Raw genomic sequence first — 144,179 nt, 5'->3', positions numbered from 1 at the left:
GTGGAGTTTGCATGTTCACCCTGTGTGTGCGTGGCTTTTCCGTGCACTCTCCGGTTTCCAGAAACATGCAATTTAAATGAAGTGCCTAAATTGACCATATGCGTGACCTTGCAATGGTTGGTTGGTTCCTGCCTCGTGCCAAATGCAATGTATTATATTATATTATATTATATTATATTATGGCTAAAGTATTATTTAATAAATCATCAGATTAATCGGTAGATTACTTGATTATTCATATAATAATATACAATAAATGTGATTGAATACTTGACTTACTTGACTTACATGCATCTGTCTGTCTCCTTACTGGTTATCCAATACAGGGTCACTGGGAGGGCCTGGAACAAATATTCGCACAAACACATAAACACACATACGGGATGGACTTGGAGTGATACGTCCTCCTCCTTTCAATGTGGAGAGTCTCCTGGCAGATTAGGTCATCTTGGGGTCCTTAGTGGCCATCCAAATGATTCATCTGCCCATATAGTGTAGATGGGTACTTTGTCTGCTTGCCAAGAAAACAGTTCAGGCTACCAGTTTTTTAGAGAATGGACTGTGCCAATGCTGATTTCCAATACATCAACCTCTGCTATAAAGAGCATAGAAGGATTGGGATACTTAAGAATTATAATGGACCTGAACTACCTTTTCAGCTCCTTGAACACCTTCTAAGCTGGTAGGGGCTATTTTATGTCTCCCTGCAAAGAGTTTGTGAATTAAACATCTGTAAAAATGTACAAGGGCCCAAAAATGCTGTACTCTCTGTATTGAGGTGGAACTAAACCAATCTTGGCACTGTCTGGCATGGAGCTCGGAGGGAGCAAAAATATGGACTGTCTGTAGGACCCTGAGGACCGGGCTGGGAAACACTGTTTTAGGGGATATAGAATGTCTTGTGATGCCTGCCTGCAGTTTCGTCATGATGTGCATCTGGAGGGTTGACAAGGCATCAATGTGGATTTTTTAGCAGCTGGCAGTAAGTCGATGGCACGATCATAAGGGCAATAAAGGGGTAGCCAAGTTGCCTGGAATTTGCTAAAAAGTCTCAGCTAAATTTCTGTGTAGCTCTGGAATCTCAGAAGTTAGTGTCTTGGGGCCATGTCCACTCTCTTGGCAGCAAAATGGACAGAACAGCATTCAAGCAAACAATGTTGCTCCAATCGATGAGATCCTGACATCCAATCAATATAGGGGTTGTGTTGCACGAGCCAAAGCACACCTGAGTTATACAGGGTAGGAGTTACTGAATCTCCTCCCTGTGCAGCTCCTCGAGGTACAGCTGTATGGTAATGATGACCAAAGTTGCTGCTTCTGACCCAATGATGCTACCATCAATCCCACAAAGCGAGACAGGAGTCTAGGTAGACTGAGTGGGTATTCACTAAACTAAACTAAATCAAATTCCCACCTGACCTAGACTCTATAAATGCCCGAGTATGATAAGTCAGTGTTGGAAGGACTTGGAGTGCTCAGAGACAGGCTTTCCCCAGCTCAAGGTTAACTAGGCAGTAGCCAGGACCAAGGCGAAAAACATGACATAGGGATGTATTAACCAAAGGAAGCGTCAGAGCAACTAACGAGCCAAACTAATCAAAATCAAGGGAGTAACTTTGGTTTGAACTTCGGGGGGACGATTGAGGTCTCCATTCATTTAAGGGGGAACATGATTATTGGGGGGGAGGGGGGTTGTATTACCCAGTTTTGATTTTTTCGGAGGGGCGGCTACAACCCCCCCCCCCCCCCCCCATCCCCCCTGGAATTTAGGCTCATGGTCAAAACAACCAAAGTATCGAAACAAGCCAAACAAGAAACTGCTGTATAAGCACAGGGCTAATGGCGCTTTTCCACTGCAACCAAGAACCAAGCTATACCCAAGCTGCACCATGAAATACAGTGGGGGTCGCCTGCTGGGGGTCGACTGCACAAGATTCAACTCAGTAAAGGCGTTGGTGGGTTTGGAGAATGACAGTGATGTAAAACTGAAAAGAGGCTTATTTACTGTTAACATGGTGTACATTATGATGTACTATGTGCTAAAATCCACTAGCGCGTCTGTGAGAATCGCTATGTTATGTTAGCATAAAATACTAGTTGAATTAGCATTAGCTTACATAACTTTAAATTACGAATCCATTCCAATCACTTTTTTAAGTAAGAGGTTGGATATTTTCATGTTCTGAGTTATAAGGAATGCATCAAAAAATCTCAATTTGCGATACTACTAACAATGAATAATATATAAAATATACGCTTTAGCCTTCAGATAATCCATGCGCAGAACACCAGTATCTCAATGCATTTTGACCGATCAGATGGTGGTAACACAACTATCTCGGTCTGCTAGTAAGCAGGGCCATGTCAGAGCAGGTACGACTCGGGAACAGCTGGCATACTTTGCAATGGGAAATCATTTCCGTGCGGTATGGCTCAGGTACAGCTTGGTTCTTGGCGGCAGTGGAAAAGCGCAATAAGACTTAATCCTTATTGGAGACTCAATGGAGACTGAGAATTGAGCTGAGAATTGCCTGTTTGTATATTCAGTACAGGTCATTAACTGCTAGTACAAATCAGATTCCCACTCCTTGACAACACCATCACCCCCCAGACAAAGAAGGCACAGCAGGGCCTCCCTCCACTGACTGAGAAGAGCACCACACTGCTTTATACTGAGGAAACATTGAGATCTTGCTAAGTAACTGCATCACCATCTGGTACGGTAACTGCAAAGTCCCTCCAGTGAATAGTCAGGACAGAAGAGATCATAGGGACCTCTCAATCCACCACACATATAACAAACGGTGCAGCAGCAGAGGCCAATCCATCACAAGTGGCCCCTCGTGTCTGTGAAGCAGCCTGTTCATCCCCCTTTCATCCAGAAAAGGGTTCCAAAGCATTCCATTCACCTCCACCAGTGTCTGCAGCAGTTTTTCTCTCCCAGGGTATCAGGCCTATTAACTCCCATCTACCCCATAAATGCTGATAAATGCTAATTTGCACCGTATTCTTCCAGTTATTTGCATAGTCTGTTTACATGGACTGATTTCTTGTATTATTTGTACGGCCATTGTTGTTGTTGTTTTGTATTACTGTGTATTGTTTTTTTTTCATTTAAATTCTTTTTACTTTTTATTTATCTTCCCCAAGTATTTATTGTTTCTCAGTTTGACTTGACTGGATATTATTTAATGATTAAAAAGATTATTTAAAACCGCTCATTTATAAAGTGGTAAATAATGATTATTGTTAAAAATAGTTTGACAGTTACAAGTAAAAAGGCAAAAAGGAGCGAGTTAAACCTGCATATGACTGTCATGGTGACAGTGAAATGAAATGAAAATATTTTTAAATGAATATTACATAGTAAAAAAATGGGGTGGCTGGCTAAATTATCCAAGGACACCTGATAACGAGAGAATCCTTCAAACTTATGAGTGAAAATGATAATTATACAACTTGACTTAAAGTGTTTCTTTGACAGATTTCAAACTGCAATGTAATTAAGACTTACGGTGCTCAATCTGACTTCACAATGCCCTGTACTGGAGGTGGCAATTTTCTCTCTTCTTTTTGAAGGATTAAGGCACACTCTAGGTGAATCCCTGTCCCTTCTTCTTATAACGTGTGATAGATGAAACAAAGGCGGAGCTCGAAATGCCTTAAAGACTGTGTATGATGAATGAACTCTTGGTTAGTTCCATGACGTTGTCACATTGTAGGAATCTCTCCTGTCCACTGTCATTTTCTTCTCCTTGGCTTAGAAAATGAGCAGTCTTCCTCCTTACTAAATGCCCCTTTATTCTCCCTGTAAAATTTTACCAATTTCCTTCCGGAAAAGGCAGATTGGAAAATTCTGAGATGGAATCATTTAATTTCCCTGGCCAGTAAACATCTAGCCAGGCTTCTGTGCTGTCAGTTTGGATGTGTAATTAGGTATCACTGAAAGCAGTTGTCTACAACATGTGAAGATGAATAGGAGGGTACATGGCAGTACATCTGATTGTTAGGAAGGACATGTTATTTCTATAGAAGGAAGAGTTATGTCTGTAGTTACAAATACAGTGGTACCTCAGTTCTCGAACTCATTAGAACTCGAATTTCTTAAAAGTCGAAAAAACCAGTTCGAAAAAAAATTACCTAGAGCTCGATCTGAATCTCAGAAGTCAAACCGTGAACGCCGACCTAAGATAATTTGTATGCGCGGGGAAATGAGTCACGCGGCACGTCTCTCAGCGGATACAAAGGGTAAAGCTTCAGTCTCAGCCTCGCATTCGCTGTGATAGCATCGCGCATGTTTACACTAGCTGAATACATGTATTTAGACAGTAAAAATACATTTAGACAATGATAGACAGTAACAGTAATTATTATATAATAAAATACATTTAAAAATAAAGATTTCTTATTAATTATATTAATATTAATAATAAACCATTAATACATTTAATTATAATAATATTGTCATGCCAAACAAGGACTGAACGGAGACAAAGGCGCAGACGTCAGAGTATCGGGGAATACGGGCTTTAATTACAAGTAAGGTAGGCAAAACACAGACGGACAATACAATGACCGGACTGGGGAAACAAACTGAAACGCAGACGAAATACAGAGGACTAATGACAACAAGCAGAAAGAGCTGATCACATGGGGATTCCACATGGAGTTAAGGAGGGGGCGTGGCACACGGAAGGAGCGGACAATCGGCGCAGGACACATTGTTTTTTTTAACTTTACACACTGTTTGGATACATTTATTTTCTTACTTTACAAACTACTGTTTTGATAAATGTGCTTAGATGTGTTTAGTACAGTATATGCTCTTCTTGTTTTATCCGGTTCGTTTTGTGTTTAAATGCTAAAAAAAAAAAACATATTTAGGTGTAATTTTTTGTGGCCGGGAACCAATTAATTGGTTTTCCATTATTTCTTATGGGAAAAATTCGATCAGAACTCGAACTTTTTAGGATTCGATCTGGAGTTCTGAATGGATTAAGTTCGAGTTCTGAGGTACCACTGTATATTACTTTAAGCCATGCTTACAGAGAACCAAGTTCCTGAAACGGTGCTGATATTTTTTAATCCATCAGATCGCTATCTTAATTTTGAAGGCTGTAAGTATTTTTCTTCAGTCAGTGACATATAAATATACTATTTACACCCTGAATCCCCTCACAGATAATGAATGTAACCTATAATTTGGTCCTTATTTGTCACATAATATATTTGAACAGTAGACTTGTCAAAGTTTCTTTGGTTGTCTTCTTACAAAGCAGTGAAAAATTGCCCCTGTGTCCAACAGCATTTCTGTCTGTGGGAAAATAAAATTCTACCCACGGGACCAGTTCTTATAGTACAGTACCTCTTCAATATGCAGTAATTGGATAATTTAACAAACACTCAGGAAAAAGGTTCATATTGTTACGGTCGTGGTGCAGGCGAGCCGGAAAGCAGGCAAGCTGAGCCGGACTGACAGGCAAACGGGGTTTATTGATTACAGACGGGCAGACAGGGACAGGACCAGGCACTACGTCGGACAACGTCAATGACAGAACTAGGGAATACAGGTACAGACGCCGACTAAATACACCAGACGGGTAGGAAAGCACAAGGAACAGCTGATGACAATTGGGTAGCCACACGAGGTAATGAGGGGGGCGCGGCACACACGAGGATCGGACGAGCTGGGCGTAACAGAACCCCCCCCCCCCAAAGGTGTGCCCTCCGGGCGTTCCCCAGGGGAGGCGACGGACGAGACGAGGGAGCAGGACCTGGAAGACAAAAGGAAACCCGTCAACGGGGCAACGGAAACAAAACCGACATGAAGAACAGGCACAGGGACAGGAAGTAGGACAAGACCCGACAAAGAACGGGAAACGTCGACAGACAGACCAGAAAAGGAGACACAGGGGGAAGCGAGAAAGGAGGAACAAAAGGACCAGGAGTGAACGAAGGACCCACAGAGGGACGAGGAGCAGAGACAGGAGGGACAAAGGGACGAGGAGCAGACACGGGAGGCCAGACAGGAACGGACGGGGAACACGCAGGGGGTAAGGAGACAGGACGAGGGACAGACGAAGGAGACAAGGAGGGAGTCGGAGGGGGCACCAGCAAAGGAAAGGAGGAGGGGGAAGCCGCAGCAAGCGAAGGTGCCGCTACAGCTGGCAAAGGCGCCGTCCGCCAACGCGCCGGAGTAGGGGGACCCGCAGGCGACCGACGAGGAGTCAGAGGCGGGACTGAGGCCGGGCGACGAGGTGTCGGAGGTAGACCGGCAGGCGACCGCCGACCCGGAGCCGCAGGAAGCGCAGGCGCCCCCCGAGCCCCAGCCAAAGCAAGCGAAGGCGAACCAGGGGGCAGGGCGGGTGGGACCCCGGCCCTGCACCTGTGTCCCCTCCCCTTTTCGGGATACAGACAGGCGGGGAATACAGGTACAGACGCAGACTAAATACACCAGACGGGTAGGAAAGCACAAGGAACAGCTGATGACAATCGGGTAGCCACACGAGGTAATGAGGGGGGCGTGGCCCACACGAGGATCGGACGAGCTGGGCGTAACACATATTGTATCCATACAAAACAATAGTACAGAGCCCCGCTCATGACATGACAATAAAAATCATACATATCATGTATTGTGAGAACAAATTATTAAAATATGGCCATGATTTAACTAAAACGAGGGAATGAGTTAGTAAAACATAGCCACAATATATGTAATTTTTATATTTATGTCATGAGAGGAGGCCTGCACAGTAGCATCTACCTGTAACTACAAACATTTGCTTTATAATTGCATTTACATTCACATGTCATACACAACTTTCAGATATTTATAAATGAAACATTGTCCTTTTCATCCCAGTTTTGATAGAGGACAAGCGTCTGCGGAAAAAGCTTTTAAAAAGGACATATTTTACTTTCATTGTTTAGGCCTACACAAATGATTGGGTGTAGTGGAAAGGAAATTTTGATTATTATCAGAAAGCTCCCTAAAACCTTCACTGGTCATACAGGAAATCTGTTCTACATACCACAATGTGCTACCAGCCAGATATATAAACCGAGGGCCTATGGCAGCGCGTTTTATGTCTATATTAGTTATAGTGAAATTCTCCCTTAGTGAAAAGCAATACTATTTTCCCGCATGTCAGATGGAGAATATAACTTCCTTGTAGCATCCTGTCACCAGGTAGCCTGGTCTTTAGCAGGTGAGCAGGAGAAACTCCCCAGCAGGAGAAACCCCCTCAGCCTGCATCCAGGAATTGGGAGCTGGTGTCCAGAAGGTAGCAGAATCGACTTTCAGTAGGCCGTAAAAAATAGACTCTGGAATTTTTAAAACCTTCCTCCATGTTGTCAAAGCTGGTCATGTCTCGAAGTAGCTTGCAAGGTGGACGTTGTTTTGTGCCGCACTGTTCTATATTATAAACCAATAAAGCTACTGGCCATATCACGAAGGGCGATATTTAAAGACACTACAAAGAGATATGTGGGTAAGGTATTTCTACACCATCGATCAACCCAGACATCCAGATCCTGTTTTGTGATGCACGACATACATCTGCAGGCTGTGGTCCACAGGATGTTATAACAGCTGGTGAGAACATTTGGACTGGAGAAGAACCAGGTCCAAGGGAGAATAAATCAAGAATTTGCTTTGAATTACAGAAATATATTACATATGCTCTACACACAGGAAGAAAAAATGGAAAGAAAGACCAACGCATCACTGTCACCATTCAGCAACTGTCTAGGGCAAATGTGTCTTTCCACCCAATTAATTCATCACACACCAACGAAACAAATGGAAACAGGGCCTTATGTAAGGAAGATGGTCATTTTGCCAGGAAGATACCAACTCACTTTATACAGAAGGGGGAAAGTCTTTGGGTGAAACTGACAGGTGTATGCAGCAAAGATCGAAAATACAAATTAAAATTATAAAAGTTAAAATGACAAATAAAATGGCAAGAGCTCACAGAATACATTACCCTTAACAAACCTTAAATCTAAAAGCAAGTCAAACTTAAAAAAATAAACCTAAATTAAAAGCAAACCAAAAAGCGTAAACAGCGATGTCGTTTTACTGAAATCCTGTTTAAATTTGATCTAACCACAATAATTCTAAAATGCAAGTGTGATGTACTAGAGACATTTTGTCAAGAAAAGCTGTTTATATATTGATAACTTTGATTGAAAAAATCCATCTTCTTTTTATCCTGAGTAAGGTCACCCTAGACAGAACATGATTAAAATATAGTAATTAAAATAAAACAGCACATAGAAGTTGTGACAATATAGAGCGTGTTTTTAAAATAAAATTAAAAAGTTGAGTGTGGTCTTAAAATACCTTGACACTCATTATCGATATCAGCTCCCCTTGTAGGGTCATCATGAATCTTTCATAAAGCAGTAGAATGTTTGCTTGCAGACTCAGAACAAATTGCTTTAACATTTGACTTTTAATCATTTACCTGCAATGATATTTGAGGACATTCCTGAATATTGCAAGCCTCGTATCCTCTTCTATTTCCATGCTGGACATCATCAAAGATCTTTCACCTGGATGTTTTGACCAAAGCTCACCTGTCCATATGGAAGCCTCATCCAAGTGCTGTGAATGAAGAATGGTCACCTGCAGTGAGTGGGCTCAGATGTTACCCTGCCCCCTTCTCACTGTGACTGTGAAGCCTTCATGAATCATGAACGATTGGTGATGCTGAACTCCCCTAGTGGAGGATCCTGGAGCTCGCCTTTGCTAATCAAACAGCTGTCAGCCAAAAGCCAGTGGAGAATTCCCCATCCGTGGATGTTCCCATCCATGCCAAACTAAAAACAGCCCCCGTTACTGGCGACAGGGTCGCTTGCTAACATGCCCTGCATCTGAATAAACTCCCGTGCTCACCGTCGATCAGGAACACATTTTGAAGAATTCATCTAATGGGTTGTTTTTAGTTTCTCTTCATACCCCCAGAACCCACCCATCCATCCATCCAGCCAGGAGTTTATCCTAGGTAGCACGGAGCAGCAGGTTCCCATAATGGAACGGCTTAACTCTATTGTTAGCATTACATTACATAATCAAGGTTGAAGGAGCCCTTTGCTGCACTGCAAAGAAAACACACTCAGTAAGGAAGGCTGTGTGTCTCGCACATGCATGTCGCCAGTGAAGGATCGGAACAGGGAAAGAAGCCTCCTCTGTGGGTGTCTTGGGGCTTCTGGGCCAGCCAATCATCCTAGGGAAGCTACAGAAAGAGGTTTAGCTGTGCCTGTGGGCTCATGAAGGCCGTTTGGATAGGAACCCACATTTTCCCTGGCATGAGCATGGTTTAAGCAAGACATTTCTGACAGCTTGCAGCAAGCAGGAGGAGGTTAGGAGTGACGATATCCTGCATGATTCGGAGCTCTGGCCCATTGAGGGGGGCCTGTTTTTGATGTCCTATGCATCACAGATACTCCTAAACATTCGGGGATGTGCTCAATAATGTTGCTGTTTGGTCTAATGGAAGAGCCCCTCCTGTCCCGGTGTGGGACAAAGTGAATTTTCATCAACCTGATTTGGATGCCTGGCAGCACATCACTGCTTTGTAATGATGGCTCTGCCGAGCTCACAATTACTACCTGTTTTCTTCATGTCGTCTACCAAGTTCTCTTTAATATCGAGAGGGAACACCCTTATTTTTAATTTAGTTTAATTTAAGCCAATTCTTTGTCCAACTAGCTGTACACTGCAGTGTTTACAACCTAGGTGGGTAATCGAAAGTGATTTTGCTGTAGCTGACTTTTAAATGAGATAAGCAAATGTTATAAAGAAAGTACACCTATGCATCCTACCTCCCCAACTCCATGGTTAACTAATAAAGCCCAGCTGGCCCTGATGGGTCTGACTGGTAATTAGCATTTAAAAAGGTCAGCTGTAGGGCTTTCCCAGCATAGTATAGGACAGGGGTGCCCAACTCCAGTCCTGGGGGGCCAGAGCCCTGCACATTTTTGGGTTTCCCCTCATTTAACACACCTGATTCAACTCCTTGTGCTAATTACCACACAGCTCTTGTGCTGAATCATTTATGGTGGAACAGGGAAAGAACTAAGCTACACAGGGCTCTGGCCCCCCCAGGACTGGATTTGGGCACCCCTGGTGTAAGAGATGAGAGGGGAGCTAATCTGTCAGCAGCCTTCTACATGTTTCAGTTTTTCCTCAGTTTTGCTATTTTGCTATAATAAAGGGGACAATGATCACATATTGTGGATTTTTTCCACAGAATAACATCATTTTGTTTGATTAAACCACTCGGCACGTCTCTCCTGCCCCTGTTACAAACCTTTGCCCTAAACAGGTCCAATATAATTTGAGCAGTTGTTGTGCTTTTTCTAGTGAGATACTGTCTCACCAATGAGATTGGTTCTCAGTATTTTTTGACCAGGGTGGGGTTCCTTAAGGAAGAATGTTCCAGCAATGGGGACCAGCTGACAGTCGGGCCTTCTGTGAATTGACCCACAGATAAATGCTTGTCTGGACCCTGTTGCCAGAGGCCAAGTGATTCCACTCTGTGAAAATGTGTCATAATAGGGCCCCAGTGAACAGAACTGCTTCAGTTGCTATGGAGGGGTGTGACAGGGATTTTCAAAATGACATGCTGTTATAGAAAAGCTATTTATTAGGCTTTGATGTTGCTCAAATAGAAGAAAATTTTCTGAAAACATGGAAAAGTGAGCAATCGAACAAGAGCAAATGCAAAAATGACAGGAAATTCACTGCGGAGTTAATAAAGGCCAATTTAGTACAATCTAAGCAAAGGGTTCCGTTAACCAGGCCAGACCGAATACAATTTATTTTTGTTTGCTTTTCTTCTTATTTATAATTTGCTTTCATTCTTAGGAATCATATTGTCCAGCTTCTACAACTTCCTCGACCACTACAACGTCCACACGACAACAGACCGCGAACATTATATAATGCTACTGACTATGGTGCGGTGACATCACAGCGCGTTCGGTTCACTGCTGTGAAGAGGACAAGCCGAAGCCCAGATTTTTAGGATACGGCTCTCCTTGAGGTGCAGTTGAGTAATATTTGTAAGGCTCGACCAAGTGTCTTCAGCTTTAACAGATTAGATTTCACAGCTAATGGTATGAAAAGAAACAGGTACTGGAATTATCACCCCAGCAGCAGGTTTTATTGCTGTATTTAAGTTAGCAGAACTTCCTTGAGAGTCATGGTTTATCTTGGAACTCTTTCCAAGTCCCTGATCCTGCTATTGGTTCCTTAATTTAACTCTCTTCTTACATCCTACCAAACTCCATTTGCAGTCAGTGGGAGGAAGGAGTTCAAAGTAGCTGAGATAAATAAAAAAAGCATGCAGTATGAAGCTACCGAAAAAAGACTGATCTTTAAGATGAGTTGTGGCATTCTCCAAAGGAGAAGTACAATCTGAGAAAGATCTTCGGCATCTCATTAGGATGCTGGTAGGAGAAGCTGCACTCTTCATCTGATAAAACAAACAATAAATCATCCACGCTTGGAGAAGGCAGCTTAGTGAATTTCAGCCCATACAGTAGCTTTTCCACTCCTGATATGGGGAGAAACAGCTAATTTTATGGACCTGCTGAGGTCTGGTAAGTGTACTTTCATGAATCATTGATGTCTGAGAGGGTATTTTGTAGCCAATAGTATTTTATAAGAAAAGCAATTGCCACGTGGGTTGGCACTCAGCGAATAAGGTGACTTTCATGCAGTGTTTGCTGAAGAGTAGATATTTTTGATATTGTGTGATGTATTACTTTATCAATATATGGCATAAATACATGTAAAATATAAATGTAATGTATCTCACGATTCCTACAATTATCTCCCTGTAAAGCACAAAAATGTGAATTTATGCTGCTTGTGCAGGAAAACTGCGAAACTGGTTGTTGATCTCCCGTCTACTGATGAAGGCGGAAGGTGAAAGGTGACATTTTTGTTTTAAATATCTAAAGATGTAATTACTTAACTTGCATATCATTAAGCCTCAGGGACATGATGTACTCAATCTCTCACTAGAGGGAGTCATGAGTGAATTAAAAATATTCATTATTCAATCAGGTTTCAGCCAAACTACTAATACATGAGTGTTTGATGTATGACATCTGTATATCTAAGCTGAGTTACATGCACCACAACATTATGTAATATTTAAATTAGCCAATCCTAACAGCTTGGCTAAGATACTGCAGCCTGTTGATTAAACTCTTATGAGTTTCATCAGGGCTGCCCTTGTGAAATTTCTGCAATACAATATAGTTTCATATAAGGAAGGCAGAAATTGGTGGTTATGTATTCATGCTCCTGTTTTATATTTGGTTTAATTTGCCTTCTGATAAGATATATTGACTCTTCTTGTCACGCTTTTGGTGACTCAGCTAGCTGGTCCCTTTGGCTGTAGCTCTCTGTGAGCTTTTCATTTTATTCAGCATAAATGCATTTGCAAATGCTCACAGGAACCAGGGTGAATCAGTACTCAAACCTATGCATGTCGGTATGCGGAGTTGCTGCCTAATCAGTGAATTAATAATAGCCATTTCATAATACCCCGTAAAAAGTGCATGCAGTGTGGGTTGGTAGATAAATGAAATTCCACCAGCTAGTTCAAAGGGATCTTTCCTTTAAAAACCCTTTGTATAAACGCTTTAATTAATTAAATAAAATGCATTAACAAGCATAATTGCTTTGGAATAAATGTAACAAAAACTCTTGTGTTGGGCTTGATAAACACATCCCATAGATACAGATTCATTATAAAAATAATTTTTCATAAAATCTTTTTTCAGCAACAAATCTTACATTACATGTGATTCAAGGATGTTTCTAATAAATCATTTTATTAGGCGACTGCAAGCAAAGGGCAGTACTACCAAACGATTACCCTCCCAGCTCCGCATATTACGGCAAAAAATTATTTTCCCTTCAAGGTCACAGTCTGTGGTTCTGTAATCAGTGTGTGAACACTGCCAGGTATCAGCCCAGTCGCTAATCAAATCAAGATCCCGTTGTAGCCTCTGTTGCACCAGTTCAGTATCTGCTACAGCACCTACCTTGGTGTCCTTTGCAAATGTAACCAGTTTACTGTATATATTGCTGTCAATGTGGTCCTAAAATCTGAAACAACCAGATGCATGTTTTTGCTGAAAAAAAATATTCTAATGTAAAAAAACAAGCAACCATTCTCCATTGTCCAGGTGAAACACAGGAGATATTTATGTTATCACAGACTGTACTGATGCCTCAACAATTCAAAGTGGATATTGAAAATGTGTGTATGTGAGGGTTAAGTATATATTACATTGTGGGGACCAAAAAAATTATAAAAACCTCTTATTTTTATGTTGTGGGGAACATTTTCCCCCACAAGGGGAAACAAAACTTTATTAAAATCTGTGACTTGGATTTTATTTGGTTACTAATGATTGAGGTTAGGGTTGGTGTCACGCCCAACTCCGTCCGATCCTCGTGTGTGCCATGCCCACCTCGTTACCTCGTGTTAATTCCCAATTGTCATCACATGTTTCCTATTTCTCTTGGCTTGTTTGGTATATATTAGTCCGCATCTCCCACTGTCTCGCAGATCAGTCATTGTGTAGTGTCATGTTGTCATGTTCGACGTCTGCCCGGATCCCTCAATAAACCCCGGTTACCTGTCTGTCCGGCTCAACGCTCCTGCTTTCTGCTCACACGCTCCACAAAATGTGACAGTTGGGTAGGGGGTAAGTTTTTTATGTGTGTGTGTGTGTGGGTGGGTGGATCAATAACACTGTTTACTATGCTCTAAATGAAGTGTAAAAACCATTCTTTTGTATATGGTAAAACCTCTCTATTCATAAAAGCCTGTTTTCCAAGAAACAGGAATGTGGGTACTGGTTTTAAGTCATGATAGGTGGGGATTGTGTGCAGCCATATCATTTATAGTATTAGTCACAGCTGCTGCGGGAGACCTTGGCCATGATACTAAATGACCCTTCATTCCATGATTTCCTTTGTCTTTATCTGACCTCTTGTGTCATTATAACATTCTAGGCACCTCATAGGCTCAAGGCCTTCAGAAAGGGATCATGGCTCATTATATCTGCCAAAGAATAGCTAACTGTGTGTTACTTCCTCGGGGGCCTCCTGAAATGTGGTGAGAGGGGTGATGATAGCTGGGAACTGGTCACACAGCCTGGTCAGAGTGCTGCATAACCACTGGGCATCTCATATACACACTGTGCAGCTATATTTGGTGAAATACAAAATACAGACAGGATATGCGGGCAGCAGGTCATGCTGTGGTTAAGAAAATGGGCAGGTTGTGGCATGAAAGTGCTTTTATTTTGAAATACAGATCAAGAGAGGATGATGTACTGTACAGTACATGGTTTTGGAAGTTTGGGCAGTTGCGGTGGTGTGACTTCTGCTGTAAGGCTGTCAAATAAAGTTAGTGTCAGGTCGGAACCTTTCAGAAAACAGAAGACCTGAATGCTGGAGATGGGATTTACTGGGAATCACAAGCAACCGAGAGTGAAATCGGCAGGTATAATCGTAGTCAGGGTCATTGGTCTGGAGAAGTTGGGGGGGTCAGTTCTTACAACAGCACAGAGGACAAGGGATGAGAACACGGGGCAGGTCAGAGGGATAGGAGGCGGCTGGCACGCAAGTCCAAGCAGGACGGGAGCCGGAAGGGCAGGAAAATGCAGGGCAGGTAAGGAACAGGAGAGACAAGTGATAGGATTAGAATGCTCAGTAAGTCAAGAAAGCGACAATACTTAGCACTGAATACAAGGGTGAACAGGATTTTAAGGGATGGCACAGGTGGAGCTTTGTACAGCTCCTGGTTGGTCCTCTCTGCCATACCATTTGACTGGGGATGACAGCTGGAGGAAAGACTTAACAAGATTTTCAATTTAGAGCAGAAGGACCAGAACACCTGATTCAATGTGTCCCCGATCTGAGACGTCCTCTGATATGTCGTAGTAGTGGAAAACTGACATCACTAACAGATTGGTTAAGTCGTTTGTCATAGGGAGTTTAGGAAGAGAAACCAAATGACAGATTTTCAAAAACCGATCCATGATGGTGAGGATCAATGTGTTCCCCAGAGTGGATGGAAGATCTGTAATGAAGTCTAGCCTGGAAGGCATAGGTAATGGTTGGAGCTGACTGGAGGGGCACATTTGGAGCTGGGCACATTCAGGGCAAGAAGCTACATATTAGGGATGGCACGGTTCATGAAAAAAAAACCGAACCGTTCGGTTCGCTTGTCTCGGTTCGGAGCATGCATGCGTCGCACGGTTCGACGGTTCATGACATGCGCAATGTAGCCTCGTGCCCCGTATGTGACGTCAGTGTGTTTCCCTTTCGCGCGAAAGAATAGACTATATGCACAGAGCGGTGTGACGTAGCTCCGGTTAAAGTTCAGCCAGCTAAGTAATTTCCGGTAGCCTTTCGTTTGCTGCGTTTAGCTCGTGTTTTCGGCGTTACCACCCTGTCTCCGAAGAAAACGTTTAAATTTCAGCCAACGGATAGCACAACATCTGAACACTGTTGTGCGCCTTTGTTGTGTGACTTTATTTAATGTGCGGTTAGGCACTTTGTTAAAGAAAATTAAGTTATCTGTGACAAAGCACTCCAGTGAGTGTCATGCCTCGATCGTCCGCTCTTTCCGTGTGCCACGCCCCCTCGTTAACCCTGTGTGGATTCCCCGTGTTTACCAGCTGTTCCTGATTGTTGTCAAATTTGTCATTACTCCATTGTATTTAGTCCGCGTTTCCGTTTCTTTCTCCAGTCCGGTCATTATATTGTAATTCTGCTTTACCGCTCGTCTGTGTTCCTTTTGCTCATTAAACCCCACATTCCCCCGATCCTAGGTCTCCTCGCCTCTGCTTCCCCGGTCCGCGTTGTAACAGTGAGCCAGCTTCCATGCTGCAATGTGAACATTTGCCATGTTCCTAAAAATTCTGTTTATTGCACAGTGTCTGACCAGTTCGATAAATGCAAGATATTCTGTAATATTGCAATCTTTGTGTGCTAAAAAGGCACATACATTCATGTAGATGGCAATACACGTTCTCCTTTTTTTGCCAAATAAATGAAAAGCATGTTGAAATCATCAATGTCTTTCCTCTTGCTGTATCAAAATCTCACCTAGCTTTCCTCAGAGATGGTCCCAATAATGTGCTCTAAGTCAAGTCAAATTCAGTTTATGCATGATTACATGATATAACTTTTTTAATACTGTATCCTAAATTGTGGATAATTAAGCTATATATCATACGCTGAAGTACATTTCTGGAGTGTTAAAGATTAAAAGAAAAAACAACAAGAACCGTACAGAACCGAAAACCGTGACCCTAAAACCGTGATACAAACCGAACCGTGGGTTTTGTGAACCGTGCCACCCCTACTACATATTCCTCCACATCTTTCCACCACCCCCGCCATCAGTAGCAATGGGAAACCAGTCGTATAGTGGTCGAGGATCCTGGATGACCAGAACTGTGCAAGGTATGATCTGAATGGTAGCAGACCTGATCCCTGGAGGCACATAAGTTTCACCTTGGGGGGGCACTCCTGTGGTGGTGCTTCCTGTTGGTTTGCCTCAAGAAATATATTACTTGAGGTTTCAAATTATGGGACCAACAAAGACGGAGATAAAATAGGGGCTGGCTACTCCTGAGATTCTAGGGGATCACACTGCCAGAACAGGGCATCAGCTTTGACATTTTTAGATCCAGGGAGATATGATGTTTTAACATAAAATACAGTAAAGACACCAGCAAGCTTGTCGGGCATTGAGCCTCTGGCATTCTGAATATATTCCATATTACGGTGATTGGTAAAGACACCAGAAGGATACTTAGCCCTCTCTAACTAATTACACCATTCTTCCAGAGCGAGTTTGATCAGTAGCAACTCTCAGTTGCCTACATCATAGTTACACTGCAGACGAGACAGTGTCCTATTTCTAGTGTCCTAGAAATACGCATAAAGGTTACAATGTCCGGACTCACCATGCCTTTGTAAACCTCCAACCTCCAATGCGTCTACCTCAAATTCAAAGGGGAACTTTAGTTTTGGGCTGCCACTGGACCATGGTGATCTAATAGGTAAGTGCTTTCTTTATTTAACAGTGAGTGATTGGTTGTCAATACAAAGCCATGGTCCTCCATCCATTTTCTTCACTAATAAGAATCTGGATGTGACTGAGGAAGTAGAAGGTCATATTATACCTTGTTCGCTCACATCCTTCACGTTTGCAGTTATGGCTTCTTCCTCTGGCCCTGGACAATGAGAACAGGTATCCATTTGGAAGGGGAATGCCATCAATGGCGCAATCGCAGAAGCGATGTGGGGTTGTTTGAATGCTTGTGACTTGATAAAGACATCAAGGAATTCATGATCCTCATTTGGAATTGACACCAAATTTTCTGGAATGGGGCTTTCAATAGAGGACACTGTATACAGCATTGTCATGCACTGGGAAATGCAGATTGGAGACCAGGAAGCCAACTCACCAGCCTGCCAATCGTTCCGGGGTTTGTTCTGTTTCAGCCAGGGGGGTCCTAAAATGAGCAGATTGCAGGAGCTAGGTCTCGGTGCAGCAACCCCACTTGTAGTATCAGAGGAATGGTATGGTGCACAGCAAGTGGGGTAGAGAGTGGCTCTAGAGGAATACTCAGCTGCTGAGTGAATGAGATGTGAATAAAGTTGCCCATGACCTTGGAGTCTAAAAGAACAACAGTGGCTACTTTCCTCCCCTCCAAGACAAAACAAAGGGTATCACCACCTGTCATTGAGTGATACCCAGGAAGATAGAGAATCCTACCTTAACAGAATTCTCCAGACAAGGAGGGTAGACTGGACAGATTTGAAGGAAATGTCTAGTTCCTCCACAATAGAGGCTGGGTGAGCCTTTATTGTCTCTCGGTGGGAGTCAGAGAAGCTCAGCTCAGCTGCATTGGTTCAAAACTGTCTCCTGATGGAGCAGAACTTGGCACTGCAGATTTGGCTCTGTGGTAATAGCGAGGGCGATCTCTGATGGTATTATCCAGAGTAAATGACAGTTGAACATAATCCTCAGACAAGTGAGCCTCTCCGCGACATGTGAGTTCATCTTGTAGCTCCGGACTGAGTGCATACTGATAGAGGACTTTCAGGCAGGAATCTGGCTGTCATGGTCCCGAGCTCAAGGGAAAGTTACCCTACTGCAGATCACAAAGGTGGTCTCCATGACTTCTTCCTACAGCAGGATGTAATTGACAAAGCAGACTCGAGCGGAGTTGTCACAGGACTGATTGGGGTGTTCATCCACATAAAGCCCGCATTGCATAAGGAAGGAGCGGCAGTAATTAGGGTTCCCATGATACTAATCTGGAAGAGCTATCATGACTGAAGCAGCTGCATGTGGACGTGAGGATGGGAGAGAAACTTGGGCGGCTTTTCCTTCCAGGAGCTGCTGTTGTTTGATTTGAGACTGGGCATCCTGCAGCTGCTACTGTGTCTCCACGGGGTCCATTTTCTTCAGATGAATTGTTTTGTCAGGTTGGAGGATTATAGAAAACTGAGTCCTGAATGCCAGAGACGGGGGGGGGGGGGGGGGGTTATTGGGAATCATAGGCAACCAAAACTGAAAGTCCGGAGAAGTCGAAAGCCAGGGGGTTCAGTCCTATGAAAGCACAGAGGATGATGGAGAAGAACATAAGGCAGGGCAGAGGGGTTGGCAGGCAGAAACAGGGAGTACAGGAGCAGCAAGGGCAGGAGAAGGCAGGGCAGTTAAGGAACGAGAAAGACGAGAGACGGGATTAGAATGCTCAGTACAGCTCACACAGGGTAGCAGTACTTCACACTGAGTGCGAGGGCACAACGGGTTTTAAGGGATGAAACAGGTGGAATCGCTGATTGAAGCTTAATTGGTGTGCTCTGCCCTGCAGGCTGTGACAGCTTTAAATGACCTCATAAACCTGTTTGTTTAGAGTTTATGGACTCACACCCAAAGAGAAGAGGACTGCCAATGTGATCTCCTCAAATAAAGCCTTGAAAGGGTGAAAGGGAACCTTGAAAATAATACTTAACAAAAAATTGAGCTGCATAAATGGGTAAGTTTTAATTGGTAAAATGATTTGCATTAAATAACCAATGAAACATTAATGCTATTTCTAATAATAATGCAATGCTTTAAATTCCATTCGTTCATCTTCCAACTACTCATCGTGTTCAGGGTTTTGCTTTGGTGAATACGTATGAACACTAAAAAGAATACATTCTGTGGCTCTTACAAGGCAGGACAAGCTGACCTTGTTATATGTTCTAGCTTTATGCTGTTCAACAAAAGGATAACTGGCAAACATTCATGCACTTTCTTTAAAAATAAACCATGGCTTCATCTGCTTTTGTATTGAATACGCAGAGAGGATCCAAGGATTCAGGGCAGAAGGTGGTTAAATTAGAAGGCAGGAGTCATCATCATGCTAGGCATATCGCTTTATATGCCAAATACGTACTTCTGTACCAGCTATGTGCATCCCTTCCAATAACACGATCCAAGGAGCAAAATGAAGGGACAGGCTGAAGGTCAGTAAGAAAGACGCAATCCAAACAGAGAGACAGAAAGGCAAGAATTGAAAATCCAGAACATCAAGACAATGGGTCATACATAGGAACACAAACTTGATCACCCAAAAAGCTTGGTTTAGTGTGGGATCACACACCGCTGTTCAAAATTCCAGGGAAGACAATGGCATGGGTATGACAGCAAACCACTCCCTCCTCCCCCTTGTGGAATGATGGTGAGGTGGGTGACCACGAGGACGAGGAACCAGGTGGTCCGGGCACATCCAATGGAAATCTTCAACCTGGGAGGAATCCAGAATACCGCGCACCGGTACCCATGACTGCTCTTCTGGACCATAGTCCTCCCAGTTCAACACGTATTTCAGGAGTCCTTTGTGGGGTGGCAGGTCCATTATGAAATGCATAGTGATGTGAGACTATGGTCTCTGTGGTACTGGCCAGGGCTCCAAGGTCCCAGCTGGCCTCAACCTGGGGGTCTTTGTATGGGCCTCGAAGTCTGCAGAACAGATTGAAGTGTGTCCCCATGTCAGACCAACCACAAATACGCCAGTCTTCCCATGAACAACTCCACCTACAGCAATTGTCTTCTCCGCAGTTTTGAAAAGCTGTGAGTGATTCTGCCTTATAAATGCATTTATTTTTGCTTGCTGCTCCAGGTTCGTACATACATTTCCCGAAAGGGGTATTTGAAGGGCCATGATAGGTATGGAGAGCAGCCTGTAAAGAATCCTTGAGCACCCAATGTACAGGTGCCAGCACTATGGAGAGTGGGAGGATGGTTTCTGATGGTGTGGTCAGATGTGGAAGGTCATACAATCAGGACAAAGCCATAAGCTTTGGTATTCTTGGAACTGGTTCAGAAATTGAATAAAGCCCACTGAGTTTGACAGGTTAAAAGGTTTCGCTTTACGGATATATTCAAGGTTGCAATGATCCATTAATACTGGGAAAGGCTGAGCAGCTCTATCTAAACGATGTCTCTATTCTTTCAAGGTTCATTTAATAACCAGTAATTCTTTATTTTTCTCATCATAATTTAGTTCAGCACGGGACATCTTACAGGAAAAGAATGCAGGGTGAAACATAAAGCTGCATGTGAATGGCTCCATTCCTTACCTCAGAAGCATCCACATCTACCTTGAAGGGTAAAGTGAGATGCAGTTGCTTAAGGATTGGGGCTAATGTAAACAGCTTCTTCATCTCTTGAAATGTGATCTGTTCTTCTTCTGACACACAAAACCAAAGGACTATGAGTAGTCAAAACCAAGTAGGTAAATGTATAACTAAGACAAGGAGCAACACAAATAAGGGACAGATCATATCTTTTGAAGGAGTCACCCTGTGTAGCAAGTCAATGGCACAGTTCCATGCCTGGTTGGGTAGAAGACCGGAGTTTTGGGTCGGACTGAACACGTCACAGTAAGGAGTATACCTGGCCGGAATCAGCGGAGCATTCAAGACTGAAGGACTCTCAATCTGTCGCCCTACAGGGAACAGACAGGCACTCCTTCCAACACTTTTTACTCCAAGTTGCTAACTCACCCATGGCTCATGAAATGACAAGATTATGTTTCAACAGCCAGGGAACTCCTAATATCACAGGACAATGAAGAGAAGGCAACACCAAGAACTGGATGTTTTCACAATGGAGGAAGTATACATGTTCCTGGTGAGGAAACAGTCCTTAAAGGTTTTGCCGTCAAGCATCCCAACTGATAGAGGTGGATTAATCGGGGCTAAGGTGACCTTTAGTTTGCTTGCTGGTGAATCCTGAGTCAATTAATGCTGGAACAGAAAAAACAAACATTTCCGTAGGATAATTCGAACATGAAATTCACTATTTATTGAGGATATTATCTCTCAGGTAGATTGCTGGTGCTAGACAAGCTGCCTAGAGATAGTTGGTGCCTCCACAATATAGGCAAAATGGCTGCTGTATCCGCCAATGTCATTCCTTTGGACTCGGGAGTCTCCTGCCAAGCTGCTGGGTTCAAGTCTTTCCTCTTGAGGGTTTGGCATCTGGTCCACAGCTAGGGCAGGGGCTCGAGTAGGTTTCCACTGTTCCCGTAGCAGCCTATCCTATACAATTTACATGTGGATATACCTTTCTAAATCTTGTTCATCCCCCCTGCAGGCAAGCTCAGTTTGAAGATGAGAACATAGTCCCATACAGTAAGCGGTGAACAAGACTGTGTCAATAAGCACGGGGCACAGAGTGGGGAAACATGAGCAGGAGTCGGGGAGTTGGGTGAACACGGGATTTAAGGGTAACACACTCAGGAACATAAAACTATGTGACAACGTCAATGACCGGACTGGGGAAACATATTATAATGTGGACTTAAATATACAGGACTAATTAGATACAACATGAAGCAGCTGATAACACGGGGATTCCACATGACGTAGATGAGGGGCCATCACACACAAGTGGATCAGGGACCAAGGGGACCAAACAGGGGACTCGATGGAACACAGGGCAGGATGGGACAGAACCCGGGGAAAAAAAAGAAACAACATCAACGGGGCACCGGGAACAGGACCAACAAGCAGAACAGACACAACTGACAAACCACAGGGAAACCAGACGCACACAGGGGCACCAGAGATGGAAACAATGGAGGAACGACAGCAGAGGGCATACCAACAAAAGGAGGACAGGGGCCAGACGCAAACATAGAGGGGTTAAGCAAATGGGGAAAGGAGAACCATAAGGGGCGAAACCAAGGGGCAAAGAGGCAAAGGGTGGGGGAAACCAGGGAGCCAGGGGAAACCTGGGTGGCCGAAGGTAGGAGCAGTACGGGTCAGAGGCAACCGCGAGGCCGGAGCGGGAGGGACCCTCAGCAACCGCGAGGCAGGAGGCGACTCCGAAAGGGGCGAGGAGGAAGGTGGAGGGACTGCTGGAGAAGACCAGGAGGAAGGTGAAGGGGACACCGGAGGAGGCAAGGAGGGAGTAAAAGCCGTAGCAGGCGACAGCAAAGCCACAGCCGGTGAAGGCATAGGTGACCGACAAGGTGGAGCTGGAGGAACCGCAGGCGACCAACGAGGCATCAGAGGTGGGACCACAGGCACCCGACGAGTTACCACAGGGGTAACCACAGGTGACAGCCGAGCAGGAGCCAGGGGAACCACAGGCGACCACCGGGTCGAAGCAAGGGGGACCAAAGGTGAGCCGGGGGGCAGGACCTGGCCGGGTTCTACTGTGATGGAGTGGCAGTCAGGGTGACCCACCGGAGGGGTCCATTGGGGCAGGAGTCAGGGAAATCCCCAAGGGGTCCCACTCGAGCACCTCCTCCATCTCCACTGAGGGGGGAGGAGCAGTGGTCTGACAATCAGGGACCTCCTTTGGAACGGGAGCTGGGGGCATGGGAACTGGAACCGGGGAATCGGGAACCATGGGGACCGGAGCCACGGACACAGGCACGGCAGCGTGGGCTTTGGGTGCGGGTTCTTCCTAATTCTCCACTGGGGAGAAGGTGGAGACCACAACAGACCCCTCTTTTATAGAGAAATTGGGGATCCGAGGAATGGCATCCTCTAGAGACCTGGCACCTTTGAAGGCCAAGCGTGTGCTATGGAAGGCATGGGCTTCGGGCACAGGCAAAGCAGTGGCGTGGAGATAGGCTTCGGGCGAAGGTGAAGCAAACACTGCCAGATTGAGTATCGGGAGGGACCGCGAAGCAAGAGGCAAGGGCTTTAGCTGCGGAGTCATCCCGGACTTCCGGCTGGTTGAGCCAGTATATTACCTCGTCCGCCAGACCGTGCCTTTTTTGGGAATCCGGTCATTCTGTCATGAAGCACGGGGTATGGAGCAGGGAAACATGAGCAGGAGTCGGGGAGTCGGGTGAACACGGGATTTAATAAGGATAACACACTCAGGAACATGAAACTACGTCACAACGTCAATGACCGGACAGGGGAAACATACTCTAACGCGAACTTATTAGATACACAGGACTAATTAGCATTGCATCACACAGCCCTTAGAGCAATCAAAGTGTCCATCAGATTTACTGATAAAATGACATGATGTACTGGAGTGATAGAAGATATGGCAACTTGGCTTTATGCGAGAAGGCAGTGTATCCCCTTAATCAAGAAGCGAAACAACTCACTGAGCATTGTTATGTCACCTCTACTGGATCCATGGAGAGGGCAAAGTATTCAGTAATGAATGCATAGAGAGCATCCAAGTGCAGAGTGGAAGTCGGTTTAATGAGATGGCAGGCGCCATTGTCAAGCACAGGCTGGGTCAACACCAGAAAGGCAGGTAAGCAAACAAGTCCAATAACAAGATCCAAGGGTACAAAATAATGGGACAGGATGAAGGTCAGTAACACAGAGGCAATCCAAAAATACCACATATATAAGACCTTCTCAAAATAAAATGCTTAAAACACCCAAACAACTTGCACAACATGCACAAATATAGTCTGGTTAAAATCTTGACAGTCACAAGATGCTAACCAAACAAAAATCTATCTCTGAAAGTTTCACCTACATAGATAAACAAACTCAGATCATAAACAAACTCATGAAGATGTGTGCCTCTGGTCAAAAACATTATTTTGACAACTCTGCCCCTTGGCAACTGTCGATATAAGTCTTGTCTCAATTAGTTCAGTGACTGATCCATGTGGTCAGTTTTTCCCTCGCCACCTCCACTTTACCTAGTCTTGAAAAGCACAAATAAAGGTATAAAACAGTGCCTTATCCATGTTAAATTGTTTTCTGCTTAATTCAATTTCTGGCTTTGTATCTTGTGTTTTAAAATTTCATTCCTTTTGCGTCTTCCCACTGAGATGGTTAGCTGGAAAACCTCGTCATTCGGTGAAACTTGAACGGACTGGCCCATATGAGGACTCATTTTGTTCAGTACCCTGAGAGCTACATATTGAATGCTGTGAAACATTTGTATATACTGTACAGTGTACCCTTTTAAATCCATGGGAGAATATGAATAATGTCATGGACGCTGTCAGAGTCTGCACTCGTCTGTCCCAGCCTTTCGTGTCTCCTCCCCGTTTAGCCAACAGATGTTGCTGGCCATCCTGTCCTCCCTGTTGTCCAAGTCAACTTGTAAACCCCTCAGTTGTGTATTTGTGTTTAGTAGATTTTGTTCCCTAGTGTTTAATTTGTATCAGTTTCTCTAGTTCCCATATTTTGCGGTTTGCATTGTGTTTTGGTTTTTTGCTTTGTGCCCTTGGTTGTGTTTTACCTGTCTTTGTCATTTCCTTAGTGTTTGGATTCTGTTCCCAGGTTTCTGAGTTTCTTGATTTAATCATTAGTTTAACCTGTTGCCCGTTTTGCCAGTCCTTGTTGATTGTTCTGTTCAGTTGCTAGTTGTCCCATGTTGATTAGATAATTGATTATGTCTAACACCTGTTCCTTGTATGCCCCAGTTTACTTTGTATTTAAGTACTTGATCCTGCTCTGTTCCATGTGGAGTCATTGACTGTGTTGCTTGATGTTAATGATGGTGTTTGTATTAGGTTTTTGTACTTATGGTGCCTCTGCTTGGTTTCCCTAGTTGTGTTTAATTATGATTTATTTCGTTAGTTAATCTGTGTGTTTTTTTTTTTTTTCTCCTGGTTTTTGTTTTGACCCCTTGTGGTCCTATTATATTGAGTTCTACCCCAATGTTCTTTGTTAAATTTAATAAACCCTTGTTGGTCTCTGAGCCGCAAGAGGATCGCCACCTTTTTCCCTGCCTGCACCATGCCTCGCCATCCTGACAGGATGCTATGTAAACAGGGGTAGTTTTTGCTGTGTTTGGCCATTTTGGCTTGTTTTTAGACTAAAGGACTATGGCTGATATTAATCTTTGTACCCTTATGGAGATATAAATGCCAAGATCAGCATGTTTTGTGTGCTGAGTGACCAGTCTGACTGGAAGCTATGTTGAAATGCTAACAAATGTTATTAATTTTTAAATTTAAGTGGTTTTATGACTGGGTAATGTTTTTTTTAATGGCTGGAAACTTTTTTCTTACTATAATTAGGTCATTTTTGGCCAGAATAATTTACATCATTTTTTAAATTATTTTTTTAGTCTGGAAGTTAGCAGCCATACTGTAGATGGACCGACCGGGAGGGAGTGCAGACTGATGTGATAAATAGATCCAGTAATTAGGCAGTGTCACTCGCAGCTGTTCAAAACTCTGGGGAAAACTATTGCTGCAGGCAGGGTGATTCAGTAGAAACTGGGCGTGGTTGTGGTTGATCTGGCGTGGGCGTGACAGCTTTTCAAGTTCATCCTCATACAAATGCACATGTTCTGAAGACTGATCACTGAAATAATGCGGAATAGAAACAATCCATCTTAAATAAATCAAGGCTTATCATGGATGCAGATTTGATTATTAATAGCCTGCAAAGAGGCATATTAATAGCCGCCATTATAAGCACTCAGCTGGATGTATTAATATCCTTAGCTAAGGAACAAAAACACAGAAATCAAAACCAGTTATTACTAATAACAAGATGGTCTGATTCCATGGAGCCCCCCCTTTGCCTTCTGTGATGTAATTATTCCTTACTGAAAACATGCACATGTGTTAAGATTTCCAAAATAGAAGCTAGCAGTGGTGATAAAATTAATTTGAAATATTTGGTCTATATCTGACTGGAGAATTAATTGTTTGCACAGTGCAGAACTAAAGTATGAACTTCTTGTCTTCTGTCATGCTAGTATTAATACAGGTCTTTCAACTGGTTTTTCAAGGCAGGGCCACAAGAAGGGGGTGAGAGGCTACCTACACAGCACAGGGCAGAGATAGACGCCCAATCGGCATGCCAGTCCATCACGGGGCACACACACACGAACTGTGGCCAATAAAGAGAGCCCAGTCTAGCTGACTGCTTATCTTTGGTCTGCTGTAGGAAAGTCTCCAACACAGGCCGAGCTCCACACACTCAGGGTGGAGGCAACAGAGCTAAAACAAGGAGACACACTTCCCCCTCCTTTAAATACGGGCTCCATTGCTTCAAAGTAAACACCGAGGGGCAGAGGTACTAACATGTTGGGGGAGTCTTCAGGTGAACATTTTTGTTACCACACTGTTTATTGTTTATTTATTGTCTGAGTTTATCTGGGGTAGGATTACACATCAATACTTGCATGAATTACTGCCATTTTTTCTGATCATGACTTTTGATAAATAATGGAAGATACCACATAGCAAAATTAAATATATATCTGTTCCTCGGGTTACATACATCGTCTCGACATACGACGTTTAGAGTTTACGGCGTTCACTCCCATAAAAACCTTAAAAAATTGAGACGTGAGTGTTTCGGCTTATGCCGTTAGTGTCGTACTTATGGACTACGTGGGCAAACTAGTTTGGTTGCACATGCCGGACAGTACACACAGTATGCTTACCTACGCCATTTTGGACTGTTAAAAGCGCAAGTGTTCAGTTTGTAAAAAGGAAAGCCATCATGATGGAAGTGAAATTAGACGCTGTAAAGTTATCAGAAAAGCGGTGTGTTTTGACTTGCACCAAAATTTGGGTTACGTCACTCTTGTAGGACTGGAACTGTGTCGTAACCCGAGGGCCCCCTGAATAACCATAACTCTACTGTATACATATCTTCTGAGAACTGTAATTAGCAGAATTACAGCATTATTAAGATTTATATGATGTAAATAAGTTCATGCTCATTTTTTTGTATTGTTCATGCAGTGGTTTCACCACTGTAATGGTGTGACCAAGGGACCTCCCCATATTGCAATATCTTTGGTTTATTCCACTGTTTTCTTTTCAGAGAAGAAGAATAGTCTGTGAAGAAGGCTACATGGTTTTTTTTAAATCATGATTTGTCTTTTTATTTAACTGTTTCTTTGACATTTAAATAAAAATAAACTTCTAAGAAGTCCAAGAAATTCTTTCCACTCTAAGAGCAAAGTGAACCTTTGAAACCCGATCAGCATGAAGCCCGAGAGTGGTGGAGCCTGAGAGAGGCGGGGCCTGAGAGAGGCGGGGCCTGAGAGTGGTAGGGTGTGTGAGAGGCGGGGCCTGAGAGTGGTAGGGTGTGTGAGAGGTGGGGCCTGAGAGAGGCGGGGCCTGAGAGTGGTAGGGCGTGTGAGAGGTGGGGCCTGAGAGAGACAAGGTGTGAGAGAGGCGGGGCCTGAAAGTGGCAGGGCGTGAGAGTGGGTGAGTTTGACTTGGGCTTAGGTCTGTCTGCAGCTGACATGACGTGGAGCGAGATCTGCCAGCGTCTGCAGGGGTGGAGTATAAACTGACTGCAGCGAAGTCGGACAACTTCTACTCCTTGTAGTGTGCAAGACCTGACTGCAATAGCTGCACTGCCAGAAGGGTGTAAAGCTATACAAATATCACCTGCATGCACATTACTTATTTTACAATAACTAACTCCTGATCCAAACTGTTAGCAGTGAAAAAAATAAACTATTGTGTATAGTGGCCCTGTGTAAAACTGATAGCTGTCAGGAAAAAGATCAAATAAATTTTTTCCAAGGATTCAAAGTTTTTATTGTGATGTGCAGAGTATAATGAGATTAAAGTCAGAATTCTGAGATTAAAGTCAGAATTCTGAGATTAAAGTCAGAATTCTGAGAAAAAAGTCAGAATTCTGAGATTAAAGTCAGAATTCTGAGATTAAAGTCAGAATTCAAATAATATTTTCATGGTGGCCCTAATCCTCTTCCGTACGTAAGAGCAAGCAGGAAGTAATACTGACAATTATAATCTAGTTAAAGCAGTTGAAAATTGTTTTTGTTGAAAATTGTTTTTAATTCTTTTAATTAGCAGTAATCAACCGTTTAAAGGTGTTTTTGTTCAATAATATCCCGCAAAGTTCATTCGTTTTATACATTTGTTAAGAACTGCTTGTCCCACAATTAGGATTATGGGTAGGATGGTGATGAGCTGCCGTCACCCCTCCCACTAATTGTTTTGTCGTGTATCCCATAATTCATTTTTCCGCGCAATTTTAACGTTCAGGAGTGGAGCAGCGCGAGAGTAATAAATCTAAGCGGTCCGAAGAACAAGCCTGAGGTAAGTTATGTTATTTCTTAAATGCTTGAATAGTAAACCTGACAAAAGGTGTCAATTAATAAAGTTTGGCATCATAACTTTTAAGAATTTGTCATGTCCTATGATGATATTCTTATTGTAAATTAGCACGCATGCTAACATAACTAGAAACGAGTTAAACATGGCATTTTTGTTGCTGAAACGTTCGAATTTTTTAATTTGTGGCTACGAATTAAAGTACCACTTGGTATTTTAATGTACTTTAGCTATACATAGCTAAAATAATGTTGTATATATTTGAATGTGTACTCCTCTATTTACGATTATTAAATAATCGCTTGGATGTTATCCATACTGTGTTCATTTACAAATGACATTTGCCCTAGATTGATTGGTGTGTTATTTTCCCACCTAAAGTTTGAGCTCACATATGAAAACTAGGTGGTGGTATGTGGTGGGGTTAAAATATACATTTGTGAAAATTAGTTGTCTTATTAAGTTATGTGGAATATAATATTGCCTTCTATACCATATACAGAGACAGGGGTTTCTGTACATGTTTGCATACCTACTATTTGGAAAATTGACATTTTTTTCTATGGTTTAATTTGTTTCTGATGGAAAACTACTTATTTGAATGCAGTCATTTTAACTTGTATTTATTAAAACACATAATGTATACACGTTTTTTCCCCCATGGAATAGACTTATTCCATGATACGATAAAGAATGCACTATATAATTACAGTCTAAATCAGGGGTCTCCAACTCCGGTCCTGGAGAGATACTATCCAGTATGTTTTCTGTCCCACTTGGCTTCTGATGAGCCACACCTGGCCCTGGTATTTACCTGAGAACAGGTGTGGCTCATCAGAGGCCAGGTAGGATAGAAAACCTAACTGGACGGTAGCTCTCTAGGACTGGAGCTGGAGACCTCTGGTCTAAATGTTAAGCGCCTGTTTTAAATTTTACTTTATTTTACAAAGTTTTGTCTCAAAAAACTGGTATCTGTGCATCACTAAATATATGTCAGTGATATTGTAATTTATAAAAGTACTCTGTTGCTATCTTTTGGGGGGAAAAAATGTAGTATAGCATACCATAGTCGATACAGCACAATAATACTTGTTGGATGGGTTCATAGATATTCTGGAGATCTGTCAATTAATGTTTGAGCTGTTAATTTAATTGATAATTTTTTACTACTCAACTTAATTGATATAATCCTGTCTTACTGTAATGCTAGAGCAGACATTTTAAATGAAATTCTCACATGGTTCGGGCTGCATAGCATAATAAAACAGAAACTGATGACACTTGGTGATAATTTGGTTGTGCTTGCATACTCACAAATGGAATTAAAAAAAGTATGAAAGCTTTTTTGTCAAACACAAAAGCTAGATTTATTAGTTTTTGTTTTGCATAAATGACTATAATATGAATTTTAATGCATTTTGTTTTTCTCCTCTGTAGGCATGATGCTGCAGCCGGGCCTCAGCCATAGTTTCAACTTTTCACTTATTGCTTTTTTTTTGTTTCAAAAATGTATTTTTGCATTCAGAAATGACAATGTTCTGTTGAAAATTTGGTGTCAGTTAATAAACTTCATTACTTAAACTACATTCTGAATTTTTTTCATTTTTAAATGTCTAGACAAAGTTGAAAATAACATTTGTGAAATCTTAATGCCATTATTTGCCTCATTTACGTGTTATTAACGTAAGCCATGTACTTGCATTTTAAAATTAAATAAGAATTGTAGAAGTACTAAATGGTGTAAATTTGTGTAAAAATAGCAAATGGTGTAAGTTTGTGTAAAATAGTACATGGTGTACATTTAGATTTTAGCCTAACCAAATTTATATATAGCTTTAATATTTGAAAAATAACCTTTGTGGGACCCAGGTATATAGCCCAGTTGCCCAAAAGGTTTAGCCTGTTAAAACCCCATCATTTACCCAAATGAGCATTCAGTAGTGGGGCCATACATGAGCCCAGTGAGTTTGCCTAAATGAGCCCCAAGTTTAGCCCATATTAGCCCCAGGTGGGCTGCCACAGGTGGGGCCACCATGGAACCTGAGGACAAATCTTTATGGGGCCCAGTAGGGCTGCCCAAATGGGGCCCATGATTCAGCCCATCCATAAACCCACATGGGCCCCACATGGACATGTTGGCTGGGGCATTATCCTTGTTAGCCTGTTGTATTTAAGTTCCTGATCCCTTTCTGTTCCTTCTGCAGTCATTAATGTTGTTGAATGTATGATGTTTTGATGTATTTGTTACGAGCTCCAGTCTAGGGTTGGAGCCCGACAGAAGGGAAAGGTTAAGGGGAGGACAAGACAAACAGGGAACGGAAAAAGGGAACACGAGTAACAAAGGGGTATTTTTTTGTATTTTTTTAATATTTTATTCATACCACACAGACACTTCACAAAACACCTGGTGCAAGAAGACTTTAGGAGTGACTGAGGCCAAAACAATAAACAAAAAACACCTCCCAAAGCTAACCTAATCCTACAAAACAAAGTGGAAACAAAACAACAATCCTAAACCCTGACTCCTTAACCAGACGAACAATAAACCAACACGCTTCGCAAGAACAAAAATGGCAGCCACTCTGTACACACCGATTCACACACACACGCAACAAACACACAATCCAAAAATACAGTGTCCGAAGGGGCGAGCAAAAGGTTCCCCACAACCTGACAGGCATGACAGGACTTGCAATATCTCTTTACATCTGTATTTATCCCAGGTCAAAAGAAATGGTTTAAAAGTCGGGACAACGTCTTCCTAATCCCGAGGTGACCTGAACATGGGTGCTCGTGGGCTAAGGTCAACACATATTCTCGAGACAGGTTTGAGACTACCACTTGAAATATAGCAGCCCAATCAAAGGGCGAGTTCGGAGGGGGCCATTTCCGAATCAATACCTGATCAAGGAAAAAGTACGCGGTGGGGTGGTTTTTCAGGTCAGCTTCCCCTACAGCGGAGTTACGACATGCCTCCAAAGAGGCATCCACTCCCTGAGCAGTAATCAAAGCTTCTTTAGTAGAGGGAACATCGGGGGACACAACAGGGCTTTCGGGAAATGGGGCAATAGAGTCACACAGCGCAGGGGCAGCCAAATCAGGCTCGGACATAAACGTCTCAGACAAATCGATGTCCGCAAGCTTGCGCCACTGGGCGCGAGTAAGAACACAGGCGGAAAACATCTCAGGAAGCACATTAGCAATGTTACTGATGTTTGAATGTTCTGTTATTTGTACCCTGCCCGCCTGCCTGACTGACCCTTTTGTAAATTAATCTTTGTTTATCCCCGTTTACTTTTGACCCTTCGTGGTCTGTTTTTGTTTTATCAGCGTTTCTAATGTTTTTTATGTGTGTTAATAAATCCCCGCCAGTGGGTTGTCCACTTTCTGGATGCCACGCCCTCGTGCCGAACCCACCCAGACCTCGACAGTTTTGCGCAGGCACTGAGCTCACCTCTTTGTTCTTTCCTGCTGGAATTGGAGGCTTATATTCTAATCAGTATTTAAGTGTGTGATCAGCTTGTATGTATGTGGTGTTGCTTTCCTTTGCTTTGCTCCGTGATTCTGTACAAGGCTAAGTCTGCACCAGCACACCACTACTGCTTGCTGTGGAGGACCTGCACTGTGTGGCACTGGCCGTAGTGGTGTATATTTTATACAACCCCATCAATGTATAATATGCCAATAACAATAGGATTTTTTTTTTCATGGGAATGGATTAATCATGTTCCCATTTTCTTATGGGAAAAATTTGTTTGGTATACATCCTGTTTGGTAAAGGATCTGGAACGGATTAAGGACGTATACCGAGGTACCACTGTATAAGTAATACAAGTTTGACCTAATGTGAAATTATGTCTGTTAAAATAAAGCCATAAATCTTTAAAGGTGTACACACATAATATGTAACATTAATGTATACTGGGGCTCAGTAAATTTAAAATTGCAACACCTTGTAGAGAAGCCTCCCTGTGGTTTGTTATTGTGCAGTTGGCCATTTGCGGATGACTGGCAACTCCATACCAGACAACAATGAATGCAATGAATGCAATGAATGTATGTTGGCCAGTGTCAAAATGTGTGATGAATTAAACCATTAGTCCAAATCACACCGAATGGCTTATCAAGAATGGCTGGATAAGCTTAAAAGTTGAGACCTTTTGCTCACTTTTTGCCGGAAAGTGGGAGTTTTGACACCTTCCAGTCCTACGGATACTTACAGTAGATGATGGGGTTTTTAAATGGTGTGGTTAAGATTCCCAGCCTTGTCACATGACACCCAATGGACCATGATAATTCATTTTATTGAGGAGAATTTTACATATATGAAATGTTTTTCTTTTCATGATATATAATATACCGCAAATAGAAACCCAATCCTTATTCGATGGTGTGCATGTATAATACTCGCTTCTGCAGTTATCTACTTTTATTGCCAGATTTTCTATTATGCACCAGGTACTTTCCAATTTCCCTGAAAGCAGAAACACAGATAAATGCATAATTCACCGTCACTGATTGCCTGCCTTCTCCTGATGGCAATCATTACTGTGGTTTTGCCCGAAAAAAGAAGGTGATTGGATGTTGATCATTTTCCATCAGCAAAGGTGTGTATGATGTATTTTCTCCCAGTTGCCCTGAACGCAGCTCAAGGTCTGGTTTGTTTAAGAGATGCTGTGTGTGCCCCAGTGCTTTGTGCTGTTCAATCAAGTCCCTGAGGCTGACGGCACACATTTTATTTAATTTTAATCAAGGGTGGTATACTGTGGCTGTTTTGCTGGATTACTCCTGACTAGTTTTATTAACTAACAATGAAATCTTGCTAGGTGGGTATTGTCATGGCACAAGCACGCACAGGAGTAGGAGAAGCTGGGTGAACATGAGGTTTATTCGGAATCGACACACTTAGAAGTACAAACGGACATTAATGACTGGACTGGGGAAACATACACTGACACGCACTTAAATACACTGGTATAATTAAACACAACTAGAAACAGCTGATAACATGGGTATCCACATGAGGTAGATGAGGGGCGTGGCACACAAGAGGATCGACACGGTCGGGGCATGACAGGTACAGTATCTCTGTACAATAACTGGCATGTAGATGATATTATAACTGAATAGCATATGAATCTTATATGTGTCTTTAATCAAAATATAAACAAAATTGACAACTTCCTGACTCATCTTCCTGAAACGGTGTATGTTTCTCTAGTCTAAATACATTTCTTGATGTCCACCTCTGGAGGTTGCATGTTCTCCCCTTCCAGGTTCCCCGGCTTCCTCCCACAGTCTGAAAACGTGCAGTTGGGTGAACCACTGTCTCCAAATGGTCCATCATGTGTGACTGTGTGTGTGATGGACTGGCATCTCATCCAGGATGTACCCTGCATTTGGATGAATGGATAGACACACACACAGACACACACAACATCTGCACATGGAATGCAAGCATTAATCCTTATAAGAGGTGTTCATGGCGAGGCATTCTGGAGTGAATCAGATTTCAGTAATATCAAGTTACTACCAATACAGCTTTCAGTAAAGACATCTTGGTGCTGTACAGATATGATCTGAGATCAGTTTCCAACTGCAATTCCAAGGAACTTCCACACTGGTATGCAGCAATAAGCCCAAAGACCAGTGAGAAAACATAGGTCTTTTCACAGAAGTATCTGTATTTTTAAACCTACATTTTTCTCTTCACAAGCCAGCAAGCCACATGGTCCATTAAACTCTCTGCATAGTGATGTACATCCCAAAATGATCCCTTTTAAAAGTCTACAAAATCAAACTAGTAAATGCAAGATTCTGGATACAGAACTAAAGTAATATATTGGCAGTCAGATTTAACAAATGGGTTTGCTTTTCTCAGTGTTTAAACACCGTGCTGGAGAACTGTGCAGGCAGGTCAGTGAATAATGCAGAGTAAGACCATAAACACTTTTGTTTTATCAGTTTATTGCCCAGCGTACAGGTAAAAGTATACGGTCATCATCTTCTGGAACGTTATTTTCAGTGCTTACGCTGACTTTGGTGTTTCAGAGCCAAAGACTTCAATTTTTGCCCTGGCTCATTCCTTTAATTAAGACAAGAAATCACTGATCATTTCCTTTTTTAATATTATTTGAAAATCCTTCTCAATGCATCGGTCTTGTAAATGTTGCCGACAAACTGTAAACACTTGACTCCTTCCGCCAAGCCTCTTCCACAAACAGTCCCGCCCCCTCATCCATTAGCCCCACCCATTTAAATAACAGCCGCGCCCATTTCTCAAGCTGGCCCAATTCTTTGCTCTAGTGGTCCTGCCTCTTCATGTTCTGCCTGCTATTTCACTCATACAAGGCTCCTCTTCAAAACATCATACAAGACCTTGACCTTTCTCTCAAGTTGGTTCAGATGCTATAAAATGTTAAAAGCCTCATTATCGTTAAATACTGCAGTGCTTGAACATCTCCCCATTCAGAGTACAATGCACCAGTGTAAAAGAATCAATAAGTCGAGATGCATTCAACATTTTCTCCATCATCAAGACGGCGATGAGATGTATGACCTATGGATCTGTGATTTTCAGTGAAATACTGGAATCAAATTATTCCTCTAGCAAGACCCTCAGATTACCTTTCGGTTCCCTCTGAAACATGCATACCTTCAACTTATCTTCATCAGGAGCAATATGTAATTTATTTATATTCCCCAAGCCAGCCACCTGCTCACTTGATCAAATTCCAGCAAATCTTCTGAAAGATCTCATCATAATGCTGGAACAGTCAATTCTAAGCATTTGTCCCAGATCGCTTAAGAACAGTATAATTAACGGCATTTGGATCCAAGTTTTACAAATTATTTTAAAAACAAATAATACCTTCCCACTAAAATGCTACAGCTTCTGGTATTCAGGCTTTTTTCTGATATTTCAGGAGTCGGGAGACATTATAACTGACGCACCACTTGCTTCTTTAAAAGGTCACATGTCCATTTCTGGTACGTGCACCTAATCACTCTTAACAAAAGTTACCATCATAAGCCCCCATCATTTCTTGTGATTGTGATGAAGTGCATCTTCCCTGTTGGGTCGTTAAATCCCCTCTATTTTAAGCTTCTAGCTTTATACTTGGAAACACATGAACTCTCAACGTATAAGAAGGTGGTATTACCGTACTGTTACAAAATCATTTATACATAAAACCTTGGGACAGACAGCATGAGGAAATCAGGTATACATCCATCCATCCATTTTCCAAACTGCTTATCCTTCTGGGTCACAGGGGGTCCGGAGCCTATCCCGGAAGCTATGGGCACGAGGCAGGGAACAACCCAGGATGGGGGGCCAGTCCATCGCAGATCAGGTATACATTGTTTTTATTTTTAGTCTGGTAATTATATGAGCTTTGTGTATGATTATATCTGATAATGTCATCCCATGGCCAATTGTACGTAACGGAGAGCCACCACATGTATTCTGGGTAATTGTAATAAATCGACATATCTACTGTGCTACCAATATGAAAAGAATATATTTTAAGAAAAGATTAATGTATACAAATCGGCTGAGTGAGTTTTAAACGAGGCAGGTGGACGCACAAACTCCTGAGATGGTTCATTAGGGCCCACAGGAAAATGAAAACGCAGAAAATGAAAGACTGCTGTGACCTCCATGCAGAAATTGGAAAGCAGGCAAAATCAATACATTAGCATTTTCAATATATACAAAGAAGCGTATTTCTGCCTAACATAGATTCTAGACCTGAATGGTTTCTGTTATCCTTGGATGAGAACAATTTCTGGACATATTTTCAAGCCAGAGATTAAAGCTGTCAAGGTTAAGGATGTTTAATGTCCCACTCGTCCCGTAGTTTGATTTATTTTCTTTTTTCTCTCTTAATATCTCCAGGGCAATCGCGTTTGTTTACCACTGACGATTTTTATGGCTAGTCGGCAAACTAATACCATTAGCAGTCAGTCTTACTTTGACATTTATTTTGCACGCAGCGATTCAGTGAGTGGGGAAAGCAAACGGGCACTTGCGCAAAGATACAAATGGTCTCCATTGCCCCTTTAATATATTATTGCGTTTGGAGCATTGATTCCCTTTCCAATTACATTTAGGTCTCATTTGCGGGCGTGTGAAATTCAGACCTATGAAATAGTTACATTCAAGCTGATCATGGGGATTGTTTTGTGCGGCTAGTCGTTTATCTAAGTGTACATTAATGTTAATATTAAATGTATCTGTCACGCTTCGCGGGGAGGGCGAGCAGGAAGCAGGCGAGCGAAGCCAGGCAGTCAGGGTAACGGGGTTTATTCGGAGGCAGACGTACAGGTACGGACACTACACATGACAATACAATGACCAGTCTGGGGTACATCGACTAAGACACGGACTAAATACACAAGACTAGGCAAACGAAACAGGAAACAGGTGAGAACCATCAGGGCTGAACACGAGGTAATGAGGGGGGCGTGGCACACATCGGGATCGTACGGAGCGGGATATGACAGAACCCCCCCCCCAAAGGCGCGCACACCGGGCGCGCCAGAGGAGAGGCGACGGACGAGACGAACCGGGAAAACAGGACCTGGAAAACAAAACAGAACGTCAACCAAAACCAGGGAACAGAACGGAGACACAGAACAAGAACAGGGACGAGACGAAAGACAAGAGACGACACAGAACAGGGAAGGCGGACAGACAAACCAGGAAGGGAGACACAGAAGGAGGGGAGAAAGGCGGAACAAAAGGGCCAGGAGTGAACGGAGGAGACAGAGAGGGACGAGGAACAAAGGCAGGAGGGACAGACGGGAACGGAGGAGGAACAAGGGGAGCACGAGGGAGCCCAGGCGGGCGACAGGCAGCGGCCGGAGGGGCCGCAGGGAGCAGGAGGGGACCACCCAGGGGCCAAGGGAACGGGACGAGGGAGTGACAGAGGGGACACGGAGGGAGCAGGAGGGAACCCCAGTGAAGGCAAGCAGGAGGGGGAAGCCGCGGCAGGTGGAGGCGCAGCCGGAGCCCCAGCCAAGGCGAGCGAGGGCGAGCCAGGGGGCAGGGCGGGCGGGAACCGGGCCCCACGCCTATGGCCCCGGCCCTTTCGGGACACGGACAGGCGGGGTCCTAAGGGGCGTGGGCCCCTGCAGGGAGAGGGATCTGGGGTCCACAGGACGGTCCCCAAGGGATCCCACTCAAGGTCCCCCTCGGGGACAGGAGTCTGAGTCTCGGGTGGGGCCACGGGTGTGGCCAGGGCAGCAGGCGGAGCCGCCGACGAGCAGGGCTGGACCGGCTGGACAGGCAAGCAGGGCTGGACAGGCGAGCTGCCAACCGGGGACGCCGCGGGCAGAGCAGCGGCAGCAGCCGGCGATGCAGCCGCGGGCATGGCCGCAGGCAGTGCAGCCAGAGGCCAGACGGGCGAGACGGGCAAGTCAGGTACGTGGCCAGCAGGGGGTGCTGCAGGCAGAGCAGGGACCACTGCAGGCGCCTCGGGCATACGGTCAGCAGGGGGCGCCTCAGCGGGCGCCACCAGCACGCGACCAGCAGGAAGTGCCTCAGCGGGCGTAAGGTCAGCAGGGGGCGCCTCAGCGGGCGCCGCCAGCATGCGACCAGCAGGGGGCGCTGCAGGCAGAGCAGGGGCCACTGCAGGCGCCTCGGCGGGCGCCACCAGCACGCGGCCAGCAGGGGGGCGCCTCGGCGGGCGCCGCCATCACGTGGCCAGCAGGGGGCGCAACCGCGGCCACCTCAGGCAGTTTAGGCGCCGGCAGGACAGGCGAGCAGGAGCAGGGCTGGCCGGGCAGGACAGGCAAGACAGGCAGTTCAGGTGCCGGCAGGACAGGCAAGACGGGCAGTTCAGGTGCCGGCAGGACAGGCAAGACGGGCAGTTCAGGTGCCGGCAGGACAGGCAAGACGGGCAGTTCAGGTGCCGGCAGGACAGGCAAGACGGGCAGTTCAGGTGAATGGACAGCAGGAGCCGCCGCTGTCTGGGCAGGCGGGTCAGGCAGGACAGGCGGGTCAGGCAGGACAGGCGGGTCAGGCAGGACAGGCGGTGCCGCGGGCAGAGCGGCAGCAGCTGCAGCAGGCGGTGCCGCGGGCAGATCGGCGGCGACAGCAGCAGGCGGCGCAACCGCGGGCAGATCGGCGGCGACAGCTGCAGGCAGCGCAGCCGCGGGCAGATCGGCGGCGACAGCAGCAGGCGGCGCAGCCGCGGGCAGATCGGCGGCGACAGCAGCAGGCGGCGTAGTCGCGGGCAGATCGGCGGCGGCGGCAGCAGCAGGCTGCGCAGTCGCGGGCAGATCAGCGGCGACAGCAGCAGGCAGCGCAGCCGCGGGCAGATCCTGAGCCAGCAGGTCCGGCATAGATACGCCCGGGACTATCCCTTTAAGGGCGGCATCCGTGGCGTCTTCCCAGGCGGGGAGAAGGGAGCACGCTCCCAGGAAGAGCGTCGGGTTGGCTCTCTTTTTCCCCCTGCGCCTCTTCCTTCTAGGAAGAGCGGGGCTCTCTAGGACCCAGGGTAGGTCCTTCTCCTGAGGTCTTCCCCCAGGCAGCTCCCCAGTGCTGGGGAACTGAGCGGCCGTAGCCGCGTTGCGCTCAGTTGTGCGCCGCTGAAGAGGCGTCTTTCGCGGAGTGGTCGAGGCTGGAGCCCTTTCCGGCTTGCTAGCAACCGGGATGGAGGCAGGTGGTGAGTCGGGGGGCGGCTCCCAGGAGGTGTACCCCAAGGGGGACAGCCAGACTGCCGCTCTCTCCCTCAGCCGCTTAAGGTGTTCTCCCACCTTGTCACGCAGCTGCTCCTCACCAATCTTATGCCTTCGTCTCAGGAGCACCCAACATCTCTCCACTAGCGGGCGGGCCACTGGATCCCCCTGAAGCTCCAGCATGTTGGTCCACCAAACGACCTCTTCGTCTACGGGGAGGTTTTCCCCGGTAGCGCTGAGCGTGTGTAAGAGACTGGTCATTCTGTCACGCTTCGCGGGGAGGGCGAGCAGGAAGCAGGCGAGCGAAGCCAGGCAGTCAGGGTAACGGGGTTTATTCGGAGGCAGACGTACAGGTACGGACACTACACATGACAATACAATGACCAGTCTGGGGTATATCGACTAAGACACGGACTAAATACACAAGACTAGGCAAACGAAACAGGAAACAGGTGAGAACCATCAGGGCTGAACACGAGGTAATGAGGGGGGCGTGGCACACATCGGGATCGTACGGAGCGGGATATGACAGTATCGTTTTCATTTTATTGGTCATATATCTGGCAACAGCTGGTTATGTGAGGGGGTGTGAAGCTTGCTCTAGTTAATGCGGAAACCTCTTGACGTGCCCTTCAATTCACTTTAGCGTAATTTCCGTCAGAGGCTGGTGAAATGTCCCCTGGGTCTATGTCAGATCAGATTTGAATGTCTCACAAGCATAAAGCTCCTTTTTTTGATTTACCCTGTGTCACAGTGGGTTCCATTGAGATGGATTATCATCCAGAGTCCAGACCATAATGCAATGTGCTGCATAACCCAGTGAAATCCATGTACAATTATCAAGGATGGTTAGTATATGCAGCTGTTAAAATTCACTGCCTGCCTTAGCTCAAGCAAGGACTCCGCGTATTCGTAGAAATGGTTCTTACCAATTTTTCAGGGGCAGATTAAAATGTCTCTGGTATGCAGTTATGATTATAGGATGTTTAATGAGAAAAAAGTAATAAAATTCATAGAAATTCCAGCAGGAAGGCTTAATTGATTCAGTCAATCACAAGTTCACTAAAATATTAATAAAACACTTCTCTCATTTTAGCCAGAACAGCCCCTACAATGTGGGGACCCAAATAAAATTTATCTCATTATATTTATCAGCTGTCATTATGACTATCATGACGATCATGATAGTGAATGATCTTCAGCCCTGGGCTGACAGGTGACCTGCTCATTAAACCCATCTGAATGTAGCCCGCGTGTCCATTAATGGGCTACTAGGTTGGATTTGGGGAGAGAAGCCACAGAGGAGATACTAGGGTATGGGTTGTTCTTAAAGGAGTCATGAGTACATTTTCTGTTGTGCATTTGCTAGCTAAAAACTATATGGTTCTTTGTAACCTGCTGAATGAACTGCATCATTATCTTGTCACTGTCCTCCATCCTGATCTTTCCACAATATTAAGACTCTATTAAACCAAATGAACTCAAAGCATTGGGTTCTCCCTTAATTGGCTGTTTGGCGTTTGCCATTATATTCAGTTTCAAATCCAAATCTCCCAGTTCTTTGTCAGAGTTGACAATCAATCCTCTCACTCGCTGTGGCTTTTAAAAAACACCAGTTAAGATGGGTGTCATTCAGAGAAAGGAATTTGTAAGCCCAGTAAATAGTTTGCCTGTGAAATCAGTGGGGGACCTGCTAATCAAAGATGTATTTGTTAATCTGTAATACAATATTAACATGCATAACAAATTATGTTAATGCACAAAGAAGGAAATACTAATTTTTAAAATGTAGAAATAATATCACAATGATTATAAAAAACACATTATTATTTAGCATGAATGATGCCATCTATGGCAAACTATCACATTGAGGTATAAAACAAGGTGAATCCACTCATTACACCAGTCAGCTAGACAATCCTGGGTTTCATATTGCATGCATCCTAATAAATCCTATTATGGTGGCTGCCATGATCTTATGGAACTTGCGATGATTTTATATTTCCACATATTCACAGATGAGTTGCTTGAATTCTTTTTGTAACTACGTGAGGATAGCGTATATTCAGTTAAAACCTGGTGTGCGTGAATATGCAAAACAATCACTCGTTATCCTCTACATACAATTATACCCATTTACAACATTTAGAGCTTGCTTTGTACAGAGGAATCAGATATCTGTTAACCCCACAAATTCTATGCTCTTTAGGGTGCAATATTATCTGTCTGTTTCAAAATGGGCCCTGTGGTGGACTGGCAAGCTGCCCAGGGTGTACCCTCTCGCCCGAAGATGCTGGGATTGGCTCCAGTTTCCCCGCGACCCAGATGGTTTAAGCGGTATAGATAATGGATGGATGGATGGATGTTTCAAAATGCTCATTTGCAGTTGGCTTTCTGTTTTTGAGCAACCAAAATGATTGTCTGTCAGTAGCTATTAAGAATTTTGTTCTTTATTATATTAATTATTCTTTATTGATGGTGTGACCTGGGCCAAGGTTGGGCTGCACATCCAGCCCAGCCCACATCCAGGCAGAAAATTTAATAGTAATAATAATAATACCAACTGAAGTATGTGAAAATGATTGACAGGCTTGTGATGTACGGTAGCCCTCATTGGATGTCCAACCCTGCCTTCCCACAGATTCACGTTAATAACGCTAAAAATATCAATGGTATATTAAATAATGGGGCGTCACTTTACAATAAGGCTCCCTTTTGCCACTTATAAATGGTAGTAACTCATTAATAAAAAGAAAACTGTTATAACGTGTTTAAAATTGTCTATTAATAATTTACAGTGTTACAACCTAATTAATAACCAGATTATAAACCATTCATAAACCCTTTATATGGGTAGTCTTATTGTAAAGTGGCACCAATTATATCAAAATGTGGAGTACTATACTGCAACATTTCCAGCTAAAAAATTTTTTTTTTACATTACGAACATCAGTTTTGTGTGAACACACTTAATAAACTTGCTGACCTTGGTAATCAGTAACCAGATGAGGCCGTTTGGGGTTCCCATGTCCATTTATAACAACAAATTCACAGGCATAATTATAAAGCTGGCTAATGGGGGTGTGTCCATGTCACGATCGCGGGACATGCGAGCCGGAAAGCAGGCGATCGGAGCCAGGAAGCAGGGTAAGACGGGGATTTATTAAGGGAAGCAGGACCGGGGAAACACGACAGCAAACATCAATGACAAGTCTGGGGAAGACTGACTCAGACGAGGACTAAATACAACAGACAAGCTACGGGTAACGAGCCACAGGTGAGAACAATCAGGGAGAAACAGGAGGTAATGAGGTGGGCGTGGCACACATTAGGAGCGGACGGAGTGGGGCGTGACAGTCCAAGAGCTTCAGAGCACTGCACTGCCATGAAAACCATCAGTACCTAGCCAGTCCCATTTCTTTGGCACTGTGGCATTTGATGGCATGTCCTCCTCTTGTTCATTATTAGGTTTAACTTTATCTTTATCTATCTTTATAACGTAACGCTTTATATTAACTGCACCCTTAACCCCCAGCTCCATGGGCGCCTCTACACGCTTGCTGTCACCTTCATATGTGTCTGTGTGTCATGGAAAGCATGTTTGTTCCCTCTGGAATGGAGACTTGGAGAGCAAGTTCACCAGTCAGTTATCCATTTTACACAGTCTCAGTCGCTATAAAAACACCTATGTTTCACTGATAAAAATTTTATTTCTCCTTAGGAACAAAAGTAGTTAGCCTGGTTTATCGTTAATCAAGTCTTCCTTCACACATGACGAACCACAAGATGGTGGTGGGAAAGCACCTATTGTGCTTATCTAATATTTTCATTATCATATAGCTACCTGGATTAAACTGAGTAGTGTGGTATGGATTAGCCAGCCATGGTATGGAGAAACGTGTCTCATTCAGCCCAGGGGCTAATATACTGTATATCACATCCAGTAACGTATGAAGCATGATCTCAAAAGACAATTATATCTGTCATTTCATTGACTTACTGGATATTGCAACATTCCCAAATACACACACTCACAAAAAACTCTTAAGGCCTGTTTAATATAGATGAGTGTACTTCCATTACACTGACTTTGCTTCCAATCTTGGATGTTTTATTAAATTAGTCAGTTGAGTACTTAGTCACCAACACCATGTAAATCAATTTCTAATATTTTTTTCCACAAAGGCTGTCTAATATCATTTCCTATACTCCTCTCCTTGCAATTTAGTAACTCCTGTTAAATATTCCTAAATCAGAGTTTTGTGTCTAACTTGTAATTTAGCAGTTGAAATTTCATTAGACAATCCACTGCATGTCGGCCTTCCTGCACACAGCAACAAGCTGCCCAAAAGACTTTAGAGACAATTACTATGCAAGTAATTGCATTTAGAATTAAATAGAAAACATAATTTTAATCTACTTTAACATGGAAAATGAAAACTTTACAGCACAATAAAACTAAATAAAATTAATATAATAAAATAAAATACACCTAGTATTTGTTTTATTATTCAAATACTGGCTTTTTAATAAATAAATCAATTTCAGCTATATTCCACCGCAGCATATTATTTTGCCTGTTAGTAACATGATTAACTGCATAAATTTTGGGGAAAAAATGTAATGAATGTACCGCTTAAGTTTAGTCAAGCTTCAATCTATTTTAGAAACACTTTTGTTTGATAACATGATGCTGGTTGGGAGGCCTTGAAATATGCATCACTGTTGTTAATTCCCTGTGAATCGAGGTTATTCCCTCAGGCAATTCCACTCTTTTCGAGCAGCTGACAGGCAGACAGCATTAATACAGTTCAAACCTGCATGAATGTCACCGTCTGATTGGATTAATCTGCCATCCATCGAGCTGCCACTGCCCACTTATTTTTTGAAGCATGTTATTGGCCGCAGGAAGGGTGGGGCTGCCCTCTGGGGCTATCTGTGGAGCTGCCTTCCAGATTTATTGTGTCACAATCAAATTAAACTTTTTTTCCCTTTTATTCAATTCAAACCAAATGTCCAGTAAAAAGGATCAATGTTTTCTCGCTAATTAAACCATCTCAGTGTTACGTCCTGCCCATCATGTCCCCCATCATGACCCCCCTGTCTCCTCCCTCACGTGGCCCCAATGAGCCGCCCCTGTTGCTTGTTGCCCCTTGCTAGTCTTGGTTTTTATGTACCTGTTTGTCTAACCAGCCCCAGTCTGGTCAGTGGCATCGTGCCTTTTGTCTGCCCATGTCCTTCCCCTTGCTAACTTCCTCATTCTGACCTCACGCAGTCCTTGATGTTTCTCCGCCCCCGTTTTGTTTAAATAAAACCCCTCTTTCTTCTCCCAGCTCGTGCCCTTGAGTCCTTCATACTTGTGCTGGCTATTTTGTTATTTTATTATACCCATGAAAGTGTCATTTAATATATAATTCTACAGAAAAGAGATTTTTTGAATTCCATTTATATTACATGCCATCATTTATGTTCTGGTTTGCCACCAGGGAAGTGAATTCACTTTTGATACAATGAATCAGATTCCTTTTATTATTATTATTATTATTATTATTATTATTATTATTATTAGCATTGGCATTAGCATTTGAATTAGGATTCGTAAGAGATGGCTGAGGGGTTAGCACTGTGAAGCCAACACCACCAGGGTTGTTGGTTCCATTCCCAGTCCCTGTGTGACCCTTCCTCTTGCAGTCTGAAGACATGTAGATTTCTAACGTTAAAGTGAACTCAGTCTGTGTTGAAGGCAGCAACACTAACTGGCTGACCAATTGGAAAAGGCCTCGAGGTAAGGCTGTAAGATTGGGATAAATAACACAAAACATAACAGAATATCATTAAAGGGAAAATAATACTTCTTATAACAGTTGAACGGTAGATGTAAACACACCAGGCTTTTACTGCTGTACATTTCCTTTAATCTTTACACTCTGGGCTCGGTCAGGTGCTTCTTTAGTCCAAGTCGTAACAGTAGCAACAAGGAGAGCCATTTTTATTGCAGAAGGAAAGTCATCTGTAGATCAGTAAGCACTAATCGGTGATTAGTCAATGCATATGATCAGGCCAGTGGTTTGGCTGGGCCGCTGAGCGCTGCAGTAGATGAGGTAAAGAGGGGCTGTGATGACAGATTACCCAGAATGCTCTGTTCAGTACACCTGCCAGCGGATCCCACAGCAGTCTGTCTCTGACTAATACAGTCATTACAAAGTCATGGTCCAGTCCAGTACCTCAGCTCGCACTGCTCTGGAGCTTAATAAAGGGTCTATTGCAACTGGACCAGGGAGATGCTTTCTGTCACAGGCCAAATCTATATTGTTCTCCAGCACTGGTATGTGATAAAGGTCCAGATCCAGCACCGTATTAGGCAGGACAGGTCACTTCAGTCTGTCTGCTTAGCTCAAGGTCAGCGTAATTATTCTGTAAGTACACCTGCCTGATTTGGGGAGAGTAGGAGTGGTTGTGTCAGGGAAGGGTGTCACCATAGTAATATGATAACTCACAGTGTTTGAATCTGTAGCGGCTGTATGCTAATACATAATTTACATATTTGCTAAAGCCCAGTTTAAATGACAGCTCCAAGGTACTGGTTATTCAAAGAGGGGATAAGTAACGTTTGCTCATACAGCTCTGGAAAAAATTAAGAGAAAACAAAAAAAAAAATTCTGTGCCACTCATTTCTCAATTTATGGGTATGCGCCTGTGTAAAATATCATCTTTTTATGCAAACTGCAGTCTGGCTCTTCCCTGCTTCTCATTGATGAAGAGCTGTATGTTCTTGTGTCTGCATTTTAGATTTCATTACCCTGACATTTTAGCATACAATTAGCCAGTTCTAAATTTGCAATTAATTGGAAAAGAACATTCAAACTAAATGAAATCAAACATGCTGGCTGAGATTTAATTTGGCAAGAGTTAATCAGTCAATAGGTCATTTGTTATGTCTATCGACACAATGTGTGTAACCTGCCACACTATGAAACTGTTTTTGGTCTATATATTAGTGCAAAAGGGAAAAATACATCAATTGCTGTCCCCAACCTTGAGCCCTGCATTGCCTGGTGGGTCTAGACCCCCCCCCCCCCCCATGAACAAGTGACCAGGATAGGCAGTTAGAAGATAGACTGATGCTCCCTGATAGAAAATACTGTTTCATCAGGATATAAAACAAACAGTATTAATATTTTATTGGTTTTACACGAATTAATGTTCCCTTGACCTGCCTCACTTCATACCTCAGGATTTTAAAAAGCCATTAAACCCAAAGTGTGAGCCCGAGTTTTCATTTAAGCAAAATCTCAGCATTAAAATTCAAATTAGGAGTGCAATTCTGAAGATCCGCCAGCTCAGCTCGTGGGGCTCGTCGTGAGTTCAGAGCCAATCCACCCCGAGAAAAGAGAGAGAGGGGGAAGCGGGGGGAAGGCAGTTAAATCAGCTCCAGCTGTTAACATAGTCAGACATACATGTTAATCTCAGCAGCCGCCACAGGCCGCTAAGGACACGACGGGAAAGGCTTTATGAGGCTCCTGAGATTTCATCACGAGGATACGCCATCCCCCACTAGTATTCCTTAGGACTGCTTCATTCTCGCCTTCATCCAGTGGCTTTGGTACCAGGGGGGCTATTTTAAGCCTGATCCACTGCTCCTCGCTGCAGTCTTACCTCCATCTACCTCCCAGCTCAGGGAGACTTTTCATGTTGCCTGAAGTCATGAGAGATGATTAAGAAGAACAGCCGCTCCAGGCCTTTGGGCACAGCTGCAAGCTCCTTTCTGGGACAGGTGATGGCTTCCTGAGAGGGGCTCAGCCACCACAGTGATCACTGCAAATTTCTCATATTGCTGCAATTTTTGTATTAAATTTGTCCCTGAAATGACTGTGACACAGAGTCAGAAATGCTAAAAAAATCATTTAGTTAGTCTTACCTTTGGGAATCAAAGGTGGAATCACAAATGTTTGGCATCAGCATCAGGGAGACAGAGAAATGGCATACAGTGTACAGTGCTGTCCAGTGGTGGCAGGTGGTCTTTTAAACAGCGGGAACTGGCTAGTCCCACCCCCCAACCCCCCGCCCCCCCGCCCTAGATTGAAATAAATGAAAGGACTTTACTAATGAAACAAGGAGCAATCTGAAAAATTGTACATTTATGTTTTTATTTACAGTAGCATGTTTAAAAATGAAAACTGAAAAAATGAAAAGACTTTTGCCGAAAATTCACATGGGACTGAACTTGAAACGCTCTGATACCAAAGAATATTTTCAAAATACTGTCAATCAAAAAGAGGTGCAGCCACTTTGGCAGTTCCTCCAATCATCATGCTTTGAAGCATTTGTCCAATAAACATCTAGCTTTGCAGCACTGAAATCAAAGCATTCTCTGAAGCCCCATTTCATCCCAGAGGCGCTGAGCTTCCTTGGAAATGATGCTTTGAAGCATTTGTCCAATAAACGTCCAGCTTTGCTGCACTGAAAACCGAAGTGCCATTGAAGTCCAGTGAAGCTGCACTTCAGTGGGTTTTATTGGATCGAGCTGCCATGGGAATGTAATGTATGAGAAAAACAATCAGGTTAGACAACCTGCGAGAAATTATTGCTGATTCGGAACAAACTAGCCATGAAGGTGAACACGTTCCAACACGGTCTTTGTAATAACAATGTAAATACAACAGTACTTATGTTTCATGACATTCTAGACAAGGCGGAGCTTCTCCTGCAGTGTTACAGCAGTCGCCACTGGTGCTGTCATATCTGAGAGCCTGAAACAGGGGGTGAAAAGAATGCCCTCTGGCAACTCCATGTGACAAGGGACTTTGAAGTCAAATCACAATTACAAACATAGCTAGAAAGCTGAGTCTTGTCAGGTTGAATGACAATTATCAGGATGTTTCCACTGTTCTATCCAAACCTTGTAAGTGATTCAAAATGTCATTTAAAATAGAGATCAAATTCCATTCTTTCCCAGGCTTCACACCTGTCTGTCTTTAGGTACTCAGCTGTGTTTTTGTCTACACTTTGTGTGTATTTGTTTTTCTGTCTTTGGTATAGAGGAAAAATACCAAATAACCTCCATCTGACAAACAGGTCATGTGACTCTCTTTTGTTCCCTATTGGATTTGGAAATCTACAGCCATCCATCTTCCAAACGCTTATCCAGCTCAGGGTTAAGGATGATCTTGATTCACATGCATCACTGGGCCTAAGACACCCTGGACTGGACCTTTGTATGTCACAGGGAACACACCCTATAGGCACTTTAGAAAGTTAGTCTAAATGTATGTTGTTAGAGGACATGGAGGAAATCCATGCAACACAGGGACATTATGCTAACTATGCAGGCAGCTGGCCCAGTTCAGCCCAAGGGACTTCAAGGGCTGTGTAATCGAGCTGTCTGGCGTCCTGCAGTGCATATTTAACCTGAGTCCGAATCTTCAGAAGGTCCATGCGCTCTGGAAAACCAACTTCCTGGTCCCCATACACAAGAAAACACGCCCCACTGCAATCAGTGACAATAATCCAGTGGCATTGACATCTCATGTCATGAAGTCACTGAAGAGACAGGTGTTGTGAACTGCAAAATTATACAGCATCTTATCTAATCTTGTCTTGTCTCATCTCGTTTCATTATGTCTCATCTCATCTTATATCTTATGTCTCTAAGCTCGATGTTACATTTCTTCAGTGTTACTTTTGGTTGGTTCTTGCAATGCATCTATTAACCTCCTGGTCCCCTGTTGGGAGCCAGAAGCTGCTCATAGAGCCGCTGTCTATGGATGAAATGGCCTACCCAGCAGACCCAGTGATTGCCTAGAGGTTCCAGACTATGGTGCACAACTCACTGAACCCACAGCAGTTTGCATACCAGCCACATATGGGTGTTGAAGATGATATCATCTTCCTGCTTTACCGGGCATACGCATATCTGGTTGATTCAGACAGCAATGTGAGAGTCATGCTGTTTGACTTTTCCAGTGGTTTTAAGACCATCAAACCAGCCTTACTGGGAGATTAGCTCAAGAAGATGCAAGTTGATGTGCTATTGGTGTCTTGGATAGTGAACGACCTAACTATTAGGCTACTGCATGCGAGATTGCAGAACTGCACATCAGACACCACTGTGTGTGACTTAGAGGCACCTCAGGGGACTCTGTTATTATCTTTAATGATCACGCTCTACATCTCTGACTTCAGCTACCATTTGCAGATGACTCTACGATTGTGGTATCTCTACAGGAGTGTCATGAGCAGCATCGTTGAGTGAAGAGACTTTGGTCATTTAATATCTATTACAAGATGCTGCGGATGTTCTCCCCCCAGCATCTTCTATGCTGTAGTGTGTTAGGGCAGCAAGCAGAAGGCAACAGACATACACTTATTAAGCTCCTTCAGCAAGAGACTCGTATCACCAGGGAGCTCCACCGGGCCCCACAGGAGACCCTTCCTCCATTTGGCTTTTAGACTGTACAGCTCCTCCCTTCTGTCAGTAGGGGACCTCCACACCAGCCCAAGTCAAGCACTGGGGGCACTAGACTTGCTTCCTGACAATTCTTACAATAGTATTTAATGATCTATTTCATTCTTTTGCACATGTATAACATTTTGAAAATGACAGCGAATTATCTCCTCTTCTCTTGTTTCATAAGAACATAAGAACATAAGAACTATACAAACGAGAGGAGGCCATTCGGCCCATCGAGCTCACTTGGGGAGAACTTAACTAATAGCTCAGAGTTGTTAAGATCTTATCTAGCTCTAATTTAAAGGAACCAAAGGATTCAGCTTGCACTACATTATCAGGAAGACTATTCCATACTCTGACTACAAAGAAGTGCTTCCTTAAATCCAGTTTGAAATGTTCTCCCGCTAACTTCCACCTATGGCCACGAGTTCTTGTATTTGAACATCTCATCTCATTATGTATCTTACTTTCTTAAGCTCGATGTTGCATTTCTTCAGTGTCACTTTCAGTTGGTTCTTGTAATGCATCGTTTAAGCTCCTGGCCTCCTGAGCTGCTGTCCCTGGATGACATGGCCTGCCCAGCAGATCCAGTGACTGCCTACACAGTAAAGAGAGGTTCTATTCCCTTAGATGATAGTCAAGCTCCTCTGGTAGTAGAAAAAACGAAGTATCCGAAATATACTTCCTGTCTTCTAGGCGATGGAAATGCCTATGGCTAGGGCTTGAGTTGAGCTGTTCATCTTCCATGCCCTAATCCTATTGACTCTGTGCCTGCTCTCACCTGAAATGCAGCCAGGTTACGTGTCGTCGTTGGTGTGGTTCCCCCAGCCTTCTCTGCACACTCCCAGCTAATGGCAATAGCACACCTGACATTGGCTGGAGCTATAATATCTGACAAAAAATGAGAAATGACAAGTGGGTTTTTCCCCAACTGCTAGCTAGCTTACAAGAGGAACAAGAGGAGCATGTCTCCTTCAGTGACATGTCCCACTAGTAAGTTGGATGCAGCATTTTGAAGATGCTCCTTAGGCTTTTCACCAGGAACCAGGTGCGTACTTTGGTTTTAAACCCGAATGTACAGCAGATGTTTGGAGGTACCACAGTAGACAGCACTCTCTGGCAGTGGCAGAGGCGGAAAGCAGCGGTTCAAATTGTTACCAGGAAGCAAAGATACATAACAGAGGGTCCTTTTGGTCGAAGACCAAAAATCCACGCAGTATTAATGACACATGAAAAAGCACTGAAAGAGCTAATATGTAAAAAAAAATGATATGAGATCAGTCATTTTGTTAACACACAAGGTGCAGATTGTCCCTTTCGTCACTTTGAGACTATTATGTGACTTTGAGCCATCTTTTATGTAATTATGTGTCCCTTAAGAAGATAGCAGATGTTGCTTCACTGTTTCTATTAAAAATGAATATATACATATAAAACATTCCATTTCTTTTATTTTATTTGTGCACTATGTACATTGCTGCTGTATGCACAAGAATTTCCCTAAGGGACCAATAAACTCCATCTCATCTTATGGATGGTGCATCCATTCTCATGGAACAACTGCACTAATTGCAAGGTTCCCCAGTTGGGTCCCTGCTTGGCCAATGAGCTTCAGCTGGCAGCTCAGCTCTGAAAAATTCTTCCATTTTAGTCACTTGATGGTGATAAACAACTATGATACTGCTGAAGAGGTCCAGAAGGAATATCTTGTCACTTGGGGAAGCAAAGGTGGATCTTTCACTCAACATCTGTAGCTAAGGATCCATGCTGAGAGAAACTTGCAGTTTACAGATTGCACAGTAAAAGTCAAAGTGACTCAGTCCTGTGGTGGGAACTGAAAAAAAGAGCAGTACTGGTTGAGTGACAAAAGAAACGGCTAACAATAGCATGGTGGGGGGCAGGGCAGAGAGAGGGCAAAGACCGGGCGATGTCACAGAGAATGCTCAGTGAAGTGCTGGCCAATCTGGAGGCACCCGTGGTTGGCCGGTCTGAGAATACCTCCCCCAAGATCCATGGACCTGAAAATAAAATTCTCAGGTTGCTGAAAGCTCACAAAATTATTTCTTACCCGTGAAAAGCATGCAGCCTGCACAGGGATTTCCATCCTTCAAATAATACTGTAAATTGCATCCACATCTGTTAAAAGCCAAACCTGTTAAAATACCAGCAGAAATGTTTCCTGAACAAATAAATATTAAATGGATGGATGGATGATGGATGGATGGATGGATAGATTAATATTTAGTCACAGTGGAACATTATCAGTAGATGACATGAAAACACAAATTAAGTGATAAACACTTCACTGAAAGATGCAGTTAATGTTCTTTTTCTTTATGAATTACATCCGCGCTCCCTTATTTTTACTCTTGATCTTTTTTCAGTGGGCACCGGTTTAATCATGTGGAGGTGAGGGTTATACCGATGCATTTCCATGGAAATTGATTACCAGACCCTGGCTTGTAAGTGCCTGAGTTAATGAAATCCAGCTGGCCCTGAGTGAACTAATTAGCTTGTTAAAGCCTTTGTTTGTGAAGTGAAATTAGTCTCTCCTGTTAGCTTGTACACAACGCTGAGTTGACTTTTCTTAAAGGTCCTTTATTCTTTCTTTAAATGCAGCCCTGGATTATTTGCTGTGGTCTTGTGCCTCTTGGTAGGCACTCAACACACCACAAACTGCTGTAGAATGTTTACGTTTGACAAATGATGCTTTTGGCTGCCATTCCTTGTGCTGGGAGCAGAGACCCCTTTCTTCATATTTCTAATATTCTCCAAGTATTTTCCCCGGGAATATTTTCCACAGACGCCGCAAATTCAGTTTCCTGCGCGGCTGTACACAACGCTCCCCGGAACCATCCGGAAAGGCAGCGGAGAGTCGGTCACATGACACGGGATGTGCAGGAAGGTAGCAGTACCAGCTGGAGGACAGGCGCATGGCTCGCGCTGGGATTTCGTGAGCCCGTCGAGTCCTGTGGCGGCACTGATTGGAACAGCCTCCCCCGGGCCCCTCGGGCTGAGGTCAGCACGTCTCCCCTCCCCGCGGACGCCAGGTGGACCGGCGCCTCTGTTACACCCATCAGTCAGCTCGGGCCTCCTGTTGGCGGCTGCTGAGAGGGCCTGTCCACCCCTACAAAGACATGTCACATTTAAGCAGTGCTGCTGGTCTTATTTCCCTCCCTTGGCGGTGACAGCATGTCAGTGGTACCTAATGTCACACTGGGTCTGCTTCCCTGCTGATCTCCCAGTCCAGTGACTCCCACTGGGGGGGGCTTCCTCCTGCTTCTCTGGCCTCTCCATCGGGTGCTGCCCCCTTTTGGTCCTCCTGTGATCCTGCGTCCCTCCGCCAGCCCATACCCCGTGGTCCCTTCTGTACCACAATATGCCGGTTCTCCCACTGATGGCTTCCTCCCAGAATGATCCCTGATTTGGTATCTGTTCCTGTCTATCCCATGACACACACTCTCCGGACTCAGAAGTCCGCAACCAAAGCCACACTTTTCCTTTATTCTATCGCCATTACACAAGTGGACTCTTAACTGCTTAACAGTTCGCTCTAAAAGTCGTTTCCATTTTATTTAGTCGTTTAACAAATAAAATTAATGTTAATGTATGTAAATTCATTTAAAGATCTCTTTAAAGATTTACGGATCAATGGTAAATATATTATAAATGCAAAATGTAAAACAGTTAATATCTGGGAGGCTATGCTAATGAGAGACTACAATAGAACTGTAAACCACTTGCTGCTCCAATGCACTTCTCATAATGAGTCAAAATGTACACATATAACCATGGCAACAGGCAACATACCAGCAGAGGATGATGAATTGATTTCATGCTTGATTCCAATGCACTACTTTAACCCTCCAAGGTCCTCTGGTGACCCAGCATGGAGATATTGTGTGGGTTGCCAGTTTTGGAGTGTAGCATTGCCCCCCGCCCCATCCCACCCCACCCCAGAAGGAGCCAGCTGGTATATGGCTGTAATGATGACACGACCCTGTGCTCTCTCACCCCTCTCTGGGGGTCTTCCGCAGAGCCCAGAATCTCCTACATCAGCATCCAGGGGTGGGGGGGAGACCCTGTAGGAGATCAGCAAGCAGAGTGCACTGCATGAACAGAGGCTTGGGTGCTTCAAGTCAAACGCAAATCAGAGGGATTAGCAGGAAATCTGCGCAGTTAGGATGCGTGTCAGCAGTAGCTGCTAAACATCTACAGCTTCACCATGGCTGACAGCAGTACACTTGGATCACAGAAATAGCTAACGGTGGTACATCGCGACATTTTGTAGTAGCTAGCTAGTCCTCAACTTTCCATTTATTTACAAAGTAAAATTACTAAAACTTAAAAACTAAAATATGTAAAAACTAAATATTTATACATCTTTAATACAAAAACTAATGGACCACACCAAAAACTTTGGTTAAATTTCAAATAAAATTTTTTTTAAGAATAATAAACTTAAAAAATTGAAACTATAACAACATGTCTGTGGCAGGCTCTGGCACCCGTACGGCGGCATGTCCGCAGTAAGTGTGACCCAGCCTTAAGTGGCACCATGCCTGGGGCTTTAGAGGAGCACACATGCAGTCCTGGCTGGCTGGCTGGCTGGCGTGGTGTGAGTTGCCTTCCAGGGCCTACAGAGACTCCCCTTCAGGTGCTGGCCCCGTCTCCCCTACACCTGATGAGGGTGGTGTGGTCCCTTGATTCCCCAGCAACGCCGTGGCGGATGTAGGACCTGGAGGTACTTCTGAATAATATCCCCACTTGACAGAAGCTCTGGAGTCCATTTCTCATTTTTCCTGCCTAGAGATAAAGCCAGCCAGAAGTGGCTCAGCGTCTAACAGCTAACACATAGGTTAGACCAACCCAGGATTTTATGCTAATTTTAATTAAGCTTAAAATTTCTCTCACATGTAATTTGTCATCCAGTTGGGTATGTTTTAAAAAATAATAAAAATCTTTGTGAAAATGGTAACGCACCGCTCGGAATTTGCGCTTGAACCTGGAAAAACAGGTGCATTATGGGCCCCACATTGAAGCACTGAGGTAGACGATGGAAAATTGTCCTGGCATTCATCATGCAATTTGGTTCAATTGCCAAATGATTTGATACTGCTCAGCACCTCAGACAACCCGATAGCCCTACAGGAGCCAGTTCTGAGGAAACACGGGCCTCCTTCGTCAAGGCTGAATTATCGATCGGCTGCAGTTTTTCTTTCTCTGCTCATGGTCTTGTTTTGTTGTCAGACACAGGGTGCTTCCTGTTTCATCACAGGCATCAAACCAAACAGATGGGCCAGAGCACTGTGATTAGTTATCGGGATGTTATTTCACAGCATTCAGCTCCATATTGTTACGCGGAACGTGCTGCTGATACACCCAACGACATTTGCTCCTATTTTCGTAATATTACAGTCTGTTTGCTGAAGTGCTCATGCGACCTATCTAATTTAATGACTTTAAGACCTTTGCAGATTTGCAGTGGCTCCCTCCGGAGGACTGGCGGTTTGCGGCATGATTCAGGCTGATGGCACAACTGTGACACCATGGCGAGTCAGCATGATGGAACGCTGTGAAGAGTCGACTAAACTGACGGCATCATTTACTTCTTCAATGTAAAGCATGCATGCACTTCAGCCGTGGGTATAGCCATTAATCAAGGTAACCTGAATGAACATCCCTTCCTGGTGACATGACCTGAAAAGCAACAGAAGGGATGGGACATTGGGACAGCCCGGGAACAGAGAGGGACAGCCCTCGTTTTTCACAGAAGGTTGATTTGCTCGCTATGTCCTTTATGTGCTAACTGTAAATATGCTGTATATACCCCACTGTGAATGACCTATGTGGCTAACTTGTACCCAAATGCGGCTAACTTACATCTCATTTAAAGAGTCACTGCCCATCTTTTTAAATGTCCTTGACTGCTTGCAAACAGTCAGTTAGCCGTCTTCAGTTTGCCATTTAAAATATGGATTAAATGAAAACAATATATGCCAGTAATGGGTTATACATTAATAAAGATGAATGGGATAAAGAGTCCAATTTCCATGGCTCATAATTAGATTTAAGTGGATGGGACTATGTCATGTGGCATAACCTAACTGTGACCTTGAGAAAAAGTTAATTTAGAAACCAAACAGCACCTACACTTAATGAGCTGCTCCCTCAAAGTGACTCACCTACATTTGTTCTTGTTATATGTTCGCTCAAGGAGGCCCTGTGAGCCATTAAATACAATCTAGTACTAATTCAAGCTCTCTAGTAATCGCTCAGTGTTAATTCACTCCAAAAGCAGAGTCTATAAACTCTCCTTATGGACGCAGGCTCGAAGAGGCAAGGCTGAATGGTCGAGAATGTAAGCAAACCAATTTCTTACACATACCGGTAGGACTGAGTGATGTTTTGTGAAACGTGTACTTACTTTCTGAGAAACTGTACCTCTGACTGCATTAACTTTAAGTCCATTAACTGAAAATAACTCCAAAATTATCTCCCACTGTGGTGCCAGACATACCTGCCACAGACATATTTTGTTTTCTGAGCTTGAAAACATCTCAAATAGCCCAGAAGACAAACAGCCATTCCTTGGCTTCCTGGTAGTATGTTGTTTGTTTTTCATAAAGGTAGTGGAGTTATTTTTTGTTATTATAAGAGCATCAAAAGAACATTTGTAAGCTCCTAAAATGACTGATCTTTCATTCCCATTATTTCTGACTTGACTATCCTGTTCGTACGACAATACCACCTCGCAGCACTAGTAATAAAACCCAGAAAATTTGGTTGTGCAGTTTTGTATTGTAACTTTCACATCACAGGGGCTGATCTGTAGGCTTTATTTACCACAAAAATGCAGTTCTATTCTTCATGACAATGGGGTAGATGTAATCATCATCATCATAAAATATGTTACATCATAACATTCTGTACATGTTTTCTACAGTTTATTGCAGCAGCCTTTTCAAATGGCATGTTTAATTTTTTCAGACCCATATATTGCTGAAATACTACATATTTAACACTTTGTTTAAAAAGTAGTCAGCTTATTTCTGGTTTGTTATTTATGGGGTAGAGAGGAGAACAGGTTTTAGGCAGTAGTTGGATGTACAGTATTCAGTCATAATCCCTGGCCTGTTGTCCGCCCATCCATCCATCTATCTATCCATCCATCCACCTTAAAAAGCAATTTATCCAGGGGCCAGTTGTACCCTGAGGCTGTAATGCAGACCTCAGAATTGTTTAGGTAGCCGTTTGTTCTATTCTTGCTGCTTCCTGAATATTCCGGCCTCGTCACGTGTTTGAATCCCCATGGTCGGAGATAACAGCTTTTAATTAAAAATGAAAATGGAAAAGCTTCTTTCCCACCTGAATCTGATATTTACATTCTCAGGTAAAGGCTTCTAGCTTAAATAGGCAGAGCTCTACAATCAGAGCACATGTGTGTCTCTTCTGAGTATCTGCTAGCACTTCTAGCTATACTGTATATTATTGTATTTCTAAATACAATATATGTACATATCACATGTATTTCATCCAATCAACCAATCCATTAATCTTCCAGCAGCTTATTCTGGTAAGGAGGCACAGGGTACAAGGCTGAGGTGCAGATTGCACGGCAAGCCAGCCAATCACAGGGCACATACATGCACACACTCACATGAAGGGTGATGCTCTCTGTGTGACTTTGAATTGCTGGGGAAAACCAGACAACGGAGACATGGGCAGAACATGCAAGCCCCACAAACAGGGCAGATGTGGAACCAAGACCCCAACCCTGTCACTGTGAGCATATCGTTATTATCATGACCGAAGAGATACGCAGCAGCAATTTCAGTCATACATATTTATTTTATGTAAAATGAGCTCACTGCAATTCAAGTTTTACTCTGTAAGAGTTCCATTTGCTTTATGTCGTATCAGGTCATCTTGAAATATCGAGTTTACAGCGAGACTACAAATGCTTCTTTCAAACACTTTCCATTTTCCTTCTATCACTGAACTGAAATCATAATTGTTATGTCACTCATAGATGCCTCTATCTATAATCTCTCATTTTATGAGAAATAATTCAGCCAGCAAGCACACTTTACTGAGGGCAAAGCCAGATATTCAATATTTAGTGACGTAAATGCTGAAAGAACAGCTCTGAGTGATAACATTTCATGGATTATGAAGAAACGCAGTTAAGCAGCTAAACATTTGCAATTTTTTATTTCCGAAGTGTATTTCACAGTGCTGTAATTACATTAATGTTCGCTGGCTTAATTGATTTCTTGTTTACAGCAGGTCTTCATGAATTGTTTGGGCTCTATATTTGACTTGATAAATTTGTTTTGAATCGGTGAATAATTGAGGGGGCACTTCGGGGGCCAATCAGCTTTCAGCTGGCCTTGAGGACCCGCCCCTCCATACGCCCCAGTAGCACATGCAAGCCCTAGGTCACGGTCAGATGGGGGCCTGAGTGCTCAGAGCCGAGCACACCAGTCAGCATCATTTCAGTCCAACCAGGGGCACCATGGGGGGGGGGAGTTAGGATGGTTCCAAGGGCTCCTGAGGGTGTAGTCACACTCACAGTCCATGCATAACTGTACCTCCTCCCAACTCCCCCGCTGTTCTGTCCTTACATTGCACTTAACATTCCAGGCCTGAGCACGCTTTCATCATCACCGTGCGACTTTTTGTGTTGAAGAAAACAGGAAGAAAATCACTATAGCACAACATAATGGACTTCATGATTGATGTCCTTATTTTGTGCCTTATTTGGTGATGTGATGACATATGTCCCTCTTATAGATTTGTCAAGTATGCAACGTAGCGATTTTCATTTACTTGTGCCACATATAAAAGATCCCATATTTTGCCAAATATCTCAGAGTTTTTGTCTCTTGTACCCAGTTGTTCCTAGATACTTTCGTCAGCCTAAATTTCCAGCAAACAGGATGTGCTTTCATGGAGCACAGAGTCTCTATTGGGGCCCCTGAGCTCAACAGCATGTTCTCTGCTCTCAGCAGCACATCTTTCCAAATGGAAAAGGGGCTCATAATTGGAGACTTGATATGTAGAAACATAAGAGTTTCCAATAATCGCAAAGCAGCTGTTTTTGTAAAGTGTCTTGGGGCCAGAGTTTCAGACATTGCGTTGAACTTGGACTCACTCTAGTAATAAGGTCTCCATTTTGGTTGTTCAGGCTGGAACTAATGATACAGAGTCCCAACAATCTGAGGTATTAAAGAGGAACTTTATTTCTATGTTTGCAAAAGCAAAATTTTGGAACCTAATTCTCTCTAGTTCCTTACTGTCAAGTTATGTTGCCCAAACTTAAAAAACTGCCTGCTCATGACCACCATTGCTTCTTTTAATACAATAATACAATGCAAATTGAGCCAATAGTCGATGCCCATCAGACTGTTACACTTTTGCTCATAATATAACAGCTTCAAACTAAACATGAACAAGTAAATGAGCGACAGTTGATCAGACAGGCTGAGCAAACAAGCTACTGGTCATGATTTAAATACTGGTGAGATGACTTAATTTACGCATTGCAAATTTAATTTATACATTTTAAATGCCCAGTTGCGTCTCCAGGGTCTTGACCGTCAGCTGAGTATTCTTTTGTTTTACTTGCATGCCGAGAAATCCCAGTGAAGCCTTTCTTTCCAAACTTTTCTCCCAGCAAGTGCACAGGTACATGGGTCCCTCCGGAAACACTGGCTGATCTTTAGGTTTCCTAACAAACACAGGTTGTTCTTTCTGCCCTCTACAGGGAGCAGTTCCCATGAGAGCTCATGTTTGTGTGATGTTTCTAGGTGCACTGAGTTTTGATGCAAGACTTACCGTCTTTTACAGGCGGGAGGCCACTCTCCCTTAACTGCTGATTAGAGGCATAGTGTGCATCTCAAAGTATAGCCTTTTTTATTAACTGGGGAGGGTCTACCTTTGATTAACGTAAGGGATCATTTATGCTATCCCAAAACCTAGCAAACAGTTTGCCTGTCTGACTAGTAAGAGGCCCAAACTGAAGGGAGCATATCTTCCTACCTTGAGTTTATTTCTGGCACTGACTCAGATACTCTACAACACAGCAGCCACTAAATCAAAGAAATGTTCATGTATCTGTCTGTCTGCTGGATAAGTCCCCATCTGACCACTCTCTAACCACCTTTCTGATTCAACATCGCTCTGAAACTGTGTCAGAGATTATTATGACATGACACCTAAATGGGAGATATTTATTATGATTTATATGTGTAATATGTAATGCAAACCTCATCTCTAGTACAAATGCCAATGAAGTCACGCGCACTTTAATACGGTGGTGAGTCGGGTTTCGCATGAAGCAGCTCCTTTGAAAATAAAGTAGTCAGATTCACCAGAACTAACCATTCCCCCTGGTTTAATGATTGCACATGTTCTCTCAAAAGTAGAGTGCAAATAGAAGAATGTATGGTGTTAGAGGTGTTTAAGCTGGCTGGTCTGCCAACCTGCAAAAATACAAGCAAAACCTGTATAGGGCTTGTTCAGCCTATTACTCTAACTAGAGGTGAGAAATTTATGTCCAGAAAGTAAAAAATCCAGACCAAGATTTTGAGTATAAAAAGTTGAATATAAAATGTCACAGCTGTGAGTGTTCAGCTGGCTGGGTGAAACAAAATCTTGGTCTGAATCTTTACAACCAGCTAATATTGATAGGGAACATGACTTCAAACACAATCTCCCAGAGATAAGTCTAATAGAAACACAACATACACACATTCGTAATGTTTTTGAATGAGTCGATGAACTAATAAAACACTAATAACAAACAAAACTGACCACTTGGCCACTGCACCAAATCCCCACTCAGCTTCTGAAACAATCCCTGGGAATTCTGGCAAGACATACATCTGGCATAATGAATGCATCCCTGTCTTCAGGCATTGTGCCCAACCAATTTAAAGTAGCAGTCATCAGACCACTGCTGAAGAAACCAAGTTTCAATCGACAACAACTCTGCAATTACAGACTTGTCACTAAAATAGTCGCAGCTCAACTTCAGTCGTACTTGGACACACACAACATACTTGATGAATTTCAGTCTGGTTTCCGTCAAGGAGACTGCACTGAAATTGCTTTAACCAGAGTTGTAAATGGCAAGTGTTGCTGGCAATGTAACTGTGCTCCTGCTCCTTGACCTTGGTGTGGCTTTCAACATGGTTGACTATTCTATTCTGTTTCACTGACTTGAATTTGATGTCGGCTTGTGTGGAATAGTGTTGAAGTGGGTTAGGTCTTATTTCACCAACTGATAATACTACATTCAAGCATCCAGCATCAGCAACCCTTTGTCAATGTCACAAGTCAATTCTGGAGTACTGCAGGGGTCAGTGTTTAGACCTATTTTGTTCTCTCTGCATTTCTGGATGGTGTCTGAGCTGGAGTGCTGGTTCAGTCCCATGGAGCATAGTATATATGACTAACGATCCGCCTTACAGACCACAGAGCTGCTTGGAGAGCTGGCTCCTGGATGGACACTGACTATGAGCACAGTTTAGGGCTTTGCTTTTATTGGTGCAGGCTCATTTTCCACTGTATTCAATAATTTAAAGCGTGACCCGGCGCGGTGAGCAGCCAGTCAACCTTGGACCCCCAGAGGGGTTTTTTTTTCCTCCTTACTGGGAGTTTTTGGTCCATCTCACCTTGATGGTGTTTATCTGTTTTCTTTCTTTCCCTTTAACGATGCTGCATGCACCATTTTGCATAAATGGTGTAGTGATGGATTGCCACATAATTCTCGTCAAGTGCACTGGGGCAACTGTGTTGTGAAAGGCACTATGTAAAAATAAAAATTATTGAAGTGAATATATTCTGTTATCTTTCTCTGATTGATCTGGGAAAAGGAAGATTCCAGAATACAGGAATGCCCCGTTCTCCCTTGAACCAGCATGTGGGTCACGGGTTGATGTGGCAGCACCCCCATGCTCTGGTCAGGCTGACGTTTGGAGGGGGGGTGTCCCAGGTCCCTGCACTGTTTTAGAAGTAATACAAAGTGATGTAGTAGCAGATGGTGTCAATATATAAGCAGGGCTTGTGAAACTACTACAGATACCTGAAATGGGATATGAATGATTATGTGGTTAACTGGTTGACTGAACCTCTGACATTGTTTGCTCAAAATGAGCATGGACAGTGCTGGGGGGTTAGGGACATCCACAGCGCGTCGGCCTGTGTTGATGATGACCGCCCCCCCCTGCGGTGAGCTTCCCCCTCCTCTGGCAGGTCGTTAACTGAGAAGGCACACTTAATGAAGCAGAGTGATTAATTTTCCCAGGGTCCAGGAAATGCCACCAGTCGCATGGGCACCCTGGGAAGGCGACTGGTTTTTGCTTGAAAAATCCAAGAAGATTTACTTGTGTATGAAGTTAAGGCAGTCCGGATGTATGGGGTAGCAGCATGAGAGTGGATGTAGAACTGAAATATTTGTTATATATAACCAGCTTTTAAATAATATTTTAGGAATAGCTCAGTATCCTGTAGCATGTCTCTCACGTGACAAACATTCATTGATATTGAGTGCTGAAAGGCAGCTTCTTTCATGACTACACTTTGTACCCTGGACGTGCAAAGACACACGCACAAATGGAAATCCCCAGGGCTCATGTCTGCCCCCTGCTGAGTAAATATCTTACAACATCCTTGTGTTTGTAAACTGGGCATGTTCTCTTTGCTTGTTAAGCTGGTTGGAATAATGATCTCCTGCACACAGCGTGGGTTGGGGAACGACTACAAACGCTCGGCGCAGGACTAAACGCGTGCCCTCAAAACGGTTCATTCTATCATGGGGTCCACATGGGACCATTTGCCTAACCTTGGAGGCGTGAGGCTGGAGCATGATCAGCTCTGTGGAATTTGGAAATGAAATCCTTTTTTTCCTTTATGGCATATGCTAGTGGAATAAAATATCTCCCCCACACTTCAGCAGTAATAACATACTCACTGATGTTTATTTCTATAGTGTAAGTCATATTCATTGTCATTCAAATGCTGTGACATTTCCAGAGGAAATGTAAACTTTGCCAGGAGCACATATTTCGGTGGCTGTATGAAATTATTTTGTATGTATTGATGCACTTGCATCCCTGACCAGGTTAGGATGGATGGATGGATGGATGGATGGAGGGACAAACACATGCATGCATTTTCTTCCTGGACTGGATCAGGAATGCTGTGGTCAGTTTGTCTACAGTCAAGTTTTGAGAATGACACAAGTATTGATTTTCACAAAGTTTGCTGCTTCACTGTTTGTAGAACTTTTGTTAGATATGTTTCTGTGGTATACTGAAGTATAATTACAAGCATTTCATAAGTGTCAAAGGCTTCAATTGACAATTACATTAAATTCATGCAAAGAGTCAATATTTGCAGTATTGGCCCTTATTTTTCAAGACCTCTGCAATTCGCCCTGGCATGCTGTCAATCAACTTCTAGGCCAAATCCTGACTGACAGCAGCCCATTCTTGCATAATCAATGCTTGGAATTTGTCAGAATTTGTGGGTTTTTGTTTGTCCACTGACCTCTTGAGGATTGACCACAAGTTCTCAATGGGATTAAGGTCTGGGGAGTTTCCTGGCCATGGACCCAAAATGTCGATGTTTTGTTCCCCGAACCACTAATTTATCACTTTTGCCTTATGGCACGGTGCTCCATCATGCTGGAAAAGGCATTGTTCATCACCAAACTGTTCTTTAACAGTCGGGAGAAGTTGCTCTCGGATAAAGTTTTGGTACCGTTCTTTATTCATGGCTGTGTTCTTAGGCAAAAATTTGAGTGAGCCCACTCCCTTGGCTGAGAAGCAACCCCACACATGAATGGTCTCAGGATGCTTTACTATTGGCGTGACACAGGACTGATGGTAGCTCTCCCCTTTTCTTCTCCAGACAATATTTTTTCCGGATGCCCCAAACAATCCGATGAATGATTGATTTAGGTGCAATCTTACTAGCAGCGATATCCTTGCCTGTGAAGCCCTTTTTGTGCAAAGCAATGATGACTGCACATGTTTCCTTGCAGGTAACCATTGTTAACAGATGAAGAACAATGATTTCAATGACCACCCTCATTTTAAAGCATCCAGTCTGCTATTCTATCTCAATCAGCATGGCAGAGTGATCTCCAGCCTTGTCCTCATCAACACTCTCACCTGTGTTAACGAGAGAATCACTGAAATGATGTCAGCAGGTCCTTTTGTGGAAGGGCTGAAATGCAGTGGAAATGGGTTTTGGGATTAAGTTCTTTTTAATGGCAAAAAGGGACTTTGCAATTAATTGCAATTCATATGATCACTCTTCATAACATTCTGGAGTATAAGCAAATTACCATCATATAATCTGAGGCAGCAGACTTTGTGAAAATTAATATTTGTGTCATTCTCAAAACTCTTGGCCACGGATGTATGTGTATCAGAAGATGGGCTGTGGATTGTTAACCAGCCTTAAATTGGCTTTTTAGCTCTATAATGCTTATAAGCAGATAGCTGTAATGTTGTTTGTGTAATGTGTGTAATGTTGCGGCGTAATTGGTGTGGCTGTTTATTGTATTGTACTGGAATCAGTAAGTCCTCCTAATGGGTCAGAATTAGGTTGTGGCAATATAGATTGTTACCTTTATCTTGATATTTACATATTTTATTGTCCTTTTTAATTTTTGCTTTTTTTTGGCAGAAAGAAAATCCGCCATAAAATCCAGAAATCCAGTATTCACATTGTTCCCATTGCTGCTGCTGCTGCTGTTTTTTTAACTTAATGTCATGTGACAGATCTGCTTTTCCCACAGGACTTACAGTAAAGGGTGTTGGATCCCACTTGAAAAGGACCATGTGAGGCATCTCGGATTTCTGCTTGACTTCCCTGAAAAACACATGGAACCTACATGTGTTGATGAAATGTTGACATAGGAAAGGGCTACAATTACTATAGAAACATTACCTCGGGTGATGTTTGTTTATGTGTCTTTCTCCAACTCATTCTCAGTGTGATTTAAGGACTGCAATGTTGACATCTCTTGTACCCTTATGCATGACATCCACACAACAACATATGTGACTAAAGATTAAGGAAAGGATTTCAAGGAACTACTGCTTTCTACACAGTTTGGAAGAGATTGGAAGATAATCCCTTATGATGGTATGAAAAGTGTACCATAAATGACACATCTCCATATGCAGTGTGCTTCAAGCTCTGATTTGGATTTCTTCTCTGCTAGTAAGGTAGGACTGTCTTTGTTTACTTTCTGTCTTGGACTCAGTTGAAACTGTTGTGTTTTCCTTTTATAAAAAAAAAAAAAAGCACTTTCCCAACAGAGTATTAGATCGATGGAATTCATAGACTTGGTTTTATTGAACTAGTATCGGGAAAAATTCATTGTAGAGTCTTAAAGCACTTATGTAAGTCGCTCTGGCTAAGGACGTCTGCCAAATGCTGTAAATGTAAATGTATGTAGACCAGTAAATGGAAGAAGCCTCTGAACTCTGACGTTCCAGTAAGACCAGTTATTGATGGTGTTTTCTCTCCTGATGCATCCTGCATGAAACCTGCATTTTCACAATTGCGATATTCCACCCTCCCTTTATTACTGTAACACGTCGGAAATTCTCCTGCAGCAAATAAGCTTAAATGTCTCTGATCTTATAAATGTATCCATAAATCCACTTTTCAGCATATTAATTCCTCCTCAAAATGCTCTTGTCTGTTGTATTGTTCTCCAATCTGTATGTTCAGGCATTATTATACGTGTAAATTTGCATCTTTTGCATAAGTATGTAACAAAACATCACATGACTCTTTTGCTGCTAATCTTTTAGAAAATTGAAGTAAATCCATTTTTCATTTTTACACTGTGTGCCAGCGAAGGCATCTACACCATTCACACATCCAGCTGCCATAACAACATCCATCTTCATCAACTTCCTGATCACACTCCTGTCTGGGGCAGTGGCATCACGATCTGGAGAAACATCCAGGGCTGGGGTGGCTGTCATGAGTCTTGGGGTGCCGAATCAGCTGAGCTCTAGTTAGTTTGGTTTACCAGGCCCTCTGTGCTCATCTGGGTAACTGAACTGTGGGTAACTTCTGATTTCCAATGAATGAAAAGTCTGGAGATTTCGGTCCTGCCGGGTGAAATTTTTTCAGCTTCCAGCACTCAGACAGGCAGTTAAATATATTCAATAAAACTTTAATGAGGTAGCACACGACCGCGCTTGGGAAAAAGCCTCTGGATTGCCGTGTTTTGACTGTCACACTCCCAGATGATGCATGTGTGCTTAGAAGACACTTATTTTTGCTGCCTTTGCTCCCACGCAACAATCGTCAGCATCGGACGTATTCCAGGAAGTCCATATGCTGGCCTACTCGGTACTCGCCCCCCTTGCCACCGCCATGTTCGCTGTGGGCTCTGTTCCTGGTTCCCACCCATCCTCCATCCTTGCCCTCACGGCATGAAGTGCGCCCCTTACCGTGGGCCACTTTGATGTCCTAATCCGCCACCCCATCCCTGTGTTGCCAAGCTTTTCGCTAAATCACAGGAAGGTTCCGGGCCTCAGAAGGCTTTCCGCTTTTCCCTCTTTCATGTGTGACAAGGAACTGTCCATTATCAGTGCGCAGCTCCACCCAACCAGCGAGACGGGAATCAATAGCTCGTGTCTGGCGTAGTACTGAAGACCAGAAGCTTAACGCTAACTGACTGTCCCAGTGAGCGGAGAAGAAGAGGTGTATTGTACCGTAACATCCACATATGTGAATGGACCATGTGTATAAATGAATGATTATCAGCTTCTTCCCAGATTTCTGAGAGGCATTGCTATGACAATAGCAGGTTTGAATCCTTGGACCTCTGCTATTTTGTATTAATTGTGAGCTTAATTGTGAGGTTTGCAAAATGACTTATTAATTGCTAACACATTCTCTTCAATAATTCAGCAATGCCACGAGAAGTTTGATAAGAGGCAGGAGACATTAGGTCAACAAATGGGCATTATTGTGGGAGAAATGCCCTTTTTTGTGAGGCCATCTGAAGGGACGTCCATGTCAGCAACAAACGGAGGACCTGCTGAAACCCAGGAGGAACCTCAGTACCTCAACAACTGATTGCCACCCTGCCATGGAGCGGGAGGACATTTTGATTGTTTTTTTTTCCACAGTGGACAGCAGTGTAAACAGTGCAGAAATAAGAAAACACAGGCCACAGTGCCCTAATGATGTTTACACAAAGCTGATCGGCAAAGATTACAAGCAGGAGGAAGAACAGAGAAGCGTACATACTCACACTTTTATGTCACTGCTTCTAGAAACTTCCATTAGCAAAACTGCTCCTGTTATCTTGTTTATCAGCAGAGACACACACCCACACACACTATCGCCCCCCTGCGTGCTCAGTGGAGGTACACGTACCCTGGACCTAATTGTGTCTTGGAGTTCTCTGTATCTCTGGAGATCTCATTAGAGGTTTCAGAAACCTGCTCACCGCACCACTTCCCTTCACGTGTTTTCATCGGAACGTGGCTCTGCTGAGGGGCAGCGACACTGACCCAGAGTCCCGCACATGCATAAGAAAAGAAGCCATTCATACAAGTAATAAAAACCATATTTAAATGGCCATTAAATTGTTAATTTGCAGTTTCACAACCTGCCATTGAAATTTTCTCCTCCTAAACGGTCACATTTTCTCCCAGTGTGTGTCTGCTTTCTTGACAGTAGGGAGCAGAGTTTTCATTGCTGTCAAGCCGGAAACTAAGAGGATATTTTTTTACATATGAAAACTTAAAACTTTGAATTAAATGCAAACTTTTAAATCTTTGTATAAAGTGAGTGAAAAGAGCACATAAATTCACACCAATAAATAGACAAATCACCCATTCCAGTCCTTCCCCGGAAGACCATGAAAAAGTTTGCCAACTTTTTGCTGCTAGAGATGCGGGGGACAAAAAAATAGACAGAAGGCATGGATTTAAGAAGAATGAGGCAACAGGGTGAGCGAATTACTTTGTAGTTTTTTTTGGATGAAAGACAAAATGGCAAAATTCACACATCGGCAGCATCAATCTTCCACACGCCTGTCTTATGGTTCAAATACATTATTACGGTTTAACGTGTCAATTAAATGATAAAAATAAGCTTGTCAGCTCATAATTTCCAAAGGCATCTAGTAATGATTTATATTTTCCTCTGATGTCTTTAGGACACACGTCCTGCAGGCTAGGAGGCATTAAACGTGTCAGACGGGGTAGCAGACAGACACCCTGGGGTTGGGGCCCGGGGGCCACCACAGAGGGCCACTTTAGGAATGCCATTAGGTCATGCTCCGTCCACTGGCCCGGATGTGGGGCTGAGAACTCCCCCCATTTGCCCCCTACCCCTCCTGAAACAGTATGCTTTGCAGTTGCCAAAATACATGCACAGCTATACTCACTTCCATTAGTCTCAGTTAATAGTTTCTGGATAAAGACCATACAAATGAGCTGACTGTGGTGATAGCACAGCCTGTGCCTGCCTCCCTGTCTCAGTCCCCGACTGGAGGAACCAGAGTGTTCTTTGAATAACAGCAGCGTCTCACTGCCTACCTGGGCCATCACAGTTGGCTAGGAGTAGGGGTCAGTGTAACAAATATGGGAAACATAGGCACAGATGACTCCATGTTAGCTAAGTTCATCCCTCCATGAAGAGCCTCTCAACCTATTTGTCGCTCTGCAACGTGCTGATAATTGACCGCAGGCTATTGCTCGGCAAAGGTCAAGCGCAGAAGATTAATGGCCATGCTGAAGTGGAGTTAATTCCCGCGACGATAAGAGAATCTCAGCGCGGTCATGGTGTTTGGAAACCATCTTCTCCTTAGTTGCCCAGCATCTTGCGTTCCTCCCACTTTGAGCAGAATTGCTCTTTAAGTGGAGTGTGAAGATTATTTCATGGTGACTGCGTTGTTTACTTTTTTCTGTAAAAACTCTAGCAGTAGAACATTATTGTGTCTTTATGATAAATCTGCGGCAGAGCAAAAAAAAAAAAAAATCAGATTTATGAAATTGCCCCCATGTCCTCCCTTTGATATTCCACTCAACTTAACTGTGATATTTTGGTATGGGAGGGAGGGAATGCAGGAAGCAGGAGAGTGTTTTCGTGAGGAAATTAGAGACGAGTCACTGTGCCGTGACAGAGAACTCGCAGTCCTGCGTGCCAAATCGACTGGAAGCAAAATTAGAGTGTGCTTAGGGGTGAATGTGAACAGTGCATGTCGACATCATCACAACGTGATCAAAGAGCCCGTAGGTGACACCACATATCAGCACGTGGATGTTACTGGAACACGCTCAGGTGCAAATGGTCCGGAGAAACACAGACGTCTTGTGACTGAAAAAGCGGAGCTGTTTCTTTTTCATCCGAAGGATATTCTGTTTGGTTCTTTTTGTTCAAAATGCCATCTTTCTAGGTATCATTAATAGTGCATTACTGCTGAACGATCTGGGGAATGTTTCACAAAACTGATGAAAAACATAACGGACTGCCGGTGAGAGAAAAAGTAGTAAGTAAAGAAATGCTTAGTTCTCCCTTTACGGCACAACAGCAAAAAAATAAAGGTACAAAAATAGAATTGCTGTCTACCTTTGAAAATCGCCTTCACCATCTTCCAAAGGCTGTGTTATATGATTCAGTTGTAAGGATCGGGACGTGTATATTCTTTATGTGGGCTGATTTTAGCTGTGCAGGCCATTTAACAATTGAGGCTACCATGACAAAAGTTCCCTTTAAAAAGGCACTAGAGACCTAATGTCAATCTAAAGGGACACAAAACATGTATTTGTACTCTACTCCATTTAAGATAATAACCAAGAATAAGACCTGACTTTCCTACAAATAATAAAGCACAGCATTCTATAGTTCCTCTGAGTAACTCTGTGAAGTAATTCCTTACTTGGCTTAAGGTGCCCTATTGGGACAAAGCCTTTTCTCCATAAGGCATGGAAGGAGTGGGACATGTGTTTGAAGGGTGGGGGCTCAGCCAATCAGTTAACTCTGGCAGTACCTCGAAAGTAAGAGTACTAATGGTTAAATGACATTTAGATAAATGGGAATTTAAAGTAGGAGTAACATTGAAACTTGCTATTTAGCAGCATACAGGTCAGCAACTTGAAAAGCGCCACTGAAAGCAGGTCCTCCGTATCCGCCATGTTGGAATTCTGTTTTCTTCCGTGTAGGGTGACCAGGTGACCAATCAGACAATGAGAGGGCGCAACTAGTGGTATCAAATCAGGGATGAACCACGTGATGAGTAGGGACCAATTAGGGCGCTTTTAGAGTCTGGGTGTTCAAAAGCCTCCGCTTCCACTCATCCACACTGGAACTCTGCAGTAGAGTTTTCAGAAGGATACAGCTGTAAGAGCATTTACATAAGTCTCCATTTTTGGGGGCTGAAATCTCTGGGGTAGCATGGATGAAAGGGGAAAATGGAGGTTAATGTCAGTGTTTTTAAACGAAAACATAGCAGTGTGGACATATACAGTACTAGGAGCGGGACTAGTGGTGGAGCTAAAATCACTCCCTCCCACTCTGACAGCGAATGCAGACAGACCAGGGGAGGAGGGACCTTGTAGAGGATTCCTGACAGTTATCGCCCCTCACCGCTGTGTTAGCTCCATTACTGAATGGGACCTAACGTCACTCTGCCTAAGCTAGCCAAAGTGCTACCGTACCAGCAGATAGCAAGACAGATAGCCAAGCCGCACATAAACCGGTTTGTGTGTTTGCTGATATCACTGGTCTACAAATTTTTGGAAGTTGTTTCTTCGAGAATAAAATCTGCCAATTCTGATGCATTTTGGTGTGCTGATTTCAAATATGACAATAAAAGAGGCTGTTTTGGCTACCGTTCAAAAGATATTTAATCTTTTCTGTTATGCGATCATACACATTGTCAAATTCACTATACGTCTATGGTATAGTGGCTCATATTCATTTTAACACAGATCCTTTAACATTGTTTTACAATTGGCTTATCATTAGCATCTGTTATGATTCAGAAAGCAAACGCCATCATGTATTACTTATGTGTGGAGCCCAGCTATTGTCTTGGTCTCCAACTTTGCACCTGAAGTAAAGACGACATGCTTTCTTTACCTCAGCAGTTATACTGCGTTTCTGTGATTTGAAGGTAACTTCCCCGCAAATATAGCAAAACTGATCGGCATTGTTCACGCATAAACGAGGCATGTTTGGTCACTCCGAAACATCGGCCTGTATATATAACGAGACTTACTGATCCAGTACCGTATCTTAAAAATTATAGCCAATCAAGATTATTACGTACAATCTGAGTAAATTTATTTAAGAAGCATTTTGACTGTAGACTAGTGTATTTGCTGATCTTTCATGAAACGTTGCATTTGAAATTTCCTACCGCTTCAGAACTTTTTTTCTGTTCACTCCTCTTCTATAGCTACTGTAGTTAGTATCATGACCTCAAGTTAATATACAGGCATGAACCAACTGAAGAGAAGGGATGAGGACACATGTTGAGTGTAGGGCAGGGCCATGGGGTGCCAGTACTTTCTGATTTGTTGAGTCAGTATCTCAACAGCATGACATTATTCTGTATGAAACTGCCAATCAAATTTATTGAACTATTAATTGAAGGTGCCAGAATGCCATACTGGATCATTCTGGCCCACTTTAACGCCTGGTGAGAACCAAGAAAGTTCTAGAACATCCTAGAAAAAGTTAAAATGAAAATTTTGAGGATTAACTCTAGTTTTACAGAACTTCTGTATGACTAATGGTGGTACAAAAGATATCAACAGTCCTCTTTCTGGTCTGGGATAATTAGAGGCAGGCTTGTACCAGCCGACTGACTGGAGCATGGGCAGTTGGGGGGGGGGGGGGGGGGGGGGGGGGTATGAGTTCTCCAGTATTAGACTAAGGATGAAAAATTAAATAACAATGAAGAAGAGGACACAGTCTGGCTGCTCCTTTCATCTTTGCTTTCTGTTTTTTTTATACCTGCTGCTCAACAAATGTTATTTGTCCATCCAGTAAATATTCATGAAGAATTTATTCACTTTGAATGTTCTCTCATAGTAAATAGAAAAGGCCCTTTCTTTAAAGTAAGGGAGAGAGCATGCACCCCTGCCTTCTGTAGCTCCCCACTGCTTTTAGTGTTATTGGTAGTAAAAGCCCAGATGCCAGCAGAGATATTGGGAAATTTTAATTTATAAAGACTGCCTTAATTAACAAAGAGTTTTCTGGCAAATGCCAGGAGATGACACAGTTCCAGCAAAAATACAGCTGCTAAAGGGGAATTTCTGTGTCTGTCAGGGCTGCCAGCTGCATGTTTATGGCGAGTTTCAATGACCTGAGACAAAACAAATATCTATTAACTATTAATAGTTGTTTTGTTTTGGCTAAGAAACAGGAGACCTGTCTCTCACTCATCACTGAAAAGAAATGATGATCACTGTTATTCCTAATTTACATTAACGATATTGACACTAAGGGGCGGCGCAGTGGCGCAGTGGTGCAGTGGCGCAGTGGTTAGCACTGCTGCCTCACAGCGAGAAGGTCCTGAGCTTGGTCTTGGGTCCTTTCTGTGTGGAGTTCGTGTGGGTTTTCGCCAGAGGCTCCTCCCACAGTCCAGGCTGATTGGCGTATCTAAATTGGCACTATGAGTGTTGGTGCCCACTCAGGGTTGGTTCCCACCTGTGCCTGATGCTTCTGGGATGGGCTTTGTGACCCCAGGGGAGATTAAGTGGTTATGATAATGGATGGATGGATGGATGGATGGATATTGACACCAATATATATAGTAAACTGGCTAAATTTGCAGACGACACCAAGGCGGGTGTCGTAGCGAATACTAAACTAGCAGCACAAAGGCTACAATGGGATGTTGATTTAATTAAATAATGGCAGATGAAATATAATGTAGACAAATGTAAGGTAATGCATGCAAGGAGCAGAAATATAAAGTGCAGATATTGTTTGGGTTCCACTGAAATAAAGCTGATTATGAGAAAGACCTCGGTGTGTATGTTGATGCTTCCTGTGAGGAAGCAATTAAAAAGGCTGATAGGATGTTGGGTTACATCTCTAGGTGTGTGGAGTTTAAGTCAAGGGAGGTGATGTTAAGATTATACAATTCTTTGGTAAGACCCCATGTAGAATATCGTATGCAGGTTTGGTCACCCTACTTAAAAAAGGACATTGCTGCCTTAAAAAGGGTTCAACGTGGGGCTACAAGAATTCCTGGTCTGAGAGGAATGTCTTATGAGGAGAGGTTAGCTGAGCTGAATCTGTTTAGCCGCGAGCAAAGAAGACTAAGGGGGGACATGATCCAGGTATATAAGATTCTAACAGGTCTGCATGCTGTTCAACCAAATAGTTACTTCAATATTAGTTCAAATACAAGAATTCATGGCCATAGGTGGAAATTAGCGGGAGAACATTTTAAACTGGATTTGAGGAAGCACTTCTTTACACAGTGTGTAGTTAGAGTATGGAATAGTCTTCCTGCTAGTGTAGTGCAAGCAAAAACCTGGGGTTCCTTTAAATCAAAGCTAGATAAGATTTTAACAGCTCTGAGTTATTAGTTGAGTTCTCCCCAAACGAGCTTTATGGGCCGAAAGGCCTCTCGTTTGTAAATTTCTTAAGTTCTTATGTTCTTACCAAAGGGACAGGTAGCTTCTCCAATCATAATCCCTCCAGATATTTGGTGAACCTTTATTCTAAGGGCATCATGGCATTATCTGGTAATTTATGTATTTGTCAGCTAATAAGGACTTTACATGTTCTCCCACAGTCACATGGGGTTTTCTCCTGTAATCCAAAGACACAGGGTGTTTATCAAAGCCAAAAACGCAAGGAGCCTACTTACTAACATGTCTTCCAAGAACAAACCTGGGACACAATGAATCACAGGATTGTTGTCTCTGGTGAGCAGGGGCGGATTAAGGTGCACAGAGGCCCCTAGGCTACAGTAGTCTGTGGGCCCCCCAACCCCGCCCCCCTCCGCGCCAATGGGGGCCCCCTTGCAGGCTGGCACACATGGGGCCCCTAGGCTTAAGCCATATCTAGCCTGTGCGTTAATCCGCCCCTGCTGGTGAGGATGCAGCTGATGCACCTTTGATATTTTTGGCAAGAACGACATCCAAGGGTTTTTACCGTCCTCTGTACTTTGGTGATGGAAGATGACATCAAACGGATACATAAGAACACAAGAATGGTCAAGTATGCATATTGATAAACATCTACAGCTAGGTTAACTGAAGTCTCTAAATTTCCTGTTGGGTATGAACTGGCATCCTGTCCTGGGTGTACCCTAACCCTTACCCTAACTGTACCCTACCCTACCTCCCCAAGAACTTGACCAGGATAAGTGAGTGGAAGATTGTCAGAACAATCATTTACTTAACAGTAAGTACCTTTCTCATATAAACATTTAATAATGATCGTTTGTTTAAAGGCTGCAGCCTCATTCAATTTTACGATACATTATATAACATTTTTACATTAGTTTATCTTTTAATGTATTTAATTAGCTTTTTCCATAAAATCATTTGTACATGCTTGAGGAATAGCTATTCCCAGGTCAGACAAAGCATAATAATGGAAAAGGCACATAATAAATCCTAAGTTGTGCATCAGTTATTAAATTAAAAATAAAAAACAAAAAGAAACCAAATGAATAGACAGCAGTTGCCTTATGAGAACAGACGGTTCCAGTCAGGATTGTGTCATGATCCAGAAGTCCCAACCCTGCTATGTAAAATTACCATAATAAGGACTCAAATTGTGTTTTGTTCATCAGCTAATGTGTCAGCATCCTGCCTTCCTGATCCTTGTTTTGCTTGCATTCTTTCAAACTTTCCTTGTATTATGGTATGCCTAGAGGATTTCCGAAATTGCAGCTCGCTTGCTCTGAGCATAGAGCCAGCGGCCCACAGAAATATGGTGTTAGTCATTTATCCTGTTGTTCAGAATTGTCAAACGTCGTCGTGCCCGAGGGACAGGGGCAGTAAACACGATGGCTGCTAAAGATGGCAACCCGTCGTCTTTCATGGCTGCCCGTCTGCGGGGTTCCTGGCCTGCTCTGCCTCAGCGTGGTCGCTCCATCTCCATCTGCCGTGTCTCGGGACAAAGCCAGGAGTAACCTTCATGGCTGCTTTAATGTCTGGGGTGCTTTATCCAGTTACGTATCATCCATTTCTGTCCAGAACACCTCTGCACCACCAGCCGCAAGCCGAAGTTGGCGTCTTTGGACATCTCCACTTCCAGGCACCTTCCAGTGTCCCTGCTGATGATTGGTCCATTCTTCATGCATAAAAAACAAATATTATATCAGTACATGTGTGACATGGTTCAAATGTGGTAGGGAGGTTCTGGTAACCTTGAAAATGTCCATAGCTATTCTACAGAGAGGAATAGATTAATTTTCCATCTGTACTCATTAGCATGAAGTCCTGGGCACACTTAAATCCAAAACATTACTTATCAAAATTGATTATAGGACTGCTTAAACGCTCCTTGATGCAGTGTCCTTAATTAAACAGCTTTCAATCTGAACTTTAGTAAATGAATAAAAACTAATACATAAGTGTTATGTATTAGTGGATGTTCAAGGTCAGGCATAATGAACAGGGTTTGTATTTCTGATACTTTATTATGAATAGAAATCTTTGCAATGCCTTAATCTAAAACTCCATATCAAGAAGTCCAATAAAATTCCATTACTTAATGTGCATCCGAATATAATGCAATTTTTTATATTAAAATGTCATGAACAAAACAGACAGATGTCCCACCTGTGTGAAATCCCAAAGCCTCTGAGATACTCGAGAAACAGCGTCACACTTCTTCAAGCTCGGTGTGCGGCCTCTGCCATCGTCTATGAGACATTTGGTGTCGGGCAGAAATGTGGTCGAGCCAAGGGGCCCTAATTGCAGGAGACCTTCTGTGGAGTATCGGGCAAGCTGTAAGATAACAGACAAATGCTTCGTAACCATGGCTGCTTGGGTAAATTCTGCAAATGTCTGATTTTTCTCTTATTTTTTCTTCACATTTCCGGTCTTTAAAAATTATTGTTATTTTTTTTTCATATATTTTGCAAGTAAATATACTTCCTTCTAAGCGTCACTTCTATACATGTTATTACATACTGGTGTGTGTATATTGTTAAATTGTTGTGGGAAATTAGAGTATTTCTTCAAAGGGACATTTTTTTTCTAAACCACTTCTATGAATAATCATGATTAGGGTTAGAAGTTCTATTTAAAGCATATTTCTATATGTATAAATGACCTGCTTCAGTAACACCTATCCTTTTACCTTACACCAAGGTTTATAAACAAACCTTTGTTGCCTGATATTTACTTACGGTGTTAACATGGCCTGTCACTCTACACTGCATTATTCATGAAGGCAAGGCATTTAGAAGAGTCGCACTCCAATCAATCTCAATGGAAAGACTCCGTTGAGAGTATGAAGAAGCCAGCGACGGGGCAGGAAGGTGCTCCCTTCTGACGCAGTGACTGACTGCTCTTTTGTGTCCCCTTAGCCCCATGTAATCCCGCTTGACTGTTATCGGGCGTCTTTGGGGTGAAGGCACGTGGGGTACATGTTAAAGTAACAGGCCGCGAACAACCATCCACCAGGCAGGCAGGGGGGAGCGGGAAAGGAGGAGTGCAGTCAGGACACAATATCCAGAGAAGATGAGCCAAATTAAACCCAATGCGGGAGAGCAAACTGTGGCTACGGCTGCGTTTCTCAGAGAAAGGTACGAAGAATATGTCAACATGGGCTTCATTTCGCAGGCGGGCTATGAGCACTGCTGTCACGATTATTCTGTTATCCCACAAGTACCAGCACTTTTCATTCCTGTTTTAATGCTTTTCCCTGTCTATTCTTATAATTCCTAAGGCAATTTCTCAGTAGTGAAACGAGAGAGCCGGGAAGAAAGAAATCCGGATAATCCCGAGTTAAGCTACCAGAAGCAATTTTTTTCTACTTATTTTATTCTCTTGCAGTTCAAAACAAATGTGTGTATTTGTATGTATATATATATATATATATATATATAAATAAACAAACAATAAGCTGAAGTAAATGTTCCCAGGAATCCAATTAAGCTTGTTTTCAAGCGAGTGAATGTGATACTCCACTGCTAACCCCACTGTGCTTTTTTAAGGAAGCCTTCCTTCTATGCGGGTTGGAGAGCATGTTTAGCACTGACCTCCCGCAGCCCCAGCCGTACTGAGCATGCCTGTCAGGAAGGAATTCCAATAAATAAATGAACATGGTGTGCACACTGGCAAATTTAAATGCAAAAATGTAACTCGGTGAAGGACTAAATGTAGTTATACACAAAGACAGTCAGTCAGTTTCCCATAAATATCCTGTGCTGGTGATTTAACAGGGACTGACTGCAAAATGTTCATCCTGCGCTACAGAGTCAGTCAGATCGTTCCAGCTGAGCCGCTTATTGATCAGTAATCGGCTGATACCAGGTTGCCGCATATTATCGACATTAGTGGGAATATGATGAGTAGCGCATTGTCCGGGTAGTAGTATGTCACTGATGAAGAAGGCATTAGCGCATTATGATCGGCTGGGAGTGCCCCGCTAAATCAGCCGCAGCTTCAGGGAACCGTTACCCTAAAACTGTACTACGCTTCATGACAGAAAACATTTCAGCATGAAAATGTGCAAATCCCCTATAAAATGAGCTGCTCGCCCAGTGATTTTCGCACGAGGAGGGGTGGTGAATGTAGATGCCAGGTGCGCACAGAGCAGTAAATTAGCTTGTCCATCAGCGAGACCTGGTGCCATCAGGATTCAGCGTGTGTGGCTCCCCCCCCGCGCCCCCCCATCTCTACATCCCCTCCTTCGCCAGCACTCACTGTAACACGCCATTCACAGATAATGGCACCTGCTGTCTTACCGCAGGCCACACACATGTCATCATAAATGGTGGGTGTTCGGGATGGGGGGGAGGGGGGGTGGGGGGGTTGCAGGTCTGCTCCTGTTCCCGGAACAGTGCTGGCCAGACATAATAGCAATCCCAGTATAACCAGATCCAGCGCAGCCGCGGAGTTCCTGACATTTCTCTGATTCTTTATGGAATGAGCCTTACTGGAAGGCACCAGCCATGATGTGAAGATAGATTTTTATGAAAATGTCAAAGGTCAGCCTTTGTCTGGGTCATGTGCCTGTTTTGGGGTGGCAGGGTCAGACAAAAGCCTATGGCTCTGATATGTTATCGCATCTCTCATTTGGGAAGAAAAGGAGCACATTCTGAATTAGACAGCTGAAAAGGACAGCCTCCGATGCGGCAGGTTAACATTTCCCAGAGTGCCAAGCAACTCATTTAATGTCAAAAAGGCACAAACTCAATTAGTTTTTATTTGCTTATTTTCCCGAGGAAGGGTTTTGCCACAGCTCAGTACGACCTCATAATGTGAGAAATTCCTTATGCTGGATTTGAGGTTCCCTATTGATTATTTCATTATCTCTGTCTTCATGTGCTGTTAACTCAATCAATGTTTCGGCTCAAAGCTCATGAAAAGACGGAAACATCTAGTTCTGTTTTAAATGTCCACCTTGCAAAAAAGAAATTCTAAATACAACCAAAACAAACAATATTTGCAAGTAAAAACGTATCGAAATGTATAAATACATTTTTCTCACCTTACCAATGCAGCACTTTGTTATTCATGATTCTGAGGATTACAGCATTATAACAATAAAAGAGGAGCATATCCAATCGGCCTATCACTTTGACTTGTACTGTATCTGATTACCTATTACATAATACTGGGTCCTATTTTTTCTGACCCCCAAACCCTAAGGCCCATTTGTAGCCCTTCCTAATGCCTGTTTCATTTTCCCAGAATCAGAAATGGCTGCCCTTTGTTTTATTTTTAATCCCAGTTTTGTTAAACCTGCCTCCACAAATAAAGTCTCCATTCCTGTCCTCCAATGAAATGCGGCTGCTCGCCGCCCTACTAAAATGAGCCCTGCATACTGTATTTCTTTGCACTTATGAGGACATTTCTGTGCTGCAGCATTAACAGTGAGGCGTGGAATGAGGTGGACTCTGGCCCAGCACAGGGGGTCCCAGTCCCGCCGGACAGGCTGTACCTGAGAGGACATGCCGTGACACGGGTACAGGATGGCTTTGTCATCGTCCTCAGAGCCTTGGTCCAAACAGTATCCACTTGCTTTGCTGTTTCTCACCTGCAAAGGTGCACGCACACACACAGAATGTGAGTGTATGGGTGTGCGTGTGTGAAAAATGAGTTGACAGACTCAGACAAGTCTCTTACAAACCTCTGGTCCAGTTTTCTCCCTCTCTGTGTCTGACTCCCAAATCTACCCTGTATTTAAGTGAGAACTTCTCCAAGGAAATGCTTGTGCAGTGGGAATGGAAAACACACAGGAGACCCACAAAAGGCTGTTTTTAAAGTTATAATTAAGTTATAAGTTACAGTTAAAGTAGTTTTAGTGATTTTTTCTGGTTGTAAAATTGATGAGAGGATGCTAATCTTTACCACGACACCATGTGAGGCTGCACTACCAGAAGTGTTTAATTTCTAGGACGTCCTCTGTGCTGCTGTGCCGACATCTAAAGCTAATAAGTGTTTAATTAAAACTCATTATGGGGGAAATCGTCCCGTTTAGCCTTATTTTGGAACTCCGTTGCTATGGAGACAAGGTGGCTTTCCTCACAAAGGAGTGTGACTCATTCATTCGCTTGCTTTTACTTTGAAGTAAATTACTGGGAGAAAAGGAGCAATTGACTGGAGAGAGAGAGAGAGAGAGAGAGAGAGAGAGAGAGAAAGCAGGCTTTGGGGAAATTAACATGCCCTACATCTGTCACTGTGCTAAGGTACAACACCGGGTCACTGTTACCAGCCTGAATAATAATAACAATAAATAATAATAATAATAACGATGATGATGATGACGATGAAGTGTAATAATTGTCAGATATGATATTTGTTCTCCCTATTGTTCTTAAATCTTGAATTTGGAGAATGTGACACTTCTATTATATGAAATAGTTAACTATTTTAATGTTAAAACAATTGTTCTGTAAGGAATTAAAAGAAAAAAGGAAGCATTTTAACTACATTACCTGAGCAATTACCTACTTGACTGATTATTATTGAAATAACTCACTTAAGCTCATGTTGTTGTGTAACTAGTGAACTTCAGAAAAAGCCGTGCGTTGAAAAAGTTAAACTCTCATGGGGATTCACATTACAGCTTATGCAGATCTCAGATATCAACACAGCAACACCACACTGATAACACCACATTCATTTCCCAAGAGGCTTCCTAAGTTTCATGCTGTCAGTGTCAATATCACTGTCAATATTGTGAGAAAATGCATACATGTACAGTATTTACTGTAGTTTAATTTGATAAACAAGCAGACAGACAGCTGGTGGGGAACGAACAGTGACGTCAGCAGGAGATGATCCCTACCTCCCCGTAGGTGATGGTGTTGTTGTAGACCCGCATCTCTGGGTAGACGTGCTCCAGGTACCACTGGAAACTGTGGCAGCGCAGCTTCTTGCGGAGGGCGATCCTCTCGGACACGTCTCCAAAGTCCACGCCGGGGTTCTGCCGTGGTCACAGTCACACACATGTTGGCCATGGGGCAAGTTGATCATGGGGATTTACACCATTTCCAGATAAATGTGTCTAATACCACACTTTTTACACTCTATTCCAGTGTTTCCCAACCTGGTCCTCGGGGACCTGCAAATGCTCCATGTTTTTGCTCCTACCGGGAGCAGGGAGAGAGCAAAAATGTGTACTGTCTGTGGGAAACACTGTTCTTTTCCAATTAATACTAAAGTCACGAGCCACTTCAGTATCACCTCATGTCAAACAGCAACTAAATGGTAAAATTAATAACTGCAAAATAAAATGCACAAAAACCTTCACTTTCACATTCCAGAATTACTTCATTAAATAATTTGTCATCTTTTTCTCTCATGCAGCTTAAAACTGACCTCAGACTTTATTTTAGCAATAACATTTAATACTCAAAATTGGATCCCAGTTCATGTCAACACTGTACAGCAATGGACTTTTAAAAATGTAAAAATGACAGAAAGCAAAAACGTCTATGTCAGTCCTACTATGCAGTGCATTTACCTGCCCAAACTAATCTCTTAATATAACATTTTAATTACGGATTGGAAAACTTGAAGGAGCATGTTGAAAACGTTGTAATGAAAACCTTCAGTTTTCTGTTTCAGAATCAGGGCACCAGGGACACAGAGAAACATCCACCCAGATACGGTGAAACAGAGTGAAAGTCACCTTAAAGTCCCTTTAATTGTGATTTCATGACAAGAGTTAAGTAACTCGTTTTAAAAATGAAATTATATTAATATGAAGAATTGCGCCGTAACCTCTGTAGTTTAAGTTTTCTTTCTTTTTTTTTTCCTCCTAAGTATTTTGAAAATAATTTCCCTGTCATAAATCAGCATTGCCACTGTTAGGCTCTGCTGTGAGACACCCCTGAATGGCCGCTGAATTGCTGCACTGAAGTAGCCAGTCCCGTAAGTGGCTAAAAATTGCCGACAGAAGCCGCAGCAAGAAAATAATAATAATATAAGGTCCCTGCACTTAACTTGATGTGCCGGAAAGTGGCTTGCTGCTGATTGAAATCGTCCCTTTCTTACACCTGTGCAACAGCGTCAATGAAATGTGCGGCTGAGTGCAAGAGAGGGCACATCTAAACGTTCACCAGGAAGGAGCAGATGGAGCGGCTGGGAGACAGAAGGGGGCAGCAGCGAGCTCTGGGTCACACTCACGTTCATGGGGATGTTCCAGGCCATGTAGACGTGAGACTTGTACTCATCCATCCAGACCTCCGCTGCCCGCAGGGCGTTCCGCTTGGCATAGTAGTCAATATCGTTGTTGTAGGGCTTCTTGGTGCGCTCGATGTGTGCCACCCGGGCGCAGGGGAGGACTTCCATGCTTCCCCCGCACTGCCACACCTGAGGGGGACCAAAGCCAAGTTCTGTTCATACACACACCATTGTGGCTTTCTTGCTGTGCCAGACTTCAGCGCCGATCAGAGAAAGACTTGGGGCTTTGGAATCTCAGAGACACAGCAGGCAGGTGGGGGGGGGGGGAGGTGTCTGACTAATGCCTATCCAACAGAGAGACCATAGAGCTCCTGCACAGCAAAAAGGAGCAACAATTCTCATATAGGGTAGCAACTCTCATATAGAATTAAACACTTTCCCAGAATGCTTTGCTGTACCTCATCTGCAGCCTCTTCCTAGCAGCTGACATATACATAAAATATATATCTGTCAGAAGGTCCAACAGCAAATGACACCCAATGACTCTGTGTCCAAATGCTGTGTCTAGGTCTCAGGTTCTCATTATAGCAGTTAATTGAAGGTGCCATCTCTGATAATACTGAATGTGATCAGTCTGAGTACCCATGGAAGAAGATAATTGAGAACAAATCAAAGTCTTGTCTAAAAGGGAACCCAGGTTGCAGTGCACTAAGCATGCATTTGAAGATAAATATTTCAGTTCTCTCCACATATCTATTGCATCATTTAATACTGTGTTATGAACACTGTGTCTGTGCTTAAATCTCACCAAAACAGCAGGTGGCTAAATTCTTAATTGCTGTTGACTGCCTTATAAATTTCACAGCTTTTGCAGGAATTTAAAATAATTCCCACTTGCTTCTCATAGAAATGATATTTCTCCCAGCCCTTTACCTTTAAAAAACCTGTTACATATAATTTAAACAGACAATATTTTTCCAAACTAAATAATGGAAAAGAATGTTTTGAATGTGAGCTCTCACTAACATATGAAAAAAAAAAACCATTGAATTTTTTTTTCTTGAATTTCAAAACAGAGTCCTGGAATCTATTAGAACGAAAAATGGCTGAGTCCTGTAACAGGCTTAAGAGTTAAATATGAGTGGTGCAGAACATGAAAGGAATCTGTACTGAGTGAAACTAAATTTGTTTAGTGAGAATTTAATTCGTTTATCATTACATCAGTCATTTCCACTAGTCATCTGCAGCCAATAAATTTGCACTGACAGTATTCTTTTTTGTCAGGCAAAGGCCAGACATTTCACAGACTCATAACACACTCACAATCCACCACATGACCTTCAATGGTGCCCACCTGTCTTTTCATTTTAATGCCTTTAGAATTCACTAAAATTCACCTTTTACAGAAGAAGTGGTTGAGGTTAGGGCTTATATCCTATTCAAAACATTTTCTTAATTTTTTACTGTTTTCCTTTCAGGTGAAAGTTTTTACACTAATGGTTTACTTTAACTGCACCTTCATAATGCATTCATAGAACATTCATAAGCAGGTATGACATTAAGGCATACTTACACACTGCTTATGAATGTTCTATGAATGCATAATGAAGGTGCACTGCATGTTCTATGAATGCATTATAAAGGCATTATGAAGGTGCAGTTAATGTAAAGCTGTTTCTTCACTAATACCTGGTCAACAGACGGAATTGCCAAATTAGAGAGAATTAGTACATGCTCATCTACAGTAATGTTGTGTGAACAGGAGGTCACACATGCTGGTTTTGTTTGGTACCATCTGATCTTGTCCTCAATGGACTCTTGTGATTGATGTTTATGCGATCAGGAAACAATATACCATTCAGACAGCACTGGGAAAAACACACTCTACAAATAGTAGCAATTTTAAATCCTGACAACTATACAAAAGGCAATAAAAATATTCTGTGCCTCTACCACAGTTGGTAAATAGTATAATCTATTAATATCTAACAGTAACAAATGAGACAATATTGCCACACCTAAGTTTTGCCTGTTAAACTTACAAAAAAAAGCTATTGGGGAAAACATATTTAAAACTTTCACTATCAACTAAAATGCTAACTGGTGTGTGTTACCATGGAAACGGTCCCAAGTCGCTGTGCTTTACAGTAACAGTTGGCTGTGGGTCACACATCCTGTGTTGAGGCTCATGACAGCTTCCAAAGGGATGTGACCCGTCCTGCTAAAACCCAAATAGAGTATCAATAAAATGTGAGTTTTTGTGTGTGTAAGAGACGAATCCTTCAATGAACATGAACTGACCATAGTTTTCTACCTGCCTTTTGTCTAGACCTCCTTCCAAAATCACAAGGTTGGAGGCAGACTTTGTGCAAGCCCAAGTTTAAAGCAAAGGTACCTCTGAACCCACACATCTGAGGATTCTTCTCAGAAAAGCTCTATATTAAATATTGTTACACTTTGTTTACAACACATTTCTACAAAAAGCCTCTCTTCTTCACGCTACCAATTGTACACCGCCACTCTGTGTCAGTTTTGACATCTGACTCATCATTGCCTGCTCCAAACATCTTTCCATCAAAATAAGTGTAAAAGGAATCTGAAATCTGGAAACTGAACTGGGAAACAATGACTGCATTGAATAATTTATTCAATTGATTTATTTTTCATGAGTCTCTGGGCACATTTAAAATCTCGCACAAAGAATAGGTACGAAACGCTACGTGATTAAATAAAATCACCTTTGAAAGCTGGGTTTGGGCAGGACACATGACAACAGCTGAGGGAAATGCATGCATAAATGACATTACTAACAAAATTCGGAAAAAGCTCATTAACACGAGGTAGCACATGCTAGCACTAACAGACTAATCTGTATAGCTAATGGGAGCAGAGGTGATGGCTCAATAAGCCTCACCCAAGCAGTTGTGCCTGATGGTTAAATCTGACAACACATCTGCAACAAATTTGTGCATGAAAAAGGAAAACTTGCATGTGAAGGGGAGCTCTTTGCACAGACACAGCTGATGCTGGTTTTAATTGAATATTTATGCTGCTCATTGAATTTGTTGTCTTGCAGCTTGTTGTCTAAGACCTCATCATTTATTCAGCTACCATGTTTCCTGTTTAGGATTCCATCGTTTTTTAATTGCGTGCATTATCTTGTTTTTGTTAAACAAACTCGTGAAAATGAGTCATGGACGTGTTTTGTTGGTTAATCCTTGCTGGATCTGGATTTTAATTTAAAACACTTTTGATAAATTTCTCTCTTCTTAGTGGGTGAAATCCCCCTTTACCCTACACATCCTCTTTGACTGTGTCACATCCTGCCCACCTGACCCTCCTGTCTCCTCCCTATCAGCCTTGTCAAGCCACACCTATCCCTCTCGTCTTGTCTCTCATTCCTAGCCCTCTGGCTGAATATCACTCCCAGCTGCCTCTTGTCAGTTCCCTTGTTAGTCCCCTATGCATGTGCTTCCCAGTCCGATCATTGACGTCGAACCCTCTCGTTGCCTGTGCCCTTCCTTGCTCCACTCCTCCCGTTTTTGATCTCTCGCGATCTTGTTTCTTTCCAGTCACAGTTCTTTGAGTTCACTATACCCCCTTTTTGTTTTGCCACAATCGCTGCCCTTCAGTTATTCGTTCCTCGAGTGGTGACAGACTGGTCTATCCTGCAACGTCATCAACTTTTTTTAAAGAAGATTCTGGATATTTCTGCATTAATGAACATTCAATGAATATGGATCACTCATAAAGAGAATCTCTCTACGAAGCCTTGTTTTGACTTAAAACTGACTAATTAGCTTTTCATTCGATTCCTGACATAAATGCATACTGTATGATGGATAATGTGGGTCTAATTGAATGTAGCTTTCATGATTACCATTATTTGCAATAATTGTTTCTGCCTTCCAACTCCACTAATATATGTATAAGAAAGTGATTATGCAGTCCAGGCCTGTTCCAAGATGTGGTTTGTGAAAAGCTATAAGGTTTATAAAAACATTTCTAACAGCTCATTATGTCCTCCATAGGCATTCAGCCTTCAAAGGCAAAATATTTATTTATTGTTTGTTCTGTTTAAATCATGTTTTAGGCATTCAGGTATCCAGCAGCCCATGCAGTGTGTGTTGGCTTCATCAGAATTGTGGCAATACCTGAAAAACTGGCTGTTCGATATTCCAATGATTAAAAAAAAAACTGAATAAAATATCTTGTGTTTACATCTTAAAGTGCCAAATTTGCTGATTTACTTGGATGTCAGCAAGATGTAAAAGTGCAGAAACAGAAACAGAATTTTCACGCTTAATAAGAATGATTTCATACATACTGACGGCACACTTGGAAATGAGAAGGACCTTGAAGAGGTTAATGGGCCTTTGTAGACATTAGTTGGCTTAATTTCAAATGGCCGTAATTGACTGTGTGATCACTGACTCTGTGCAACATGTAAATCAAACATGTCTTCTACTAAGTGTTTCAAGTGTTTCCAGGCCATGATGGACTAATCTTTCTTTAGTTCAGAGAATCTCTGTAAAAGACAGCCTTTCCTGTCTGATGTTGGGTCTCTGTCACTGGGTTGTGTGGCCTTCCTAACAGACGATCCATTTGGGCAGACCTCTAACCACATTCTTCAACTTAGCTAACAGATGTCTAAATCAATGTCACTGCCAGCATGAGTAACGTATCCGAACCTGAGTCCCGGCCTATTTCTATCACATTGGTGGGTCACAGCTTGGAGAAGTTGGAAGCATTGCAGTTTGTAAAAAACGAATTTCCTTCGGCCTCTTTTGGAACTCGGTGTGTTTGCAGCATATAACTATTCTGTAATTTTGGATTGAGTAGTTGAACAGGGATGTATTATTAGGCTGCTCTGGCAACAACTGAGAACGTTCTCAGTGTGTCTCGCAATTTGAATCATGCCTCAAGACCTTCTGCTGAGCCTGCCAACAGTCACCGGTCTTGTCAAAATGCCTCACAGTGAGGATGCAGGTTTGATGTCATCATGTGGCAAGGAGGTCCAGAAAGCCTCCACGAGCCAGGTTACACGAATGGGTTCTTCCCTCTGCCACCAGGTGAATCAAGTGAATAACATCGTCCTCTACCTCAACATATGGGCCCAGAAGCAGCACAAGAGGTTCAGTCATTGTGTCCTTAAACTAGGTACATTAATTCAGTAATGGAACATAATAGAACAAACCTAAATAAAGAATATTGTACCTCATTTAGGATTAATGAATCTGCCTTACACATTTATTTTAGTAATAGAAATATCAATATATAAAATAACAGTCTTCTTTAAAGCCTGGACTGCTATTAGGTGCATTATTGAATGACATGTCAATTCATTTGGCTCTCCAGGGCTTTTTCCACTTTCTAACAAACCCAAAAGCCTCGCTGAGATGTTTTCAGTTGCCTTGTAACCTTCACAGACCTTCCCTCTCTCTCCTTGCACTTCCTCTCCTTTACATGCTGCCTGTCTTCTTTAATAATGGTTGCCTTCTCCTGGTCATTTTCTAACTGTCCACAACGACACAACAAATAATAGCCATTGAACATATTTTGCTAACAGAAATATTGGGCTTCTATAGCACATTAAATAAAAGTTAATTAAATTTTATATCTGTCTCATATAAAGCCAAAAGTTACACACGTTGGTAGCAGAGTCCTTTGAATGGGCTTAATTAATTTTAGCACTCTGCATAATGATTTCTGGAAACCAGGAAAGCGAGAAATGCATTTTCCGCCTACAGAGAATGACAATAATTTCCTGGAAATCAGTTGAGAGGTGTGCAGGCCTGCAATGTGGCTTGATACAGGGTTTGGTTAAGATGCTCTCTGGTTTGATAATGTGTGCGCTGGTGCCCCCCGTTCTCATATCGATCCATTAAATGGTCACATGTGTCGAGAGCTTAGAAAGATCTGTAATGAATCGTGCAGCTGCAGCAAGGGATTTATTAAAGAAAATGCGGTTGACTTTCTCTGTTCTGTGTGAAAGCCATGCAGATGATGTCAGGTAACCCATTATTCAGCTTGATATTGTTGAGTAATGGGAGAGAACTGTTCAAGAAACATTGGCCACAAACCATAGATTTCTTAGAGATGAACACTATGTGTATAAGCCCCAAGGAATCAGTCCAAAACAGAAAAAAGACTATTCTTATTTTTTCAAATAATGCACATTGTGTATGGATAATCAAAGGGTAATTTGTGTTCTTCACCCAGTTGTACCAAAGCAAACATGCTTCACTGTACACAATTTGCTCATTATTATTATTGTTAATTTTATATACAGTATATCTTCCGCATCTCTCCCTGGAGAGGTTGGAAGCTTGTGGACGCTGGGAGTCGTGTGTCCCATCCTACAGCTCCCTTTACTCAAGGAATGCGGTGACCCGGTGCCAGGGCACCCTGAGGGACATAAGTGACACGGAAAAGGCTGGGTAACTAGCCGAATCCGGTCATTCTGCCACGGCACGCGGGACGAAGGACGCGAAGGTGGGCGTTTGGCGACAAAGTGGTTTTGTTTAACTGAACGAGAGCAGGGACACTAATGAGACCATGTGGGGTCACACACACACACACACACATATGTAGTTACGTACCCCTCACGTGGCCCTAATGAGCCACGCATGTTGCTCGTTACCCCTCAGTAGTCTTTGCATATAGTCAGTCTATAGTCTGCTGGGAGGCAGTCTATAGAGTTCATCTTGTCAGCCCCAGTCCGATCATTGACGTCACTCCTGTCTGCCCATGTCCTTCCCCGTGCTAACTTCTCATTCTGACCCCACACGGTCTCATTTGTTTGTATATATATGTGTGTATATATAGTGCAGGGGTTATTTAATATTTGTTGGTTTGTATTGTATTGTTTGTGTTATGTATTATTCATTTTATTTTATTGGCTATTAGTATTATTTATTTAAGTCTGCGCATGTTGTTAAATGTGACATGTCCTGTCTTGTGTTGTTTTGTTTGCCCCACTTGAGTTGTTATTACCTTGCTGTATTGTTGTATATAATATCAATAAAATAGTGAATCTTATCAGTGTAATGCTACACAGGCATCTCCCCTTTGGGGAATTAATAAAGCTCTGTCTCATGTTACCTCATATAGAAAAAGTGGAGCAGAGCTTCTTTCATGTCGGAGCCAAATGTCCGTGCAGCAAAGGGCTTCAATGGGCAACATTACCCCCGTTTCGGTCTCACCATGACGTCCAATGTTTAGGTTTGTTTGGTAAGGGAGTTTCTCTCTGCCTGATAAGGGAGATGGCTACACCCAGCCACCTTATCTTTGCCTTCAGACACACTTCATGACTGAATGGATTATTAAAACTCTACTGGATTAATTGGAGTACAGAGCAAGCTTCACGTCAGAGGGCGGGAGGAGGGGGCATGACGGGGACGCGTACGGTGACAGACACCTGCCTGTCAGGCTCGAATGACTGACTGAAACACAAATCACCTTCTATGCTATTAATAATCATCAGTTCCTCTTTATTATTACCCATGCATATTTACATATGTGTGTCTACTGGATGCACTCTAAAGGGAAAGGAAGATGGACGATTGTAAAACTTTGAATCACAGTTGGATTGGTCTGGTTTAGGGGTCTGATGTGACCTGCTCTCTAGTGGCAGCCTCATTACCATCTCTTAATTATTACTGACTAAGTAATAATTGACTAAATAAAGCCGGCCGAAATACATGGTTGGAGAGCAGCTGTAACTTTAAACATTTTCTAATTAAATACCTCTGCTTAGCCTTTACTTATTCGCCCAAGGATCAGCATGCCATTGTTGTTAACCTGCAGTCGTTATCTACTCTTATCCAGGGACTCGAAGACACCACAAATCAGTCAGGAATGCTTTGATGGATATTATTTTCCTGGAGTCTTTCCACCCTCTTTACAGAGGTCAGGGTGTAATATTCTTTCTCCCCAAATGGGGATTTCCTTTCATTTCTTGCCCTCTGAGAAGTGAAATGTAACATACTCCAAGAATGCTGTACTGTATTCGGCTAGAGTGGGATAAATTCTCCAACATACCCTCATCTTACAAATTTCTCACTTTCAGGATATTACATAATGTACACTATTTGAGTAGAGTAAACATACTAAATTAGCATTTAAAAACCCGCAGGCTTTCTTAGTAATACTCCTCAGCGCTGGCAGAGTTCAGAGATCTTCTGTGGACCCTTTGGTTTAACTCGCACGATGCAAAATATCAACTTCTTAATGAAACGTCCCCAACTCCCAAAGAGGTCTCTTAAACCTTACCTGCTGGGGGTGTCTACAACTCTGGGCCATTTTAGAATTTACAAAGTCACGTCATGCCACTTAAAAAAGAATTGCTGTTTTTATTAAATTAGACTGGAAATATTTCTGTATATTTCTGCTATGGCTTTTGCCCCCTTTAAACACAAACTCTGAGATTATTTAAATAATTCAGCACCTGTTATTGCTTCCTTAATATTTAGACATCTATACATGACCATATGGCCATGGTTTTCAATAGCAACAGGGTGGCCAAATTAAAACACCTCAAAGGAGCACTTGGAAAAATAACATATTTCGGTTTTTGTCACCTTGAGTGACATTAAAATTTATTCCTGTTTGCTAGTTTGCTAGTCTGTGAAGAAACAATTGCAGAATTCACTAGTTAGTTCACTGGTTATTTGTACGCATTCACCCTCATACCTGTGCTAGCTGCACCCATACCTAACATGTTTTTCTCACTATCGTTAAAGTGAAGCCATTTTCTAAAACACATCAGACGTTTTCACACCCCGGCAGCTTTTAAGGTCACACTGAAATCGAGAACGCCAAGCTTCATGACACCGCCTCAGCGCCTCTGAACTGAGGCTCTAATCATACCCGTCGATGTATTTCCTTGGTTGCTCATTTGTTTGTGTTCCATGCAGGCACTCACCCTCATGCCAAGCTCAATGTTTTCTCCACCGTAGACCTCCATGCCTGGATCCAGGAGTCCGATATCCCCAAAGTACTCTCTGTCCACCACAAAGGAGCAGCCAATCATGGCTGGCGTGCTAGAAAGATTGAACGTCGGCAAAATAGCAGAAACCACAAGTCAAAATTCCACTGAAAAGTGTATAGATAATGCAGCTTCAGAATTACACCAGTCTTGCTTGTTAAATGTAAGCTCCAACTGTAAACAAACTCAAGGGTGTAACAATGTTCTGTCATCCAAAATTGAACATGTACTATTTTCTTGTTTCTAAATGACTGTGGTATAATCCTCTAATAAAGAAAGAGATGGAAGACATTCTGATGTTGTTTTTCATTCTTTATCTGTTCATTCTCGATATATAAAGACAGGACTATAATAGTAAAAGGTAAATGATGAGGGACTTGTGTGGTACGGGTGAACTGTTTATGGATACTGTACACTTGGGGGTACGTTTGAATTGAGGAACGCTCATTGATCGCTGCAACATCATCTGCACGCTCTGCTGCATTATGGATCTGAAATGATTTATGCCAATGCTGTCTGTTGTACTTTTACTTAGCAGTGATGCATCATGTTAACAGAAAGTATTTCCCCAATCATGGTAACTTTTTGTTATATATATGACACTGATCATAATCATGGTTTCACAATGAATAAAGTATGGTATGGGCAGCTGGTTTGGGCAATTTTTAGAAAAATCTACTTTTTGGCCACTGAAGTAAATGAGGTTACACACAAGGTTGTTACAGAAAAAAAGATTAAAATGTCAAGCCATCAGAACCCAAGTGGAACAGAAATTAACCAGAAAACGGGAGAACAAGCAGGGACAGTGAAGAGAGGAGCAGTGTTTGTGGATGCTAATACTAATCAGAAGGACGGCCAAAAGAAGCAGCATTTGTAGATGCTAATGCTAATGAAAATGACTCCAAAAAGGTGCAGTGTTTGTCGATGCTAATGCTAATGAGAAGGACCACAAAAGAAGCAGCATTTGTAGATGCTAATGCTAATGAAAATGACTCCAAAAAGGTGCAGTGTTTGTCGATGCTAATGCTAATGAGAAGGACCACAAAAGAAGCAGCATTTGTGAATGCTAATGCTAATGACTCCAAAAAGGTGCAGTGTTTGTGGATGCTAATGCTAATGAGAAGGACTGCAAAAAGAGCAGCTTTTGTCGATGCTAATGCTAATGAGAAGGACCACAAAAGAAGCAGCATTTGTGAATGCTAATGCTACTGAAAATGACTCCAAAAAGGTGCAGTGTTTGTGGATGCTAATGCTAATGAGAAGGACCACAAAAGAAGCAGCATTTGTGAATGCTAATGCTACTGAAAATGACTCCAAAAAGGTGCAGTGTTTGTGGATGCTAATGCTAATGAGGAGGACCACAAAAGGAGCAGCATTTGTGGATGCTAATGCTAATGACTCCAAAAAGGTGCAGTGTTTGTGGATGCTAATGCTAATGAGAAGGACCACAAAAAGTAGCAGTGTTGTGGATGCTAATGCTAAGGAGAAAGACAAAAGGTGCAGTGATTGTTTACATTTTACACAGTGCTGCAACTGTTTTGGAAACCGGGTTGTACTTATCACTGCAGCCTCCCTTTATCAGCTATGCCGTTTGGTCCATAATTAATATTTTAATGTGAGACGTTTGATGCCATAAAAAGCAAGGATGTATAGCATGAAGCACTGAGTATCAGTATACCTTGCCTGGAAACATACACACAGAATTAATATCCTTTTTTGAGTTCATTTTAGCTTTATTGACCCTAATGGTTAACTAAAATAACTTTAGTGTTCTTACTGGCAAATCAGAAAGCATAAGATTTCTTGCTGCCAAAATCACGAAGAGCATCCATACAGCTGTGCTTTGGTTTGTTTTCCATTGAATGGCAGTTTGAAGTACCGCCCAATGCACTATCTGACTAATATTTTGTTAGCTTTAGTGTTTCATCTGTTTAAATCTGTTTGCCATGCTCTATGTCCTTGGTAATGAAACAGCCATGAATCAACAACCTTGCTTACACAATCTAATCCAGGTCCCACAATAGAGAATTTGTAGATGTTCAGTCCTTCCAGTTCAATGGTAGAGTAGGAATCTAGGCCTTTAATATCTATTCTTCTCAGCACTGGAAGATGGATGGCAGTCTGGGGCTGTCTGCTTTTAATGGCCAATGTGGTGGCTCATTGTTGGTCCTGTTCTCACACCTTCTAGGTTGGGGACCAGGAGTGGGTCAGCATGGGTTTCTTCTGATTTCCACTCACAGTTCCTAAATTGCCCTTAGTGTGTGATGCACATTTTGTTGCAGACTGGTATCCTATGTAGTGTGTCCTTTGCCTGCTCTGCCCTTCTTTCCTTAGATTGGCTCCAGCCTTGTGGGGACCCTGCCTTGGATACACAGCACTGGGGAAGAGATGCAGTTACAGATGGATGGCTACACTTAAAGATCCAGACAATTAGCATATTGTGCTGCACTGGCATACCCATCAAACAACTTCTTGCAGCATTAAGATACAGATGGACAATGATCCCTGCAATCTCTCTTGAATAAAAACTGCAGTTTACCCCTATTTCAACTTGACACCCTTAATACATATTCACTTATTTCATGAATATTTCAGTACCACCAGTCATGACCCTGAATTGGACAAAATGGATAGACTGACGTATGGAGAGGCTGTGATGCCAAGCATTATAATTAACTGCAGGAAGGCAATCAATTACTCTATAGACTGACTCCCAGATCACACAAATGAGAAATCATACTGTGAAGCTTTTCTCGAGTGGGGGGCTGGGGAGGATCCTGCCTGATAATGATCGACACCCAGCAGAGAAGCTCCTCTTATGATGGTCATATGAACAAACCCAGACGCAACAGGCGAGTGCAGCTGGCGTGCAAAACGCAACCATGCCATGCAAAGCCAAAATGATTTTTCATGGTAGCAGCTGGAATTTTATTGACCCACATTCTCGACTCTTCACTTGCATAGAAACAAGAGCAGATAGGCATTGTGTGTGTATGAGTGTGTGTGGTCTACATCAAAGACAGCTCTAATTACACTCTGACCTTCAGGGGGACGCAGGAATTTGGTGCCGTACAGTACAAATCCACAGATATTGATTAGGGGTTCGCTGGAATCAGCATTGGTTTGGTTGGGATTATTGGAAGCAGATTGGACTTTCAGGCAGGTAATGAGAAGTGTGGAGGGGTTTTACAGAAAATAACAAACAGCAGCTGAGAACAACAGCAGAAAGCTATGTCGTATTTAGCCAGGTGATTTTAAAATTAGACCAGTGTTTCCCAATCCGGTCCTTGAGGACCTATAGACAGTCCATGTTTTTGCTCCCTCATTTTGTGGACTGTCTGGCAGGGTCAGGGAGGTCGGAGGGAGCAAAAACTTGGACCAACTGTGGGTCCCTGAGGACCAGATTGGGAAACACTAAATTAGACAATAAATTAAATATGAATAGAAATTCTGAGCCTAGGGTAGCACTAAAAACAGCAAAACCCTGCTTTAATTTGAACAGGCACTTCAGGAGCCAGTCATAAGCTGTCCGACAGGAGTACTCAAGCCACAGGGTAAATGCAGCATTCTGTAATCGCACTACGTTTAATGACCATGGGGTACAGTGAGGTAAAATGATTTTTCTGAGTTTAATTACAAAAACCCTCCCTTTCATCACTGGCCGTGTTTAAATTCTACTTGAGGAATCATCCGTTTCCTGTGATCTGCAGTTTATCCCAAGAAGCAGAGAACATCCTAGAAGGGACTCCAGCCAAACACAAGGTGCTCTCTCTCTCTCTCTCTCTCTCTCACTCACACACACACACACATACACACATTTGTATCCATACCTTTTTGGGGACTCTTCATTTGTTTCTATGGGAAAAACCATAATTCCAGCAATGACAACCGTGTAACCCCCACCCAGCCCTAACTTATACAAATCTTTTGGCATTTTTTAGTTTTTTGATTGCAGTGGCAGATTTTTATAAAACTGAGTTTCCCCTTAAGGGGTCCAAAAAAATGGCTCCCACAACATCCAAACATCCAAAATATCACATAGTGGGGAGTTTGGCCCAAAAAAGAATGAAGAGAGTCATAGACTGAACATGTCTGATTGAAGCGCATGTCAAAATGCTCTTCCACGAAGCGGTGAGCTGTTTTAGAATGCAGGAATTACCATGGCAGTAAAAAATGGGCATCATGGCAAAGGAGAGGGCGGAGCTCACCGGATGGGCGCGGTCTCATCGCCTTTGTCCAGCCAGTCCTGCGGGGGGATGATGTACATGCACCAGAGTCCCCAGTTGTAGCCGTGGGCTGCGTTGGCATACTGCTGCACCTCGAATGTGTTGTACTTGATGTTATCTATAGCAGGCAGGATGATTCGAGTGCGGTCCTCTTTTACTCTGGTTAAAATCGGCTCAGCCCTGGGACCCAAGAGCACAGCGAAAGCGTCAGCCCAACAAAGGAACACGAAACACATTATCCCCATTCAGGAGCGTCTGGGACATTAAATAGAAAATGGCTTATTCATTTTTCATTATCACAGCTGTTAGCGGGATTTAAATACACTTTGCATTATTGGAGTAAAGTAATTGTAATTCAGTAGTAAAACACAACATTAAATTACATTATTTTCAAAAACCATGCTTTTGATTTTTAGTATGCTTTGTTATTGGCATCCCTGGAAAAAAAGCAGTATACATTCAGAAGTAAATACTGTACTTGACATATAATGCAAGTCGTTCATAAGGAAAACACAACAGATTATGTAAGCCATGTGACCTTGCTGTGTGACCTCGGGAACGTGTACTATAGTAGCAGTAACCAGCAGCTGTGTCATCATAAATGGCTCTTATGGTAATCAGTTACATGTGCTCTCATAGGGCATCATAATTTAAAAATCACATGACCTCAAACATCAGTTATAATTACTAGTTGTGAATATGCTAAGCAGATGGTAACATATCTGGCTCGGGGTCTTTTTGAGCACATATAATTTAAAGCAAACACGTACAATAGCACTACACCAAGTGCTGTAAATGTGCTTTCAGAAACTGGTTTATTAGTACAATACATAATTCATAGTTTAAATAATGCATGATTAAAACATAGCATTTTCCAAGGCAAAATGAAGCATTACAACCTAAGTTTCACCCAAACAAAGGTTACAAGTGGCACTTTTGTGTATTAGTAGTTAAAATGCTTCAGTTTCCCACTGGACTTTACAACATGAACTTCAGTAACAGTTTGCTATTTTTCATCGTTTCTTTCTGCACTCATACTGTTCTCCTGTTTATGAAATGATTATTGTAAGATGCCCTAGCCCTTGTTAATGCCTCTAACCTGGGCACGTTAAATCCACTGGTTTCAAACTTGGCCCTGCCCCCATGGGGATGACATCATTAGGGCATCTTATTCATCCCAGGCTTAATGGGGCTCAGTAAGTCACTGGCTTTTACATAAAGCCGTGTGCAGGCAGGCAGCCACAGGGAGATGGACGACAAGAGCATCTGCCCCTGATGCAGAAAAGTGAGGGCGGAGAGACTGCATCACTGCCCAGGCCTCGGCGGGCCGGGGTGGGCCATTCAGAACCCGGTCTCTGAGCGCAATCAGCACTCCGGCCAGTGGGAGAGCTCATCCGTGCCGTCTTGGGTCATGGCTGCGACCGTATTCATTAAGAAGATCCAGTCTGATGGACAACAAAATGGGCTGAGAAAAATGGGGGCGGGGCTTGTTCTGAGAAGCAAGACTGCTGAGAATAACTACTCAGCCATCTGTGAATGAGACAGGAACACACAGGAGCCCTCCCACATCGTGACTATAGATAAGAATCCATCAGAATCCCAGTTCAAAGGACTGGCCCCATACTTGGAATACGTACCAATAGCAGAATAAGCTCCAAAAACGGAGAGTACATCATTATGTCAACCTGATGCTGAAATGAAACACTCCATATAACACAAGAGATGGCCCCCGGAGATTTATAAAAGTTACACGAGGTTGGCCAGGCCGCACAGAAAGGCCAGTGGTCAGCACTGTACACTTGATAGCCTATTTTCCCATTAGACACAGAAGGCCAGATTTCCTTCAGAAACTCACCCAGCAGTAAACAGCTTTACGGACACAAAACGCTGACAATCACATTTCAGTGGAGTCTTGTGCTATATTAAAGAAACTTGCCAGCAAGCTTTAACTAAAAAGAACAACAGGGGGGGGGGAAGTCCATTACCTAATTCACACTTCAATGCCTCATAGATTATTTCTAACAGTGTTTTTCTCAGTATATCATAGTAAGAATATGTATCACCTTTAAATGTGAGAAGAGGGGGTGTGGCCATCTCAGCAGGGTCGGGTGATGAGGGAGTCAGGTGACCAGGATTTTGCAAGTAGTCTAAATGCTGGGAATGGCCACCTGTCCATGAATCCTCAATAGTGAGTGGAAAAGCTCCCTATATGTGAGGTCCTTCACCAACATCTCAGCTGGCATCAAGGCTGCAACATGTTCCTAAAATCTTTATTAGATCTACAAAAAACTGACTCACAAACCTTGGTGTTATCTGTCATAACCAGACTTCTTCTGGCTTTTTAAGCGATGAGTTACAGATCTGTGGAACTGCTGGTAGTCATCTAAACCTATCAGATGTTTCTCTGTAGTTCAGAAACCTGTTTCTGCCACTATTAAACATCTCCTGTTACTATCTGCAGGCACTGAACGCCGTGCTTTCAAAGGCTACGATGAGAAAGGTCTACCCGCATTATGTCCTGGCCATCCTCCACACCTGAACATCTTACAAGGCGCTTTGAAGTTAAGGGTTAGATATGCAGTCGGAAGTAATTGCCAGCTGGAGACGTGGGCCTGGAGGTAGTAGAATGATGACTGTAACTGCAACCACTGTACTGACAAGGAGTGATAAATAAGAACAGCAAGCTCTCCAAAGCATCTGCACCTGGGCTCCTGCGGTTGTTTCCCCCCAGATTTCCACAAACTCCAATCGTACCTTTCAGAGTGGATCAGAACGGCCAGGGAATGGTGGGATAGATTCACAAGGCCCTGATTTACAGAGGAAATAATTAACGTCACCTCTGTCTGGTATGTTCTGATCACTAAGAGATTTGGCCTGAAAGTACTTCCTTTGTGTTCATTCAAGAATGGTTACAGCTTGGAAAACTTATGTCCCGACTGTTTAGTTCTGGAGTCATCGTTACCGTGCTGTCTCCAAGGAGTATCATTTAAGAAATGTGTCCCTATGAATTAGAACTTCACTTCCTGGTGTGTTTTTTTTTATAATATGCACTCTATTTCCCCTTTGAAGTCTCTTTTAAAAGTGTCTTTTAGAACCATAACACAACTGAGGACTAGTGATTTCACTAGGACTAATCACGTGTCCGTCATACCATGTCATTTCATTTGGGATTATGCATTTTACATATGAGATTTCAGACAAAACATTTTATCTGAATAATGTAATAAATTAATAGATATTCATTTATAAATGAACAAATATGTGTGTATAGAAGACTAATGTTACTGGATATTTATAGACTTTGAAGAAATACTCTCGTGAGAGGCTGCGAGGAAAGTAATCATTTCTGTATGGGCAGGTAAATTAGGAAATGGATTATGTTTACACAAATGTGACATGAATGCTGTTATTTGTGAATTTGTGGATAGTTAAATGGCATGGTGCAAAATAATTGATTATGTTTCTACCTGATTGGGCATATTGCTGATCGACCCTGAAGGACTGGATGAAGATCAGTCACATGCAGAGTGGTATCTCTTGGGTGATGCATATTGTGACCTTCAAGCACCTCCTCACCATTAATCCAGGATTCATCCTCCCATCCCTGAGAGCTCAGCACGCCATTAGAAACGGTGGCTTCCTCGCGGGACCCGGCGTGAAATTACAAAACATAAATCTGGGAAACAACATGGCATCACATCTGACTGATGGATCTCGTACTTCTATCGTCTCCGGCTTCTAAAACCCACTCGGCCCCTCTGCGTCTCCCTCTGCTTTTTCTGTTCCCCGAACATCAAAATGATTCCTATGTCTTTTATGCAGAAATATATCGCAGGAATGCATAATGCCGATTGCAGTGTCTCTTTGATGTTCCAACCTGCGCGTCCTTTTCTGATGCCATGGACATGAAACGGTTTTATTAACATGTACCATCTTCCCAGCCTCCCACTGCTCTGGCCCACCTCTGCCCAGCCAGTACGGTCCGGTACTGTCAGTATATAAATGAATGTGTCTCTTTGGCTATAACTTGCACCCTGAACTGGAGTCTTGGCATTTCACAATGCATTAATGTCTAGGACCCCCTCCCCACTGTTATCTGTAGGTGTCTGACCTTAGCGCACGTGCCCAAATGCTTGTTCTCTGGGATCTGTAGATGTAAAGGAGGTATCAGATAATGGCATCTAGCTTCACTCACAAATAACATTGTGGAACGACAGCTTAGCCTCTGTTCCCAGAATGAGTTTGTGCCCTTAGGCTAAATCATTAGCAGGAATGTGGAATGGCGGAAAATGGGCCGGGGAACATCATGCACTCAGCAGGAGTGCGTTGGGCTGTGTTGCTTTCTGTGTACGATCGTGTGCCGAACAATGGATGTTATGCTTATATACCTAGGAACAAGACGGCTCAAGGGCAGCTCTGACAATTCTGAGAGGAAGCGACCGATTGGAAAGCGAGCAGGACACCATCCATTACAGTGGCGCAATTACGGGGGGACTGCTTCATGGGAAAGGGCGCTAATCGCCTTTGCTGTTTCCTTTGTGCAGCACCTGTGATTTGTGGCTAATGCAGACGCTTAGGCGTGTGCACAGGCAGCCTCTGTTGGGAGTCATGTGACCGCGGTTGTGCCTATTCATTAACGCCACCTGTCCCTCAATCCCCGCGTTTAGGACAAATTGGTATGATCTGTTGTGGTTGGTGCCCAGTGACAAAGGCCAGGGTGCTCACTCCTAAGAAGGACATCGCCATGGATACTACACAACCATAGCTACAGCACAATAATCCTTCGGGGTTTTTTTTTCCTTGTCCCCTTTGGTTTCGCTATTATAGCCACCACCACCCCACCCCCCGCGGCCCGCCCCATTCCTGAAAAGGGAGACCTGATTAATGAAACCACACTTCTACTTGCTATTCATGTGTCCCAGAAGGGCCAGTCAGGTGAGCATAAGGGTTCATGTAAGTTATTTTTATCTCCTTTCTTTGTTGTGTATATGTCTCCCTCTCATATGTCTCTCACTCATATGTCTCCCTCTCATATGTCTCTCACTCATATGTCTCCCTCTCATATGTCTCTCACTCATGTCTCTCTCTCATATGTCTCTCACTCATATGTCTCTCATATGTCTCCCTCTCATGTCTCTCTCTCATATGTCTCCCTCTCATATGTCTCTCACTCTTGTCTCTCTCTCTCATATGTCTCTCACTCATATGTCTCTCTCTCATATGTCTCTCACTCATATGTCTCTCTCTCTCATATGTCTCTCATATGTCTCTCTCTCATATGTCTCCCTCTCATATGTTTCTCTCTCATATGTCTCTCTCATATGTCTCTCACTCATATGTCTCTCTCTCATATGTCTCTCTCATGTCTCTCTCTCATATGTCTCCCTCTCATGTCTCTCTCTCATATGTCTCCCTCTCATGTCTCTCTCTCATATATCTCTCTCATATGTCTCTCTCATGTCTCTCTCTCATATGTCTCCCTCTCATATGTCTCCCTCTCATATGTCTCTCTCTCATATGTCTCTCTCTCATATGTCTCCCTCTCATATGTCTCTCTCTCATATGTCTCCCTCTCATATGTCTCTCATATGTCTCTCTCTCATATGTCTCCCTCTCATATGTTTCTCTCTCATATGTCTCTCTCATATGTCTCTCACTCATATGTCTCTCTCTCATATGTCTCTCTCATGTCTCTCTCTCATATGTCTCCCTCTCATGTCTCTCTCTCATATGTCTCCCTCTCATGTCTCTCTCTCATATATCTCTCTCATATGTCTCTCTCATGTCTCTCTCTCATATGTCTCCCTCTCATATGTCTCCCTCTCATATGTCTCTCTCTCATATGTCTCTCTCTCATATGTCTCCCTCTCATATGTCTCTCTCTCATATGTCTCCCTCTCATATGTCTCTCTCTCTCATATGTCTCTCACTCATATGTCTCTCTCTCATATGTCTCTCACTCATATGTCTCTCTCTCTCATATGTCTCTCATATGTCTCTCTCTCATATGTCTCCCTCTCATATGTTTCTCTCTCATATGTCTCTCTCATATGTCTCTCACTCATATGTCTCTCTCTCATATGTCTCTCTCATGTCTCTCTCTCATATGTCTCCCTCTCATGTCTCTCTCTCATGTGTCTCCCTCTCATGTCTCTCTCTCATATATCTCTCTCATATGTCTCTCTTATGTCTCCCTCTCATATGTCTCTCTCATGTCTCCCTCTCATATGTCTCCCTCTCATATGTCTCCCTCTCATATGTCTCTCTCTCATATGTCTCCCTCTCATATGTCTCTCTCTCATGTCTCCCTCTCATATGTCTCTCTCTCATGTCTCTCTCTCATATGTCTCCCTCTCATATGTCTCCCTCTCATATGTCTCTCTCTCATATGTCTCTCTCTCATGTCTCCCTCTCATATGTCTCTCTCTCATATGTCTCTCTCTCATGTCTCTCTCTCATATGTCTCTCTCTCATGTCTCTCTCTCATATGTCTCTCTCTCATGTCTCCCTCTCTCATGTCTCCCTCTCATATGTCTCTCTCTCATATGTCTCTCTCTCATGTCTCCCTCTCATATGTCTCTCTCTCATATGTCTCTCTCTCATGTCTCTCTCTCATATGTCTCTCTCTCATGTCTCTCTCTCATATGTCTCTCTCTCATGTCTCCCTCTCATATGTCTCTCTCATGTCTCTCTCTCATATGTCTCCCTCTCATATGTCTTTCTCTCATATGTCTCCCTCTCATATGTCTCTCTCTCATAAGTCTCCCTCTCATATGTCTCTCTCTCATGTCTCTCTCTCATATGTCTCTCTCTCATATGTCTCTCTCTCATATGTCTCCCTCTCATATGTCTCTCACTCATGTCTCCCTCTCTCATGTCTCCCTCGGACGGCATTAGCACCTCCCCGCTGCCATGTGGCTCTGTCCCCGAGCAAAGCCGGCTTCTCGCTGTCACCAGCCTGCGCCTCCCTGCAGAACACAGGCTTGTCTTTATTAATAGCTCTCGGTGTGCTGTGGGGATACGTGAGGAATTTCGGATACCGACATCATAGACAGCACGCCATTATCATTATCACCAAGCTCGTGTCAGGGTGCTGGAAAATTCTAACTGGCTTTTACTGTAACGGAGGTTTGGTGGCCTACAAAATGCCCCTTTTCTGTGCCGTACAGTACTGGTGACTTGTAGGAAAAACACAAACTTAAATATTTGATATTACACTGTAGAAAAGAGCTGCAAGGTGAATATAAAAGCAGCATTCTCGGTCCTTGGTTTCTCATAGACTAAAATGAGAGCACAGCAGACCACAGAAATGATGCAGAGTTTAGGGTTCAGCCATTAAAAAATCGGGCACAATTTCAATTGGATCTAAAAACATATTTCGGGGGATCTTGCAGAAAACCCTCATCTATTCTCCATGTATTTCAAAACAGCTAGAAATAAGATAATCAGATCAACTGTTTTTGCTTCTGATCTGCACTGATTATCTGCATCCACTTCTAAGTGCTACCTTGGTCAGTGTCACAGTAGCCTGGAGCCTCTCCCAGACAGCCTGGCCACACCCTGGGCGGGATGTCAGTCTATTATAGGCCATGAATCAACTTAAGCTCTTTTGAAAAAGTTGTCTATTGCTTCAGTAGTGAAAGTTAACAGAAACAAATTGCTGCAGAATGCTGCACTATGGTAAAACTTTTATATAGACGGTTTCTTTTTTCTCCTGGGACAATACAGAAGCTGTGAGACATAACGTTCCACTTGCAAGTTGGTCTCTCTCTGATTTAATTAATCAGCTGCCATAAGTGGTTGTCTAAGCTGTCGGAAAAAGCATCTCGCAGCAGTGTAGAGGGTAACGGTCTCCGTGCTCCTCGGTCCACCTGGTGACACGTGGAGGACACCCCCAGCACGGAGAGGAACACTCTACAGGACCCCAGATGAGGATTCTTGCCAGATGCACTGAATACACAGTGGGAAAAAACAAGATAATATATGATTTCTCACTGTTTTCATTTATCTTTCTCCTTACTGTTTTCTAAATTTAAAAATGTCTTTAAAAAATTCTCCTATCTGGCCATAATGCTCTTAAATGCAACTATTCAAGGATGCTGTTGGACGCCTCGTTTATCAAGGTGATAAGACATCGGCTCTCTCTTTTCTACACACTCTGGTTCTTTAGTCTGCTCCCTGTGGATGCACTGTGATGCTCTTGTCCAGTTCGGAGTCCCCGTGGGTCCGTCTGTCACTGTTCCTTTAAATGCCACGCTGACTGTCGTCACCATGGCAATTATGTATAAAATTAAAGCCTCGCATATTTCCTGAGAATCGGTATTCTTGGGGTCAGGGGCAGAATTTTGCAAAGTTAGATATAATAGTTTCGAAAGTAGATGGTTCAGGCGTTATTCCTCAGCTGCATGTTTTATGGCCAATGTCTGAAAAGCTGTTTATAAAAGAATCTATATTCAGACGGCTAGATTAGCAAAGAAGCCAAAATAAATTTACATCCTCCCTTGCAGACATGTGCTTCATAATAAACGCACAGAAAGACTTTTTGAATTTGAATTTTACTAATTCACGCAAAGCTTAACATTTTAGCCATTAAATGGCGTTATTCAGCAGAATATGATGTTTAAAGCCTTTATCAAAGGTACGGAAGATTAGGAGTCGATTCAGTCTTTGTCAAGTGGGTTCAATTCCTGCTGTTTTATAAGAACAGTCATTTTGGGAGGGGTGAGGTTTAACACACACACACACACACACACACACTGACTGGGAGAGAAGTTCAGTAATCAAGCCCAACCCTGAACATGAGAGTCAGCTTCTCAGCCTCTTGGCCTGTCAACACAGATGGCTGACTTTGTCGCACAGGGTCCCTGTCTCTGCTTCCCAGTGTTGGACACAATCTGTGGTCTATCAGTGGGAAAGAGTGAGAGCTGCCCCAGTGAAACCAGCCAGGTAAAGGCTAAGCCTACTGGGAAAAATCAAGGGCTCGTGAGTTATGGCTGAATATGCGACACATTGTACACGTCAAGGCAGCTTTATCAGCATCCATCCATCCATCCATCCTTCCACCCACCGTTCATAACTGCTTATCCAGTACAAGGTCAAAGCCTATCCCCAGAAGCATCCCAGATGGGAAGCCAGTTATCTCAGCAGTGAGAAAAGAGCTGATTCAGGGAGCAGATGCCCCCCCCCCCCCCCCCGCCCCGGCCCCCAGCCTCGCTTTCCAGACTAATCGGAATCGGCAAGCTGCGAGGTGTTTCCGTGTCAAGGTGCCTTTTGGAGGGTGGTGTTCTCACCTGTGCGTTTATTACAGTGAGTGGCGGAAAGAGCCTCTTATGCTTCTCAGCGCTGAGGCACTGCAGTGCTTTTGTTAGTCATTAATCACTTAGAGCCTGGGAAATAAGCTAATATAACAGCAACCAGGGGTTCTGCGTGACCCCCGGCCCGTCACATTCCTCTCCCGCGCAGGGTAACTGAGAATGAATATAACAGAACGGTAATGGCAGTTAGAGGAAGGTAACCTAGTATGGGGAACCACGGGTGAGCGTACCAGTTCCTGAAGGTTAGTGGTTAAATGAGGTACAATATCTGTCGTACCTTTGAAGAAGTAAAAATATCCTGTTGGTCACATTAGACAGTTTTTTTTTTCCAGCCAAGTATCTTAAATAATAAGACAATAACAATGGGCTTCACTAATGATTTTTCCAAATTGATCGCTGGTTGTCAGTTATTTGCCATCTGTAGTACAGAGAAAGATTCGTTAATAGAAACAAACAAACAAATAAATCGCCTGCTGTATTTCTGCTGGTGTGGCAAGCAGACAGTAAGGCTCTCATCCAGAAAAGAATACTTAAAATGTTTCTCTGGTTAATTAGTTATTCTACTTTGTCACACTTTGTGATTGAGGGCTGGGATGCATTGTGTGTTCCAAATTAGCAAAAACAAAAATGCAGATATTCGACATCATTATAGATATAAACCCAGCCCAAGTGATAAGTTAATTGGAATCTTATAATTGATAATAGTAAACCTAAGAAATTTACATTCAAGTTTTCACCTGTAATTAAATCATATCTGAGATAATGAAGCAGTTATATCGGGAAAAAAATGAACATAAAACAGAAATAAAGTAATTGTTGAAAAAGTATTGTATCATTGATTGATGTCACATAATGAAAATCTGCCGTTAGCCTTATCTATTGTACAGAAAGATGGGTGTCACCAGCCTTCATAAGATCCAATTTGCATTGCAGCTACATTCCCTGCCAAATTGATTTAAATGAGCACTTAGCTTGTTGGTCCTCATTAATACACACATTAGGCTGCATTTTTGAGCAACTGATGGTTACTTTAGTTGAATGACTGCCTGTTCCCACCGATTAAGTGCCATTATATTACTCACTAGTACCACCCAGATTTGTAATTATGGGCCAGCGGATGACTCTGAATAAATTTTAGGCGTGAAGGCACACCTCATTATACACATCTCACGACGCAGCCGTGGCGTCGCTGGTCCACTGAGGCCCCAGACCGGCTTAATCTGGGGAAATCCGTCCAGGCCAGCAGACTGAAATTAGGTGCCAATTAAGCCCAGTTGTGTTGCTTGTTTTGTGATAAACGAAGGTGTCAAGGCAAAATTGGGTCGAGACTCTCTGAAGTTATTTTATTAAATTGGTTAGGCGGGGTCCCAGGAGTTTTGGGGCAGGGGAGAAAGAAAACGGAACCCCTCTTAGAGAGAAGGGACTTCACTTGGCTTTTCATCCTCCCAACAGCACGGTCTCTCCCCGTAACGCGTGGACATGATGCCCGGACAGTGGGACAGAGACGCTTTCTGAAGCATAGTCATCCTTTGTGGAAATTCACGTGCGTCCATATTTAAAATGTAGGTTGGGCTTCTTTGATTCCAATGAGGTGATCAGGGGAAGGAAACTCACCATCAAGAAAATTGGTAATTTGATTGAATCATGCTATTTTGGTTGTTTTCCTAATGATTTTATGCAGTGAGAGAATTTACTGATGTTTCTCAGGTTTACTTCCTGTCTCAGACCTCAGATCGCAGATCCACACAAAGCTCTCCAAACTGTGACGTTTCATTCCTAAAATGCCATGTCATTCAGCTCTACTGATTATGCTATTTGAAATTCCACCCCGAAACACACAGTACACACCTGCCACTATGATCTTACATTTTATTTTCAATGGGTGCCCTATATATCCAAGGGAGGGGGAGCCAGGTGGCTGCAGGTGTCCATATTGATTTGATCCAGGTGTGTCTCATTCCCCTCATTCGCTATATGAGCTCGTCCTGCTTTCTTTGGCCCCCTGTAACCCGGCTAGAGCGACGCTGCCTGGTTCATGCTGAGACCCAGTAGATGTGACCCATGTCTGTGCTGTGGGACATGTCCCCCCCCCCCCCCCCCCATTTCCCAGCTGCCATGGTACGTGCTGATTGTCCCCTTCGTGTCCTGTCCCTGTGTGTTGTTGTGTCTCAGTGCACAGACCCCAATACCTAATTTAAAAGCACATTTCCAAAACTCACTCAGCCCATGTTTTCTTGTTTTTCAGAGGAGACCTCCAATGCCAAGGTTTCTCATCATATGTTGCAGTACTGGGAACCAAAACTCAGTCCTCATGTAATCCAACTTTAAATTTTCCAAAACTCACTACGTCTACAGAAATAGTGTTTTCTTACTAAATGGAGTTTCGGAAATTTGTTCTTCAGTTCCTCATTGCGTTGTTGCTCTTTCCAGAACCTATTTTGCTCTCCTGTGCTGGTTTCCCTTGAAATAAAAGGAAAACAGGTGCCTTTATGTCCCAACTCCCTCCACTCATCCCCCATAACTCCCTCCTGCCTGCAGTCTCACATCCTTAGAATGGAAACTCTCTACTTCCTGTGACTTCCATGATGCACCTGGCCAGCCCCGTGAATGTTTCGTACGGCACGACTGCCTTCTCCCACACTTACCAGCCTGTGTTGAACTCGACGTGCGCATCGAAAAAGCCGACAACGGGGGCCGTGGCCGCCTGCCAGCCGTGTATCCGTGCCCGGATAAGACCCTCCCTCTTGCTGTTGCGGACGATCTTCACCAGGCCAGGATAGCGCTTGTTCACGTACTGATCCAGGTTGAACTTCAGCTCCACTGCAAGGTCAGGAGAGCAGCCATCATTATGTGGAAGAGGAAGGGGCGGCAGGAACCGGCAAAGTGCATCACACTTACTGATACTGAGAGATCGAAGTAGCGGATCCATAATGTGGGAAGCATCTAACACGAAGACCATCAGGAGAATTAAATAGGATACAAAAGCTGATGCATATTTCATATTTTTTTACATTACAGATTCCGAAAATGGTGGACTTAGGTTGTTTCTTAAAGATGCTTCTTCCATGAATGAACCACTTGTTAGCAGGAGATGCAGTCGTTCAGCACACGTGCTAAATCTTTTCTCTCTACTTACATCTCACTCTGTCCTGACAGAAATGACATAATCCACAGCATCCATTACTCAGCACACAAGACATCGTCGGCGGTAGCTATAGGTGGTTTGTGCCGATAATTGGTTGAGTTTATGAGGTCGTCATGGCAATAGGCGATAAACAGACATAAATGGATCCAGTGTCTACTGACTGTACAGAGGAAAGCTTTAAACCCAGATGAGAACCACGCTTCAAAGATTGAAACAAATGATAGAGCAAACTATATCTCAAATAATTTCATTAGAAGCTTATTTAAAAATTATAAGTAGCTGTTAACTTGCGAAAAGGGTCATTTTTCTTTCAGCAAATATTGGGCGCACTGCAAAGCAAACTGGTTAGTGACCGCGGTCACCACGGTCCCATACCTACACATTATGGATCCTGGTCTCTGCAGAGAAACCCTAAATTGCCTGCTTTGAAATGAACTGCACTTTATAAAATGAATTGCAGTTTATAGAGATAAGGCTAAGAAGCCCAAGAAAGCGACCGCAGCAGGGGAAGGGCTGAGGCGAGCCAGTCCGCCGGCCTGAGGAAGGCCTCTCGTACCTACAGCCGATTCTCTACCCCAGTGTTTCCCTATCCAGTCCTCGGGGTCCCACATCTGGTCCATGTTTTTGTTCCCTCCAACTTCGCTGCCAGACAGAGAGCAAAAACGTGGATTGTCTGCGGGCCCCCGAGGACCGGATTGGGAAACACTGCTGTACCCAAACAGTCTAAAGGTGACAAGGAAGCTGGTGAGTGAAAAAGCAGCCAGGCCGTCATGCTAACACCACAGACCAGCACCCACCGCTAACGCTAAGTGGGGAAGGCCCCGCCCTTTTTGGCACCCCCCCCCCACCACGCGCCATTTGGCGGCCTGACCGCCTTCCTATTTATAAGCCTCTACGGGAGCTGGGGGGAGAGACCGGTCTGGAAATCTGTGAGTGTTGACACTCACTTGGTCCCCTTTCAAGATGCTATTCATGCAGCAGCTCGCCTACGAGTCAGTTGGGGGACGCTGGGCTACGGCCAATGTTCTGGTACCTCTTGAGAAGCTCTCGGCCCTCAGGGGTCCATGCCGGGGGGTCGGCGGGCAGCCCAGGCCATGCAGGTGTGGCCTGTTGCTGAGCTCCCCGTACCCCAGAGGGTACATCTCTCTGTATCCAAATGAGAAACATCCCAGCTCCCCCCCACCTCTTTCTCTTTCTGTCTCTCTCTCTTTTTCTCTCTGTCTGTCCAACCCCTATTCAGTTCCAGAAGTTTTATTGGCTTGGCATACATATAAGCTACCACAGCTATAGAAGTACAATTAACATGTAAAAGGTTTTAAAATAATGACAATACAGCACAGAATTGAAGAGTCGAGAATTATCAGTTTAAGAATCCAGTTATTGGATTAAAAATACAACGTAAGCTCTCATCTTTGTACTTTGTAGGAAGTTTCTTACTGTAAAAAATATTATTATTAAATATTAAATATCACATGAAGTGCTATGAAATTATTTCAAATAAGAAATAATGGTCACTGCTGCTATCAATGCGATACGCAGAGGGTTAACACACAGAAAATGACATTAAAGCCCAATTGTAATTACCTGCATTTTTCTGCTAATTTCTGGTAGGATGTGGAAGGTAATTAAGCTCAGGCTCAAATGTAATTCCCCGTTTCGATTCATATGCTTCTAATGGAGCAAGACACCAGCACTGGGGTCCCTATAAAACACCACTTCTTACTGCGTCACTGTGAGACACTGCTAATAAAGCACAGCTACTGTATGTGTTACAGCAAACAGTTCTATTTATGCCGTTTGACACAATAGTCTTCCTGCAAATACACTGACACTCTAAGAAGTCAGTCCTTCACCTACACCACCAAATATCTGTGTGTGTGTGTGTGTGTGTGTGCGAACAGGTTTACTGTACCTACCCTTATGGGGACATAATGTCCCCATAATGTGATAAATATCCGTTTTTTTTCCCTTATGGGGACCGGTTTCCCTTAGGGGGACCGGTTAAACTTTACCACCTAATTTAACTTCTCTTGGACAGTGAAGCTTGTCGGGGGGGGGGGGGGGGGGGGTTGACACCAGCAATTCCCTAAGTCAGCACCCCTTTGGAATATGGCATCCTGGATGGCTGTCTGGCTCAGCACTGATGCCTCCCAGCACAGAAGCAGCTCTTGCCAGAAACAGAGGGTCACTCAGCAGGACAGTTTGACATTTACAAAGAGAGTGCTCTCCATACCACTGTCACTGTTGTCATCCACCAGGATGATCTCCTTCAGGAGGTGAGCTGGGGTGTGGTTGACCACGCTGTGCACAGACCGCAGAATAACGGACAGGGCCTCGTTCACGAAGATGAAGACCACAGAGATCTGCGGAAGGTCGTCAGGGTAGTTCATCTGTTTACACCTGTTATAGAGACAAAAAAAACACATATTCTATTTCATTGATTGTTGCTCTACAGTAGGCGTGGGCCGGCGTACATGCTGGTTTCGGGGTAACCTTTAGGTCAGCTGTTCCAAACCAGGTGTGAGGACTCTTCAGTCAATCAGTCGTCTAATTAGTAATCTAATTATGGAGTTGCAGTGAAAACCACAACAGCCCTTTCTGGATAGGATTGGCCACCCCTCTGTAGATTGACCAATCAGAATGTTATTGCATGGCTAGATTGTGATTAGAGAAGTCCCAGTTTCCATGTGTGTTTTTTTTATTATGTGTTATAGGTGCGGTTTGGGGTGTCGGGGCACCGTATAGGAACATTAGATCCTGAGCCATCATCTTGCTGCACATTAGATTTTTATTCATTTTTCATATGGCTGCACCCTTTGATTCGAGACAGAGAGGAGAATGACAATTTTCCCCTTGAAGCTGTTCAGCAGTGTTTTTTTAAGGGTTGGGGGGGGGGGGTGGGGTGGTAGGCACAGAGGAGCCGAGAAGAAAAGGTCTCATACAGCTCAACCAGTGGACTGGAGAATCCCGGCCCAAAGTCGGCATGCTCCACTGCCCTGATTCGGTGTCTCACAAGGTCGGCGTGGGGATCCCATTGTGGTGACGCCGCCCTAAATGAGCCCTTTACCAGGATGAGTCATGTAGCACTGAGCTCCCATTCAAAGCCGGGTCTTTCTTCAGAACCCCTCACATCACCACGGTCCATTTGGTGCCTGCGGTTTGCTGACCGAGTTCCCTGTGACGTGGACTCGACCTACCTCCCCTGTTCAGCTCTCCTCATACTACAGCAAACGCCAGTTTTCAGTGGAAACCATGGATATCCAATCAGAATGTGCCCTTCCTCAGAGCCTCAATTGCATACAAACAAGAACATCTATGATACGTTTTTGTTGATAAATAAAACAATAAGAATGCAATTACAATGATTTAGACCTGCCAGACGAAAGAAAATAAGAGCTTATTAAATAATAAAATTAACCAATAACCAGTAACAGGCTGAACCCAAAAAGCCTGCCAAGAATTATTATTTTAATAAGGCCTGAAAACTACAGGACATTAATAAGCGGGAAAATTTATGGAGGCATGCGGAAATTATGCAGCTTCTGTGTAAGAACTGTAAGCTGAAAAATTAACAAAAATAAGTCAAAGTCAGAAAGTCAGAACAACAGGGAGTAACAGAGGTCAACAGGAAATAACAACCATTGGTTATTATTACTAGCCTATTATCTGTATGCACAGAACATCAGCCCAATGGATTTTAGCTGCAGGTGGCTCAGATGAGATTTCACAGTATAATAAGACTACGGCTTTGATATGGGCGTCTAAATTTGAATCAAATTACCTTCTCCATGCCCGATTCTTTAAGAGAGCGATAGCATCTACTGTACACTTTTTTTTACCTGATTTTAATTCATTAAATGTGTCTAAACGCTGGCAGATGGAGATCCACTGTTTTGCCGTCATGGGAATGATGTAGCAGGTGCTCTAGTTAATGAGATTTGTTGGGGCTTTTTGGTGGATACAGGCTCGGCCCCAGTGGTACAATGCACACCTCCACTGCGAACCTCCACTGCGCACTTCCACTGCGCACCTCCACTGCCCAAAGCATGAACTTTGCCGGCTGCTTCTCTGATACAACCACCGATACACACTGCAGAAAAAGGAGCATGAAATCTTTGTTTCTCTTCATTCTCTGCACCTTGTCTCACCTTTAAACCTCTTCCACCGCACGATACTCCTGATACCTTCTACCAGTTGTTCCCTCCACACTGCACCCTCTGGGTTATCTGTCCATCCAATCATCTTGAGCTACCACTTTAGATATTTGAACTTATCCACTCTTTTCAACAGTTAGATTCAGGCTAACTTCTGAATCGTGATTACAATTAAACTTCAATTACTCTGTCTTCTTCCTGTTTATCTTCCGTCCTCTGTCTTCCATAGCCATTCTCCATTCTTCTCCACTTCCTGCTTTCAGGTGCTCGACAGCACAATGTCATCACCAAAAAGTATGCACCAGGGGAACAGCACTTTTGCCTCAAAAGTCAACACATTCATGTCCACATCAAAGAATTAAGGGTTTGAAGATCCTGATGCAGCCCAAGTTGTCTGCAACCAACACCACTTCTAACCCGGGTCCTCACTCCCTCATACACATCCTGGACAGTCCTCACATACTTCTCCGCTACTCCTTTCTCCCTCATGCACATGCAGACCTCCCGACATGGCACTCTATCATAAGCCTTCTCTAAATCAATAAACACTATATTCTAGTCTTATTGTTTTTCTCAATGTTTCTCCATGAGGTTAACGCAAATGCAGAAACTGCATCATTTGTTCTACCTGGGATAAAAACAAACTGATGCTCTCCTCTGGTGTTCTCTTTCTTCTTTCCATAACGCTTTCCCAGATCTTCTTCTGTGACATCAGCTTTATCCATCTATAGCTTCCACAATCCCAAATATTCCCTTTTCCTTATACTGTAAATGGGTACAGGCACACTGTTCCTCCACCCCACTGGAATTTTCTCCTGTTCATAGATCTTCAGCATTATATCCCACAAAACATCTATTCCACCTTCCCCTAAACTTTTCCAAATTCCCGCTGATGTTTTATCGGTCCTGTTGCCTTTCTGTTCTTCACATTTTTGGGGGGCTATTTTACTTCCTCCCTCTGTATTCCTCATACTAACCCTTCTTTTGGGGCCAAACACTGCCCTTGATTTTTCATCATTCAGCAGCAACAAGCACCCCTTCCATCTCCCCTTGATCCTCCCAGGCTCACTCGGGACCACGCCTCCATAACTGTGGTGCTGTTCGCTCTGGTCTTGTTCCCCTGCTGACTGTGATGCTAGAGTCCATCACAACCCCTTTATGCTGTGCTGGACACTTTCCCCAATAATGACTTTACAACTATTCATGTCTTTCATATGATTCCTTCTATACATTAGAAAGTCTGCTTGGCGTCTCTCCATTTTTATCCTATTCCCCGTCCTCCATGTACCCTCTCGATCACCTCTCTACTCTTTCCCACATTCCCCTTTAGATCCACACCAACAATCGCCCTCTCACCCTCTTGTGTCGCTTTAAGCTCTTCATCCATTTGTGCAGAGAAAGCCTCATTTTCCTCTTCCTCACAGCCCACTTGACAAACATATGCACAAATGACATTAAGTACAGTCTCATTCAGGCCCAGCTTGACACTCATCACCATCACTCCTCCAATCCACACTGACAAGACTCTCCTTAAGTTCTGTAGATAATACTACCCCCATACCATTTCTTCTTTGCTCATTTGCTCCCACCTTTCTCCTATCCATCGTCTGCCAACTCTCTTCTTTTCCCAGTCTTCGTCCTCACATTCAGCGTCCACACTCTACCCTTCAACTTACCTCTCTCTTTCTCCTTCTCCCTCTTCTGCTTCTTCTGGACTAACTTCTTTAACCAGACCTACCCTTGACCTGGTAACCCTGTCTCATTTCCCACGGGAGCCAGGCGACCCCCACGTGTTGCTTATGGTCTACGCCCCAGACTGGACTGATCTCATCATTAATGGTCTTGGTAAAGATTTTACAGCTGGATCCCCTTCCTGACACAAACCCTCTCTACAGATCCAGGCTAGTTTGCACCCCTGGTTTATGTGTTTCTCTTCTCCAAAGTATTTTAATAGCGATAACGATTTGTAATGCATTAATGAAGTAATTAATATGTTATTAACTTGACTTGACACAAACATTCTCATGCCCCTGATCGTTATCAGCAGTTGGAACATGGGTGGATGGATGGATGGACTATACATTGACTTGTAAAAAAGAGACAAGTCAAAGTTCTGGGTTCTGTGATCAAGACATAGCTATAGTAAGAAACGTGAGACTTTAGATTCAACTCATCTTGGTAACTCTATCATTTTGTGTTGACTGGCTCTACTAACACATTCTTAGCCACGTTTTATTCTCTGAGAAAGTGACATTTGTAACACATCATTAAACATGTCAAATGTCACCTGTGGAGATGTGATCCTCTGCAGCTGCATCTCCGACTACAGAGAGGTGACCTTTATTCATGACTTTGATTGAAAGTCGAGCAAGGCCTCTTAATTAAAGGATCCCCTTGGTGCTGGGCGGGTTGAGGCAGAGTGTGTGGTCTGGCACGCTCTGATGAGTGCAGCTGAAGCCAGCTGTTGGCGGGGGTGGGGGGGGGGGTGGGTGGTTATCCGTTCATATCACGAACTGGGCGTCTCAGTGCTGCAGTAAGTCATCCTGGCACCAGATGGAGCTCAGCATGTTGGAGTCTCCCCCAGCTGCTAACGGAAACAGTGTAATCACTGTGTCACTGTCCTCACACTCCAGGAACTCCATGTGGTCAAGGCAGGACTCATTAAAGCTAGGAACTCCAGATAATGGTCCCAATCAAAACAAGCCGGATTTCAGGAAGGCATCAATCAGGACAGAATCGTCTAGAATGCTTGTCATATAGAAAGCGCCTGAAGAACACAACTGTGGTTTGTAATCCCAGACTTTCAATAAAACTCCATCATCACAAAGTAAAACTGAAAAGTAGCAATTAGGAATCAATACTTCACAAAAAGAGACTTTCTGTATATCAGTTCCAAGACTAAGTTTAATAATCTGATGTCTAACTTATAGTTTAACGATTATCTTGCGCCTTTTTGTACTGCTTAGGCTACTGTCTTCTCTATTGTGAATCTTCACTGAACTGGACAATCTCTTCAATACACTTCTCATCTTTGGACATCTACTGTGTTGACTGCCCTCAAGGGGATACCTAGAAATGCTAGGCCCCCTGATCAAATATCACCTGCGCCAACCTGCCCCAATCCTGATTTGCCCTCACATGTGTCAGTCAGAGATCTGAGCTGCGTTGGAGGTAAACATGAGCCTGAGGCTGCCTGTGTTTTGGTCCCCCGTGATGGTCCTCATTGCTGCTTAGGGTCACACTGGAACGGTGGATCTTAGCTCATCTGTCCTGCGGCCTTCCAGTAGGTGATTGGTTCCTCACACTGGCTGAGCTACTTGACAGCTCAACTCTCTCAGTCCTCCATTATGTGACAGCCGGTTTCCTCGGTTGAGGGGGGGCTCACTCGCGCCCACATGTCAGGATGGCTTCCTGTTGAGGATTTCAAGGTTTTATTTCAGATACCTGAAGGGCTCTGTTGTAGTCCCTTTAAGGGATTGCTTCTTAAAGAAGTGAACAGTGGCATGCAGTACTGCTTCAAGGAAACTGGAAGCATAGCACTACAAAGGCAGCAGACTCATTTTATTAACAAACACACGCTCAGCATAACCACATATGATGATATATTTGTCTTTTTTAAGTTCTCAGTTTACATATCATTCATTTGAAAGAAAAACAGGGCATGGACTGAGTTTCTTAAGCCCCTACCTTGCTTAGACAAGATAAACACTGCACCTTGACAAGAATATCAGATTGTTTTTTATTGGTTATTATTTATTAAAATAGGCAATTCTGAGGTGCTGTGGGGATGGATGGTGTATTGTATACTAATCTGAAAACAGGAAACCATAAAACATACAGCTGTTTGTCTCTCTAACAACACAGAAGCCTTGTGTTTCCATTGTTTAGCAATGTATTCACAATCAAAAATATTTGTAAAATATATGTAAAATGCTGTAACCAATGCAAAATTGCATCAATTTAAAACTCTCTCTAAGGTAATTTTTTGTAAACATAATACCCTTGACTAAAGTTTTAGAAGTAATGGTGGAGAAATGGGAGTTTAAAATGCATGTGGGCGGGAGAAGCCAGTTACAGGCTAGGCAGACCAACAGCAACTGGGCTATCCTCACTTACGGGCAAGATGCCCGTGTGGCTACAAAGATGCACATCATGGTTTGTTTGCAAATGTACCCTTTGTTTCCTCTCAGAAACATGAAAGGGAAACGCAAGAAGCACATTCCGAAAACGTTTTAATTACCTTGTAAAACACAGAAATCTGATTACTATGCCTCAAAATAAACACAATGGCTACTGCAATTACCAAACTGTATGTTTTACTTAAATCATATCATTCTGTTGTGTGCTGGTAGCTGGCCTTGAAAGCTGAGAGTTCTTATTTCCTTAAGGTTTGAGGCATGGATGTCATTAGGTCCGATCACTTGGGGCTGTAGCCCCGAGTTTTTTAAGCAGAGCCCTGAGTATTTTAGTCCCGATGCCAATCTTCCTTCAACAAAAAAGTCGAGCCCCACATAAACTTCACTTAGCCCCTGATCTTTTCAATAGCTAGAAATTCCCCTGGTTTGATGTCAGACATTTTTTGTCTACATTTATCAAAACTCTGCCAAAATTTAAGCCAAAATTCCATGCCTTAAATAAAATGAATAATGAATAAAATTTCCTTAATATGCCTGAACCATTTTATCTTTATAATGCAATTGGCATTGTTACCTAAAAATACACTACATGGACAAAAATACTGGGACACCTGGCCATTGCACCAATAGAAACGTTTACATTGTTCCGTAAAGACCGTATAGGTAAGAAGGGAGGTGGTGTTGTAGTATATGTAAAGGAAATCTTGCAGGCAAGGGAGCTTACTGATATAAGTAAAAGTACGGAAGCTATATGGGTAAAATTAGATGCTACAAACTCAAATAGCCTAATTGTCGGTGTTTGTTACAGAGCACCCAATGTAGCTGCTGAGGAAAGCAGATTGTTATACAGTGATATTAGGATTATGAGCAATAAAAATTATGTGGTAGTTATGGGTGATTTTAATCTACCGGGGATGCAGTGGGACATTGTTGCTGGCTCTTCTGAAAATGAACTTGAGATGGTGGAATTAGTACAGGATTGTTTTTTTACTCAGTTTGTTAACACCCCTACCAGGGGAGATGCCATTCTTGATCTTGTTTTGTCTAATAACCAGGACAGGATTGGTAAATTAGATGTTTTAGAACCACTTGACAGTAGCGATCATAACATGGTTAAATTTGAGGTTAAGTTTAGTGCCCGAAGAGCAAAGTCCAAATCAAAAATATATAATGTTAGGAAGACTAACTTCAATTGTATGAGATTAAAACTAGAAACCGTGAACTGGATGGAGTCAAATAACAAAACTGTTGAAGAGGCATGGGAATTTTTTAAAAGCACATTATTGCAAGTACAAGAGGACTTCATACCTGTTTCTAGCAAGAATAAATCTAGGAAATTGCAACCTAGGTGGTTAAATAGGGACATAAAGTATAAAGTAAGGAGGAAAAGGGCTTTGTTCCAGAGATGGAAAATAACTGATGATGACATAATAAAGCAAGAGTATCTAAATCTACAGGCTGAATTAAAAAATGACATTAGACGAGCTAAAAGGAATGTCGAAAGGAAGATCGCATTGGAGGCTAAGGATGACGTTAAAAGTTTCTTCCAGTATTTTAACTCTAAAAGAGCTCTAAAAGCTGAAATTACTAATCTGCAGGATAGTAAGGGTCTTATAATTGAAAACGTCATTGACATAGTAAATGAGTTCAATGATAGTTTTGCACGGGTATTCACTGTCGAGGACACTAGTAACTTACCAGTTCTTATTACTAATCCAACATCGTCTATAACTAATATATATATAACTGAAGCTGATGTTTTGCAAAGCCTAGCTAAGCTCAAAATAAATAAATCACAGGGCCCTGATGGCATCTTACCTATAGTGTTAAAAGAGATGAGGGATATTATTTGCCGACCCTTAACATTACTGTTTCAAAAATCCTTATCTGAAGGTGTGGTACCTTCTGATTGGAAGCATGCCAACATAACGCCCATTTTCAAAAAAGGGGATAGAAGTAATTTGTCAAACTATAGGCCAATCAGTCTAACTTGTATAACTGGTAAAGTTATGGAGGCTATAATCAAAGAGAAAATGGTAGATTACCTGGACTCAAATAACATTTTGAGGGATAGCCAGCATGGATTTAGGAGAGGTAGATCCTGTTTAACAAATCTGTTGGAGTTTTTTGAGGAAGCTACTCAGGAAATTGATGATAAGAAGGCCTATGATGTCATCTATTTAGATTTCCAAAAGGCTTTTGATGTTGTTCCCCACAAGAGGCTCTCACTTAAACTCAAAGCGACAGGTATTTTAGGAACTGTAGCGACTTGGATTGATAACTGGTTAACGGATAGGAAGCAGCGAGTAGTTATAAGAGGCTCGATGTCACAGTGGGCCTGCGTTCATAGTGGGGTACCGCAGGGTTCAATTTTAGGACCACTTTTGTTCCTAATTTACATAAATGATATAGACACCAATATATACAGTAAACTGGTGAAATTTGCAGATGACACCAAGGTGGGTGGTGTAGCAGATACTGAACTAGCGGCTCAGCAGCTACAGCGGGATCTTAATTTAATTAGTGACTGGGCTGACACCTGGCAGATGAAATTTAACATAGACAAATGTAAGGTACTCCATGTAGGGAGCAGAAATATAAAGTACAGGTATTTTATGGGACCTACTGAAATAAAGGTAGCTGATTATGAGAAAGACCTTGGTGTGTATGTTGATGCTTCCATGTCTCATTCTCGCCAGTGTGGGGAAGCAATAAAAAAGGCCAATAGGATGTTGGGGTATATCTCCAGGTGTGTGGAGTTTAAGTCAAGGGAGGTAATGCTAAGATTATACAATTCCTTGGTGAGACCTCACCTAGAATATTGTGTACAGGTTTGGTCACCATATCTTAAAAAGGACATAGCGGCCTTAGAAAAGGTGCAGCGTAGGGCCACAAGAATGATTCCTGGTCTTAGAGGAATGTCATACGAGGAAAGGTTATTTGAGCTAAATCTGTTCAGCCTCAAGCAAAGGAGACTGAGGGGGGACATGATCCAGGTCTATAAGATTCTAACAGGTTTGGATGCTGTTCAACCGAATAGTTACTTCAGCATTAGTTCAAATACAAGAACTCGTGGCCATAGGTGGAAATTAGCGGGAGAACATTTCAAACTGGATTTAAGGAAGCACTTCTTTACACAGCGTGTAGTCAGAGTATGGAATAGTCTTCCTGATAACGTAGTGCAAGCTGAATCCTTGGGTTCCTTTAAATCAGAGCTAGATAAGATTTTAACAACTCTGAGCTATTAGTTAAGTTCTCCCCAAGCGAGCTCGATGGGCCGAATGGCCTCCTCTCGTTTGTATAGTTCTTATGTTCTTATGTTCTTATTTCATCCCATTCTAAATCCATAGGCATCAATGTGGAGTTGGTTCCCACTTTGCAGCTATAACAGCTGCCGCTCTTCTGTTAAGGCTTTCCACAAGATTCTGGAATGTGTCTGTGGGATTTTTTACCCATTCATCCCGAAGAGCATTTGTGAGGTCAGGCACTGATGTTGGACGTGAAGACCTGGCTCACAATCTCCATTCTAGTTCATCCCATAGGTGTTCGATGGGGTTCAGGTCAGGGCTCTGTGTGGGCCAGTCATGTTCTTCCACACCAAACTCAACCAGCCATATCTTTATGGACATTGCTTTGTGTACTGGGGCACAGTCATGCTGGAACAGAAAAGGGCCTTCCTCAAAGTGTCCCCACAAAGTTGGAAGCATAGAATTGTCTTGGTATGTTGAAGCATAAAGAGTTCCCTTCACTGGAACTAAGGGGCCAAGCCCAACCAACCAACCCCATACCATTATCCCTCCTCCACCAGACTTTACAGATGGCACAATGCAGTCAGGCAAGTAAGGTTCTCCTGGCATCCACCAAACCAAGATTCACGAGCACCTGAAGAGGAAAGGCAGAGCCGCTATTCTGGATGATGGGCCGCCAGGAAAAGCAAAAGGCTTTTAAATATCCTTTGTGCTTCTAGCTGCAAAATACACTCATTATTAAAGCCATTGTGTTTGTGAAAATGTCTGAGCATATTCTACACCGACTGGGTCTGAAAGAAACACCTGATTTCAATAATTAAGAGGTGTGTCCCAATACTTTTGTAGATATAGATTTCATGGCCGCTGTTCATCACGGATTTTTTTAAAGTATGTTTCCTTACCATTTAATAGAAATCATTCAAGAAAAATTCCAGAAAGCAGCACATGGTCAGTCCAGTGTCTACTTCCATTTCCTGCTACTTGCATGATTAATGCATTGTACTCAAGCGACGTGGCCTCGCTGGTCCAGGGCACCAATCAGCAAAGTGTCGCCTTACAAAGCAAGTTGGAGGATAGGGATGAGGGGGTGGGCTAACCTCAGTGGCCCCGATATCAACACCATTTAACAGGGTCAATGAGCGTGCACTGGACCGCATTGTTCGACAATCACCCTTCAATTAACCTGGCATTTTTAATGTATGTGACAAGGAAATTAAAAAGCCTCTACGATTTATAAAGACAATAACTGTTACATGTATGACTGCAGGAAGTCTCCAAGGTATACTTTTCATTATACTTACTGTTGACTACAATTGCAGATAAGATCTTAACATGCACCTCTTGGGGGTGCTTCTCATTCGTGCCCTGCCCCTCCTCCTCAATTCAGGCACTCTAGAGAAACAATGTTTCTGTGGCACTTAAAGATTTAATTGATCAGTATGGAGGACACCCAAGACCACTATGAAAAGCTGAGCTCAATCTCCTACGTTTGCACATATCAACTTTAAAAAACGGGATTTACAATTGGACAATCATCATAAGGCCTTTCAATTTACTTCTGATCTAAAGACATACAGTTAGGGAAATAATTATTTGACCCCCTGTGGAATTACTAACTAGACCCATTTATAAAAATGAGAAGTAATTTCACTGGTAGGTTTATTTTAACACCAGAAGAAAGATTTTCAACAAAACAAACAAGAAAAAAATAACAGTTACAAATCAATTTGTTATTTATCTAGGGAAATAATTATTTGATCCCCTACAAGCCAGCAAGAAATTAGGTCAAGTACATGTGCACTAACACAACACAAGTAGTACTTAATTAAGTATTAACAAATACTAAACCAGCATTGTCATTTAATGGCATTACTTTGTTAAACAGTATTCTTGGGTCACCAACCTGTCTACATCTTCAACCTTATTACCATGGGAAATAACAAAGAGCTGTCTAAGGACATCAGAGACTGTTGACCTTCACAAATATGGAATGAGCTACATGACCATCAGCAAGCAGCTTGGTGAGAAAGTGACAACTGTTGTTGCAATTATTCACAAATGGAAGAAAGACAAAATAACTGCCAATTACCCGCGGCCTGGGGCCCCAAGGAAGATCTCATCTCATGTGGCATCAATGATCTTAAGAACAGTGAAGGCTAACCCCAGAACTACACGGGAGGAGCTCGCTAATGATCTCAAAGCAGCAGGGACCACAGTCAACAAGAAAACCATCAGTAACACATTATGCCGTTACGATTTTAAATCCTGCATTGTTTGCAAAGTACCCAGTTCAAGAGGGCCCATGTTCAGGCCTGTCTGAAGTGTGCCAGTGAACACCTGAATAATTCCAATGAGGCTTGGAAGAATGGAATGTGGTCAGATGAGACCAAAATCGAGCTGTTTGCCATTAACTCTACTCGCCATGTTTGGAGGAAAAAGAATGCTGACTGTAACCCCAGGAACACCATCCCTACCGTCAAACACAGAGGTGGAAGCATTATGCTTTGGGGGGGTGGATGGATGGGGCCATGTAGCGTAAAATCTTGGATGAGAACCTTCTTCCTTCAGCCACCTCTTCAGCATGTGGGTCTTCCAGCAAGACAATGACCCTAAGCATACGGCCAAGGCAATAAAGGAGTGATTGAAGAAGAAGCACATTAAGGTCATGGAGTACCCTAGCCAGTCTCCGGACCTTAATCCCATAGAAAATCTATGGCGGGAACTCAAGCTTCGTCTATCCAAGTGACAGCCTAACAACCTTAGAGATTTGGAGGAGGTCTGCAAAGAGGAGTGGATAAAAATTCCTGATGATCGGCGTGCAATCCTGGTGACCAACTACAAGAAACTTTTGACAGCTGTGCTTCCAAACAATGGTTATTCCACCAAGTACTAAAGCATGTGTTACAAGGGATTAAATATTTATTTCCTGAGATGAATGACAAATTGGTTTGTAACTGTTACATGATGATATTTTCTTGCTTGTTTTGTTTATAATCTATCTTTTGCTGCTAAAATAAACCTACTGTACCAGTGAAATTATAAACTTCTCATTTATTTATTAATGAGACAATTTAAGAATTCAGCTAGGGGTCAAATAATTATTTCCCTCACTGTAAACAGCTTGAAAAGACAGCAGTATGAATCAGCCATATAAATTCCTGGAAAATGGGCATTAATCCAGTAGCTCGTACTGAGAAGCTGTTAGTTCAGTGAGAGGAGCTGAAACATTATTCGCAAACCTCCGGAGTGGTCAGAGCAAAGTGAACTTTACCAAACTCCAAATCCTTGGTTTGAGCAGAATTTTTAATGGTTTCAGTCCCTTTTCCCCTCGATGCAGAATCCAATTTAGGACGTCGCTCAGCCAGTGATTTATACCTGTCTGCCAGAACGCGAAGCCTTGTACAACAATGCATAATCAGTGATTGATTCAGCTGGTCTTAATAGAAATCCACCCACTATGAGTCATCATATTTTAACTGGGAATCAGATCTGACAGAAACAGACTGTCACGCTTTCAGATACGGGGGGCAATCAAGCTTAAATCAAGCTGCTCTCTTCTTTTCTATTATTATTATTATTATTATTATTGTTATTATTGTTGTTGTTGTTTTATGTTATTCTAAAGTAACCACAGGGGTGATTCAGCTGCCAGGAATATCTCCAGCTTCAGTCTATATCCTGTAAATGTTTCCTGTGTCATTTTTCCGACGGCTAAGAAGATAATCTCTCAAAGAGACAAAGTGGGGCACGAAGTCATCCATTTCCGAGCCCCCAGCTATGCAGGCTGCCATGCTGTCTTTTCTAAAGGAGGTGAAAGGGCTCAAAGAAAAACAAAAAACAAACGTCTGACATGTTTTTTTCCCCCTGAGACTGCTGGCTCTGACAGCGCGAGGAGTGTTGAAGATTCCAGTGCTGTGTGGAAGTCATCTTGAACTTCCCCAAGGAGGTAATAAAGCAGGTTCCCTTTAACGGGTTTGGTCTTCATAGATCATCCAAAAAATGAATCTCAGTCTTTTAAAATAAAATAAAATGTCACGCTTAGATAAACACAGGACACGCTAAAAATGTTATATTTCTTCAGGGTAATATATATTTGCTTCTGAAATAACACCAAATAATACGGAATTTAGGATAAATGTGACAGACAGAAACATATTAAGATGCAACTTCAGTAGAGAAGGTTAGTCTCTTTCCTCAAATCTTTAGAAAAGGTGCAGCGTAGGGCCACAAGAATGATTCCTGGTCTTAGAGGAATGTCATACGAGGAAAGGTTATTTGAGCTAAATCTGTTCAGCCTCAAGCAAAGGAGACTGAGGGGGGACATGATCCAGGTCTATAAGATTCTAACAGGTTTGGATGCTGTTCAACCGAATAGTTACTTCAGCATTAGTTCAAATACAAGAACTCGTGGCCATAGGTGGAAATTAGCGGGAGAACATTTCAAACTGGATTTAAGGAAGCACTTCTTTACACAGCGTGTAGTCAGAGTATGGAATAGTCTTCCTGATAACGTAGTGCAAGCTGAATCCTTGGGTTCCTTTAAATCAGAGCTAGATAAGATTTTAACAACTCTGAGCTATTAGTTAAGTTCTCCCCAAGCGAGCTCGATGGGCCGAATGGCCTCCTCTCGTTTGTATAGTTCTTATGTTCTTATGTATGTTCTTTCCAATTCTGGAAAACATGGTTTTGATAATTGAATGTTGCAGCTTGGGCCAATTAACGATGACATTAGGCTTGAGACCTGCCTTTAGTGAAAGACTTTCATGCGGGTGTCTCCAATACGAGATGTGAGTTCCGGTGGAAGCGGGAAAAGGCTTTTTTGGGAAACATATACTTTGAAATGATGAGATGCATCGCCAAGGAGTGACTGCAATTAGACAAGTCCAGGAATGGATAAACACTGTTGCCTGGATCATATAGCAGCCAGCAGCCCTACCGAACAGGAGAAGCTGAGGAAGATACATTTCAGGTTATTTAGCCAGCTTGTGAAGGAGGCTTTCTTCCTGTATAATGGTGTATTTTGTTTCACTTGTTCAAATAAACAGATGATGAATGAAAGCTGAGAGTAACCTAAACACTCTAGCATGTAACCTACCTGTCAGGTTAGAACAGCTGGCCCACCACAGCACATAAAGGCTGGAGTATAACCATACACTGAATAGGCAGTGTGGCGCTATTACTGGCAATGTCAGTTGAGTTCATACAGATTATGAATGCGGAATTCTGTCAGAGTCCATCTGGCCTTTGACATTCTGGGAATTGGGAGTCTGTAGTGTTTCCTGTGCCTGGGAATTCCAGGGTCCCCAAGCCAATGATTAGAATAATATGGGAAACATGCAGTGGTTTCAGCATCCAGAACGAGGTGACACACTGTTACAGGACAGTTAATAAGGAGGGATGAGCCTTGTGTAGTAAAATGCATTTTAATTTATTGCTCAGGTATTGAATAAGCATAAGCATGTTTATTGAATACAGTGTAATGCATTATCCTACCTGATCTGTGGGACCATCTTGTGTGATACGGCTCGTGTTTTATGCTGCATGAATCGTAATACATTGTGAATGTCAATACTGCAAAGTCGATATTTTGCTGCGTAGGGAGGCGACCAGACATTGTGCCCTGAGCTGTTTATCGTGTAACGATGGCTGAGAGAAGGCAGGGACGGGAGGCACGGCGCGAGGAAGACCAGTATCAGAGAGACCACGGCCTTCTGGACAGCTGCCAGCAGTCTGCATCGACGGGCAGCATTCACCGTGAGTGAAAGCGCGGCGGTCTGGACGCGGCGGTCTGGACGCAGTGGTCTGGACACGGCGGTCTGGAGCGATGCTCATGTGCAGCGTTTGGCTGCCCTGTTGGGCCTGCGGTCGTTCATATAGACAAATAAACACTAACAAAAACCTGCAGTTTCTGTCCTTGAAGGCTGCAAAAGATATTGGGCCCTATTTAGCATCCGGCGTTAAGCGGCGCCAGGCACGACACAGGTGTCTTTGCTGGCATGAGCCAAACGCAGGTGTCATTTTCCCGTTCAGTGCCCACGTCGTTTAAATAGCAAATGTACTTGTGCCCATCTGAGCGCCTGTGGGCGTGTCAGTTGTAAAATCAGGCGGAGTCAGATGACTTGTTGGCACATTGCTATTTTGGAGCAGCGGAAAGCAATTGAGCTTTTGACCGACAAAAATTTAGTCTAAAGTCAATGCCGCAGTATGTCACTGTTATTTTAAGGGAGCGTTATCAAAATAGTGACATGAGCCCACATGGCCGCGTGCACAGAATGTACTTGTTTAATGCAAACATTAAGAATGTGAAAGGTCATTAATGTGTACATCAAAATAAGTTTCAGGTAAAGAATAAAGACAAGCCTGTAGCCTCAACAAAACAGCTATGGTCAACGTTTAACAGTTAAAAGGCTACGTTTTTCACATAATAGTGGGCTAGTCATACTCTCAGGCAACAATGTTTGCAGTAGATCTGCACAAAACCTACATTTTGTTTCTTTTCTAGTGTAGTGGACACTTTTCGCTTGGTTGTACTTAAGGTGAATGCCAGTGTAGTCTAGCCCTTCAAAACGTAACACATGTGGCCCTGTAGTGTCAGACTTGTGCCCATTGTCTGATAGCCCTTTACTGCATTTGTCACAATGGGCAAAAGGCAAGTGGTTCCCACTGTGGTCGCTGACAATGAAACGGGCTGCCAAATATCTGATTTCCCCCAACTTAGTTTGACATATTATTAGTTTGAATAATAATATAGTTTTATATTCACCATTCCTGAAGTGGGCACTTACATTCTCGGGCATTTTCATGCTGGCTCTGCCATCATTAGCCAGGCGCTCACAAGAGTGACAAGAGACTTCCAAAATGTGCTAATATCCAAAAGTTTCAGGATAGGTAGGCTGTGTAAAAATCTAAATTAGGCATAGTACCCTATTTTTCTTATTTAACGTGACTTTCTGTTCACTCACGAACATAAATAATAGTTTCATAAAATAAAAAAAGAATTTGAACAATAATTATTTCATTTTCTTTTCCCACTCCCGCAAACATGTCAGTGACTTCCTGCAAATTAAACTTTGTCCCATGCCACTGTCTATAAGCTTGTGGGAGTTTTACTTACACAAAAATGTTCTGAGGGTAGAACATAAAATGATTGGTTCAGAGAGATAACCAATCAGAATATAGAAGAGATGGGTCCAAGCAACTAGAGGAGGTGGGACCTAGACATGTAATTGGTTGGTCTCTCCTTCTCTAGTTGCTTGGACCCACCTCTTCTACAATCTGATTGGTTATTTCTCTGACCAAACAATTTTTGGTGCTGCCCTGGGAGCGGTTTTGTGTAAGTAAAACCCCTATGAAAACTCTATAACAGCAGGTGCAGCAGGAATGCAGACCTCTACTTTAGTGGAATCCTGCTGTTGCCGCAGATGGTCTACTCGCGCACTTTCAATTTGCACATGAGCAAATCCGTTTGTAGAGAAGCGTTATTTTCTGCTATCTGGCAAATCCTCCATTATATTACCAATTTGCTAAGGTGCAAGCACACCTGGCTCTTAAAGGAAATGGGAGATGATCCTCTGATTAGCTTATATTATATTACTCCCCCAAAACACCCGTAACTAATTAGCAGACTTAGTACAGCACTTTTGGACTGTTGCGCCTAAACTAGCAAAAGTTTGTTGGCCACGCCCAAAAACAACCTCTGCCGTGCGCTTTAGACTCTGCGCTTCAGACCGTGCCCTTTAGATCGTGCGCTTCAGACCGTGCGCTTCAGACCGTGCCCTTTAGATCGTTAAAATACATCCAGTGGTGTCTTTATAACAAGGAGCTACGTCATGGCTGAGAGGGTTAACGAGAGCGGCAGTTGCTCATGTATATCACACTGTTATTGTCAATGCCATATACTTTATAATGCTTTAAAAGCAAAATAACCTTATATAGTAGCTATACACAGGACTGGTACCTCAAAATGAATGTAGCATTTAAATATGAACTTATTTAGCAATAGGGACCTAACTGTAGAAGATAAAATGTGTATTATGATTGAGCATGTATGTCAGGAAACTACCTCTAGGTACATATCAGTGAAGATACTATTAATATTTATCATCTCTGTGTTTCAGGGGGTCGTGATCATGATTCACTTTGTTATTCAATGCCACTGTTTGGCTCACATAGCCCTAATCACCAAGACGCAAAAGGAGCAGCAGGAGCAGCAGGAGCAGCAGCGATGGTGTGAAAATGAAGCCGGCAGTAGAGGTGCAGCCGGAGGTCACCCATAAACACACCTTACAGTGCGCAATAGCAGGGCTCAGATTACAGCTGCTGCTAAAATATACGTGTGTGGGGTCCATTACAGGAGGGCCACAGATGTGTGACAGAAAAGAACAGCTGTCCTGAAGTCCGACCGGCCCCCTGCCTTGGAGGCCGCTTCAAAACGGACCCGGATTTGCCCCACAGACGGCAGGCCTTCCATATGCTATTTTGACCGTGCGTTTGTATTCTTACCCATTATTAATTAATCCCCTTCATTCAGCAGTTCTCCTTGTCCATACGTTTGCGGACTGCCGCTAATAGGACAGGGAGCACAGCTCCGGACGTGAAGCGCAGCTCTCCTGTCGTCGCCACACCAGCGAAACTCTGTCAGTTGTTTTTGCCCCTCTTGTATTCCTCCGGGAGGATTCCACTGCCAGCAGGGCAGTTCTTTTATTCATTTTTTATAACGTTGTACCTGAAATGTCAAACTGCATTGCAAATACCGGATCTGACCGGCATATACATCGTACATCTTCATTATCCTTCTGAGAAGCGTTCTTTGGCCTCATAGTAGCCAGGTCAGGGTTCTCTCTTCAGCTGTCCTCTCCGGCTTTTATTGTCAGGGTGTTTTATGTGGAGGGTGCCAGTGTGCCCTGCATGGATAATAGATGCCTGGATCGGGTGCAGCATCCTATTGCCCGTGCTTTTCGATTGCGGCCGGCCAGATACCTGATACAGTACGAGTCCTAATAAAGTCACCGTATGTTCGCGTCGTAAATTCAGGCCACCTGTGAGCAGGGTCACTCAGCACTTACACTGTCTCACACTGTCACTGTCTCATATTAAGTTACCTCAAGGTTTTCATGCAAAGAGAGGCATAGTCTTGCAGTAGGTGGAACATTTCATTGGAATAATTGAGCATTAGTGCCCCATAAAGGGGTAGAAAAATGAGGCCCCTTCTTGGAACCATCAGCGTTTGAGCTACATCTCCTTAACCGACATGCAGTAGGTGTGCCTCCTGCAAACTTACTTTTTGGGTCTGTAGTCGGGGATGGTCCGGTCCAGTGAGATGCGGTTGCTCAGATGCCCGTTGTAGCCGAACTCCTCGTATTTGCCATCCGCCTCGGGGCTGTCCTCCCTCAAGGTGGCTGCAACACCCCCCTGGCCCACTCCACCGGGCCCCTCCACCAGGCCCATGGGCTTGGCGAGACCTTGAGTAACGAAAACCAGACAGCGTCAAGCTAGCGGTTGCAGCTCTTATGGCGTCAATCAGCTGGAAAACGCACCGCCGAACAGAATTAATTATTATCCTTGTAAATTATTATCGACCTTCCGCAGTCGCAAACAAGCCTCAATAACCGGCATGGCCACACTCAAACATGATGGTGTTTTATCCCATGAAAAAAAATTACCCTGGTGTCATTCTCTTTGCTCCCTGCTCTTCCATTCCTGCTCGAAGCCAGGTCAGTTCCCCCGAACAGAGCGGGAGACGTTTAGTAACACACGTCGTGCTTGTCTGAACCGCGGGTCAGACACAGCATTTCCTGTAAATTTCACCAAATCAGGCTCATGCTGAGTTCTCTGCTAACAGGTGATCTGCGTTATCACCCGTCACGTCTGCCAAGGCCCTGCCTGGGAGGTGAACCCTCATTTCACGGCGGGATCCATTTCACGGCGGTTTGCAAGCGTACGTAATACAGTGTGTAATCGGACGTTATGGCAGGCCAGAATAATCATTGTTTATTGTCTGCCAAGCGCAGGGGAGTACCATGGATTCTCTATGCCATAATGTCTGCAAGCGTGGCTCTGTTTGCACCAGATGGATGAAGATCGAGGGCAGACAATGAATACCAATCAAGTGGCAGAGAGAGCTTGAGCTCGCGTATACAGTTTACAGCGTATGAAATTTGTGTGCCCAGTCTGTCGCCTCCCAAAAGTCAGCTGATGGCTGCTGCCTATGTGCGGAGCTTTCACAGTGCATTATGGGTGCTCTTTCCGCAGACATTCATTGTCAGCGTACTGTCCTTTAACCGAGCCAACGGGCACCCCAGGCTTATCACCTCGGCTGCCCTTGGATCGTCTCGGGCCGGATGTCCCAGCGGACGGCCTCCTGGCGTTCCTCTTGTGCTGCGAGCCACTTCCCGTCTCCAGCCGGGTGAAAAAAAAATAAAAATTCCCTTACAGTGTGAGGAGCATATTCACATTCAGCCCTGAGAACCGGCTGTCATCAGGAGACTGGAGCTGAATTTTAATCCATCCCCTCTTCACTGCACATTGGCTCATGGTCAGACGTGACCTCTCACTTGCACTGTTACTTATTGCCGCAGGAAGTGGACTGGTCCTGGGGTTCTGGAAAAAGCTGAGGAACCAATGTAACATTTTGAAGACAAAACACACGGGGATGTGTGAGTCTTTGTCCTACAGAGTAATCTGCAAAAGTCCTGATACAGAATCTTATTTATACGAATCCTGACAAATATGGAACCTGATTAATGTAGAACCTGATTGTTCTGTACTAAAGCTTTGTTTAGGGCAGAATTCTTTACAATTATGCCCAAACACAGACAAGTTATTTTAGCAGAAAGCCGCTCTGAGGTCCACAAAGATAGCAATTTACTCAGCTGTTCACATTGTGTTACTCAGGCTCCAACTCAAAGTGTAGATATAAAAATGAAATGTGTTTTTTCTGTTTATGTTTTGGAATAAGTGGGATCGGGGTAAATCTGACTGAAGATTGGGGGGAGGGGGGTGGGGGTAAACCAATCTCCTTGTGGAGGAGGACAGGTAAAACTAATCACTGGGATTGGGGATGGTTGGTAGGTTAAGCCAAACTCCAATGGGGGAGTACCAATCAAATAAATGATTTTAACAGAGAGCTCTGCATATAATAAACAGAAAAATGGGTGAAGATGGCGGGGGTGTGGATGACAGCCCAACGGAGATGGCAGGAGGTGTTGATGATAACCCCAGCAGAGATGTGCGGGAGGTGTCGATGGTTCTCCTTCTGGATACAATAAACAGGGAAATAGGTGGATGTGGTGTGGGGGTGTCAGTGATAACCCAAGCAGACATCATGAGCAGGAATATCACAGAAGGCGGGGTCTTTGAAGACCAGGCCAGCAAGTCGTTCTCCGCTGCCTTTAGCAGCCATATTTAAAGGAGCTGCACAGCAAACTGCATCAGTGTGCAGCACCTTGTTGTGCGACAGCGCTAAAGCAAATATTGACTTGTGCCACTTCGGTGACTCCGAGCAGGTGTATCCAGGGGGGAGATTTCTGGGTGGGGGGCCAGGGTAGGTTTTAATCACAGATGAATTCCCAGGACTGGGACTTGGAGGGAGGACTTTTCAACAGCGAAAATATTCGTAATATCCGAAGCATATGTAATTTACTGTGGAGAGAAGTATCGGCTGAACTAAATGAAAAAATAAAAATGAGATGCGTGCCAAATATTATACACTGTTCCCAAGAACATTCAATTAAGCTCACCTCCAGTAACAGCAGATGCCATCTTAGGTAGCTAATTCACTTTATTTGTTTCAAAATTATCTCTGCCAAAGCGTCAGTTTGGGGGGAAAAAAAGATGTGTGTTTTATTCCAGCACATTTAGTCAGTTCATGAATCGATGGTGTCTACAAATCCATCAAGATACTCGTTACTGAGTACTAAGTAATTTCCCACTTGTAATGTCCCTAAATTAATCACTAATTCAAACCTGCCACAGGGAAGCTTTTTTTTAGCATGTCTCCAAACCGCAAGGGCAGCAGAGAATTAATATGTTTACTTGCACCTATTGCAGGAAAATTGACGAACACACATATATTCCCTTGTCCTTCTCTTCCCGATGCTTGTGTATGTCTCCTCAAATTTCCCCTTAACTCGTGCAACATCACATCATTAATACGTCCCTAACAGTGTGCCTTTATCTCAGAATTGGGTATATAAATCAGGAAATTACCCTGCGGTGTGTCTACAAAATATATGCAGTTTTGATCTTTCTTTCTGCCATGTTTTTAATTGCGGGTGCAGTTGAGTCTTGCGCGGTTTGATCAGTTTGACCTCCAGTGAATAAACTAGTGATTGGACTTGATTACTGATTGCAATCATGGGTTCTATGATGCCTGATTAAAAGCGATCTCTTAGTCCGATCATTTCTATGCATTTTTCCCCCTTTAGATGAGTAATCCCTATTTCACACACAGCGTTAAGAATAACAGCTAAACTGATATGATGCTTTCATGCAGTCCCATCAGGCCAAACTTCAAAGTGAAACAGTGCTTCACCAGCATCAAGTAATGGCCACCATTCTAACATGTATGCTAATATACAAGTGTTTGTTGTAGTCTATTGTCAAAGTGATTTATGTTTTGTTTCACACCCTATACCTTTGTGTGCATAAATGCACACTCAGGGATGTCCTTATCTTATATATAAAAAATACAGTTTATTAGCAAGATGGCCCTGGAGATGGTATGATTCAGTCTGTAATTCGGGATGAAACATGGCACCCCAAACTGTATCTATGCTGAAGTCCTCCCTTCCACATTTGAAAGAGCAAACTTTGTGGTCCAGGCAGCAATCAGGATGTAAATCTGTACCCTATCAGACGCGGGAACCAGTGACCTCGCTGCCTAGCAACCATATAACGAGCACTTCCTCTCACGCTTGGTGGCCAGGTTTTAATTTGATGCCAGACTCTGACATTAAATCACATTACAGCTACTCTTTAAAGACTGCAATATAATTAAACCATTTTCATTTTAGTTACTGCTGAATATCGTGGGCAGCAACACAAAACCAGGTTTAAGACCACCATAATATTTTACATTAAAGAATTAAGAACCAAGGATCTTCACCCAAAATGAATTAGATACAAAATGACTGGATGGACCACTGCAATCCTCAATGCAGTCATGGAGCTCCCAAGGAAGGGGTGAGGTCTGTCTGCCAGATCAGGGGGGTATGGAGAGTGGGGGGGATTGCACACTAAATGAAAACCAAAATAGAAAGAGACAATGTTTCATGGCGCGACCAGACTGAACGTCTCAGTCTCAGTCTCAGTCTCAGCCCGATCCGGAGTGGGCCGCCTTGCTTCCCTTCATTACAAACTGTCGATTTAAACCGTCCATCTGCTTTTCGCCAGCTTCTCACAGGAAATCTGCGTGGGATGTAGCAGTTTTTTATATTAATTTCCCCATGCTATATGTTGCTACCCACCTGCCCCATGTGATACATGCCCCTCCCCTTCTCCCACTATCAGTAAACAGGAGGGGGAAGGGAGGGCATGCCCCCCGCTTCCAACTTTCAGAACCAGCACAGCTGAGTGCTCCTCCCCTCAACCTCTGGCACCCAGGCGTAAAAGCAGACGGCGCACGCCGCTATGCCTTCTCTGAGAGCTGGGATCACGTCACACAGCACTGGATTGTGTGGCCACACACCGACTCGCTGGCTCCAAACAGCTGGCCAGTAAGTAGCTTATCTCCGGACAGGAGCAGACGTGCCTGCGGCTCCTGCATCCCTGCCTCAGTGAACATCAGCACTATTGCTCTCATCACAACATTTGCATTTCATATGAATGCAATCAAGACGGCTTGATTATTTACCTGTTTCTCTAGTTAGACATTTTACTGTTCCTAGTCATGTCCAACTGCCGTTCTCACTGCAAGCCTGATGTCGGGCACTGTGCCGACCCTCAAAACAGACGATCCTTCTTGTTTGGAAAGAGGCACGCAGCTCTCAGATGGGCCGTGTATCTGCCAAGATGCAGTCATTTCCCTTTTTCCATGCGACCTCGTTTCAAGTGTCCCGTTCATGTTTGCTGTTCATGTCACTAGGTGCAGAAACATAAGGGCCGTCGATGCGATACTGCGTTCTGAGTGGAAGGAACAGGGAGACTGAGTGGCTTATCACAGCCCGATCCAGCAATCGGCAAGATGAGTGGGATTACCGCACTTACAAAGAAGCCAAATTAACACTCCCCCCCACCCCCCGACCACCCAGTAGCCTGGTTGGCAGATAAGTGATAGATGAGGAATCTGCCTCAGATTCCACACACACACATATCTTACTCAGTCCCCCGCTGAATCGATTACATATGACCAGCAGGTAACAGGAATACATTATGAAACCATTTCCCTACCTACAAAAGCTTCTCTGACATTTATTAAACTGAACTTCAGGTTATAAGATACACCTCCACATTACGGATTTAGCAGCAGAAGATATATAGGCCTACTGCATATACATTGAAAGGGAGACAGGAATTTGGTATTTATAAGTATTTGGGAAATGTACAGATTGTGGTGATCTGTTGATTTCAGTAAAATAGGTCTCCTGTAGACATTCACAGTCGCCCCTTCACATTTGCGTGGGTTAGGGGTGAATGAACCGCCTGGATGTGGAAGTTTGCGAATAATACTTGGACCGATTATTAAAAACGCAAAATTACTGTAAGGAACACGAGATTCCATGGTGACAGAGACAGCAAACATGTAAGTAAGGCTGGTTGCTGAGACAAAGATGCAGATCGTACCCAAGTCAAACAAATATTAAATAGTACTAATATTTATATATAATACAACTTTATATGATCCATATCATTTTCAGTATTTTTTTTACTTGGCGTCATCTGCGACTTTCTGCGATCTTTCAACAAGCTCAAAAAACATTCCCATTTAATTGTTCACAGCCAACTCGCCAATAAACAAAACCACAAATTTCAAATTCATGAACCTGGAGAGGCGACCATTTGCTGTCCTTCAAGGGTTTGCTGCTATTAAAAATGGCCCAAAAATGCAGGAGGCTCTGCGTCACAGAGTTCCCAGCTCCGGATCTCACTGTCGCTTCTGGTTTGTTCCTCATCTCTCTTTTTTCTTGACCGGCTTCTGAACTCGCTGCATGACCACAACACAAATTATCACCTTGAGCTCTGCACCATAGCGAAAACACATTATTACTACTTTAAAAACAGCCTTGTAAATAATATAAAACTGTGCAATTATATTCATGGACAAGATGTCAATGCCAAAACTGGAAGAAATAAAATCTGGTGATTAGGATAATTATGCAGTCATTACACTACCCCAGTGCTCTGGCAACCAAAGGCTGCTCTCCCACCCAGACAATTTAAACAGCATCACCTTGTTTTCAAAACTCTTTATGCTGTTTGGAGTCTATTCACATTTTCTGATGGGGACTAGCCGGCTCAAGTGGTTTCGGTAACGCTTTACATTTACTGCAACTTCATAATGCATTCATAGAGCATTAATAAGCAGCGTGTAAGTATACCTTAACATCCTAACACACTTAACAGCTTTAATATACATTAATAACAAACATTATATTATAGCAACAAACACTATAATCATATACTGTTTGTTATTAATGTATATTAAAGTTGTTATGGTATAACAGAATGTTAAGGTATACTTACAAGGGTTGGACAATGACACAGAAACATATGATTTTAGACCAAAATAATTTATTATTATGATGTAGAGCCTCCTTTTTGCAGCCAAAACAGCATTAGTTCATCATGGGAATGACAGATTCAAGTGCTGTACGGTGGCCAGAGGGATCCTGAGCCATTTTTCTTGCAGAACAGTGGCCAGGTAGCTACGTGATGCTGGTGGAGGAAAATGTTTCCTGACTCACTCCTGCAAAACACCCCAAAGTGGCTCAATAATATTCAGATCTGGTGACTGTGCAGGCCATGGGAGATGTATAGCTTCACTTTCATGTTCATCAAACCACTCTGTGACCAGTCCTGCTGTGCCTATCGGGGCATTATCTTCCTGATACACGGCACCACCTTCAGGGTACAGTGTTTGAACCTTTGGATGAACATGGTCATCCAGAATGGTTTGGTAGACCTTGGCAGTGACACGTCAATTTAGAACAAGTAGTACGCCCAGGGGATGCCATGATATTGCAGCCCAAACCTTCAGTGATCCATCTCCATACTGCATTCTGGGTACGCAGCAGTCCAGGTGGTAAGCCACTTTGGGACCTTCCTGCACCATAACTTTCTCGGATGTGGGAAAGACAGTGAAGGTGGACTTAAACGAGAATGATAAAAGTTCAACATTGTACACAGTCCAAGATTTTCCTGGCTGGCACCATTGAAACTGTCATTTGGTATTAGCACAAGTGACCAAAGTGTCGGGATCGATGCCCGTCCGGCCCTGTTCCACATGTCTTCTTCCCGTTTGGCCAGCAGTTCCCATTGGCCACCCTGTTTAGTGTTACCCTAGTGTGTTTCCCTGCTCCCTGGGCCACCGTGTGGCTTTACAGGGGATCAATGATCAGATCAGCTATCATCTAGATTCCCTTTCTGGTGTGGGTTCCACTAGTTGTTATTTAACATTTGTTATTTTATGTTTTCTTGGTTCATCATGTGTTTGTATGTTTCAGTTACAATTTCTTGTTTTTTGCTCCCTGTTCTTTGTTTGTTCAGTTTTCCTTGTTTTAGTTTCCCTTCATGTTTGTATTTTTTTCTGTATCTCTTTGTTGATTGCCCCCACCTCTTCCTCGTTGCCCTGAATCCTTAATACTTGGTTATGGTTCTCACCTGTCCCTCATCTAGTTTTGTTATCATTGTATTTAAGTACCTGCCATTGTTCTGTTCCTTAATTGGTTATTGTGTAGAGTGTTTCTTTCTGTGTTTTTAGTGTTCTGCTATTTGCTTGTTCCCCATATATCCTATTGCCCATGTCTTAGTTGTATTTTTAGCGTTAATTTACTTTGTGGTGAGTTAAAGTTTAGGTCTTGTTTTTGCCTACTTGTTATGACCCTGTGTGGTCCTTTTGTTTTCTAGTTGGTTTTCTTTGTCTATTGATAATGCATTCACCTTTACTGAGAGCCGATATGTGTATCGTCCCTCCTTTGTCATGCCCCACTGTAGCACAAAAGTTTGGCTATAGCAGGCCGACCATGAATATTGATCCAGTAGAGCTCCCAACTAACCGACTAACAGTTTTGGTGGAAACAGGTGAATCAGGGTCCGCGTTTAATTCTGCAGTGAGTTGGGCAGCTGTGGTTTTATGTTTTTTGGATACAATCCGGGTTAATGCCCAGACATCCCTTTCTGAGTGCAATCTCTTGCAGCTGCAGGTACTTCTGCTGGATGTGGTCTGTCTTTCGTGGTGGTATGCCAATATTTCCCTCGATTCAGTGGCTCTCAATAAACCACAAATGTTTACTGTTCTGGTCACAGATGCTCCAGCAAGATGCATACCAACAATTTGTCCTCTTTTGAACTCTGATATGCTTCCCATTATGTTGTGTGGATTGCAACACTTCATGCACAGCTGTGCTATTGCTCTGCTAATTCAACCTTCACATTCTGCTCTTACTGATGGAATGTGCAATCAGTGAAGTCTGCCCACCAGGCTGCACATATATAAGCATGAAACCTCAAACACTATTGGCCAGTGTTTCCATTTCATTTTCCAGTCCCTGCACACGATGCTTTTGAATGTTCTGTGAATGCATTATGAAGGTGCATTAAATGTTATATGAATGCATTATGAAGGTGCATTAAATGTTATATGAATGCATTATACTGGCACTATGAAAGTGCAGTTAATGTAAAGCGTTACTGCGCATTCCTATCATTCCTAAGTTATTTGCTAGCTAAATATAGCCACTTCCTCATTATAGTTTGACTGTTACAGTTAAGGTGGGCAGAAGGTTACAATTTTTAAGTAAATCTGGAAGTGGTATTGTTGTTTAATGAAAAAAGGCATTTAGTAGCATAACGGTTCATGGGTCATCACCAGTTAGCCGATTCAGAGCTGATGTCAGGAAATTTCTGGAAATACACTCACATTTTGAATTCCTGCTTTGTGACTATATATCCTGTCACTTAGTTTGCATTCCACAGCAGTTCTTAAGGGTAAAGAATGACTTTGGTGTGTTGAGAGACCTCTAGCTTGCATACTACAGCAGGACTGTCTCAGTGCTTAACCTTTTTCGTTTCTCCGTTATGCTGTTTGCTCTAAACCCTGACAGGAAGCACATATGAATCAAAATGAGACTTCATGTCAGCGTCACCACTTTGGCCACCAAGCTCCGCAGTCCAAGGAACTTGGGAAACGGCATCAGAAGGGGTCTGTTCCCTCAGTGGTTGCCTCCATAGCAGAAGTGAACCAAGCTCAAGGCAAACGGCTGCTGGGCTCTTTTAGAACCTGCCAAGATGGACCAGAGAAGGATCCTAACTGACCGGATCCTATCCTGACTGCCCCTTAATATCACAATGTTGCCACCATACCATCAGCTAGTACACGAATTGAAATTGCTCCCCAAAACAGCACTTCTAAGCAGAAGTGCACTCCTTTGTAAGTACCGTTGTCAAACCTTTCTTAGAACATCCGGAGATATCAAGGCAAATTCTATGAACAAAAACACAGCAGGAAACCTCATGACCTGATCAAAACTCAATAACCCTACAGGCATATACTGTATAGCCAAGCTACTATCTTTGTTGGTAAATTCTGGAAAAACACTTACAGCTATGTGTAGGAATGGTCTTATTGCTGTGGTACTAATGTTACTTGCATGCTCAGGCATAAATCTCCAGCGTGTTCCTCCCTTTTTAAATGATCATGTGATCATAGCTGGAGAAGGTCTTCTCAGCGACACGCTAGCTAAACGTAGCCCAGAGCTAGCGATTTTTCTCAGTGTAATTTTAAGGCTGATTTTTATCTCTGGTTCAGCCTGTGTTCACAAAGCCATACGAGAGCAGGATTCTGACGTGTATTTTGTTCTCCCTGCTGTTTAAGAAGCAGGTTGGCTAATGTGGTCCTGAGGGCCTAAGAGGCGAGAGGTGGGGGACTCACTTCCCACCCAGATGATGTCTATGTTTAATGTTAAAACACGGTTGGGAACCAGAATCTGACAGGAATTAATTCCGTTAAATGAAAACCATGGTGGAGCATCAGCTTTCGTGAAACTGTAGGTTACGGGGCATAAATTACACTGATTTCCTGAGGGTGGATTAAATTATGTCTCAACAGTGTCCAGGGTTTGAATATTCAGAGACTGCATTTCCATTCCAAATGCTGTGCTTTAGAGATAGTGGCTATCACACAGCAGTGATTGCATGTTTCACTTAATGAAAAAAGCAAGCGTCACATCTGTGTATGGAAGTTAGGACCAGCTTCGGGGAAATGAGTCCTTTGTGAATGACAATGGGTATAAGTAAATAGAGTAAAACTGACCATACATAAAGTATGACTGACGTTACTGGGCTAAATACTGTATAAACTTTTTTCGTCTCCCATTGCATTTGTTAGCAAACACTTTTGTCCAAGTCAGCATGCAGATGAGAACCGGAGAGCAGGGGTCAGAGGGTCAGAGAGTATCCCTAGAGCAGTTGTGGTTAAGGACCTTACTCAAGGATAGGATCACTGTGTCAACTTCAGAATTCAAACCCATGGCCTACAGAAAATGGGGATAGATCCCTAACCCACTAACAAAGTATATATTTGTATAATTTTGTAAAGAGTTAACTAACTCATTAACAGGATGAACTGTTCCTATTTGATAGCAACATTTTCAGTATCTTGTACGTTTTTGCCAGATGTTATGTCTATAAAAAAACAGTATATTAATATGTTCATGTTAGTGGAAGCAGTTTTAAAAATCAGTGTAAATCAACTTTAACCTGGTTGCTACAGTATGTATATCTTTTGCTATCTACAACTGATAAACAACAAATAAAATGCTCACTACAGCCATTTTCATTTTCCAATTGTACAACTAGTGACCGTTAACCAAACCACAGAGCATCCGAGTGAAATTAATGATGGGACAGTAATTTGTTTAGCATCTCGTTCATTATTTTTTGTTGTTTTCCACCATCATACAGTACATCAGAAACCAAACAAATCCTCTGTCCAGCTCTTGCTATCTCTAAGGTGTTTTCAAAATTGTTTTAATTGTAACTGTATAGTGAATTAATCCCCTAATAACGCCAGTTGAATGATTGAAAACCCGACAATTACGTCAAATTGCCACTTGACATGCTGATGGCTATTGGCCCAGGATGTCCACAAATCTGTCTCCATGGTGAAGGCAGGCAATTAGCTGAATGTGCATCGTCTGCGGAGAGGTAACCGAAAGAGTAAGAAGTACCAATGAAAATACAAAAAAGCAACAGCTGAGTGCACTTCCTAAAAAATTCACTTGTGTTCTTCAGCGTGAAGGGTCCCGCTTCGAGGAGACCAATTTTACTTTCTGTTGAGCAGTGGAAAGCTGGACCCCATCCAGAAGCAGGGATAATTTGAACTGACAGAGTAACCTCCTTCATATACAAATGACGCCAGTCTCACAGAATAGTAATAAGGTCAAACACTCAAAGCTTGTGCATTCCTGTCCCTGCCAGCAAACTGCCCCAGACTATTCCGAGGAGAAGAGGGTGGGGTGGGGTGGGGTGGGGTGGGGGGGGGGGGGTTTAACCTCTGCTTGCTTTGAACTGACATATTAGCAATAATCAGGCCTTTAGGTCCACATTTCACTGACATTAGGGATCGTCTGAGTCTGGCAGATATTATCAAAGTTCTGCCCCAGGATTCTACCAGTTATGCAAAGTAATGAGAGAATCCCACCAGTCATAACATTTTAAGCTCATTTAATAACTAAAATGTAATGATGAATGAATGACAAATGTAAAACTAACAATATGAACCATATTCTTTAAGTATATTACTTATTAGACATAAAATGCAATTTCTAATTATGAAAAAAAATACATGTTTTTATGCCGCAAACTTTCCCCAGACATTTGCCTTAAGTCATTTCGTTGTTTTATTCTACCTTAACGCTTCCCTGCAGCTTGTTTAAAAAGCAGTATTATACAGGACGCTTATAGTGGATAAAATTATTATTTTTTTGAATATCATTGTTTATTTTTTCAGTACTTGTTAATTAGTCTTTAACTTCTCGTCCTCAAACCGAGCATTTTTAAAGTAACACAATGGCATACATGATAACTTTTTCATTATGTAACATCATAACGCCTCATGCACACAGTATCAGCTTTCACCTTGCGAACTCTTCGACATTAATAAGACAGATACAGTACGTGAATCAAACTTTTGCAACAATTATGAATTCACGCTGCAAAATGGGGGTGCAATTGTTTGCCAATGGCATAAAAGATAAGGATGCCAGTCACGGTAGCACATACCGTTTAGCTGGTTGTAGACCACATCCTCCAGATGCTCCAGCCTCTGAAGTATTGACTGCCGGTCGAGCAGGCTGCTAACTTTGCCGGTCCTGCTGCGAAGTCGGTCCGATGCCCTTCCGACGTGCAGCAGCTCCTCGGAGCGGTCCTGAATCCTGCAGTACACCGAGAACAGGATGATCCCCACGAAGACCAAGATGTTGACGGTCAGCAGAGTTTTGATTTTGCGTGCCACAGCCATGAACCCGCGGAGGAGCGCTCAGACCGGGGACACGGGGCCGCGCAGGGCACGCGGTGCCGACTGCATGGGCGGCGGTGCTGATGCTGCGTCCCCGGAACGAAGCGGAGCGCTCCTAGGACACCGGCAGCGCTGTGAGCTGTCCTTTCAGCACCACGGTGAAGCTCTGCGTTTTTCTTCCGATCGATGTGGTACCGAGGGGTCTCCCGGACCCCAGCAAGACGATTCCTCTAGGAAAAGTTCAGTGTTGACGGAAATAAAGATCTGCGACTCCTTCGCTATTTGCACGGAACAGCATATGACGGGTCCGCACGCTGTGAGAATTGTGCCGTGTCTAAGCGGACATCTCCCGACTATCCCTGCCTGATCTCAGGGTGATCGGCCGGGGACGGTTCTGCATGTGCCCGTGAGGCGACGAAATCCGGCACATGTGGCTGGTTTGCGGTGTCAGTCCTCGGGGAAGCGTCGCATCATGTCCGGATCCGACCAGAAAACGGCCGCTGAGCGCTGAAACTCCGCCGTCACACGGACCGCCTCAGTGCTGATCCCGGCATAACGTTACCCTGTCCGACGCTCTTCCGCTTCTTCGGCTTTAAACGACCGCAGGCGGACGCGAATGAGACGCTGAAGTTGAAAAAGATGCTGCCTTTAACGCTGCTGATGTTCGCCGCTTTCTGCATGGTCCGCCGACCTCGTCCTTTATCAAGCTCCCCCTCGGTCTCCTCGTCCCACCCTCCACCCCCCTCACTTTCTCTCTCTCTCCCCTTCTCTCCCTCTCCCCCCAATCATCCACCCTCTGTCTCTGCCACTATCTATGTCTCCCTCTCTCTCCCCCCACCTCCCTCGGACTCCTGCTCTCCCCCTCCCTCCTTCTCTATCTCTCCCTTCCTCTCAGTTTCTTTGGCAGAAGCCATACAGAGGTTTTGCCATACTCTGAAACTGAGGGGCACATTTATATACGTACTGTTGAGTAAAAGTATATGAAGACAATGGAGGACACATCCAACGTGTGCCTGCGAATATTCCAGTTAAAATATCCATGCAGCAAAATGAACTCGTCATGCATTTAATCAGCATATAGTATCAGGGAGTATTTTAAGTCCTAGGCAGTGTTATCATTAGTGTCCTACTTTACTGTATACCAACTCTTACTTTTTTTGCTTGATTTGATTTGGCAGGTAATTTGCCATGTTTCCTAAAATGGCCATAAAATAGTCAGACAAGCATCATTTCAGGACTGGCTGCTGCAAGGTGAGCTACCGCATTATAGTCAAGAACGAGGCAAAATGTTTGTATCCGCGGAGACTTCTTCCATCTTTGCTATGGGTTTGACAAAGCCCAGAATAACAACAGAATGCATTACAAAAGGCAGTGTGGGGGAGGGCGGAAATGTCGACCACCGTCTAATCCCCAAGCAGATTTTATTTCAGCATTAATTACAGGGTTATGAAGGATGTATGTCAGAAGGACTGTTGTATGAATTAAGAACTAATAAGTGAGTAAAAATTTGCCATGTGAGGTAGATGAGGGTAGTTGGTTTCCTGTGGCACATTTCCTCTGTATCTGTTTCTGCAAATTTCATCTTGTGTTTCCTAAGTCTGGGGCTCCCGTCCCAGAGTCACATGCCGACGTCTTTGCATGTGTCTGGTTTGTTTGAAGTCTGGTGGAGTGGGGCAGATAAAAAATCTGTACAAGAAAAGCAGGGAAAAGAAGCAAACAGGAGATTGCCCACAGCACTGAGAGGGATGGTCACCAGGTATGGTTACTGAGTCAGGAAGTATAAGACAGGTTAACACCTCGTCCAGTAGAGGGAGCATTTCCATAAGAAGTGTGGATGCTGGACAAGGCATGAAGCAATCAGTGTTAGGGGGCAGAACTTCACTGTCACGTGTTGATTGGACCAAACTCTTGCTTTGACAGGTGACCACTGTCCGTGGTGCTACAGCTCATGCATGGTCACCCTTCATCTGCTGGGGTCCCAGAGGGACCTTCCTGGCATTTCCAGCTGAGGACGGATTGTGATGAGATTGATTGTAACCCAAACACATGGCTTTTTTCTATCTACACTAACCGTCCATCCATATTCCAACTGCATATGCAGCACTTGGTCTTAGGGGGCAGCATGGAGCACAAGGCTGGACAGGATGCCGGTCCATTGCACACATTCAGACGCAACCACACAATAGAGATGCATTCATTGTCACTGTGGCAAAAAGAGACCAAAAGAGGCTAGATGGCTGGGAGAGGCTGTGAAAAGAGAAGAACAAGTATGGATTTAATTAGCATGGCCCTCACAGGGTCTCACATTTCCGTCTGCATGGTGCCTGGTTGCTTGACTTCCAGTCGGTCACAGGCTGTTCCTCACAATAGGACCAACTCTTGACATCTAGAGTTTTCAGCCCAGTTATTCTGCAGCTTTCAGTGGGGACATTCCAATAATACCACTTTGCTAAACGCTGTGTGGAACAGATCCAGGAAAACACTCAGCTGGTTGCCCATGGCTACCAACCCATCCTAATTGGATGTCAACAATACATGGAGTCTATATAAAAATATATAAATACTATCATTTTTAACTTTCAAAATGATGAACAGTAAAATTAACAAAGCTTTTGGACCCAATTAGAGCTAATTTCAATAATTCTATTTCCACCATTGTCAAGTTTTCAAGCTAAGTACTTTTATGGAAAAAAAAAAAATACTAAATGTGCACATCAGTGTTTACAAGAAAAACCAGTGGAACAGAACTGAATTGCCAGTATGACACTGGAAAGTTTCAAAGGGTATATTGTAGGATAAACATTTGTAAAATCTGTAGCTTATTTTTTGTTCTTTTCTTTGCTGGGTTTGAACATGTATAGGGGATGATTTAATTAACAGTGCAATGCATAATCTTGCATCAGAGTTGCACCGAGTCCCGGATGCAGGGGGAATAAGGTTAAGGTATGATGAATCCAGCATCATCAGTCTTGTCTCAGGTGTGTGTGTATTTTTGGAGCTGTTATTCACTCTTTATTTAGTTTTTATCTAAAGTAGCATACAATTACGACAGCAGGATCAGCCAGTCCCTGGTGCAGTTCGGGATAAGACCATTACTCAAGGTCCCAATGGTGAAATCACTCTGCTGACCCTGGGATTTGAACCTATCAATATACGATCCCAGACCCTAAGCTGCAGAATCGCATGCAGTTATTTAATAGTTTTTTTCAAGCTCTGAATTGCTCAGGATCATTGTAGCTTCCCGCGCTTTCTGCAGTCCGCCCCGCGCTTTCTGCAGTCCGCCCCACGCTTTCTGCAGTCCGCCCCGCGCTTTCTGCAATCCGCCCCGCGCTTTCTGCAGTCCTCCCCGCGCTTTCTGCAGTCCGCCCCGCGCTTTCTGCAGTCCTCCCCGCGCTTTCTGCAGTCCGCCCCGCGCTTTCTGCAGTCCTCCCCGCGCTTTCTGCAGTCCTCCCCGTGCTTTCTGCAGTTCGCCCCGCGCTTTCTGCAGTCCTCCCCGCGCTTTCTGCGGTCCTCCCCGCGCTTTCTGCAGTCCGCCCCACGCTTTCTGCAATCCGCCCCGCGCTTTCTGCAGTCTCCGTCTTCTGCATTTCCAAAAACGGCGCTGTTTTGACCACCAGGCCTTCAGTGGGATGAGAAACCGATAAGCGCCATGGATAGTTACCGACTAATAGGACAGACTCGGCCGGGGAGAAGAAGT

The 144,179-nt window shown here is 43.2% G+C and overlaps 1 protein-coding gene across 2 annotated transcripts; it reads right to left on the bottom strand.

Annotated features, from left to right (window-relative positions):
• Positions 1 to 74,190: 74,190 nt before the first annotated feature.
• galnt9 (polypeptide N-acetylgalactosaminyltransferase 9) lies at positions 74,191 to 141,206 on the bottom strand. 2 transcript variants are annotated; one of them, XM_023812286.2, is made up of 11 exons: positions 140,248 to 141,206; positions 128,090 to 128,270; positions 109,505 to 109,671; positions 106,772 to 106,946; positions 94,795 to 94,992; positions 90,524 to 90,641; positions 81,601 to 81,786; positions 80,258 to 80,395; positions 78,908 to 79,003; positions 75,574 to 75,741; positions 74,191 to 75,082 (listed from the first exon to the last, which is right to left on the bottom strand). In XM_023812286.2, exons 1-11 carry the CDS (start codon positions 140,483 to 140,485, stop codon positions 74,936 to 74,938), a joined length of 1,812 nt encoding a protein of 603 aa, XP_023668054.1. In that variant the 5' UTR covers positions 140,486 to 141,206; the 3' UTR covers positions 74,191 to 74,935. The 2 variants fall into 2 exon arrangements, with proteins under 2 accessions (XP_023668054.1, XP_023668055.1); XM_023812287.2 differs by lacking the exons at positions 128,090 to 128,270; positions 140,248 to 141,206 and adding an exon at positions 114,564 to 114,764.
• Between the last annotated feature and the right edge of the window lie 2,973 nt (positions 141,207 to 144,179).

The sequence above is a fragment of the Paramormyrops kingsleyae genome, chromosome 2, assembly GCF_048594095.1.
Source record: "Paramormyrops kingsleyae isolate MSU_618 chromosome 2, PKINGS_0.4, whole genome shotgun sequence".
NCBI lineage: Eukaryota > Metazoa > Chordata > Actinopteri > Osteoglossiformes > Mormyridae > Paramormyrops > Paramormyrops kingsleyae.
This window is presented reverse-complemented; position numbering and strand designations above follow the sequence as displayed.

What these genes read in the sequence shown, in the direction of transcription:
- galnt9 (XM_023812286.2), bottom strand. Translation starts at nt 140,485, where the DNA reads ATGGCTGTGGCACGCAAAATCAAAACTCTGCTGACCGTCAACATCTTG. An exon ending in GGATGACAACAGTGACAGTG is followed by an intron (nt 106,947 to 109,504) that starts GTATGGAGAGCA and finishes CTGACCTTGCAG; the next exon opens with TGGAGCTGAAGTTCAACCTG. An exon ending in GATGAGACCGCGCCCATCCG is followed by an intron (nt 90,642 to 94,794) that starts GTGAGCTCCGCC and finishes CAATCTTTCTAG; the next exon opens with CACGCCAGCCATGATTGGCT.